Source organism: Phoenix dactylifera, chromosome 8, assembly GCF_051530095.1.
Source record: "Phoenix dactylifera cultivar Ajwa chromosome 8, Ajwa_hap1_PhDact_Kaust_v1.1, whole genome shotgun sequence".
Taxonomy (NCBI): domain Eukaryota; kingdom Viridiplantae; phylum Streptophyta; class Magnoliopsida; order Arecales; family Arecaceae; genus Phoenix; species Phoenix dactylifera.
The window spans coordinates 19,325,782-19,469,960 of NC_143197.1; the positions used below are offsets into that span (position 1 = coordinate 19,325,782).

The 144,179-nt window shown below is 39.6% G+C and overlaps 8 protein-coding genes and 1 non-coding gene across 18 annotated transcripts; 4 read left to right on the top strand and 5 right to left on the bottom strand.

The window, feature by feature from the left end:
* Positions 1-5,097: 5,097 nt before the first annotated feature.
* On the bottom strand, positions 5,098-6,762 carry LOC149753006 (uncharacterized). Its single transcript, XM_089924930.1, has one exon. It carries the CDS (start codon positions 6,760-6,762, stop codon positions 5,098-5,100), a length of 1,665 nt encoding a protein of 554 aa, XP_089781056.1.
* An 11,286-nt stretch (positions 6,763-18,048) lies between these two features.
* Positions 18,049-59,170, bottom strand: ATXR2 (histone-lysine N-methyltransferase ATXR2). The gene is made up of 15 exons (XM_039119777.3): positions 58,933-59,170; positions 56,874-56,949; positions 55,936-56,021; positions 55,452-55,813; positions 54,967-55,079; positions 54,602-54,633; positions 36,051-36,202; positions 35,073-35,160; positions 28,208-28,256; positions 28,026-28,080; positions 27,739-27,808; positions 27,588-27,657; positions 22,824-22,900; positions 18,569-18,625; positions 18,049-18,415 (listed from the first exon to the last, which is right to left on the bottom strand). Exons 1-15 carry the CDS (start codon positions 59,017-59,019, stop codon positions 18,305-18,307), a joined length of 1,485 nt encoding a protein of 494 aa, XP_038975705.3. The 5' UTR covers positions 59,020-59,170; the 3' UTR covers positions 18,049-18,304.
* Positions 40,656-40,764, bottom strand: LOC148702720 (small nucleolar RNA R71). The gene has a single exon (XR_015968498.1). It is a non-coding gene; the product is annotated as a small nucleolar RNA R71 (small nucleolar RNA).
* LOC148702721 (uncharacterized) lies at positions 45,796-52,551 on the top strand. Its single transcript, XM_089924848.1, has 4 exons — positions 45,796-47,538; positions 47,623-47,756; positions 47,845-47,920; positions 48,013-52,551. Exons 1-4 carry the CDS (start codon positions 45,798-45,800, stop codon positions 48,408-48,410), a joined length of 2,349 nt encoding a protein of 782 aa, XP_089780974.1. The 5' UTR covers positions 45,796-45,797; the 3' UTR covers positions 48,411-52,551.
* A 23,456-nt stretch (positions 59,171-82,626) lies between the features above and the next one.
* LOC103696507 (glycosyltransferase (DUF604)) lies at positions 82,627-98,227 on the top strand. Of its 4 annotated transcripts, none has more exons than XR_016396197.1 (4): positions 82,634-83,617; positions 84,523-85,059; positions 85,172-85,346; positions 95,271-98,227. XR_016396197.1 is itself a non-coding variant. In XM_039119779.3 (3 exons), the coding sequence occupies exons 1-3, from the start codon at positions 82,808-82,810 to the stop codon at positions 94,659-94,661; spliced, it is 1,365 nt and encodes a 454-aa protein (XP_038975707.2). In that variant the 5' UTR covers positions 82,627-82,807; the 3' UTR covers positions 94,662-95,239. The 4 variants fall into 4 exon arrangements, 2 of the variants coding, with proteins under 2 accessions (XP_038975707.2, XP_008776386.3); XR_005508784.3 differs by lacking the exon at positions 95,271-98,227 and adding an exon at positions 94,644-95,239 and having other exon boundaries at positions 82,635-83,617; XM_039119779.3 differs by lacking the exons at positions 85,172-85,346; positions 95,271-98,227 and adding an exon at positions 94,644-95,239 and having other exon boundaries at positions 82,627-83,617.
* LOC149753007 (cytochrome c1-2, heme protein, mitochondrial-like) lies at positions 98,029-100,327 on the bottom strand. The gene is made up of 7 exons (XM_089924849.1): positions 100,044-100,327; positions 99,665-99,722; positions 99,426-99,585; positions 99,209-99,329; positions 98,607-98,886; positions 98,451-98,522; positions 98,029-98,226 (listed from the first exon to the last, which is right to left on the bottom strand). The coding sequence occupies exons 2-7, from the start codon at positions 99,671-99,673 to the stop codon at positions 98,116-98,118; spliced, it is 753 nt and encodes a 250-aa protein (XP_089780975.1). The 5' UTR covers positions 99,674-99,722; positions 100,044-100,327; the 3' UTR covers positions 98,029-98,115.
* A 6,116-nt stretch (positions 100,328-106,443) lies between these two features.
* Positions 106,444-108,733, top strand: LOC149753008 (putative F-box/LRR-repeat protein At5g54820). Its single transcript, XM_089924931.1, has 4 exons — positions 106,444-106,768; positions 107,030-107,379; positions 108,183-108,362; positions 108,455-108,733. The coding sequence occupies exons 1-4, from the start codon at positions 106,444-106,446 to the stop codon at positions 108,731-108,733; spliced, it is 1,134 nt and encodes a 377-aa protein (XP_089781057.1).
* Positions 108,734-109,739: 1,006 nt separating this feature from the next.
* On the bottom strand, positions 109,740-111,051 carry LOC120104722 (uncharacterized). Of its 7 annotated transcripts, none has more exons than XM_089924854.1 (5): positions 110,912-111,051; positions 110,717-110,822; positions 110,466-110,562; positions 110,349-110,378; positions 109,740-110,267 (listed from the first exon to the last, which is right to left on the bottom strand). In XM_089924854.1, exons 4-5 carry the CDS (start codon positions 110,374-110,376, stop codon positions 109,972-109,974), a joined length of 324 nt encoding a protein of 107 aa, XP_089780980.1. In that variant the 5' UTR covers positions 110,377-110,378; positions 110,466-110,562; positions 110,717-110,822; positions 110,912-111,051; the 3' UTR covers positions 109,740-109,971. The 7 variants fall into 7 exon arrangements, with proteins under 7 accessions (XP_089780980.1, XP_089780982.1, XP_089780978.1 ...); XM_089924856.1 differs by having other exon boundaries at positions 110,349-110,401; XM_089924852.1 differs by having other exon boundaries at positions 110,466-110,570.
* Positions 111,052-127,585: 16,534 nt separating this feature from the next.
* On the top strand, positions 127,586-129,707 carry LOC149753009 (putative F-box/LRR-repeat protein At1g56400). The gene is made up of 4 exons (XM_089924932.1): positions 127,586-128,527; positions 128,992-129,171; positions 129,274-129,555; positions 129,687-129,707. Exons 1-4 carry the CDS (start codon positions 127,586-127,588, stop codon positions 129,705-129,707), a joined length of 1,425 nt encoding a protein of 474 aa, XP_089781058.1.
* Positions 129,708-144,179: the final 14,472 nt, after the last annotated feature.

Sequence of the window (144,179 nt, forward strand, 5' to 3'; positions counted from 1 at the left end):
GAAAAGCCGCCGGACCTTCGTCGGGGCTGAGGTAAGGCCTTCTCCTCTTCCTCTCTTGGTGATTAGCCATGGTGTATGGGGGTTTTGAGCCGGCAGATCGCCGGAAACTTGGGTCCAAAAAATGGGTTGGCCGAATTCTCCACTGTCGGCCTTGTTCGCCGCCGCCAGCCGCCGGGAGTGGTCGGGCTTGCTTCGCCACCTCCTGCCGCTGTCAGGGCCGGCCACCGCGGCCACCTAAGTTGTCACGCCCCCGGCCCGAGATCGCGAGCCGGGGGTCGCGCCAACCACAGCACACCCGTAGGAAACTCTCCCCACGAGCATGCAAGGCATCTAAACCAAAACACCTCAATTATGTAATTCTAAAATAATTTAACTGAATAAATGCAATCTTATTCCATTGACTAACTCAAGTCATAAGGTCTCACAAGTCTAAATACGCAGCGGAAATCATTTACCAACATGCAGAAACCTAGTTCTTAAAATAACAAAAGTCCACCAATCATAATAAATGTCCATAATAACAAATCAACTTAAATAACCCTAATCTAAGATAACTTGTGCCACAATCCTTCTATTCGCTCTCCCATTTTGAATCCCCAATAGACTAGTTCTCGAAATCTGTAAAACAACAAAAGATAGTATAATGAGCTAGACAGTCCAGTAAGTAATGAACACTCTAGCTAGATAAATCAAGCAATAATATGTAGAAAATAAATAAATATGCAGTTCCAAAGTATAAGTCAAATATTTCTTAAATTCATAAGATTCTTTTCGCGGTTTCAAGATTCTTTCACATATTCAATTCAACTTGTCGATCCTGGACTATGACCACATGTTCCCTGTGGCAGGGTCATCAACACCGGCTAATCTTCTTGCGGTGAGTCCTTCAGGACAGTCAATTGCCAACGTATCTGCCCCCATTGGCGGGATCCTCAACATAGCCAGGTTGAAGTTCAATTAGTTCTCTATTTCATATTTCAGTCATGAAAACATGCAATGTCAAAATCAAATACCGTTCATATCTTAATTTCTTTCAATATATTAGATTCAACTCAACAACCAGGAACTATGACCATATGTTTCCTACGGCGGGGTCATATCACCGACTATTCTTCTTGCGGTACCAATGTATTAGCCCCCATTGGCAGGGTCCTCAACATAGCCCGACTGCAAGTCTAAATCTATTTCAGGTCATTATCTTTTCTTACATTATGTTCAGTGTTTCAAGCCGAAGAGTACAATGTCAAAGCAAGTAAATACAATTCAAATCTAAAGCAAATACGTTCAATCAGAGCCATACAATATTCTAAAAATATTCGTATAATCTATGCATCAAATTCGAAATCACAAATAATTCGATTCGTAAAACAGATATTTCGTTTGCCGATAAATCTAGTAAAGAGGTTACATCACTTACTTTGTGAACGCGATTCGCAACAAATCCAATTAATTCCACAAATCCCTCGTAGAACCTAATATTCAAAAATCATATTCTTCTTTTAAAATTCATCACAATATATGTATACAAAGACTTAAACTTTATCCTTCCATGACCGTTCCTGCAGAAGTGCCTAGCACCTCGGATTTGGGTTCGAATTCGGGTGCATACCCGTAAACCACCCCTCCCTTTATTTATTTTTTTTTCTTTTTTTTCTTTTCTTTCCTTTTCTTTTTTTTCTTTTCTTTTCTTTTTTTTCTTTCTTTTCTTTTTCCTTCTTCTTTCCTTTTTCTTTTCCCTTCTTCTCCCGACTCCCCTCTTCTTCTTCGGCGAAATAGGGGATCCGCGAGCCCCCGCCCCCTTCTTCTTCCCTCTCGGTCGGGCCCAAGGGCAGCCGCGGTGGCGGGCCCTGACAGCGGCAGGAGGTGGCGGAGCAAGCCCGACCACTCCCGACGGCTGGCGGCGGCGAACAAGGCCAATAGTGGAGCATTCGGCCGACCCATTTTTTGGACCCAAGTTTCCGGTGATCGGCCGGCTCAAAACCCCTATACACCATGGCTAATCACCAAGAGAGGAAGAGGAGAAGGCCTTACTTCAGCCCTGATGAAGGTCCGGCGGCTTTTCTCTCCGATGGCAATGAAGGGAAAGGGTCACCCGTGCTACTCGGCTCTCCCTCTTCCTCTCTCTCTCTCCGGCAATGCGAAGAAGAACCCCCCTCCCCCTGTGCGGCGGCTTTCCTTCGGTGGATTCCAAGGAGAAGGAGAAGGAGAAGGAAGCTCTAAAACAGGGCTCTTCCTTCTTCTTCGGGATGGAAAGAATCCATCCCGTTGCCTCACATGCAACGCACGTGAGGCCAGGTATGGGGATTGGGCCGGTCAAGTGGACCGGGCCCAGTTCCAGGGTTTCACATTCCCCCCTCCTAAAAAAAATTTTGTCCCCGAAATTTGCGTACCTGCAGTTTCAAAAAGTTGAGGGTATTTCTGCTTCATCTCATCTTCTAGTTCCCAGGTAGCTTCTCTTTCTGAATGATGGCTCCACTGCACCTTGACATAAGGTATAACACGATGTCTCAAAACTTGATCTTTTCTGTCCACTATCTGCACTGGATGCTCCTTATATGATAGATTTTCTCTAACTTGTAAGGGCTCAAGCTCTGTGACATTACTTGGGTCTGGTATATATTTTTTCAACATTGAGACATGGAAAACATCGTGTACACCTGCCAGAGAAGGCGGCAGGGCAAGTCTGTAAGCCACCACACCAATTCTTTCTAAGATCTCGAAAGGACCAACAAATCTGGGATTCAATTTTCCTCGAATACCAAATCTTGAGACTCCCTTTGTAGGTGATATTTTAAGAAATACATGGTCACCAACTTGAAATTCTAATTCTCGTTTTCTATTATCCGCATAACTCTTCTGTCTACTTTGTGCAGTCCGAAGGCGATCTCTGATTAGCTGAATTTTCTCAACTGTCTGTTGTACAAGTTCAGGGCCCAACAATCTTCGTTCACCAATATCATCCTAACAAATTGGCGAACGACATTTTCTTCCGTATAAAGCTTCATAAGGCGCCATCTGTATGCTACTCTGATAACTGTTATTATATGCAAATTCTATCAGAGGTAGATGCTCATCTCAAGAACCCTTCATATCTATGACGCAAGCTCTCAATATGTCCTCGAGTATCTGAATAGTCTTCTCAGACTGACCATCGGTCTGAGGGTGAAAGGCAGTACTAAAACACAACTTTGTCCCCAAAGCTTTATGCAAGCTTTTCCAAAATTGTGATACAAATCTAGTATCTCGATCAAAAACAATGGATACTGGAATACCGTGCAGCTTTACAATCTTTTTAATGTATAATTTAGCTAGCCTTTCCAGACCGAACCCAACTTTGAAAGGTAAAAAGTGTGCCGATTTGGTTAGCCTATCCACTATCACCCACACGGCATCATTAGAACTGGGAGTCTTTGGCAGTCCTGTTACAAAGTCCAAGGAAATTTGTTCCCACTTCCATAGTGGAATGTCAAGAGGCTGAAGCGACCCTGCTGGTCTTTGGTGTTCGGCCTTAACCTGCTGACATACTAGACATTGTGCCACGAATTGAGCAATTTTCCTTTTCATGTTGTTCCACCAATAAATTCCTTTAAATCTCTATACATCTTAGTTCCTCCCGGGTGCACTGTATATCCAAACTGATGAGCTTCTTTAAGAATTTTCTGTTTAACTTCCAAATCCATAGGTACACAAATTTTATTCCGATACCTCAAAGATCCATCCTCATATATCCCGAATTCAGATATATCTCCTGCTTCTACTGACTCCCGAATCTTCAATAACTGCTGGTCATTACGCTGAGCTATCTTGATCCTCTTTATGAGTGTCGGCTGAACCTGCATATAATCCAATTGAGTCCCCGAGCCAAGTACTCGGATCTCTAATTCAAGTTTTCTCTCATCTTCCAAAATATGTCGTTGGCTAGTAATCAAAGTGGCTATATTTACTATTGACTTTCTGCTTAAAGCATCTGCAACAACATTAGCTTTTTCAGGGTGATAATTAATCGCTAGATCATAGTCCTTCAACAATTCCAGCCATCTTCTTTGTCTCAAATTCAGTTCCTTCTGGGTAAATATATATTTCAAATTCTTGTGATCTGTAAACACCTCGTATCGTACTCCGTAAAGATGATGTCTCCAAATCTTGAGAGCAAAAATCACAGCTGCTAACTCCAAATCATGAGTAGGATAATTTTGCTCATAAGATTTTAATTATCTAGAGGCATAGGCTACTACTTTACCGTGCTGCATCAAAATACAGCCGAGTCCCTTCCTTGAAGCATCACTATAAATTGTGAATCCATCATCACCTGTAGGTATAGTAAGAATAGGTGCTGTAACCAATCGCCTCTTTAATTCCTGAAAGCCTCATTCACAATCTTCAGTCCATTCAAACTTAACTCCTTTTTGAGTTAAGCGAGTCAAAGGTATAGCTATAGAGAAAAATCCTTCCATAAATCGTCGGTAATAGCCTGCCATTCCTAGAAAGCTGCGAATCTCAGAAATATTTGTTGGCCTGTTCCATTGCACTACAGCTTCCACTTTTGCTGGATCCATAGAAATCCCATCTCCGGATATGATATGCCCCAAAAAAAAAGATATCTCATTCAACCAAAACTCACACTTCTTTAATTTAGCATAGAGCTTCTCCCTCCTTAAGAGTTGAAGTACGCTTCGTAAATGTTCCTCATGTTCTTCTTTTCCTTTTGAATAAATTAAAATGTCATCAATGAACACCACCACAAATCGATCTAGAAAGGATTTAAATATTCTGTTCATTAAGTCCATAAAAGCTGCTGGGGCATTCGTCAATCCAAAAGGCATCACCAAGAATTCATAACGTCCATAATGAGTTCTGAATGCAGTCTTGGGTACATCTTCCGCTTTGATCTTTAGCTGATGATATCCTGTGCGGAGATCAATCTTAGAGAAAACATGTGCACCTTGCAACTGGTCAAATAAATTATCTATTCGAGGCAAAGGGTACTTGTTCTTTATAGTGACTTTATTCAATTCTCTATAGTCAATGCAGAGTCTCATGCTTCCATCTTTCTTTTTCACAAAGAGCACTGGAGCTCCCCAAAGGTGACACACTAGGTCATATAAAATCCTTGTCTAGTAAATCTTGCAACTGATCTTTCAATTCTTTTAATTCAGCTGGGGCCATTTGATAAGGAGCTTTAGAAATCAGACCTAAACTAGGTACAAGATCAATAGTGAATTCAATTTCTCTGTCCGGTGGCAATCCTGATAACTCCTCGGAAAAGACGTCCGAAAATTCATTCACTATAGGAATATCCTCTATCTTTAGTTCATCTTGTTGTATATCAATTACTGAGACCAGATAACCTGTGCATCCTTTCCTTAACATTCGTCCAGCTTGCAAAGCCGAGATAATATGAGGAAAAGCAGTTCTTTGGTTCCCATAGAAACTGAATGCCGGTTCCTCCGAAATTTGGAAGTTTACCTTCTTGCCATGACAGTCTACTGAGGCATGATAGGTAGCAAGCCAATTCATCCCTAGAATGACATCAAAATCCTGCATATCAAGTACAATCAGATCCACTAGTAACTCCCTATCTATTATTTCAAGTTTACATGACTTGCATATAACATCAGTGCTCAACATACCGCCTACTGGTGTCTCCACATAGAACTTAGCGGTCATGGATTCACACAATATGTCATGTGTTTTGACAAAGTTTGAGGATATGAATGAATGTGTGGCACCAGGATCAAATAAGACATAAGCATAAATATCAGATACAGGAATAGTACCTGTCACCACTGCATTAAAAGCTTGTACATCTTGCTGTGTAAGTGCAAATACCCTTCCTTGAGTCTTTGGCCTCTGGCTTCTTTCTATTGCCTGCGTAGATTTATTCTCGTTTCTTTGTGAGCAGTCTGCAATTTTATGACCTTTCTGTCCGCAATGAAAACAAGAACCTGTAACCCAGGGACAATTTGCAAATTCATGATTACCGCCACATCTTGAACACTTCCCACTCTCATTTTTGAGATTTCTATCTTTATTTGGTTTCTGAGCTAGATTCTTGAAATTCTTGTTTCCCCCTTTAAATTCAGCAGGTCTGTTTCTTTTCTTTTGGTTTCTTTCCCTTTCAGCAAAAGCTTCGTTGACTTCCCTTTCAGTGATTAAAGCTTTATTGACCACAGCTGCATAGGTAGTCAACTCATAGGGTACTACTTGCTTCCTAATTTCAGTCTTCAATCCCATCTCAAACTTGTGCACTCGGTCTTGCTCATCCTCTACCAATTTCGGAACAAATTTGGCTAGTTCTGTGAATTTGGCTTCATATTCGGGCACTGTCATGCCCCTTTGCTTCAAATGGATAAATTCTTGTTCCTTCTGTGTTCTTACACTCCGAGGAAAATATTTATCATAGAATGCTTTTCGAAATTTATCCCAAGTGAGAGGTTCCCCATCATGCTCAAATTTATGTTCCGACATCTGCCACCAATTAAATGCTTCTCCCTGCAACATGTATGATGCAAACAGAAGTTTTTCATCGTCCTGGCATCTTAAGATAGCAAATGCTTTTTCCATCTCTGTAAGCCAATTGTCTACTTCCAAAGGTTCTGTAGTCCCCTGAAAAGCTGGAGGAGCCAGCCTCTTAAATTCAGCTATGCTGCTACGATATTCACACTGTTTCCCTCGTCCTTGCTGTGGCTGTGTTTGGAGCAACTGCGCTTGTTGTTGGAGCAACTGCTGTTGCATTTGCATAAGGCCCACTATGGTCTGCATAACCTGGACTAAGCCCGGTTCCTGTCCTGTTTGAGGGCTCACGACTCCCTCCTACTGAGGGATACTCGTAGCCCGTTGGGGTGTGCTGCCAGCATGCCGGTTCGGTGTCTCATTCGTAGCACCAATAGTAGTCTTTTTCGCCCGACGTTGAGGCATCCTGACCTATATGCATCAAATAACAGCAGATTCATAAAAAGAAAGCTCACCGAATTAAAATAAATTTTTTTTTATAAGAATAATCATCACATTCTTCACACCTAACGTCCCAATGTCCCTAGTGTCTACCCACCTATACTCATATCGGGTATGATTCTTTGTCTTAGATTCTATCCATGTCCGCTCTGATACCACTTAAGTTGTCACGCCCCCGGCCCGAGATCGCGAGCCGGGGGTCGCACCAACCGCAGCACACCCGTAGAAAACTCTCCCCACGAGCATGCAAGGCATCTAAACCAAAACACCTCAATTATGTAATTCTAAAATAATTTAACTGAATAAATGCAATCTTATTCCATTGACTAACTCAAGTCATAAGGTCTCACAAGTCTAAATACGCAGCGGAATAATCATTTACCAACATGCAGAAACCTAGTTCTTAAAATAACAAAAGTCTACCAATCATAATAAATGTCCATAATAACAAATCAACTTAAATAACCCTAATCTAAGATAACTTGTGCCACAATCCTTCTAGTCGCTCTTCCATTTTGAATCCCCAATAGACTAGTTCTCGAAATCTGTAAAACAACAAGAGATGGTATAAGCTAGACAACCCAGTAAGTAATGAACACTCTAGCTAGATAAATCAAGCAATAATATGTGGAAAATAAATAAATATGCAGTTCCAAAGTATAAGTCAAATATTTCTTAAATTCATAAGATTCTTTTCACGTTTTCAAGATTCTTTCACATATTCAATTCATCTTGTCAATCCTGGACTATGACCACATGTTCCCTGTGGCAGGGTCATCAACACCGGCTAATCTTCTTGCAGTGAGTCCTTCAGGACAGTCAATTGCCAACGTATCTGCCCCCATTGGCGGGGTCCTCAACATAGCCAGGTCGAAGTTCAATTAGTTCTCAATTTCATATTTCAGTCGTGAAAACATGCAATGTCAAAATCAAATACCGTTCATATCTTAATTTCTTTCAATATGTTAGATTCAACTCAACAACCAGGAACTATGACCACATGTTCCCTGTAGCAGGATCATATCACCGACTATTCTTCTTGCGGTACCAATGTATTAGCCCCCATTGGTAGGGTCCTCAACATAGCCCAACTGCAAGTCTAAATCTATTTCAGGTCATTATCTTTTCTTACATTATGTTCAGTGTTTCAAGCCGAAGAGTACAATGTCAGAGCAAGTAAATACAATTCAAATCTAAAGCAAATACGTTCAATCAGAGCCATACAATATTCTAAAAATATTCATATAATCTATGCATCAAATTCGAAATCACAAATAATTCGATTCGTAAAACAGATATTTAGTTTGCCGATAAATCTAGTAAAGAGGTTACATCACTTACTTTATGAACGCGATTCGCAACAAATCCAATTAATTCCGCAAATCCCTCGCAGAACCTAATATTCAAAAATCATATTCTTCTTTTAAAATTCATCACAATATATGTATACAAAGACTTAAACTTTAATATCCTTCCATGACCGTTCCTGCAGAGGTGCCTAGCACCTCGGGTTTGGGTTCGGATTCGGGTGCATACCCATAAACCACCCCTCCCTTTATTTTTTTTTTCTTTCTTTTCTTTTTCTTTCTTTTCTTTTCTTTCCTTTTCTTTTTTTTTCTTTTCTTTCTTTTTTTTTCTTTTTTTTTCTTTTTCCTTCTTCTTTCCTTTTTCTTTTTCCTTCTTCTTTTCCCGCCCCCTTCTTCTTCCCTCTCGGTCGGGCCCAAGAGCGGCCGCGGTGGCCGGCCTGACAGCGGCAGGAGGTGGCGGAGGAAGCCCGACCACTCCCGGCGGCTGGCGGCGGCGAACAAGGCTGACAGTGGAGCATTCGGCCGACCCATTTTTTGGACCCAAGTTTCCGGCGATCGGCCGGCTCAAAACCCCCATACACCATGGCTAATCACCAAGAGAGGAAGAGGAGAAGGCCTTACCTCAGCCCCGATGAAGGTCCGGTGGCTTTTCTCTCCGGCGGCGATGAAGGGAAAGGGTCACCCGTGCTACTCGGCTCTCCCTCTTCCTCTCTATCTCTCCGGCAATGCGAAGAAGAACCCCCCTCCCCCTGTGCGGAGGCTCTCCTTTGGTGGATTCCAAGGAGAAGGAGAAGGAGAAGGAAGCCCTAAAACAGGGCTCTTCCTTCTTCTTCGGGATGGAAAGAATCCATCTCGTTGCCTCACGTGCAACGCACGTGAGGCCAGGTATGGGGACTGGGCCGGTCAAGTGGACCAGGCCCAGTTCCAGGGTTTCACAGATAAGCTCTGAGTTAAAGCCACTGAGAGACAATCTCGAGTGTGAGTCTCAGATAACGTACGGCCTGAGCTCGATCTCCTCTTTCTATAAGAGAATGGGCACTAAGGTATGACGTGAAGACCTGATGGCTGCACGCGGAGGCTCTCAGATTCAAGATTTAAACAAAGAAAGTCTGGCCCGCTATGTTGTTTCTTTATCAAGCTAGTATTCGAATCAGTCTCTCATTCATCTAGACTTTGTTGGGATCCCGTCAAGTTGTGGCCCACATTGATAAATAGCATCAATATGGTCCAAGTAGGAGAATGTTGGATCTGTTGGGTTTTGACCCACATGACCACATCGTGGTCAGTTACGATTCCGTGAGAAGTGGAAGCATTATCCTTGATGGTAGGATAACATAACGGGTCTCACCCTCTGCCTATATAGAAAACACGGCATCGGTCTCCATCACCGGGTGTTTTGAACAGGGGCTAAGAGGGAGAAACAAAGGAAGCTTTGATCGTTCAGATTATCATGGACTCAGGTATGCTTCCTTTCAAGATTGGTTCTATCATGATCCTATTTAAGATGGTTTTTAACATGTGGTATCAGAGCCTGGTTCATCCTAGAACCAGATCACAATGAAAGGGTAGATCACAGTGGACAAGGCAATGGTCGTTTTGGCACCATAGAGGCGATCTCATCATCGCCATCTTGACCGGCCGTCACTGGGACGCCGGGATATTGCGCCGAGAGCCGACCATTGCATTGTCCCTGAATGGGTTTTTAATGATATCATACAACCCAAACCGGATCCATGGATTTGAGAAACAACCCCACTCGGGGTTTGACCCTGCTGACGCCGGATCTGGCTGGCATATGCCGCTGTGAGCCATCAGAGGATCCGGCGTAGCCGCCGGCCATGGTCTCCCTTCCACTCTTAAAAAAAAAAAAAGGGAAAACTTACCGGATGATCGCCGTCTTCCTCTGTATTCCTGCGGGTGACGCCGTCGGGCGGCGTTTCGTCCGGCGTCGGGCCCATCCCGGTGGCGCCGTCGGGCGGCACTTCGTCCGGCGGCATGATCGCCGCCCGCTGCTCCTAAGAGCCAACGGGTTGGGTTCGGCGGAACCCCAACCCGCCGGCGTTGCCCTGCTGGCGTGCGACCGCCGGTGGGCTCGCCATCGGGCGGCGAGTCCACCGGAAGGAGGCGGCGCGCTCGTCGCCCGGCGACCGGAGGCTGGCGGGCTAGGTTCGGCGGAACCCTAGCCCGCCGCTAAAAGAGGAGGAAGACGGGTCGATCCCGACCCGTCTTCAGTTCTTTTAAAAAAAAATATTAATTTAGGCAAAACAGGTTCAGGTTTTTGGGTTTCGATCCGAACCCGAGTTCGTTTGGCCAATAAAAGGGAATTTTTGTTTAAGCCCCTCTGCATAGTTTATTTGTGCAAACAGTCCTTCCAGGGCTGTTAGAAGGACGAATTATTTTCATTTCAGTCCCTATTAAATGTTAAACTTATGCATACAGTCCTTCCAGGGCTGTTAAAGAAAGAAAATGTTTCTGTTAAATCCCTGTGAAATATTTTATTTATAGTGAAGTCCTTAGAGGGCTGTTAAAAGATGAAATTATTTCTGTTAAGCCCCTGTGCAACATTTTATTTATGCTGACATCCTTCCAGGGCTATAAGAAACAAAATATTTTGATTTAGTCCCTGTAAAACATATCACTTATTTAGAGGTCCTCAAAATATGTTAATTTAGTCCCTATAAAACATATTATTTATGCAGAGGTCCTTGTAGGGTAATGTGATTAAAAAAAAAATTGTCATTTATTTTACATTTTAGTATACTTGAGCATGATATGACATATGTACTGATTATGTAGATTAGTAAAATATTAAATACATGTTTTATTTTAATTTGTCATATTATGAATTGTCAATTATGTGCAATGTCATTATTTTAATTTGATGTCTATATTATGTAATGGTTTGGTAGTTACCAAAGTAACCCAACTAGAATGTTTAATAGACATTAAGTCATCAAATACTCTAATCCCAGGTATTAAGATAATGACTTTGCAAATTATGACTTACAGTTTTTCAATCATGAGATATTATGGATTGGCCCAAAGGTGCACCACTTTCAAATGATTGATTTGCTGAGTTAGGATAATTAATGAGTATCCTTGATTTAATAGGTATTGGATGCTCAAAGGCAACAGACCTATTTGAATTTTGGACCTATATCATTAATTATTCCTAGGTGAATTGGGAATCACCATAATAGTAATTTAGTGTTTCATAATTACAACCCAAAGGTGTATTATGGTAATACTGTTTATGTTATTCATCATTATTGCTAACTCAAAGTGTTAATGTTGTAAGCATTTTCTTATTGTTAATTTTCTTATTGCATCATATTGATGGATATTTAATTACTACTCATATTCAAAAACCAACACCCACTAAAGGATAAGATTTTATAACTATTAAAGGATAAAGATAGCTACTGTAGAAGGAATAACTAAGTAGAATAAAACTAAAAATAGAATCCTAGTATAAGTAGGATAATCAATGATTCTCAATACTCCCCCTCATTGTAAAGTTCATGCTGACTACATTGAATTTGTCAATGTTGGGAAATGCCACGACAGCCTTTGCCATTATTGCCGCAATAACAGTAATATGTAATAACTTGTCAAATCAATAATTGAATAATAGAACTCCTTCATTGGTTCAAATAATAACTCCTTTGCCAACTCGTTCTTTTTTATGCATATATCAAAATCGACATGTTCTCTAATACTTCTTTTCAGCATTGGCTTTACAGTTACAATGTCAAGATACCTGGCGTCTAGCTTATCCAAATGAGTATCAGTTTGCCAGTTACAATTGCTGCTTACCAAAGCACTGGCCGTTACCTGTACACCTGTAAAATCAGTAGAAAAGCTTTGGTTATATTGATATACGTCCACTTGAGCAGCTTCAAGTAGCTGCATACATTGGCTTTTACGCATTAACTCAAATCCTCATGCATAGAGTCTTCTAATAGCTCGAACTTTGGAGTAGCTTCAAAATCAATTGATATACTAAAAATCTTGTCTAGTACTAAGTCGTAACATGAATCATCTCCACCAAGCATATCTTCTTCCTGCTTGATCTCTGAACCTACTTCAAGATTAGTCAGTTTTTTAACCTCATGGCTGACTAAATCTCCATAAGAATACCCATATCTTGGATAACTTTGATACAAAACTCTTCTGCATTATTTGATTCCTTAGTATGGATCTCTACGAATGGATCAACTGTAGCATCCTTTGACTCTTCCTGAGCAATTTCAATCATGATCTCTTTTGAACTTGATGCAACATCCATGTGATCAAGCTCCTCTTGTTCCAAATTTTCTTCTGGACCTGATTGACCCTCAGGCTAAACAATTTTGCTATGCTCCGAGTCTTCAAAACTTGAACCAATATCTAATTGATCAAGCTTCACCTGATTCAAATCTTGAAGTATGTTATAACTCATATGAGCCAGTATAGCATGCTGGCTATCAAGACAACTAGAATCACCAATAGTAGTTGTTAGAGCCCAACTACCAGTTTCCTTCTCTTCCCCTTGCTTTGAAGTAGAAAATAGAACATTAGATTATTTGAGCTTCATATTGCAATCTTAAATTTCGTGGCCAAACTTTTTACGCCTATAACAATACCCCTTGAATTTGTAATTTTTCTTCTGATATTTATCCTTCTCAAATTCTCTGACTGACCTTTTTTTTTAGTTTTTAAACTTGTTATTCTGCTTCTTATTTTTGTTTTTACTTCCAAGAAATAGGACCTCATCTTTTTGAGGGGATATAGCCAAACCAGCATCTAAGTATTAAGAGATTCTTGATTAATAAATATATTTTCTAACTCTGCTAATGTAGGTTGAGCCCATCTAGAATTAGCAAGCATACTATTTATTCAAACCACGAACTAACAGTCTATGCTGTTTATTTTCATCATAACAAGAATTTGGAACAAACATACCAAGCTCATCAAATAATTTTTTTAATAAAATATTGGGAGATTGAAATATTATCTTATTTAATAGCACCGATCTCATTCTCCAAAAAATTGATGCCGAGCCTTATTAGACTTCAAGTGGAGAGGAGCAAGAATATCCCAAGCTATTTTCGGCTTATCTATATCTTGAAAATATTGATGATTTTCTTCATCCATATTAGTCATGAGAATAAACATAGCATTTCCAACTTTGATCTCCCATTCTTTTCTTGCTTTAACATTGTCAAGAGTTTCTGGTGCCTTCACCATATTTGTCTCATTCACAATCTTCCATAAATCTTGCCCGATCAAATAAGCTTTGATGCAGGCCTTCCAATACACATAATTAGTGTTGTTCAATTTTTTGATCCTAATGCTACAGATGGTAGTAGCTTCAGTGATGATAATTCACTTTTTGAATCACCAAACAAGAGTCCATATGCTTGCACCACTGCACAGTGAATTACTGGAAACTCTTTGACCGCGCCGAACTAAAAATATATGAACAACCAATCTCCAAGCCTATGGCTCTGATACCATGTAGAACGGCACACTACGTGGAGTAGATTGATTGTACTAGCCCAAAATCTAAAATAAACACCAAATAAAAAACAGAAACAGGTGCTAGAAGAAAAATAAGAGAGAAAAAAATATTTTATTAAAAAATTGTGCCATATAAAAAGGCTCTCTTTCGCTCCTCTCTAAGAAGAACAACTCTCACTCTCTTCCTTTTCTCATGCCACACTAAAGAAGACACCAAAGATCCCTTTAAATAGAGCATCATATGGTTGGGATGTTTGATTCCTACTCAAATTCAAAAACTAACACCCATTAAAAGATAAGACTTCGTAACTACTAAAGGCCAAGAATAACTATTCTAGAAGGGATAACTAAGTAGAATAAAACTATGAATAGAATCCTAGTATAAGTAGGATAAACAATGACTCTCGACAAGGAGTAGAGGGGTGAGGTTAAATAAATTAGAAGGGGAATGAATCTCCAATGTCAATTTGGAACCTCTCCATCCATGCATCCATGTCATCCTTGGTCCGGCATTGGTGAGGAGAGGGGCAGGATGCGAGATAGAGGAAGCAAAGGTTGGACACAAGCAAGGATATCGAGGGGTGGGAGGCAAGAAGGGTTAGTGGTAGAGGAGGAGAGGGGGAGGGAGTGGTCATGGTACCAGCAAGGGCAGGGGGCAAGATGCTGGAGGGATAGAGCCCGAGCAGAACAGGAGGATTGCATTGGCAAGGGAAAAACCAAGGGCAGGGTGTTGCATGTGGAGGCATCGGTAGAGGGGAGTTATAGAGAGCACGACCGGCAAGGTTGCAGCTTGCATGGCTACTAATTTGCTGCTAACAGTCAAACAGCTCCTAAGTGTTGATAGAATACTAGATACTCCAAGAGATATGGGCGTAGTTCGATTGCATGCATTTGAGAACTGTAAGAACCTGAGTACTCAATAATTTGATGTCCTTACCTTATATTTGGTGCTATTGTAATATGTTGGCCACTTGATTCCATTTGTGAATTTCCAAGATCTATCATGATATGATTCATGAAACCACAAACCTTTGTATGCATTAGTTTTCAATCTAGCAAACCTACCATTAGCCTTCTTTGTTGCAACAACTACTGTCGAGAGAGCTTTTCAAACAATTAATGTTGTGAAAAATTGACCGATATTCAAATGAGACCAATGGATGAATGATTGTTTAGTCACTCATATTGAGAATTAAGTGATTATGCAACACATCTATAATATGAAGATGTGTCATGGGCAATTATGATTAGTTTTGATACAATTTAATAATATTTTATGCTGAAAAATTATATTGATTTAATATTTTTAATATGTTCTTATATATATTTTAGTTTAAGCTGAGTTGAATGTGTCAGTCCTAGCATTTGACCCTCCCAGTGTAAATATTCTAGCTCTGCCTCTAGTTCTAGCTCTGGAAGATTTTTTTTTTTCTTCATGATTATATTTACTAGTCATGGCTAATTTAGAAAAATTGTAAAATCTTTTAATTGGATGAAGAATATGACATGAATTTTGTAAGGGTGGATCTCATTAGCATAAATAGAGAATTGTAATCAATTCTATCATGGAATCAATGAAAGAAAAAGAGAACTTAAAATCCTACTTTTGAAATTCTCTTATTTTTTCAAAAGGGGACTTAGAACCCCCCCCAACCCCCCCCCCCCCGCCGAGTTTCGACATTCTCTTATTTTCTATTATTCTTTTAATAGATCCAAGTTGAGCAGGTTGAAGGAAATCCTCTTTTCTCCTTGGTTGGGGTTGGACATATAGGATGCAAGCAATAAGTTCAATGGCTCTACTTTTCTTTTATCAAGAAGTATTTTTTTATTAAATAGTGCTTTTTTTCTATCTTTGAAAATAAGTATCAATATAAGTAGCTAAAATTGGATCAGATACTAGCATATTCATATCTATATTGGTTTTATTTGACGAATACAGATACAGATACAAATATTAGTTGGATGTACAAATTTATATTCATATTTGTTTTAAACAGATACGGATACAAATTGGATACCAATAGTATGGATATCAATACAGATATAAATCTGACAACTAAACTTTATGGCCACAAAATCAAAGATATTACTAAGTAAATGATAAATCAAGTTAACAGTATATTAATATGGTCATTTATTTTTCTTAAATATTCATGAGTGCAGTATAGAATTAAATAGAGTTACAAATAGAATCGAATATTCGAATATAGACCGGATAGTTGTCTATCTATATTCATATCCATCTTTTTTTGACAGGTATGGATACAGATACAGATATTAGTAGGATGCTCAAATTTCTATCCATAGATAGATTTAGATACAAAAACGGATCTAAATAGATATTATCCAATCTACTTTCACCCCTATATATAAGGTATATGTATTATAGTTGGAAGTGATGGGAGATGTAGTGTTCAGTCTTCTAAGTTGAATGTATTTAATGTTGGTGTCTTTTAGGCTGACTAGAGTAAATACTTTTTATTTCCAATGTAAGTCCATTATTAAGGTAATTGCTTAGGAGTCTATATAAAGGAGTTGTAAGGGACATGTGAGGAACACAATTGAATTAATCTATAACAAATTTTCTAGATAGAACTCAGTTCTTTTCTTTACAAGGTTTTTCCCTTGATTTCCTTCAAGAAATCTGGGCACCAATGGTGTTTGGAGTATCTTTAAAGTGATCAATTCACTTTTCTTACTCTGATTTACTTTAGAAGTATACTTGAATTTCTTTAAAATTAGAATTTTCTTGCATCATTATGTTTTGCTGAATCTTTACGCAGATTGTTGGCAATTTCAAAATCTACCGCATATTTTGTCAGATATTGCAGAAATGGTTAAACTCAGGAAAAAATTGTTTGTTTACTTGTTGTGCGTACAACGGTGTTATCTCTATTTCTCATGATGTGGAAGTCCATTGTCAGTGCAAACTCCGGCAGGGACCTAATTCAGGCATGAAAGTTTGAGATAGAATTGATTGGCAATGTGTTTTTCCATAAGCACCTACTCAATTCAAGAATTGATTCAGTGATTTCTGTAGTTTTGGAAAGATTTTACCCTGATAACGAAGGTCTGAATTTAAGTCCAGGAATCAGAACTCGACAAAATATCTACGAATACGACATGCACGGGCTATTAGCTTGGAACTCTTTATGGAAGTTTCTGTATGTTTCCCGCAGAGCCTTTAATAAGAAATCTTTGGACGGAACATATCAGTAAAGTTGGTCGATAGGATGAACATATAATGACTAGCCAACTTAATTGCCTTCAAATCAAAATTCAGACAAATAATGGGTTAAGCTGAAACTTGACCTACATTAATTTTGTTTAAAATGTTCGAGCCTAGGAACATATTGGCTTAGCCTAAACATGGTTTATGATTTTTCTTCTTACAGGACCACATATACATCTAAAATTGGATCAGTGCACTTCCAGCTAAAATAAATTGACACATGGCCACTCAGCCCAGCGTCATATAGACAACCATGAGAGGAAGGTCAACAGTATGGTGCATGAGGATTTCAATTTATGCAGTCCATCATATGAGGCCATTGGTAGTTTGGTACAATAGTTAAAAAAGCTTAAGCTGACGAGCACAATAGTGCAGGTTCAAATCCCGCGGCAGCAAATGCCAAAATCTTATTGTCTCCTGTCCATCCCTCCCACAACCCAGGATTGCTGAGACCGTAACTAAGTAATTGAGACCTGTTACATGGACAATACTTAGAAACAGGAATACCATAAATCAACTTTTAAAATGTACTTAAATCACAATTTTTGGGATATTATGTTGGTGGCTTCCCTAAGTGCATTGAGTTTCTTTCCTCACTGTGATGCCACTTCAAGCCAGTTTAGAGCAGGTCTATCCACCAAAGAGCTTGTGCAGGCATCCAATGAAGCTTGAAAACTACAAAGGATCGCTGGGATATCCCTTGCAAGAAAAGTTGCAGTCCGTATAATTTAAAGGCAACATCATGTTAATATTGTAAAATCATCAAATAATGGTAAACAAATAAATTCATGGAAACTTGGTACAAAAACAAAATTAATTATGATTGTCGAATAGTATATGTTGGATGTCCATTTGATTAATGAACAAAGAACGCAAAAGACTATCATGAAATTAACAGTAAATATCTACCACCATGTTCCAAAGCCAGTTTCCAATGCTAAGGTCCTTGCCCAGTTAAGAATGCAATAGAAAACACACTATAAAGAGTGTTCATGATGTTTCAAACCATTGGTATGGAAAACAATCAGGTCTTCCACATTGCCACCAGTCAAATGATCAGAGAAAACAGAACTTCATTTATTAGGAAATCAACTGCATCATAAAGCTCTAAATGCCAACCTTGGGTTTGATACATTAATCAACTCTCTGACAATGATTTGTGAAATTTATGTTTGTAATGTTCAATACATATATAATAAATAGAAAACAGGGCAAACCATATTACAAGTAAAGCAGCTAAACAATTTGTTAGCTGTCTCCAGTTGATCTACTTAATAATATCGGTCAGCTCCTAATTTGATAACAATGATTAGGATTGCTCTCGTAGGCACCTGGGGCACCTGCATCTGAAGCCATAGTCAGCCAGTTGCACTTGTCTCTCATCATATGGAAGATCCTCATCGATATACGAAATTGTTATCTGCAAGAGTTTTTCATGTAATTAGGATTTGGAGTTGAAACAGCAACTCACGTACTGCTAGCTAAAGTTGTCAGAACAGAAGATGTCAAATTTTTTAAGCACATTTTTCTGAAAACTACAATGTCATTCCAAGTCATTCAGTATAAACAGTACCTCCTCTCCTATGGAAATGGGTCGGAGTGCAATTATTACTGCATATCCATCACTATCCTGTGATAGTAATCAAATTCCAAATCAGTGGGAATTGAAACAGTAGTTTGAGAATCACATAACCTTTTCTACAATATTTGAACATTGAGAAGTGGAAGTAAGCAAATAACAAAAGGAGAAAGAAGAAGCACAGGTTTACAACTTTCTTCCATACGAACTTCTGAATGCACCCCTAGCTAGTATCCATAATACCAAACCCTCTAAATTCACCTAAGATTTTCTCTATCATGGACCTATGAAACCAGGAGAGTTATTCCATCATAATGCAGAAGTTCTAACACAAGGACATTAGTCTTCCACAATATGATAGACAAGAATACTGCAGGATAAAGATTACATTCTATTGCTTATGAGGCAGTAATTAGTATCAATTATTGGAGGTACACTTCTAATAATTTATACAACAAAGTAAAAGCAAAGAGAGGCTTTAGCTTGAGAACTGAATGTTCCAACTAGACTTGAGCAAATTAAAACTGCCAGCTTGTCCAGATTTTGGGTGGGCCTGGGTAGGGGTTTTCAGCCCACTGGGTCAGGCCGGGCCTAAAAAACTTGAGCCCAATTAAATTTTAAAAAGCTGGTCTCTAAGTTAAAAATTTTACAGGCTTAGTCCAACACTAAACTAATAAATATAAATTATAATATTATATTATAGTTATACCTCACTAAAACTCACTTCGCATCTCTTCCATCTCAGCTGCCTCCTCCCTTCATGGCTCCATCCTCATCCCTCACTCACCCCCATGCTTCAGGTGCATGAAACAACAACTACTGTTGGTTCAAATGTGCATTCCCTTTATCTCTCCCTCTCTCGTGATCCAACAACCCTCCTGATCCTCTATCTCTCTTGATTTGTGCCTCTCCTCTCACAATCCCCGTGCATCATCTTTCTCCATCAGAACCCCTCTCATGTCTTGATCAAAGACCCTCCTCTCTCTCCCTCTCTCTGTTGCCTCACCATGTCTTCATCCTTTTCACCCATCCATCCCTCTTTTCTTCCCTATACTCTTTGCTGCTTCTCACTAGTTTGTCTCTATTTCTTTATGTTCTCTATACCTGTCCCTTTTCCTTCATTTTTGTTCCTCTTCTGCTTCTTGTTTTTTTCCCCATTCCTTGCTTCATTTTCAGCCTCTCATAACCAAGAAAAGTCAACCACAGTAATCGGCCACTACTACCAGTGCTGTTGGAAAACCAATCTAGTCCAGCACTCCAACTAGTCCTTTCCCCTCTCTACTAAGAGCATCCCAACCACAAGCTTTTCACTCTTCTCTAAAGTCCTTTATCATCCCCTAACTATTATTTGAAGATTTTCTAGATCAATGCAAAAATTTCAGTTTGCATAAAGCTTGCAACTTAAGCTTGAAAACCCTATAATAGCATTATGTTAGCTCATCTTTTATTAAACCAGGTCCTCTATCTTCTAATCAATCCAAACCCCAGTATGGAGCCTTCTCTATGCCCTAACAGTCTTCAAAGAGCAGCAGAGGACAGTGAGGAACATATTCATTCTTGAGATTGGTTTAGGCGGACAGAGTTCACCTTTAAATCTTGTGCATGGACAGCAACAGTAAAGAGCAGAAGCCATGCAAGGTCTGGGACTCATGCATCAACAGATAACTTGCTACATGCTCGGTAGGAATATATTGTGGCACCTTGTCTATTTTAAATCAACCTTCATTTCCTGCTGCTCGTTCACTCCCTAAAACAGAAAAGAAACCCTTGATTCCATTAGAAAACTTCCCTCTCCACTCTGCAGCACTGCACTAGACATTCAAAAGTTCCTAATATCTGGATTTCTACTGTTGCATAGAAGTTCATGAGAGAACTATGAGGTCCAACACTTATTCTTATGCTCATTCACTTATTCCCAACAGTAAATGATGTATTTCTTTACATACCCTCAAATCATCAGTATACTTTCTTTTAGGTAGAGAACTGAGATATGCAAACAACTCTAAAAGGCATGGTGCATGATCAAGTGTTGACAACACCATTGAAGTGAATGGTTATCATCCTTCATGATGTCAAAATACATGACCACAGAATTTTGCAAATGGATGGACACATCACCACTCCATCATGGGAAGAGAATTTTCTGCAGTTAGTTGGTTGAGGATTTATGTAATTAATGGCAAAAAAAGTTTACTTGAATTCAAGGCTTTGAATTGTTATTTTGTATGAGCTCCATGCAGTATATCAATTGCATAGTTCTTGGATCTTGAATTTGTTGGCCCTTTTAAGGCATAACTTGATGAATACTTGTTTCTCTGAGCATGACCATGCGAAAGTCGATTGTGCATAACTTGATGATTACTCGTTTCTCTGTGCCTGAACATGCAAAAGTTGATTGTGGGCCCTAGGATCTTTCTAGTTATATATTTCTATAAATTTTGCTATTATGGAAGCCAAAAGAGTTCTTCAAAGTCCGAGCATGTGATCCTCTTCTAGCATGGAACAGGTCACTCGAACACTTTTTCGTGTGATTCCAATTTGTCCAATCCCAAATCACTTATGGTACACGTGCACAGTCAAACCTAGTTAAGATTGTTTCCAAATACCTCCCGCTGCTTTCTGGAAAAGAATGAAAGAATGGTGTCACCTATAACTTGGCTTCACTTGGGTCATCACTCAATTTTCTAACCTAAGCTTGTGAAAAATCTAAATGAAGAAGTCAAAATACAGCAGATATCTTTTGTTCTCATTTTTCCATTCTAACAGGAGATCATGACATGAACGAAAAGAAGAATAATTGTATGCACACGTCCACAAGTTTTAGAAGTTGAGATTAGTTCTGAGAACCTGAATTCTTCTGTTAGTTCTGTAGGAGGCTGGTGCATAGGAAGTGAAATTTTTAGACCCTAAAATTATGGCTCTGAGAAGGGAGCGAGCAGGAGAGCATTGAATGATTTGCTTCCAGCCAGGACATGACTTCGAAGTCAAGTTTGGTCTTTTTAGGTGAATTGGGAACTCGCATTGCAGTGTTAGGTTTAAGGGGGAAAAAAAAGTGCTCAATTCCAACTGAACTTGAGTTCATGCCCCTCAGTTATGAGAAAATACACACCCAATTGTCATCATGGAAGGAAATGAACCATTGAATAACTTCAAACTGGCCTCCAATCAGTTCTCGAGTATTAATCAAATGCAAATAAATGTCTGCTTACAATATATACATATCTCAGAAATCAGAGGCAAAAGGTCAACTTGACTTCTTATGCTTCACTGAACAAAATCCAAATCAAGCACTAGAAGTGTAGGAAGTTTCCATATATTTTACAAATGTAGGAATATTCTTCATTAAGGCTACTAACTTTCACCGTCTTCTTCAGTAGACTCACCTTTTCCTTAGACGCATAATGGATGGATAGCATATAATTTAAAATAACAAGATTATAAAAATATAGAAAAGATTGTACTCAGGGTCGGCGGAACTGTCCCAAGCTGGACGGTTCTGGTCGTACCGAGCTGTCCCAGCGGTGGACCAAGACTGTTCCGGCAACGGAAACGAAACCCGTCACCGTAGGGAGAGAAGGAGAAAGAAGGAGAGGAAAAGAGAGCGAGCGGGGGAAGAAGGGAGAGGGAGAGAAAGGAAGAGAGAGGGAGGTGGAGTCCGGCTGGCGGAGGCCGGCAAGCTGCGCGGAGGAGGCTCCTCCGGGCTCTGTGGCCGGGTCCCTATTTCATTCCAAACAAAGGTCCGGCCGCTATTTTATTTTTACGACTTTTAAGTGAAGTCGGCAAGTTGGGCCTCTTTTTAATTTCACAATATTTAAGTGAAGTCGACAAGTGATTTGCCGATTTCACTTAAAATTCGCGAAAATAAAGTCGGACTCCTATTTCGAACGAAACAGGGGACCCAGCCATGGAGCCCTCCTTTGCCTCTTCCGCCTGAGTCGCCATCTTCTGCCGGCCTTCGCCACCCTCCTCTCTCCCTCCCTCTCTCCTCCTCTCTCTCTTTTTCTCTCTTCCGTTTGCCCTCTCCCCCGCCTCCTCCACTATGTAGGTACAAGCTCGGCACGGCACGGGCCCGTACCGACCTGTGCCACCGGACAACCGGTTCAAGGCCCAGTACCGGCATAACAGACACTGATTGTACATTTATGTTTAGCAAGATATTGGTGAACATACAGATTTTTCTTAATAAAGAGATAGATGTCGGCATTACTATTTTGAGTCTAAAATCTTCTATAATAAAATCCAACACTACCTCATCTCTTTTGAATGCTTTAGCATTTGGACAGCATGAATGATTCATACAGCTTTGCAAAGGGAAGAATGCAGTCCCTGATAAACAAGAAATCAGAGTATCATGTAAATAATACTCATGTAGGTAGTAGCATTTTGGGGAAAGAATACACACCAAATGACATGATTATCAATTCAAATTAGAATTCTGTAAGAAAGCATTGACAATGATCATCTGCATGTATAATTTCACAGCTATCTAAAACAACTGAAGAGTGCATAGCCAAAATGGTTAGTTGTTAATTAAATTTTTTCAACCACACAAATAGTAGGACCCATGTTGGTCAACTGTTTGCTTGTTCTTTTAAAACTAAATGGTAAGAATATACATAATATCCCATCTTCTGGTGACTACTTTTAGTCATAACAAGATATGCCAATAATATTTGATGTTCATATTTTCCATTAGACGGAGGTTTCTTTTTCTACTCTCTACTGTTTGCCTGTTACTTTTAGTCATAACATGAAAGCTGCTGTTATACTAAATGTTGACACATGTTTTCACAAGATATCCTTAGTGTGTTATGTCATCTTATTTATCCTCAAAAATTGGAACCTCTACTTGGGGTTTCATAGCTAAATCTAGATGCTCTCTCCAATGAGATAAAAATGCATCCCTTGTGAAGCATGGTCTATATTCCTGACCAAGACTAACATTAGTAAAAGTAGAATGATGCAATCTATTTGTTGCATGATATTGTTCTAAAATACAACCACTTTGGTCACATACAAGAAAAAACATCATACATGCAAGCAAGGTCGGAGGAACCAGTACCAGGCACCATATCGGTTCTCCAGCGGCACGAGTTGGTACGGGCCATGCCGAGCCTGTACTGACAGAGAAGAGGGCATGGTACCGTAGGAGAGAGAAAAAAAGAGAGAGAGAAAGGGGAGAGAGGGAGGGAGGCCAGCGGAAGGTGGTGGACTTCGGCGGAGACTGCGAGGGGCCGGCAGAGTTGCCGCCTTCACTTAAAAATTGCAAAATTTTTTGAGCCACGGCCAGACTCTTGTTTCGTTCGAAACAGGAGAACCGGCTGCGGCCTCGCCTGCTACAGCCTTCACCGGCCCCCCGCCGCATCCCGACCTCTCCCTCTCCCTCCCTCTCTCACTCGATCTCTCTTTTCTTCTCCTTCTCTGACAACGGAACTCGTTTTCGTTACCGGAACTGTACCGGTGAGCCACCGGTACGGCTTGAAACGGCCGGAACTATCTGGTTGGAAACGGTTCCGCCGACCCTGCATGCAAATCTAGATCACTTTAACAAAAGCCAATACAGGTGAAAATGGACTGGATATCATCCATGCAGATTTGTTTCCATATCCAAGTCTATCAAGATTCAAGATAATGGATACAAATTTCAGCATCCAATTGAAATCCATATCCATATCCTCAAATAAAAGCGGATATGAATATGGATAGACAACTATTCAATCTGCATCCAAAAATCTAGTTTTGTTTGCAATCCTATTCAGTCTTATATAACTCTAATAAACTTAAAATAAGTGGCAATATTACTATACCTTTAACTTTAGTCGAACCCTAACCCTGATGACAAGAAACTTATAGTCATGCTGATAGACCATCGGCCTAAAACCTAACAGCAACCAACCAATTTGCTGGCACAGTCTGCTATTGTGCTTCTTGAGCAGACCAATCAGCTCTGAATAGAATAGATCCTGGCCAGTCCACATTTGTGGCCCATAGATCTCTTCTTGCTGATCAGCCCTTCCTCAATCAAACCTTATTTTCCTACTAAATAGCATCTTTTGTTTACAGTTCAAAATCAATCACCATCCCTCCACCAAAATGCATTTAAAACCTTAGGCTGCTACGGCTCCTTGTTGCAGCAGCCACAACCCATTTTTCTATTCCTCAGTTCACTGAAAGAAAGAACCTCAACTTGCTTACAGCATGCGCTGCCACACTAACCCAAACCACCCAGTTTGAGGTGTACCAAACCGACCAGTTCAGGACTTGGTCTAAACCAGCCTAAACTTCTCCAAATCAAGCCAAATCACCCGGTTCTGCTTGGTTCCAAGACTAGGTTTGAAAATTGAACCAGCCTAATTACCTTCAAATTCCCCACCTCGAGCCTCTCGCTCGTGATCCTTTGCAAGGTCAAGACCCTCGTTGTTAGGGTTTTTAGCTTTTCACCATCATAGCTATTGACTTTGATGATTTTGATGATAAGGCCAACAACAGGTACCCCTCACCCTCCCTCTCTCTCCCTCCCCGTAGTTTCAGTACACAGCAGATAATATGTATCCATATGGTACTGAATTGGTAGTCGGCCAGTACGACCCTGAATAGCGATTCAGCAAACTTGATAAGCCATCATTGATTGTATAGTTTCTTGACATCATTTTGTCAATTGGTGTGAAACAACTTAACATCACCTAAAGGAATTTTAAAGTTTGAACCAACTCCATTGCTTTGGTAACCTCCTGAATTCTCATCTTGCATTGAGTTTCTATCTTAGATTGTTATTTTATTGTTGAAATAATTGCATCGGATCTCAGCCTTATATGTTGCATGAATTGTATTTAACTTGCATTTCATTAGTTCATATTTGAGATATTCTTCATATCTACCAAGTTGGTATTAATTCTATTGCAACTTACAGGTGCTTTCTTTATTAATTTAATTTCAGATGTTGCTGATTCCATTTTTGGCTTTTGCATTACATCTTCAAGGTGCATATAGAGTCTTCCCTTAGGTTGTCCTAAATTATAGCTCAACATATGCCATAATATGCCCAAAGATGTCGAGAGAGTGGCAAGCATAGAAAATAGGTCACGGTTCTAGAAAGATACCACAAAATGCATAGGATCATATCCTAATGAGTGGTGTGCGAGGTAACCACAAATTAGGTGATCACGTACGAGGCAACAGAAATGTCCAGTTTACATGTAATCAGGTCAATCAAGCTGCACACAAAGTGATACTTGTGTAGGATTAATAAGTAGACAGAGAACTAAAAGGATGGAGCTTCATATGAAGCATAATAAGAATTATATTCTTGGTGTAGATTATCTTTGAGCATCGGATATTAGAGCAGTTGTTTCTTTTCTTGAGAAAGCCGAAACCATGGACTATAGAACCTTCATTTCAAAGTGGCATTGAATATGTTTTTTGACAAACCATAACAAAGATCATGATGGTGAGCTTTGGTGCAATAGTAAGGTTTTTTTATTGTGACCCGGGTGTCGTGGGTTTGAAACACGGAAACAGCCTCTCCGCGCATGAGGGTAAGGCATATACATTTAACCCTCCCCATACCCTGCAATGGCGGGAGCCTCATGTGCTGGGCCGCCATTTTTTTGACCATGACAAAGATCATAGTTAGGTATGACCATTGCAATCTTGAGAAGTATGAAAGAGTATGACCCAATCACTCGTTGTAGAAGTACACATCCCATGACTATGAATATCTAGCTTAAAAAGCTGGAAACCAGACACAATGGACCAAGTTTGACAAGGCTTAGATTTCTATGTAAGTAATATATCAATATTTTTCCAAAAGTTAATATTTTTTTTTTTTTGACAAGGACTTCATAAAGAATGTTAGAAAGGAACCTGCATTTGTTTCAAATGCAAGTGGCAGAATCTCATTGTTTTTGGTCAAGACAAATGTAACTATAATCATTTTGGTGGACACCAAATCAATGTCTATAAATGCATATGTGTGGATATGAATTAGATTAATCTACTAAAACTCAGAGTAGCTTGACCATTCGACGGTAAGTAGTGGCTATTAATCACCTAAATTTTTCATTAAGTATGGCATTTCCAGGTTTATACAGTAGCATCATGATTGAACAACTAATGCAATGTCACATGATTTTTTGGTGTAGCAGTTTGCATCATATCAGCTTTCTCAACCTGATGCTTGCTAGATATAGAATAGCTTTAGTGGTTTGCAAATTAATGTAATCTTATATCTTTGATATTCAAAATCAACATTATACGCATAGAAATAATAACAAGCTGCTATAAGACAATAAGATAAGGATTTCTGGTCCCAGTTACATATGTGATTATGCATACAGTTGGATGATATAACTGATACGAAAGTTTGCTGGAGTTAACCAGAAAGTAGTACACGCTCAAATTGTACTTAGATTACCCACAAATGGTTAAGATGAAGTTTTTCTGTACAACTAACTAATTTTTTTCCTCAGTTTATGCCATCGTGTAACCCACTTCAAGAACTTGTTACTCTAGATGAATGACATTCCAATTAACAAAGGTAAAAAAACAATCATAAACAGTGTTAATAGATTGCTCTAGAGTAATCATGTGAAGAGAACACTATCTAGACATCTGAAGTCTGACTTCAACATAAAATTTTTTGTATAGCATGTCGTAGTCCTATTCTTGTTATAAAGTAGTTTGCATGTGCAAGTGTGTGTGCATTTGTATAACAAGCGAGCTTAACCCAGCTACTTGTGTTGTCCTTTTGAATTCCATTTCTTTGTACTAAGATCTTCGTGAATACAAGTTTGGAAAATTCATACTCAAATTTTTCAAGTTAAGCATGTTAGCACATACATGCATACACATTATATTTTATAGAAAATAAAAACAGCCAACCATTGATTCCATCAAGATGGGGTCACGAAATGAGCTATGAGAAAGAGAAGGCTTCACAAAAAAGAATGAGAAAGGTATTATGCAGGCTATCAACCAGAAAAGAAACCTCAACAAATGCACTAGCTCACCATACCTTGACAACAAACTGCATATTCATCACCCAGAGCATCTAGAAAGGGCCATGCTACCGTTTTAGCATCATGCTGCAGCAGGTAATATTGTCTGATACTCAGGTTGATTCAAGTATAACGAATATGATAAGGTGTTAGCATAATGATTGTAACCTTTTCTTTACGTGGAAGATCATCAATATATATGAAATAGTCCTCCACTGGTGATGCCACAACTAGGTCACTGCATATGGCAGTTCACAACCAGAGTCTTTATATAACAAGAAAGTATGTAATGCCAGGAAATTTCTTAACAGAAATTGAGAAAGAATGTTTAACAACATATTCATAGAGAAGATAAAAATATCAAAAGGAAAATAAGAAGGTAAAAGACTATTAAGTCAATCAGGAATAAGAAGATAAATATCAACTGGAGAACTGTAGACAGATTCATTACTTACAGATTATTCAGCTCAAACATACCAATAATATGCCCATAGATTTCAAGCGAAAATACTTAGTACAGTCAAGGATAAGTTTGAGAAAGCATATCTGATAAAAGAAAATTAGCATTACACATTAAGGAAATCTTGTGAACTCCGGTCAGCAGAATTTCAAAGGATGTTCCAACTGAAAAGGATACATGGTGCACATTCATCATCGAAGATGGCCTCCTTGAGAAGCTTTAGGGACTGAAAATCAAAAAAAAAATCCATAAAATATTATGTTTGAAGAAAAAGTTCAAACATGATTACAGTTTCTACATAAGAAGATATAGATTTCACAGGTCCACATTAAGAAACGTGGGTACTGATTTGGTGAATAAAAGGTCCTTGTTAGCTAAGATAAATTTTTATGATAAGCAAAACTCATGAGCCATCAAATTCTCTAAGTACCTGAACAATGACAGGAACTCGTGTAAAGAACCAATGGAAATCTATATTTCCTACATAAAAGCGATAAACTCCAATCATGAACCACTAGCTGTATCTTTTGTTCTTCTTTGTCAATATATATATCTTATCATATACAAAAGCCCATTCTAAATTTCAAAAAATTACTAACATATAAATACAAAATTGAAATTGAAAGCAACTCTTACTGAATCATTACAAGGAACTTTCAAAAACTTGCAAGGAAAACCCACATGGATCCAAGGTTTGGCAATCACCTGCCTGTTATCAATCAAGCAAAACTTGATCTAAACACTCAATATTTACCTTCCTGTAGCATGATAGCTTTTAATTATAAGTTAAATATGATGAGCATATACAACTTCCTAGAATGTCAAGTTGTAAATATGAATAGTAAGTAGTCAATTTTCTTAGGCATTTCATGCAATGTTCATATCATCTAAAGATCTTGTAAAACATTAAGCAGCTTTTGGATGACAGAGTTGTCCACTGACAATTCCTGACCGATGGTAGCTTCCACTTATGAAGATGAAGGGAAGAGTTTTGGCAGTTGATAAATTGTTCAATTCCTATTTTTCTAAGGATAACTTGCATCACATTGGAAATTATCTATGCTATCCTGAACAATCAGGGATAGGAAGAAACTACAACTGGTAAGAGCCTATCTTAACCTTGTCTTTCATTCCAATCTCTACAGCATGCTCCCATGGACCAGGAGTTGTCCACAGATAGTTTATTCTCCACATCCAAACAGGGCATAAGGGTGGTGAAATTTAGTATGACAGAAAGTAAAGATTCACCCAATATACCTGGATATGGAAACAACTAGGGGATCATCCTGCATGCATTGTACACATGGAGGTCACAGTGAGAAGACAAGAACCAAAAGCTTTAAAACATCCTTAAAGTAATTGAATCTTCTGCATGCCTAAGGCAGAGATAGACAAACTACTTGTCATACTCTGGACTGTTGCAAAGTGCTATTGCCGCTGGACATGCAACTGCTAAGGGTACTCAATATCAAAAATCAAATGCTCAGAAAAGTCACTTGAGGCATGTTGATTAGCAAGTCTAAGCACTGCAATATCTGTAGGCCAGGACTGAGAATAAGGTTGTTGCTTTTCTTGAGCTGACATTTGCCTTCATGTCTTTAAGCTCCTTGAAATAAAAGGAGCAAGTTTATGAAGGGGCCTAAAAGCTTAGCAGGGGATTTGAGGTGCAGACTAAGTCATCAAAACTAGCATTTCCGCAATGACTACCTAAACCTGAGAAAAAAAGAAAAGGCAAAAAACTTAAACAAACCTAAATCCATGATAGATGTAACCAATGTTATTCTAACCTTTCTGAGGTGCAAGCATATGAGACCACTAAAATTAAAGGGTTTTTTTACATATATGCCCTTGCAAATATGGTTTATTGCATGTTTACCTTCAAAACTCATAATTTGCATGTATACCTGTCAAATCTTCCTAATTTTGCAAGGATACCACTCCCATTAGATTTGACTTATAGTGTTAATAAATAACTGTTTTAAGTATAGAATAACTTTATCACCTTTTGCATTAATATCCCTAAAAATTTATGTAAAAATGTAGCTCTTTACAATATAAATTAGGTGTTCAATTTTTCAAGTGTACTAATGCAAAAGGCTAATAGTGTCCGTTAGTCAAATATTTAATTGAAGGAAATCCTCAAAAAAGGATGATTTAAGGCAAGATTCGCCGGACCAACCATACCGGCGTACCGGTGAGCACCGGCACTGGTACGGTTCGGTACCGGTTCCAAGCCGGTACCGAACCGAAGCCGCGTGCGCGGCCCCGCACGCGCAGACATCAAAAAAAAAAACAAAGCATCCGCGCTCGTCCGCGGACGCGTCAAATGCCAATGCCACTCTGTGGCATTACGCGGGGAATCGCGCGCGGGCGCGCGTTCTCCGCACGCGCGTCCGCGCGCGATTCCCAAAAAAAAATCACCGCGTCCTCGAGCATTTAATGCCACCACGTGGGCTGCCAGCCCTCGTGGGCACGGTGCCCCACGCGGGGAACCGCGCACGGGCGCCATTCCCTGCGCGGAGAATCGCGCGCGGGCACGCGATCTCCGTTCGCACGTTCGCACGCGATTCCCAAAAAAAAATCACCGCGTCCGCGCGGACGCATTAAATGCCACATAGTGGCTTTAAATGCCACTCTGTGGCATTAAGAGGCCCACGCAGGCTTCAGCCGCGTTGGCGCTCTTCCCCGCGCGCCCACGCGTGGGGAAAATGTCTTGGACCGATGCGAACCGATCCGGTTTGCACCGATACCGGCTTGTACCGACGCGAATCGATCCAGTTCGCACCGATATAAGTACGAAACCAATCGATTCCGACCCAGTTTGGATCGGAACCGTTTTTATACGCTGTACCGTACCGGTGCCCGTCAGCACCGGTTCGGTACAGGCTGAACCTACCGGTTCCGGTCGGTTTAGCATACCTTGATTTAAGGGTTATATACACAAATAGTAATTTTCGAAGAGTAAATATGCAATAAGCCATATTTACAGGGTTGGTTGGTTGGTTGGTTGGCTGGTTGGTTGTATGTATGTGTACGTATATGTATATGTATGTATGTGTACGTATACGTATATGTATGTGTACGTATACGTATATGTATGTATGTTTATGTATACGTATATGTATGTATGTATATGTATATGTATATATGTGTACGTATACGTATGTATGTATGTGTACGTGTACGTATATGTATCTATGTATGTGTACGTATGTGTATGTATGTAGGTATGTACGTGTAGATGCACGTATGTCCACGTATGTGTAGGTATATGCCTACGTATGTCCACGTACGTGTAGGTGCACGTATGTCCACGTATGTGTAGGTATATGCCTACGTATGTCCACGTACGTGTAGGTGTATGCCTACGTATGTCCACATACGTGTGTACGTATGTGTATGTATGTATGTATGTATGTACGTGTAGGTGCACATACGTCCACGTATGTGTAGGTGTATGCCTACGTATATCCACGTACGTGTAGGTGTATGCCTACGTATGTCTATGTACGTGTAGGTGTACGCCTACGTATATCCAGGTACGTGTAGGTGTACGCCTATGTATGTATACGTACGTGTGTATATGTCTACGTATGTGTACATACGTGTGTATATGTCTACGTATGTGTACGTACGTGTGTATATGTCTATATATGTGTATGTGTGTGTGTGTATATATATATATGCAAAAATACCAAATTGAAACACATTTGATCATGGAATCAATACTAGAAACTTGCAACTTCAATAGGGCACTTTGGCTCCGTGGCGGCAGGTTGCCCCATTACTTAGGCTAATTATGCGGTCATTATTTACAAGCTCCACATCACATAAAAAGAAATATTCCATCTTAAAAATATCATCTGATCAAAGCAGGTCCGTCTGCTTACTACTAGGACTCGTACCGGCAGGCGATTGGTTCAGTACATTAATGATACATATCGTAATGAGCCAAGGTGTGTTGCACTAAGGGGAGGGAGAGGGGGAGATGGAGAAGCAGAGTGAGGAAGAGAGACAAAGGAAGGGAGGGAAGCAGAGAGAGGAAGAGAGAGGGGGGTGGGGGGCTCACAAGAAGGGGGAAGATGGAGGAAGAGAGAGGGTGGGAAGGAAGGATGGAGGGCACGATATGCTGTGTCGGTACTGGGACCCATGTCGATTGTCCGACGGTACAGTACCATGTCTTTCTATTCTAGACCCATATCGACATAGCTAGAGACAACAAAGGAGGGGAGAGGGAGAAGGAAAGAGAGGAAAAGAGAGAGTGAGGGAGGGAGAGGGAGAGAGAGGAAGGGAGGGAGCGAGGGAGAGAGAGGAAGGGAGGGAGAGAGAGGGAGGGAGGGAGAGAGAGGCCTATCTCCTCTGGCCACATGAAAGCAGGGGCAGAGGCCCTATTTCATTGGAAAGAGAGAGGGAGGGAGGGAGGGAGGGAAGGGGGGAGGGGGAAAGAAGCCAAGGGAGAGAGAGGAATTATGAGTCCCATCCCCTCCAACTGCACAGTAATAGGAGCAGAGCTCCTGTTTCAAAACGAAACAAGAGCTTCGGCCTTTTGCTTTAAATTTTTAAATTGAAGTCGGTATCGAGTTTTGAAACAAAAATTTCAAAAAAAGAAAGGGCCAAAACCCTTGTTTCATTTCGAAACAAGGGCTCCACACCTATTACTGTGTGGCTAGAGGAGGGGGCTAGAAATCTCTCTCTCCCTCCTTTACCCTCTCTCCCCCTCTCTCTTCCTCCCTCTCTCTCTTTCTTTTCCTCTCTCTCCTTCTCCCTCTTTCTTGTTTCGCCGGATTTCTTGAACTGAGGGACAGAACCATGCTGGTTCACCTACAATGCGGCTCGGTATGCCTCGAACCAAGTGCTTGGAACGTTACAAAGGGAGAGGGGGAGGAGAGAGAGAGGGAGGGAGCTCATGAAGAGAGAAAAGGGGGAGAAGGAGAGGGAGGAAGAGAGAGGGAGGGAGGGGAAGAGAGAGAGATGGGGGCTTACCTTGGTATCGATCAGCATCGCAGACGGGAGGGGGGGAGAGAGAGAGCGAGACAAGCTACCGATCTAGCGAGAAGAGAGAGAGCAAACATTTCTTCAATATTTGGCCAAACATGGAGGGAGGGGAATTATAAACCAAACCGACCCACCGAAATATCTCGATTTGGTGTGAATTTAATTTAGCATGGGCTGAACTACACAGTTTAGGTCAGTTCGGTGAATGCTAGATCAAAGTGAATATTGACTCATCCATGTCCCATAAATTTGATGATCCAGTTTAATGCATTAATGTTGTACAATGAGCTTAGCAGAATACTCATCTTATTAATTAATATATATTCGATCTCATTGATAAGAACCCCAAAAAAGGAACTAGAGTTTGTGGATAGTATACAGCCATGTTTTCTATGTGTGATGAAGACCAGTTTCACGTGATCTGAATTACCAAAATCATGGGTCAAGTGATTACAGTATCAGAATTTGCCGTCTCAGCAAAAAAGGACAAGTGGCTAAATGACAAGGAATCGGTGAAGAAAAGGAACATCAGCAAATTTGATGACTAATAATAAAGTTACTTTATAAATTCCGATTGAAAGCTGAAGATTTTATAGGTTATGAAGGCTAGTCTAAAACTGAAAATTCATAAACAACTTCAGGCAGCAAAAAGCTAGTACCATTAGCAGCTATTAAACAAATTGAACAAGACAGATACCTCTGAGCTCTAAAAGGAAAAGATAACCAAAAGAAAATTTTCAAGGTAATGGAAATGACGTGGTCATTGAGAAAGCTCCACTAGCCAATGCTGTATCAATGTTGCAGGTCTATCATTGGTCTGCTACGTGCAAGGCGACTCTGCCTGGACCACAGTGACCGGTCGGACTGACATGCTCCCAATTATATAACCTAAACGGCCCACAAGTTCATGTTGTCCATCAAGTAACAAGAGGATAACTACTTTGACATTTAAAATATTCACAATTTTGAATTAAAATATTAAAATAACAATGGCCCAATTGTATTTCCAGACCATCATACCTCATGTTATTCTGAGTTCAAAAATCAACAGGCAATACCCAAAGTTCAGTGATCGCTTCAAAAACACAGGAAGAAAAATAAACTAGACTGAATAAAATGAATGATGAAACCTTTTCTCGATTGTTTGTAAAATATTTAGAGCTTTTGGTACAAAAGATTTATTGTTTTAAATAGCAGAAGTTTTCTGCAAATGCTATCTTCAACCTCAATTTCCATGTGGTATTTCACTGCTTTGTGGAGAAACAAAAACACAAAAACAACAATAATACCAAACAGGTCCTTAATAACTATGATTCTCCTCAGTCAGTTACAAGGTGAACATGATACACTGAGCCAATCAAGTCAAAAAGTTCCAAAACCCATGCCTTAGAAACCAAAGTAGGAACCGAACAGATATTGGGATCCAATGGAATACCAATATGGTTTACTTTGTTAAGATTTATAAGTAACACAATGATAGGATTGAGGGAGCAGGAACATGGTCAAAAATAGGTTGGACAGCATAATTTAGTGACACCACATTTAAAGGTTCATTATTAATTTTGCCAGGACTATGCCAGAAAGAAATTTGGTTTTATATAAACAAAGCTTAGTGTCCAACTAGCATGAAATGATTTCAATGCAAAATTCCTGAGATGACTTGCCAATAACGACAACCTTCTACCTTTCGTACTAATGTCTAATATTAATGCCTATATCAGTAAAGCAGTATCTATTCGTGAGTTTTGCCAACTGTATCATTAAAAGTATTAAACTTGAGTATTTCACAATGTTGCAAAACAATATTGATAACCTGACAATATTAAATTTCTATTCTATAGCAAAAATTAATGGTAAAGTAGTTTAATGAGTTCTAGCAGCATTACAAACAAAGTTTTAAGATTTCAATTAACATAAAAACAAACTTACTCGTCCATAACATAATTTCCAGATCTAACAGAAAATGAATCTAAACAGGAGATATGCACGGACATGGTCACCCAAAGTTGACGCAAAGTGATTAACAGGGGTCAGACAGAATGCTTACAGTAAATGCTAGATCTCTTATTTGCATTCTAAATGATGCTTCATCACAGGAATCAACATCATCAGGCAAGGCAATGCAATCCCACCACCTACAAGAAGACAATGTATGTACTCCACTTTGTTACAATTCATAAGAGCATACTTGCATATTGACAGATTGAGAACAAAGGAAAGACAATAACATACAACCAAGTAAGAGGGAAACAATCACTTGTTACAAAGATATAACTTTTAGAATTTGATCCTATCTAATATAGCGATAATCAGCACACATTGCTTTTTCTTTTGTTTTTTAATGTCTCTTTTGATTTATTGTTTCTCCTAAAAAAGACATCAAAATGCATAATTCAAATTATCTGATATTTTAATTTATTATAAGGGCAGACATGGATTGGCTAACCCAGGCTCAACGAAGTTTGAACCCATTCTTGGCTCCATTTTGCATCCTCCAGGATTTAGTCCAGTCTAAATCTTATACCAATATATTGTCTCGCTTGGGTCAGCTCTACTAAAATCAGCCACAACCAAACTCCAAATTCATCAATGCTTGTTAACAGATAGTCTCATCTGGACAAATCTCCATACCTAGAATGCATCTATGCTAAATCTACGTCAAATGGAATTGACCTGATCTGGCTTAAACTGCATGCTTTCTGATACCTAGAGATTAGTTCCCTCATCATCACACTTATTAACATATTGCTCTTGGGTGAGGCTTTAAATGTAATTAAAACCAAAGCACGATAAGTGCAAGGGTCTCCCCAGAAGGAAACACTTTAAAATCATAAGGATTTAAAAATTAAAAACAAAACCTAATACAGCTATTTCAGAATCACAACTCAAAAACTCAAAAGAAAAACTGAACGTAGATACACTCTCAAGTCTCAACTTTCCTTCTGCATGTGGAAGAAAATTAGTATGTTAAGAATGGACCTTACTGGAGAATGTCCAGCTGACATGTATAATCAGTAATATTTACCTTTTCTTAAACCCCATTGAGATTGGCTTCCATGCTTCCATAAGCAAAGAAAAACTGAACTCATCTGTTTTATCAAGGCTAGGTTGCTTTCCATTCTTTATAGGATGTGAACTTTTCAATTTCCTGTATTTCAATATTATATACGAGATCACCTGATAAATGGAACCACAAAAATCAGGAAAAAAAGAGCAATGCTTTATTAAATTCTGGTTGCTAAAGCAAATGTCAAGTAAACCAGTTCCTACTTTTCCACCATAAACAACATGCTATTTTGATTGTTAAGAAGATCAGTTGAAACAGGATCAGTTAAAACGTAATATCTTTCATCATGCAGAAGATGTACATTTTAACAAATATATTAGTATGCACCAGAAGGAGGCAAATATCCTTCATGATTTATATCTAATAACAGCAGGCACAAAAAGATTATTTAACCTTCAAAATCAGATACCTAGGGTATGCCGCCTAAATTATCATTTTAAAGGATATGCAAGTATTCAGCATTTCAAAGGTTTTGAATAAGGGAAATACAGTAAGAAGATTTTTATTAAAAGTATTTAAAATGGTTCTCACAAAAAATGGACTTATAAGGATGTTATATCCTTGCATATTCACTTTGATAGACATGAAAAAAGAGTTTTCAAGGAATTTTTAAACTAAGCAACCATGAATTCATATCTTTTCGAAACATTTTTTAAATTATACTTGAGGCCTGTTTGGATGTCAGCAACCTTTGTCCGTGGGATACTCACCTCATGGACCGATGATGAAGAGTGTAGAAGCAGGGAGATAAAAATTGTGTTGATTGGGAGAGGCCACACTACACAACACCAAGAAATCAGATATGCCAAAAATCGCCTTCCAAAAGGAACCTAACATCCCTGTTTCGTCAGAATTGTTGGATTTAGGCCCTCCTTGTTACAGTAATTCTATCCCAATCTGTACATCTCTTTTCACCAATGGACCGAGCGACAGATATCCCATGAAGACATGTAGATATCCAAACAGACACCTCATGTGATTCACACAACAGGTGACAAAATATCAACAGAATAACAAGAATCAACTTCAGAGGCATCTTGGAGTGAAGGTGCAAGGAAAAGCAGGGTAGGGGAAAGCAAAAGCAAGTCAGGAAGCAAAAAGTTTGATGGTCCCATGAAGGATCTTTGGTCATAGCTCATTCTAGGGCAGACCATGTAGAAAGCTACACTTTGGCATGGTTGATGAGAGTACAAAAGTACGATCTACATACCACTTAAATTAGTATTATTGCTAACAAGATAATGATAATCCCATTGGATTAATATTATATTTTTGTTGAGTGTAGGTGATCGTAAATCAAGGCCAAAATGCGCATTCAGTATAGATTGAGCTTAGACAGATGCATAACTCAGACTGCGTATGCCCAACCTCGTCATAGTCCGATCGAATTCACCATTTATCGAAGGACCAGCGAGGAGATCCCGATCAGTGTGCATCCTCCCAGCATCCCGTGAATTTCCATCTTCGCCATCCAGGATGATCCCGTGATGCAAGCGCTCGTGATCTTCGGAGCGCATCCACAATCTCCCGAAATTCACTCCTTCAACCATTCGCATGAGATCAGCCATCTAGGTCCCCGCGTCCAAGGCCCAGCTTCTGAGTTCATCCGTTCGCGTCCCAGAGCATCACAGCAACTGTGATCCCAAAGCATTCGCGTCTCAGACCCCAGCAAAGGCGATCGCAATCTTCACGAGTCCCAGCCGTTCGCGAGGGTCTCCGCATCCAATGCGTCCGCGAAGCATCCTCCCAGCGAAGAGATCGCGATCCGTCCGGCTCTTCCGGATTAGCAAGCAATCAGCCTTCCGCCCGTTTCACGCATCCTCCCAGCCGTGAGCGAAGCAATCCTTCCGCGATCAGCTCCTGCATCCCCTGGATCCGTCCGCGTGCAGCCTCCCAGCATCATCCCATGCACAATCTCAGGCGTCCAAACTCTTCATCGTCCGTGTCCCAGCTTCCACCCAGCGTCCGAGCGTCCCGCGTCCGGATACTCCGCGTCAACTTTCTTCTTCAATCGATTCCAGCATCCCGTGAATGGTCCCAGCCAGCCGTGAAGCGTCGCAACGTCCGCAAGCCCGTGATCCCATGCCTGCCGTCCGCCTCCTCCATCACGGCGCATCCGAGCGTCATAGCAGGCCCCGAGTTCGCGATCTCATCACAGCTATCCGCGCCCATTTCCCGGCGAGTATTAGGGCTCTCACGAACTATATAAGGATCTCTCTCGGCTGGGAGGGGGTGCTCATTTTTTTTTTGGGGAAGAAAACAGAGGAACCAGCAGCCATTCAAAGAAAGGAAAAAAAAAAGAAGAAACAGGGCATCCCCTGTTTCCGAAAAAAAATAGAAAAAAAAACATGAGGAGGCTTATTTCTTTTATGGAGGGCTGATATTCTAGGTGATGGGTGAAGGGAGATCCTTTGGTGTACCGAGTTCATGATGTAAATTCTAATCCTTTGCTTTATATGATCTATCTTTTGATTATGTTATGATTCTTATATGTTGAAAATTCTTTTATGATTTATGCTTATTGATACATGTCTTCCTCAATTATTTGATTCATCGTTGACGTTCTAAGGCACGTTGAATGCTTAAAAAGAGAATTCATATTATCAAGAACATACTCTAATTAAATTTTATCTACTTATAATTTTTAAAAGAAAACAAAAGAATCATAGAATTTATCGCATGAACTTGATATTATTAAAGGAGATTCTGGATCCCTACACCATCTTAATCTATCCAAACTTCGATTCTCTATTTACTGGTTTATTTTCTATTTGCAAACCATCATCTTAATTCACAAGTTTATTGAATTAATTAATCTGAAATTAAGCTAATAATCTATAGATCGTTCCCTGAGGAATCGACCTCGGACTTCCGAGTTATACTACTTGTGCGATTCTCCTGCACTTAGGAGAACAGTTTTGCGAGCGCACCAAGTTTTTGGCGCCGTTGCCGGGGAACGGCTGAGTTATTAGTATAATTTTAGATTTAATTAGTACCTTAGTAGTTAGTATTTTTCTTTTGAAAAAAAAAATTTACTACTATTTTTAATTCCCTGCACAGTTTGCATCAAACTCTGATATCATAGAAATTAGCCATCTGATTGGACTCAAATTTGGTCAGCTGGTGCAAGACACATTTTCAATAATCTGAACGGTCTGATTGACATTCTGAGACTTTTAAGACCATTAGATTAATACGAAACCTTGCTGCTTTCTGTTTTGAATTTTCTGTGTTTAAATTTTTAGAATCAGAATTTTATTGTTATTATATCTCATTAACCCATGTTGCTAATTGAAAATTGAAAGAAAAATTTAAAAAAAAGATGAAAAATCTAAAATTTCAAATTTTAAATTTCAGAATTCAAATTTCAAACTTCAACTCATAAAATTAAAAAAAAAGAAATAAATAATTTGCTTGATCAACTATTCAATGAAATTTAATGTCATGTCATAAAACATTAAAGAAAAAAATCTCTTGATTGTTGCAATATAGTATAAGGCATCAGCATAAAATATTCTAAGGGCTGAACCCATTAAAAAAAAGATAAGGTCGGAATTTCATCACTCGTCCTTAGCCCAAAAATCACCTCAGTGCATAAATATCCTAAGCTTAACTAAAATCAAGTAGACATTGGCCCCTAAGAACATTCGAGCTCAATAGGACGAAGACCACCGAAAGTTGCACCAATTTCGCTCTATGGCCCAGTCGATGTCTAGGCAAGCTTTGTCCCTCTAGGGGAGACACTCTCTGTTCGAGGAAAGTGGGTTTTAAGTGGGACCCTTGCTAAACGCATCGTGACCCCTCCACTTACCCGGGAGCTTACCTGGTCGACTAGGTTACTAGACCGGATTGGAGGCTTAGGTGTCCTCTTCAAACCAGTTAGGAGCTGTCTAGAAATTTAAGAAAAACATTAGGAATTGAGTTGTAATGTTTTGATGCATGCTTGATTGTGAATAAATTTTTATTTTACTATATTAGGGTGTCCTTTTAGATATCTTTAGGTGGTACTTATATAAAAAAAAAAGGAGAGGAAAATATTTTGCATGCTAAAGTGGAATAGGGATGACACCGGTCGATTAAGTCGTACAACTTTAGATCATCCCTTAGAACACCTCCCTGAAATTCCTTCGCAGTATCTCACACCTTGTGAGATGGCTGATTTAAATGAAGATGCGGGAAGCCACCACGATCGAGAACGTGAACCCCATGTTATGACCCTAAGACAATACCTACAACCGGCTAGGACTAGTCAGCCTTCATGCATAATTTTTCCTGATAATGTAGGACATTTTGACATCAAACCCGGGGTAATTCAATTGCTGCCCAAGTTTCATGGGTTAGAGTCCGAAAGTCCGTATCTTCATTTAAAGGATTTTGAAGAATTGAGTATTACATTTAGAGTGCCGAACGTCACCGAGGATGTCCTCAAGCTGACATTATTCCCTTTCTCTCTAAAGGATAAGGCCAAAACATGGCTAAACTCCTTGCGACCTAGATCAATAAGAACTTGGCAAGATATGCAGAGAGAATTTTTAAAAAAGTTCTTTCCCGCACAAAGGACCAACTTTTTGAAAAGACATATCAGCAATTTCCAACAAAAAGACAATGAAACATTTTATGAATGTTGGGAAAGATTTAAAGACCTTCTTCTCTCATGCCCTCATCACGGGTTCAAAACTTGGAGAACTATTAGTTTCTTTTATGAAGGTTTATCTCCACAGTTGAAACAGTTTGCAGAGACCATGTGCAATGGTAGATTTTTAGAAAAACAACCTGATGAGGCATGGGAGTATTTGGATTCCCTTGCTGAGACTGCCCAACTTTGGGATAACGGGGATAGAAACAATAAGTCTTTACCTAAGCCTACTAACTCTGTATAGGGAGGCCTTTACAACCTCAGAACTGAGGATGATCTTCATGCTAAAATGGCAGCCCTCACTAGGAAAGTAGAAGAAATTGAGCTTAGGAAGGTTGAGCCTGTCAAGACTATAGAGCTTAGAAATGAGTGTTGTGGTATCTGCGATATGTTGGATCATACCACTACAGATTGCCCCACCATACCGGCATTCAAAGAAGTCTTGCACGATCAAGCAAATGCTATGAACTCCTACCAAAAGCCTTATAACGATCCATACTCGAATACCTATAACCCTGGTTGGAAGAATCATCCAAATTTTAGGTGGAGAAATGATCACCCTCAACAGTCACACCATTCAGCTCCTCCACCTGCACATCCTACTTTTGCATCACCACCCTCCCAAAAGCCGAATATCGAGGATACCTTGCAATCTATACAAACTTTTCTATAAGGTCAAGCTAATATCAATGCTCAAAATACTCGAAATTTTGAAGATATAAGGAACCAATTGTCAATGTTGACTACCGTTCTAAGTACCCAAGAGAAGGGTAAGCTTCCAGCTCAACCCCAACCTAACCCACAAGTGCACGGTAGTAATAATACGGCTCCTTCTAGTTCGCATACAGAACATGCAAAAAGCATCATGACTTTGCGTAATGGGAAAGTCATCGATCAGACCGTCCCATTGAGACCGCGGGTTGCTTCTAATTCTGATGCTCCCAAAGTCGATGAAAGGGACAAAGATGAAGTTGAGATCCCAACTTCTACCGAGAAAGTTGAATGTCCTTTTTCCCCACCTTTTCCACAACGGTTAAAGCCGTTGCAAAAGCTCGAACCTAATTTTGAAATTCTTGAGCTTTTCAAGCAAGTAAAGATCAATATACCTCTTCTTGATGCAATCAAACAAGTTCCCTCATATGCCAAATTTTTGAAGGACTTGTGTACTATCAAGCGCCAATTAAATGTTAAGAAGAAGGCATTTTTAACAGAAAACGTAAGTGCTATTTTGCAGCACAACATTCTCCCTAAATATAAAGATCCAGGTTGCCCAACTATCTCATGCATCATAGGCGATTTTAGGATAGAGCGAGCATTGTTAGATTTAGAGGCAAGTGTGAATTTGTTGCCATATTCTGTATATGAGCAACTTGGTTTAGGTGAGTTGAAGTCAACCTCCGTCACTTTGCAATTAGCTGACAGGTCAGTTAAAATTCCGAGGATGATTATCGAGGATGTATTGGTCCAAGTAGACAAGTTCTACTTTCCTGGCGATTTTATCGTATTAGACACACATCCGGCTTCGAACTCACAGTCTCAGATTCCGGTTATTTTAGGACGTCCATTCCTTGCAACTTCTAATGCATTAATTAATTGTAGGAATGGCGTCATGAAGCTTTCTTTTAGTAACATGACCTTAGAACTAAACATTTTTAATGTGTGCAAACAACCCAATGATCCCGAAGAAAGTAAGGAGGTTGATTGGGTTGAAACCATCACGGAAGAATATTTGTTAACTGAAGCGTTTAACAACCCATCCGATGATGGCTTGATTGATTGGTGTCCTAATGGCACCAATGATGATGATTTGCCAGTCACACCTATTGTGGATAGTTTGGATATCAAGATGGTCAATGGGTGGAGACCGAAAGTAGGAGAATTTGAGAGATTGTCGCCTCAAGAGGCGAAAATAGTACCATCTCATGAGCAAGCATCCAAGCTCGAATTGAAACCCTTACCAAAGGAACTTAAGTATGCCTTTCTTGGACTCAATGACACTTTTCCTGTAATCATCTCGTCTGGACTTGATCATATCCAAGAAAGAAAATTACTTGGTGTTCTAAAAAATCATAAGGGAGCCTTAGGATGGTCTATTGCCGACTTGAAGGGGATTAGCCCTTTAGTTTGCACGCACCGGATATATTTGGAGAACAATGCCACAACCACAAGGCAAATGCAACGAAGGTTGAATCCTACGATGAGAGATGTGGTTAAGGCAGAAGTCCTCAAGCTGCTTGACGTGGGCATTATTTACCCAATTTTCGATAGTAAGTGGGTAAGCCCTACTCAAGTCATTCCTAAGAAGTCAGGTTTGACAGTAGTAGAAAATGAACAAGGTGAACTAGTTCCAACTCGTGTCTCGACGAGTTGGCGCATGTGTGTTGACTACCGAAAGCTGAATTTGGTCACACGAAAGGATCACTTTTCTCTACCCTTCCTAGACCAAGTGTTGGAGAGAGTTGCAGGGCATTAATTCTATTGTTTTCTTGATGGCTATTCGGGATATTATCAAATTGAAATTTCACCAGAAGATCAAGAGAAGACTACCTTTACTTGTCCTTTTGGCACATTTGCTTTCCGACGAATGCCATTTGGGTTGTTTAATGCACCTGCAACATTCCAAAGATGCATGCTCAGCATTTTTGAAGACATGAACGAAAAATTTTTAGAAGTGTTCATGGACGACTTCTCCGTTTTTGGCGACTCATTTGATAATTGCCTTTCACATTTACAAGCAGTCTTAGCTCGATGTATGGAGAAGAATTTGATTCTGAATTGGGAGAAATGCCACTCCAAGGTGCCATAAGGAATTGTCTTAGGACATATTGTTTCATCGAAGGGCATGGAAGTAGATAGAGCTAAGATTGATTTAATTGCTAAGCTACCTGCACCCAAGACGGTTAGAGATGTTAGATCATTTTTGGGTCACGCCGGATTTTATAGGAGGTTCATCAAGGACTTTAGTGTCATAGCTCGACCATTATATAACCTCCTATCCCTTGATACACCGTTCAATTGGACTGAAACCTATCAGGAGGCATTCGAAAAGTTAAAGTCTATGCTTAGCACTGCACCCATCGTGCGACCACCTTATTGGTCATTACCTTTTGAGATTATGTGCGATGCTAGCGACTATGCGATAGGAGCTGTCCTAGGACAACGCAAGGATAATAAGCCATATATCATTTACTATGCAAGCAAAATCTTAAACGATGCTCAAATGAATTACACTACCACCGAGAAGGAATTGCTTGCAGTAGTATTTGCCTTAGATAAATTTCGCTCTTATATCCTTGGTGCTCCTATTGTTATCTTCACGGACCATGCGGCACTAAAATATTTGTTGGATAAGAAAGAGGCCAAACCATGCTTAATACGATGGATACTTCTACTCCAAGAATTTGACATCACTATCAAAGATAAAAAAGGAGTAGAGAATGTGGTTGCTGACCATTTATCACGATTAGTTTTTAATGATTCGGCACCACAGTTCCCCATCAAGGACTCATTCCCCGAAGAGCAGTTATTTGCACTTTCTACTATGCCATGGTATGCTGATATTGTAAACTTTCTTGTCACGAACCGGATTCCGGAGCATTGGGGGTCGACAGATAGAAAAAAAAATTTTCGCGAAGTAAGGAATCATTACTATGACGAACCCTATTTATTTAAATATTGCAATGACCAAATTTGTAGACGATGCATACCGAATCATGATATACAAAGCGTACTTTCTTTCTGTCACACTGATGCTTGTGGTGGACACTTTGCTTCTAAGAAAACAGCAGCTAAGGTGTTGCAATGTGGTTTTTATTGGCCTACACTATTTAAAGATGCCCACGAATTCTGTAGGACATGTGACGCATGTCAACGTGTTGGGAGTCTAACTCGTAGGCAAATGATGCCTCTTCAGCCCATTACTACTATTGAAATTTTTGACATATGGGGCATCGATTTTATGCGCCCATTTCCACCGTCTTTTGGATATGAATACATTTTAGTTGAGGTCGAATATGTGTCCAAATGGGTAGAAGCTGTCGCTTGTAAGACCAATGATCACAAACCCGTCCTGAAGTTTTTAAAAGAAAATATTTTTTCACGATTTGGGATGCCTAAGGTCATAATTAGTGATGGTGGTAAACACTTTTGTAATAAGCCTTTTGAGACATTATTAAAAAAGTATGGTGTCAACCACAGAGTTGCTACCCCATATCACCCGCAAACTAGTGGCCAAGTAGAATTAGCCAATAGGGAAATCAAGCGTATTTTAGAAAAAACCAGGAAAGCCGTACCGGTCCGTACCGGCCGGTACGGGCCGGTACAAACCGGTCCGGTGCTTGACCGGTACCGGAGACAGATGAAAACCGGAATATCCGGTTTTCATCTGCGAACCGGCCGGTACGGACCCCGTACCGGTGCGAACTGGCCGGTTCGCACCGGTACGGGTGTTTTTTTTTTTTAAGAAACCACAGCGCTTCGCGCTGTGGTTCCAAAAACCACGCGCGGCGCGTGGTTTCAAAAACCACGCGTCGCGCGTGGTTTTAAGAAGTGGCCAACCGGCCACTTCTTAAAAAAAAAAAAAAATTGCTGTGGCCGACAGGCCACAACTTTTTTCCTTTTTTAATGGAAAAAGGAGTGGCCGGAGGCCACTCCTTCCCATTAAAAAACAAGGAAGTGGCCGACCGGCCACTTCTTTCCGTACCGAATCAACGATCTTAAGCTGGGATTTTCTGTTAATCTGGGATTAACAGCACGATCTTAAGCCTCTCGTTCGGTTATAAAAACCGAACGAGGCTCACTTCTTTCCCAAACAATTTGAGGTTGAGACTTGAGAGGTTCTATTTAAGGTGCGGAGACGGAAAGATTTGAGAGATAGCGAGGAGGAGGTCCTGCCCAAAAAATCCAGCGGAGACTATTTAAGGTGCGGTTTTTTTATCCTATATTATTTCATTAATTTTGTTAATAATTTACTTTAAAAAAATAGTTTATAAATTACTTAAATAATAAGATAATGCAAAAATTTACTTTATTAGCTTAATTTTTTGATAAGTTGTCCTTTTATGATAGAAATGGAGCCATCAAGAAAAACGAACCCTGCAAAGCGTGATATTGGCTGGTCTTATGGGCGAAGACTTGGAAGTGAGGGGCAACGACACCAGTTTCAATGCAAGTTTTGCGACAAGGTTTTTAAGGGAGGAGGGGTAACCAGGTTGAAGCAACACTTAGCCGGAAATTCCGGTGAGGTTGCTACGTGCCGAAATTGTCCTAACGAGATTCGTGTGCTGATGAGGCAGAATCTTGCTGAGGCCAAAGAAGCGAAGGAGATGGCTTCCAAGAAGAGGGCGGAGGTCGATCGCCAAGCGGCAGAGCCACCTTCCTATCACTCTAGGGAGCCAGAGGAGGTCGAGGATCTAGATGAGGAGGAGGCAGATATTCAGGCGGCCATGCATGCAAGCCTGGATGATCAGTGGCAGCAGGAGGAGGTGGCCAGGCATAGGGCTCGATTTGGGCCCTCTGCATACGAGTCGGGCGGCGGTTCTCGAAGCACTAGACAAGATCCAGAGTTTTTGAGGACAACTTCAGTAAGGGAGGGCGTCGGCAAAGAACGTGGCCGGATTGCATCTATGCTGGGTGGTTTTGGTAGCCGAAAGAAGTCATCTAGAGGAGTTCCAGAAGGAGCGACAATTCATGATGTAGATCCGCATGCTCTCCCCAGTAGAGATTCAAGGCAGCAGAGGGTAGACACAATGTGGATGAAGGATAAGAAGAAAACTATGTGGCGAGCTATTGGATCCTGGTTTCACTTCAGCCACATCCCAGCGAATGTGGCAGACAATACATACTACAGGTCTGCCATTGCCGCCATACAAGCTGCCGGTCCCGGTGTAGCTCCTCCAGGCCCGAAGGATATATACGGTGAGCTTCTTGACAACAATAAGGAGGAGCTGGAGAATTGGATTGACTCCTACAAGAGCAAGTGGCCCATATATGGACTAACCATCATGTGCGATGGTTGGACCGGTCCGACCAGGCGGAGCATCATCAACTTCCTGACATACTGTGATGCTAAGACCTTCTTCCACAAGTCGATTGATGCTTCGGCTTATGTGCACAACACCTCGTACATGCTGAAACTTATGGAGGATGTGATTGATCTGGTAGGAGAGGAGAATGTCGTGCAGGTCGTCACTGATAATGGGCCGCAATATAAGGCTGCCGGGCAGGTCTTGATGGAGCGGCGGCCACATATATTCTGGACCCCATGTGCTGCACATTGTATCGATCTTATGTTGATGGACATTGGAAAGATCCGTAGGGTGCAACAAACGGTGGAGACAGCCCAACGCATTACGAGGTATATTTATAACCATAACTGGGTTCTTTCATTGATGAGAAAGTATGCAGGGGGAGAGATTCTGAGACCAGGAGTCACACGGTTTGCTACCAACTTCATCGCACTTGATAGCATACTCGAGAAGAGAGGAGCCCTACGTCAGATGTTTGCCAGTTCCGAGTGGTATGATAGTAGATATTCTTATGCCGGCACTGAAGGGAGCAAGATAGAAGACTTGGTGACGAGACAGCCATTCTGGCAGCGGGCTACTACAATAGTCAAGGCTATCAAACCATTATATGAAGTGCTGCGGGCCGTAGATAGCGAGATCTACCCCCAGATGGGATTTTTGTATCACATGATGGTCAAGGCAAAGGATCAGATTATGGAGGCAGATCCAACACATGGCCGTTCATACATCAACATCATTGAGCAACGGTGGGGAGCGCAAATGGGTACGGAATTACATCTAGCAGGTAAACTAAGATATAATTATAGTGACAATTATAGTGATGGATATAATTATATAATTATGCTAAGATAGTCTCGTATATGTGCAGCATACTACCTAAACCCCCGGTTTCAGTACAGCATAGATGGAATTGGTATGGATGAAACACTTCTGGATGCTTTGCGTAATGTGATTTACAAGATGGAGGCAGATCCAGAAAAAGCGGCCCTATGTCTTGAAGAGGTAATTATGATTTAGTAATTACTAGCATGTGTAAGTATATCAGCATCTTCAATTATTAACATGGTTTTCTTATGCTTATTTTTCACAGAGCAAATTATTTAGAGAGGGCAGCTACAGTTTTGGCCAACGAGCGGCTGTCGTCAGCAAACACAATATGAATCCAGGTACGTGACACATCAGCAAAATATTCACCTGGTGTTACTTAGTTACTATTATGGAACTATCATATATGTAATCTTCATAAATATTTTTGCAGCTGAATGGTGGGTGCATTTTGGCGGATCCGCGAGAAATCTAAAGCGGATAGCTATCCGGATCCTCTCCCAAACAGTCTCCTCTAGTGGATGTGAGCGCAATTGGTCCACCTTCGCCCTTATCCACAGCAAACAAAGAAACCGTTTGACGCAAAAGCGCCTCAACGACCTTGTTTATGTGCATTACAATTTGCGGTTGAGGCTAAAGTGCATCCAGGAGGAAGTGGAGCTCAAGTATACAGATCCGATTTACGGGTCCTTCACCGCTGATGACGATGATCCACTACTCGGCTGGCTTGTAGGCCAGCAGCAGGAGCCCAAGCTTGACGAGCCAGGATCGCCTCCACGACCATACCTTCATAGCCACCGAAGCTGGGGTCGATCCAGAGCAATGGGCTGAGCGCAATATTCCACGCACTCCCAGAGCTGATCAGCCGCAGGCACAGGGGAGCCAGACAGAGAGGGCCAGAAAAGGAAAACAAAGAATCCCAATGGAGAGTGTCGAGGAAGAGACTTGGACTAGCAGCGATGAAGGTTCTGGTGGTGATGGATCTTCTAGCCATGGAGGGAGCGGAGGACAGTATGGTACTCATGAGACACAGCCGGAGGGTGGTCTTTATTTCACCGGTGAGTCCCAATTTATGGGTGCTACACAGGATACGGACCACGGTCGACCACCTGATAGAGATCGTGAGGATATTATTGGATATAGAAGACGGGCTCCTCGAGGTCGTTCAGGAAGACAGGATACGACTGCAGATCCGACAACATACGGATACGGATTCTATTATCCACAGCCTCAGCCTGACGAATACGGATATGGTGCATTGGATTTTGCTTCCGCCATATTTGGATGGGCCCCTACACAATCAGAGGACACCTCTCAGAGCCAAAGCGTGAGCGAGAGATCCGACAGTTCTTATAACCTGGCGCGTGTTCCTTCTGATTGGGTTGATTTGCCTCCTCCTGATTATACTTATGATCCAGATATCTACGAGAGCCATCGGCACTCGTCCCGATTTTAGATATCCTAGAGTACTTTAAATGTATGTAAATGATTGTATCTTAATTCGAAGATATTTTATGTGTATGATTTTATCATTTCGAACGGGAGAAAAACATAACATGCAATCATGCATCATATATGTTTCAAATTTCAACCCTAAATTTAAATATGAAAATATCAAAAATCATGAAAAAAGTAATAAAAAAACATCAATTTTCATTTAATTTAAGATCCAACAGAGACAACATTAAAAAAAAAAAAAGTCTGGCTCGCGGAGCCCGGCCGGTACCGTACCGGTCCGGCCGGCCACCGGTACGCCGAGCCGGACCGGTACGGCGGACCTTGGAAAAAACGGTAAATCCATCACGAAAAGATTGGTCCTTAAAACTACCAGATGCATTATGGGCCTATCGTACTGCATACAAAACCATTCTTGGCATGTCTCCCTGCCGGCTAGTCTATGGAAAAGCATGTCATCTACCTGTAGAAATAGAACATAAATCGTATTGGGCAATTAGAAAATTGAATTATGATCTATATGATGCCGGTCTAGCTAGAAAATTGCAATTGAACGAGCTTAATGAGATCCGCAGAGATACTTATGACAATGCTAAAATTTGCAAAGAACGAATGAAGATCTTACATGATAAATCAATTTTAAAAAAATCTTTTGAACCTTTGCAAAAGGTTCTTTATATGATTCCCGCTTACATCTGTTTCCTGGTAAGTTGCGATCGAGATGGACAGGATCTTACATTATAAAAACTGTTTTTCCACATGGGGCGGTTGAAATTGAGAATCCACGAGATGGTACGATTTTTAAGGTGAATGGACATAGGTTAAAACATTTTCTTGAGAATTTTGCAGATGAAGAGGACTCATTTTTCTTGGAGGAGCCTTCTTACGACTGAGCATGACGGCAAACGTATTTGTATATTAGTTAGAATTAATTTTTCTTTTATTTCTAGTTTTCTTCTTATTTTGTAGGTTTTCTTTTCTGGATATCAACAGCTCAAGGTATTGCTCTTCTCTTCAATATTATTTTCTCTATTGTATCTACTACATTAAGGACAATGCAATGTTTAAGTTGGGGGGAGGGAAATATTTTGGTTAAAAAAAAAAACTTGTTTTTGCATTTGATTTATTCTATTACTTTCTTTTCTAAGCAAATGCACATGTATTTTCATATTAAGTTTGTGCAACTATTGAGGCAAGGAACACATGCGTACTATGACTGATCAGAGACTTATTATTAGATCCCCGCACATGTGCTTAATGATTATAGGAAGGCCTCAGGAGTTCACATTTGTTTAATGCATTTTTATTAAGCTGTATCTGTAAAAGAAGTACGAGTATCCTTGTCCGTACTATAAGGTTCATAATTTGGTTTTCACATAAAGATAGAGGTTGAATACCCTGGCTAGATCACCTAAATATCTTACGATTCGACCTTGGTTGACCTATAGTCACGATGCAGTCACGTATATAATAAAAATATCTATATGGTTCAGTCTGCCTTCTCTTTTCTTGCAAAATTATTATTAAAAAACAAATTCTTATGATGACAAGTCTGACCTCGTGACATAGTCTGGTTCGAGTAATTAAGTCCGAGGCGTGTTTCACCTAATGTCTTGAGCCAACTGGATCGGGGGTCATTGGCCGAAAGCTCGCTACATGGACCTTACTAAAGCCTAATGGGGTTGGACAACTGTAGTTGTCATATGTAAAAAAAAAAAAGCATGAATGAGTTGGTCAGGCTGAACCCAGTGACATGTGGTAATGGCTAGTTTGACTCCATTGTATTGGACCTCTGTGTACCCGGATTGTTTAGTTGGGATTGATAGCTCTTTCTTTACATACGAACCATTCTTGACGAACGTAGACAACATGTGATATTCTGAAAATTTGATGGATCAGGTTCTAACAAATTGTAGTAGACACTTGTGAACTTGAGTAGTGCACCTAAAATTCAAGTGGTACCATGTTGTGGTGGAGGTATTAGTACTCTGAGAAAGTCATACGATTTTATGCACACTACACTTTCATAGTTTCCTTGCTTTGAAAGTTGCCATGCTTGAAAATATATATTAATTAATTACATGTGTATTAGCTTAGGCTTTATTTCATATTTTTAGGATCTCATGTCACATCATTCATGATGTTTGTGGGTAACATCCCTGAAAACCCTCACGAGACAACACTCGTCCACTAGGATAACCTAGGGGTTTAACGGCTTTTTGCACGTGCTAAGTGCAATCGTAATGCCCTACGAAAGTGGGTACATCCTCTTAGTTTTATGTCTTTAGCTTTAATAAAAAGTCAAAGGATTAACCAACACTTTTTGTACTCTCATGTTATTGTTTACTATGAATTGTTAGAGACTAGCAATAAGCTAGCTGGGGGGTGTGATGAGAGTACAAAAGTACGATCTACATACCACTTAAATTAGTATTATTGCTAACAAGATAATGATAATCCCATTGGATTAATATTATATTTTTGTTGAGTGTAGGTGATCGTAAATCGAGGCCAAAATGCGCATTCAGTATAGTTTGGGCTTAGATGCATAACTCAGACTGCGTATGCCCAACCTCGTCATAGTCCGATCGAATTCACCATTTATCGAAGGACCAGCGAGGAGATCCCGATCAGTGTGCATCCTCCCAGCATCCCGTGAATTTCCATCTTCGCCATCCAGGATGATCCCGTGATGCAAGCGATCGTGATCTTCGGAGCGCATCCACAATCTCCCAAAATTCACTCCTTCAACCATTCGCATGAGATCAGCCATCTAGGTCCCCGCGTCCAAGGCCCAGCTTCTGAGTTCATCCGTTCGCGTCCCAGAGCATCACAGCATCCGTGATCCCAAAGCATTCGCGTCTCAGACCCCAGCAAAGGCGATCGCAATCTTCACGAGTCCCAGCCGTTCGCGAGCGTCTCTGCATCCAATGCGTCCGCGAAGCATCCTCCCAGCGAAGAGATCGCGATCTGTCCGGCTCTTCCGGATTAGCAAGCAATCAGCCTTCCGCCCGTTTCACGCATCCTCCCAGCCGTGAGCGAAGCAATCCTTCCGCGATCAGCTCCTGCATCCCCTGGATCCGTCCGCGTGCAGCCTCCCAGCATCATCCCATGCACAATCTCAGGCGTCCAAACTCTTCATCGTCCGTGTCCCAGCTTCCACCCAGCGTCCGAGCTTCCCGCGTCCGGATACTCCGCGTCAACTTTCTTCTTCAATCGATTCCAGCATCCCGTGAATGGTCCGAGCCAGCCGTGAAGCGTCGCAACGTCCGCAAGCCCGTGATCCCATGCCTGCCGTCCGCCTCCTCCATCACGGCGCATCCGAGCGTCACAGCAGGCCCCGAGTTCGCGATCTCATCACAGCTATCCACGCCCATTTCCCGACGAGCATTAGGGCTCTCACGAACTATATAAGGATCTCTCTCGGCTGGGAGGGGGGTGCTCATTTTTTTTTGGGGGAAGAAAACAGAGGAACCAGCAGCCATTCAAAGAAAGAAAAAAAAAAAAAAAAAAGAAACAGGGCATCCCCTGTTTCCGGAAAAAAATAGAAAAAAAAACATGAGGAGGCTTATTTCTTTTATGGAGGGCTGATATTCTAGGTGATGGGTGAAGGGAGATCCTTTGGTGTACCGAGTTCATGATGTAAATTCTAATCCTTTACTTTATACGATCTATCTTTTGATTATGTTATGATTCTTATATGTTGAAAATTCTTTTATGATTTATGCTTATTGATACATGTCTTCCTCAATTATTTGATTCATCGTTGACGTTCTAAGGCACGTTGAATGCTTAAGAAGAGAATTCATGTTATCAAGAACATACTCAATAATTAAATTTTATCTGCTTATAATTTTCAAAAGAAAACAAAAGAATCATAGAATTTATCGCATGAACTTGATATTATTAAAGAAGATTCTGGATCCCTACACCATCTTAATCTATCCAAACTTCGATTCTCTATTTACTGGTTTATTTTCTATTTGCAAACCATCATCTTAATTCACAAGTTTATTGAATTAATTAATCTGAAATTAAGCTAATAATCCATAGATCGTTCTTTGAGGAATCGACCTCGGACTTCCGAGTTATACTACTTGTGCGATTCTCCTGCACTTGGGAGAACAGTTTTGCGAGCGCACCAATGGTGCCAGAAGGAAGTGCAAGGATCATACAAGAAAGGCTTTCCATGACAGCAATAGTACAAACTTGTGGTTCTTTGATGGATCAGGCAGCAAGTTCATGCACTTTCTCTCATATTTAACATATGGCCATCTTCTTCTACATATTTCATAAAAGATGGAAGCTTTAATAGTTATTTAGGTGACAAAGTGCTTTAAAAATGAAAATTGTCATACGACCCTTCTTTTTGGGACAAGAATACTAATAGCATGTATCATCCACTGACTGCCAATCACACACACATAAGAAGAAAAGAAAAAAACGAGCTGAAGCACATAGCTTCTCAGTTCTCATATGATATGGACATTTGCTGCCACATGCAAATATTTATATGCGAACACATACACGAAGTTATGTTGAATATGAAGCATATGCAGAAAATGCAGTCCACCAACTATTACTGAAGAACAACATACTTGTTTGGACTTAAAAAAGATAAAGCAAATATGATTTGTGTTTTGATGAATTACAAACTGCATTAAACACTAAATAGCCTCCATGGAAGGCTCGCAGAAGACAATTCTTGCCACTTGAAAGAAAGAAAATAGATGAAGTGAACTGATCTCCTATTTATTTATAAAGTGTTTCACTAACTTATATTTCACGTTGAAGGTGGGATTGCACAGGTCGACCGAACGATGGGAGGAGCAGGGTCTCCTTTGAAGGGTGCCTCTTAACTAACCTAATATATTAGGCTTGCTTGGCTTTCTCTTAGCTTCCCCTCACTTGTCCCACATATGAAGAGCAAGAGGAATCGGGTTCCAGTGAGCAATGAATCTACTCGTGCCTACTTACTCTAGCAGTAGTTCAAGCTTGCCCTCTAGTACCCTTACTGCTACTGCTTGTGTAAGCTCTCTCTCTCTCTCTCTCTCTCTCTCTCTCTCTCTCTCTCTCTCTCTCTCGCCAGCAACTTTGATAGATGACAAATGTAGGCTTTGAATTTCATTTCTACCGGCTAAAGAGGAAATTCACTTTCATTCACTAAAAGTCTGACTGCAGTTGGCTTTCATTCTCCATCACATTTAAATGTCACAATTCTTCCAAGAAAAACATCCCAATCAATGTAGACTTGGAATACATCTATTTGCTGGCTACTGTCAAAAAAAGGTTGGAAGCTTCATTGGCTAGTATTTTCAGAAGCTAGTGATGCAGAAAGGATCTAAGGCATGGTAGAGTGCACAACAATAAGTACAAGAGAGTGATCGCCCATCTGAATGAATGAGTTTAACTCTTGTTCCTGGACACCTTCATTAGACTTTTGAGCGCAAACAAGAAAGACAAGCCATCATACACAGAACACTGAGTTCAAAATGATGCATATTCAGACATGGAAGTTCTCAGTGTACTAGTCTAAGCATATGAAGAATAAATATTTTCAAGCATACCTTGGCAGCAAGGATAAAAATGTCATTCGTGCCTATGAAAAAATGAAAAATAGTTAGAAACAAGAAATCAGTATCGATACAACAGCTAAAAATGGATATTGATTCTTTCCACTTCTATGTATGATAGTTTGATGCACTGTAACCATATCAACCAGTTGGCATCAAATGAAATTTAAAGTGATGTGGGAAGAGCATTGTGGTGTTGGTTTCAGTGTCCCTTCTCTCTAACTAATTATATCTATTTGGGAGATAGGAAAACTATCAATGCATATGAATTGAGATATTAGTATCCAACGTAATTAGATCAAAATATCCAATAAATATAGATGAGAAGTAAATATTTTTTATGATAACAGAAAACTTACTGTTAGCATGTTCTATAAACTTAAAAAGTGAGGCCCTTCGTGACTGTTCCGTATTCTGACCGGTACATAGCAGAGAATGAAATGATTCCCAGTCAGAATCTGCACATAATTTGCTAGAAAAGGATGGCAAGTCAGTCAGTCAGAAAGACCTAAGAGTGCAAAACTAAAAATTACAATGAAATATAAACTTAGTGATCATAATGTGTAGCTTTTGAATATGATTAAGAAAGAGAATAAAAAAATCTAATCAGTGCATTGACTTGATCTTATAGCATCTATTATTGTTTTTATATCTATTTATCAGTGTATAGGTACTTTTGTGAGACAGGTTCTTAAAATATTATTGATAGCTTATTTTGAACCCTTCACTTTCAAATATGTAGCCTCTAAAACAAATAAAAAATCTTGGACATGAACCAGTATCAGTAAATGTGATTTGACAGACATTTTTTACTAGAGTTTGACAACCAATTTGTATTTCTAACCTGCAATAATGTTCTTCTTCACACCCACCAGGACAAGCAATTACCGGAGGCAAAGTAAATTGCTTTGTGTAAGGCAATGACAGATCACCATTGATAAGTGACAATAGCAGATCTTCAGGAAGAGGATCAGCCTTAAGATTCTTAGAAGAACTTGACCCCGTATCATCGCTTTCATTCATAACAAAATGTCCTACTTCCTCCATCTCATTTTGGCACATTCCATTTGAAGAATGAGAAAAGGTCTCGTAGTCACATTCCTTTTTGGTAGATAATCCCAAACCTTGCAGATAGAGTTTCCTCCCAATTTGAAGTTCTATCGAACCAATAAAGCGAAAGCAGTAACTACATACATGACAATCAACCTGCATCATATAAATGAAATACATGCACAACAACTAAATTAATAAAATAAGTACCTGTAGAGAAAGATTGTCAATTATTACTGGGCAACATAAAGATCTTAGAGATTGATCATAATAAGAACCTTATTAGAACTGTGCTGGGCAGCAACTAGCATTTGATCCTTCAATATGAGCTCCCCTTCTTTAAATTCCGAATTTGTATAGACACCTGTGATCCCAAATTAAATCAAGGACATCACTCTGATATATCGTTGATAAAGACAAGAGAAGGACAGCAGGTTCCTTATCCCCAACCCCAACAAAACCAAAATTGGGGGAAAAGGGAAAAAGAAACAGATGATATGTAAACTACCTATAGCTTATAGCCTAAACCTCAAGCCAGAGAAATTTTGTACCATACTTAAACCTCACAGTGACCTCATGGAGAAATTTGTTAGGAATGATTATGTGAAAGGAAGATCAAGAAACAGATAGAGAACTAATGCAAAATAAACAGTTGAAATGATATATGCATCACAAAAAGAAGAGGTTCCAAGAAAGAGAGATTCCCAAAATTATTTCTGAGGTCAAAAGAGAGGTCTGATAGACCTAGACACCTGCAGTGGAAAATGTAATGAAAACCTAAACAAATTGTATTGCCCAGGGATGTTTCCCTTTGAGAGGTTCAAACAGATATGAAGAGTATAATAAGTTGTTCAAATCAAGATTAGATGATTCTGACAGTTATGGTCATGGTTGGACAAGTATAATACAAAAGCAAGCAAGATTCAGGAAGTTCAAATCCAAATATAGCAAATAGAGATTCCCTTCCAGTTTCCCTTTGAGAGGTTCAAACACATATGAAGAGCATAATAAGTTGTTCAAATCAAGACTAGATGATTCAGACAGTTATGGTCATGGTTAGACAAGTATAATACAAACACAAGCAAGATTCAGGAAGTTCAAATCCAAAAATAGCAAATAGAGATTCCCTTCCAACATGTGAAAAAGGTAACCCACTATAAGATATGCTGGTAATTTTAGCAAGAATTCTACATGTCAATTGAGAAGATCAACATACCTTTTCCATGTTTGTTGGTGTACTTTATTCTCAGACCATGACATTTTGTTGCTTCAATAAGTTTATAATAGTACTCCTGGAAAATGATGTAAAAACCAAAACATCAACACTTGCTGAAATTTCTTAATTGCATTATGCAGAACAAAAAAGAAACTGGACAAATTATTCATTATTATTGTTTTCCATGTTACACAAAATCCTATTTTATTTATAGTACAAAACAATAAAATAATTACAGAGTTAATTTCAAACTAAATGACATGAACGGTATAAGAAGAATTGAATTTCTTAAAGAGTGTAGTAGTTAATTTTGTATTGAATTGATGTAACATGCAGAACGGGCAATTTTGCTTCGCAAGAGGTGAAAAATGGAATATGGGGAGACTTTATGCATAACTTGCACACTAAAAAGTGCATGTAGTTTCATATAGATTCATGTTAAGATGAATGCACTTGAATAACATTAGCATTTAAATGCAAATGTCTCAATTTTAAACTCATCTTACATGGATTGACCTCTCAAACAAGTTAACACTTGTAATCTTTAGGGATGCATACCCTAGATAAAAGAAGAGAAGAAGATTTATAGAACTTAGCATTGATCAGTCTCTACTGCATCTTCAACATAGTAACAATGTTAGTCTCACCATTTCTTCACAGCTACTTCCCCTTAACAGTGAGAACCAAGGTCTACCTTATCGATCCATACTGACCATATCATAACGTACTAGTGAGAAACCGGTGCAGTACCAAGGTTTGGTTTAGTATATTGGTTGAACTGTTTTATGGTTCGAATCGAGCGAAGCCGCGCCATACCATCCTGTACCACCCAAAATCAGGTGTGCACCGTACCGTGCCAGCCTATGCCACCGATTGTGGTAGTACCATAATGAAAAGTATAAACAAAGAGATTGAGAGCTATCTCGGTATGAGGTACGTATCGTACCATGCTGACTGTACTATACCAAACTAATAACCTACTGGTATGGTACCTGGAGATTGTGGACCTTGGTTAGAAACTTAGAACCATATTCTTCCTTCTCTTCCTCCTAAATCATGCAATACACATCATTGTGGTGCTCCAGCTTGTATCATACAGAAGTTGCCATAGGCTCCAAAGGAATCGAAGACCTAAAGCATGCAACACATATCAAGTACATAATGCATGTCCACATGGGACATAATACTTTTCCCCCCAAACATGGCATGTTTATGTAACAGTAAGTATTGAATTTGTGTGGAGAAAACAATTCAGCATGGAGACTAAAACTAAAGGTAGGTTTCTAGACATGCAATAGAGTAACCTAGCATGAGCAGTTCTTCAATCCATTATCTATCAGAACAATTCTGATAGAGGTCATAAGGCATCAAGGTTTCTAAACTTCAAAATCTTGGCAATATTGGTGGGCAACTGATACATAGATAAGATTAAGATGAAAATCTAAAATAAACAAAATATATCCGACCAAGATTTCTGGAGAGTTAGTCGATATCTAATAACTGACATCAAAATATCACCTCACATATTAAAATTAGATTAATTGCCATTTTTTGCATTCGTTTTGTTATCGTTGAGAAACCAATTCAATAACAAGACAGTAACAAAGAGGGAATAAAAAAAATATTGGTCACATCTCAGTATTTACAGGTCGAAAGCAGCTGAGATAATAGGAGCTAATTTTATGCATGTCTATCATACAGGCAAGTGCTCAGTAACTACACATAGTTCAATTTAAATTCTAAACTATGCATAAGTTATATTGTTAAGCTCCTATTAAAATTCCATTCTCATATTTTACAAATTATGACCTATAATTCCAACATACTGAGTTACAAAATGCAAGACAGCTCATGCTTCATCAGCAATTAAAAGAAAAACAAGCAATACAGTATGCGCCCATCACCAAACACGCCACAAACCCAATGCTAGTCGAAAGCAAGAAACTGGTGCCAAAAGCATCTAATCGCTCTTTTTGTTGAGAGATTTTAACGTTTCAAAGTTTTCTCAAATAAGAGGAGAGAAGAAAATAACATAAATGGAGTTGAGATCGTTCGTTACCTGAATAGATTGAGGAGACGGAGGTGCCAAAAGCGCGGCGATTTGATCCGACAACTCTTTATCCAGAGGACACGGGCTGCTATCCATCGAGAGAAAGAGAGGAGGAGGAGGAGGAGGGTATTTTCTGGTTATGGGATTTTAAGATGCGGGTTGCGGGGAGGAGAGGGTTTTGTGGGTTTGGGGTTTTTCTTTAGGGTTGGGCTAAACTCCAGGTCGCCCAGGCAGAACTTGGTTTGGGCCTGTATACATGTAAACCATTGACCCATTTAATAAACAGGTTAACAGACTTTTGATCCCTAAATTTCATACTCTTAGAATAAAAATCCAGCACTTATCAGGCCATTTATTGTCCTCTCTCTCTCTCTACCCCTCCCCCACTCTCCTCTCCCTCTTCCCCACTCCGTTGCTCTCTTGTAGGCCACCTCCATTAGCCTACCCCTATCCACCACTGCCATTGTGGACCAGATCTCCATACTTTTGGAGACTATCATCCCTAAATTTCATACTCTTAGAATAAAAATCCAGCACTTTCCTCTCTCTCTCTCTACCCCTCCCCCACTCTCCTCTCCCTCTTCCCCACTCCGTTGCTCTCTTGTAGGCCACCTCCATTAGCCTACCCCTATCCACCACTGCCATTGTGGACCAGATCTCCATACTTTTGGAGTTCCTTTTAAATCTAGCACTTAATTGGATCTATCACCTCTACTACCTCCACCACCATGACCACTTTAAATCCTATCTCCTCCATTATCTCCGCCACCAATACCACCACCATCATCACCACATATCCACCATCTCATAGGTGAAATTTTCATTTTTCTATATATTTTTCTCTAATTCATGGATTGGGTGCATGTAGTATATTATTCATTGCTATTTGGAGCATGAGATGAAGATATTCCACTCCAAATGGATCTGAGAACCTGTTTTTTTGATAAAAATCTATTTGCATTGAGCCCAAAGTGTTATTGTTTTGGGAATTGTTGCTTGGATTTTAGTTTATAATAAAACCGCTGGATGGATGACAAACAACCCCGTATTGTGAATTTTCAACGTATACATTCAGCTTGGTGCTGCACCATTTCAGTTTTGATTGGTTATATTGTTTCTTTTTGATGTGGATGTCTTCTTTCCAGCCTTTTTCAATGGAACTAGGATTTAGGAATATTTTGTTTAATTGTGTGCACGCCTGTTTGGTCTGGGATTGAACATTGGAGGTTGGGAGTTTGGAATTTGAGGGAGTACATGGGGAAAGGGACCGATAGGATTTTGAGGCAAGGGATGTTTTTTTACAAGTGATATTTAGTATTGATGGAGATATTTGTATTGACACTTGTGATTGTAAATTATACGAATGTGGTTAAATGATCTGGGTTTTGTTTGCATTGTGTGCTTCTCGAAAATCTTAAAAGAATGAAGTTAACTCTTTTTTTGTGTGCGTGTGCGCGTCTTGCATGGAAAAAAAAGAGATTTGAGCACCATTACAGTCCTTGAAATATTGGTGATGAGCTGATTAATAACATTGATATTTATGAATAATTCACTAAAATGTTTGGATGAGTATGAATTTGGAAGACTCCCAATTCCCCTCAACTCAAGTTTGTCATGGAGGTTTTAGTTTGTTTCTTGGCCTAACTCCCAAGTTAATCTCACAACATCAACTAGTACTTGTCTGCAAGAATCACACGGTGTCCTTGTGTCGCATTGTGTTTAGTGAAAAGGATATGGTGAAAATTCTAAATGGTGAATTCGTTCCAAAATTATTAAGATTTTGTAAGGCCCAGCCTTTGAGCGAATTGGGCCTGATCCATTTGACTGGCCCAATTAAATTTGGTCCATAACCGAAAAAAATTCTTTAGGGCTTGTGGGCTGGCCTGGAGTCACCAGGCCCAGCCTGACCCATGACCAGCCCAGTTCCGTAGGCTTGTGGGCTAGCCCGAAGGGGGGCCAGGCCCAGCCCGACGGTGTCTGTGGCACGATGTAGCCCGATTTCTGGCGGAAAATAAGGCTTATCGAGGATAATCTGAGTTTGAATCAAATTCGGATATCTTGTCTATTTAATTCTCTTCCCCTTCTCTGATTTCTGTCATCAGAATCATCGGAAATCACCGCCGGATTCAAGTCTTGCTCTCCGAGTCTTCTCCTTGATTCCTCGTCGAAAATCTCGTCGGATCGTCGTCGGACTGAGGTAAGACCCGAGCCACCCTCCTTTCTTTTTCTTCTGATCATCTAGCCATCGATTTTCTTGAATTAGGCTGGAAAATCACCGAGCCTTCATCCAAAAATAGAGTACTCTATCCCAGCCTCTTTTCTTCTTGTTCATCGCCGTCGGCCGCTGAAAAAGAGTCGAGCTTTGCTATCGTCTAGGACCCCTAAGAGCAAGTAGCTGCCAGTTAGGGAGTTGGCCATAGTTTGTGCTGAGTGATCAATTATTTGATGGTCTTCTTCTCCCTCTTCCCTTCTTCGTGTCGGCCGACCATCATCACTGGTGGTGGCTGAAGGCCGCCATCGTTAGAGCCCGACCATCCTTAGCCGCGTCACCCCATTAAATGGGTAAGGCATGTTAATGTTATGATTATTTTAAAATATGTTATATGCCATGTTATGAAATCTGAAAATATATGATTGGGTAAACATTAAAAAACTATTTTATAAATATGCATTCTCAGCATGGCTATGATCTATTTTGTCCCGCCAATGGAGATTATTCATTGGCTCTGTCGACTTGTAATATATAAGAAACTGGTTTCGACACTGCGCCACCGATGATTAAAATAATAGTTTTTAGGACATCGTGCCCTCGTGATTAAGAATAGTGGTTTTTGATACTTTGTGCGATCCATGCCACTAGGTTATGTGGATATAGCCTGATTTCTGATTTTTGATTCCTGTTTCTGACATTTCTTGTGAAAACTATAGCATATTTCAAAAGAAATATGCATTATTCAAGAAATAATTTATTTTTCAAACAATATTTTATGCTTTTAACTAAAATATTTGGTATATTTTGACCCCACTTTGGGGTAATATGTTGCTTACTGGGCTAGTATAGCTCATTATTATATTTTTTTATGTTTCAGATCCAGATGCATGATTGCTCAGGACTTGGAGAGTGCGCTAGTTCTTTTGAGGATACTTTCAGTCATTGGAGTTTTAGTCAACCTGGTTAGAATATTTTATTTGATTTATGTTAGTAGTTAGCAATTGTTGACTTATGTCACTTTGGAACTATTATAAGAATCATTTGGATAAGTTCTTGATTAAATAAATATTTTTGAAATTATTATTGCTTTGATATGATCTATAGTCTTGCATGCTTGTATGGTTCGCTATACAAGTATACATCGTATATCATGCTTTGGGTTTAAGGTGCGCTCTAGGTTTGGGGCATGACAGATTTAGTCATATCAGAGCTCAGATTTAAAATCACTGAAGATTATGATAGAAATAGAGGTATTATGTCCTAAGTTTTAGGATCATTAAGATCCATCGAAAAGTTTGAGAGTTGGATAAAAATTTGGGAATGAGACAGATGTTTGTTTGCTTTGGTTGTTGGTACATTTTTGTATCTTATCTTAATCCTATTTGTGATGCTTATTTTAATCAGAATGCTACCTGATTGTGCTGGTAGCCAAGTGTGAATAAGTTGGTTGGGAGTTCTCTCGATGGATATTTTAGGTTATGATTAATTGGATTTTGACCAAAATTTAGTACATGAGGATTGATCATGGAATATTATTGTGCAATGTAATTATTTATTTATCAGTTAATTTGAAGATTCATTTTGATATGGGGGTATATTGTGATATTAATTATAGCTTGAAGTTAATTATTTTGGTGGCAAGTTAGGATCCATTCATAAGTAGTTGTTTAAGATTTGAGCTATGAAAGATTTTTATGATACCTAGTTGGAATATTTTTCGAGGTTTGAACATATATGTTGATTATGAATGAAACTCTTATGTAGAAGAAAAATATACTTCGGGATATTGTAAATAGGTCTATTTTCTTATTGAAGAATTAATTTTATTGGAGATTGTAAAATACTCATCTTGGTGGAATCATTAATAATTTTAATTATCATCTTTGGATCCAAATAATAGATCTTATTTTTATCTATTGGAGACTATGTGATGCATATGAAACTTCAATTCAAAGTTTGGATTTATAAGCTGATTTAGGATCTTTTGTCAATATAGTTGAGATTGCTTATGAAATCTAGATTTGCATGAAGAATTTGAATTTTTGAGGCTTACATGGTTATGATGGAAGATTTTTGACCAATGCTAAATATCTAGATAAAGAAAACTCTAAGAGAGATGACTGAGTCAGTTTTACTCATTTGTGTTGATTTAAAAAGCCTCCTAATTTGGAGAAGCATTAAGAAAATTCTTCTAGTTATTTTTTCTTGTAGGAGTTTGACTTGGAATCGTCTAGTTGAATTGATAAGAGAATTAAGATTCAATTCATTTTGAATTATAGTATATCATAGTTTTGAGTGTATCAGTTGACTCGAGGGTTAATTTAGATGGATGTGCTCGAGGTAAATTGAGGGACGAGAATCAAAGGTTTCTTTTCGGGCTTTACCTAGAAATTAAAATTTTGGATTTCTTTAATTCATAATACAAAGTAGTATTTTTTGATCAAAAGTTATTAGTGAATCCAAAGAATTTTGGTAGTTTGAATCAGAGTGCACAGCAAAAATATAGTGGGCTAAATTATTTTTCTAAGTTGGTCAGAAATATTATCTCTTTGATTCGGCAAGTTTTTAATAAAAAAAGACTTAATCTATTTCCTTGTGTAGTAAGATTTTCTTGACAAAAAAACAAAAATATTTTAAATTTTTTTGGATGTCGCTGCACTATCCTAAGTTCTCCAATTTTATGTCGTGCTAAAGAAATTCTTAGCATCTTAAGACTAAAATTAATATATCATCGATTTTTGATCTTGGATCTGGAATATATTGTTGTAAATCTCCTTCTTCCTAAATCTAAAGCTTGTACTATTTCAATTAATATCGACCCTCTATTGGATTGAAAGAGATTGAGGTTATCTATCGACCTTGATGAATATTAGCGGTGGATTGAAGTTGTTTATGATCTAATCTTGTGATAGATTGGTCAATGATGAGCAAAGTTAAGAGAAGTGTTGCCCAGATAGACAACCCAAGAGGGGGGGGTGAATTGGGTTTTAAAATAATTTTACAATTAAAACGTTTGAGGATGACTAATTAATACTTTTGCAAGATGATTAATTAGTTGCTATGTGCTGTGAGTGAAATGAGAGTGAGAGAGAGAGACACAAGCAATCACAAACACAATGTTTATAGTGGTTCGGAGTTAACCCTTGCTCCTACGTCCACTCCCCAAGTCTCACTTGGAAATTCACTATAACCCCTTGAATTACAGCCGGTTGTTTTACAAACTCACAACCCAACTTGTTGTTTTACGAGCTCACAACGAACTCGGTCGGTTTTTCCAGGCTCACCGACAAGAACCACCCCGATTGTTTTTTCGGGATCACAATCGAACCCTTACACGTTGGTTTTACCCTCGGCTCACCAACCAACCTCTACACTCTTGATTCAATCCCCTCATTGAAACAAGCAAAGACAAGATGGAAAGAACAAGGATAAACAGAAAAACAGAGCTTCTAAAAAACAGATATACAGCAATATAAACTAGAGAGAAGTTAAGAGCCCTCAAACACGTTTGAGTTTGAGTAGAGTAGGGCTTCTTGAACTGTGAGTCTCCTCTTGAATGTCTGGTCCACTTGAAGGCAGGAGGAGACTTCTTTAAATGCTGGGAAGAGGTAGCTGGATGGAGTTAATGGCGCTCTTCCTTCTTTTCTGTTGAAAACCAGTTGGCAGAGATAGGATGCTTGATTTCTTTGAGTGGAATAGTGCTTCTCTCCCTTGCTACAGTCCTCTGTGGCTATTTAAGCCATCCCCCACGGAAACTAGCCGTTAGACACCTTTTTCTGCCCGTTCTGCACACTCTGCACATCCTGACAATATGTCCGTTGGGGTCGGAGACGACTCGCGCGATCTGGAGTCGACTCGGCTGTAGCGGGAGTCGACTCATGCTTTTCTGGAGTCGGCTCGGCAACTGTTCCAGATTTGAATTAAAGTGACCTCCGCGACTGGGAGTCGACTCGACTTAACCCGGAGTCGACTCGCCAACTTCTGGAGCTGACTTGCCATTTTCGGAGTCGGCTCATCCCATGAAGTCCATGGAGCTAATTTTTCAACTTGGCCCACTCGAGTCGACTCGACAATCCTGGGAGTCGACTCGGCGCTCAGAGCCCGAACTCCCGATCTTCTGTCTTTTGGCTCGTCCAGTCTTGGAGTCGACTCGAACTGTTCCGGAGTCAACTCGGCTCTCAGTTTCCGAAACACAGCCTTCTGCCTTTTTGATGTAGCGCTGCCTTGGAGTCGACTCGAGCTGTCTGGGAGTCGACTCGGCTCCCAGAGACAATAATTCGGTCTTCTGTCTTTTTGGGGTCGCGCTGTCTCGGAGTCGACTCGCGCATTGCGGGAGTCGACTCGTGCATTGCGGGAGTCGACTCGGATCTCAGAGTCCGAAAACTGCTCTCTGACTTTTGCCTTGTGTACCACTGAGAGTCGACCTGCCAACCATCGGAGTCGACTCGCGTTCCATAGGAGTCGACTCGAATCCTAGTGTCGAAAATCGCTCTCTGACTTTTCTGTCTGTAACTCCTTGGAGTCGACTCATACTACTCCGGAGTCGACTCGGTAATCATCGGAGTCGACTCGCGCACTTCAGGAGTCGACTCGCTGACAGGTTTTGGTTGAGTCTTTCTGTTCGTCTGTCAGTTCTCAGTCGGAGTCGACTCGTAATGATCCGGAGTCGACTCGAGCCCGTGCCAGTGATTCTGATACGCTTGGAGTCGACTCGTAATATCCCGGAGTCGACTCGAGTCTCAGACTTTGGTTCAAACTGACTTCTTAACTTATCCAAAATATCTTGAACCAAGTCTAGAAACACTTAGACAAGATTTTCACTGAAACACTCAATTGAATTCATTAGTAAACAAAAGATATACTCAAATGCTTTGAGCTCATCAAAATCAAATAGGGTTTTAATCAATCACTCCACAATCTCCCCCTTTTTGATGATGACAAAACATTGAGTATATGTAAAGTGAATTGCTCAATAAACAAGGAAATGAAATCTATAAATGAATTCAAGTGTCTGGTTTTTTTAATTTATCCAAACTTGAAAGGTGTGAAACAATAAATTTTGGAGTTAAAGCTCCCCCTTTCATTTGGAATTATATAAGCCTTCATGTCATGCACTCAATTGTTTGGCTTATATATATTTAATGATTTGACTTTCTTAAAAATTCAGATTCTCCCCCTCAACATATGCATTCTACTTTGTTTTGATTGTCTGAATTTCCTTTTAATGCATTAAAGTTTTTGAACTGAAATTTTTGGTTTTTAGAGGAAAAATCTGTCAATTTGTTCTTGAGTAGGATTCAACTAATCTCCGAATATCCCTTGAATAGATTCTGGAGATTACTCCATTAGGAGCCCCAACAGAGAGATAATGAGCCTCGAGGTACCAAATCCACTAAGAACAAATTATGTTTTAATTTTTGATTTCTTTTATGTTGATTCCATTTACATATCTATTAAATATTTCTCCCCCTTTTTGTCATCGTATCAAAAAGGAAGTGAGTATAACACTCAATCATTTAGAGAGCAAATTGCACAAAATTGAAGAGAATATGTCTACTCATTGTATTGATGTGTATGTAAATACATTTGTGAATACAATAAGTAAAACAAAAAGAATACATGTCAAAATACAAAAAGATATCTAAGGCTTCCTCGAGGAGGATGCGGCTCCCCGGGGCATGCGCTCTGCAAGTAGTGTGACTGCATTGGTGACATGCTCGAGCTGTCGGATAATGGCCGAGGTGGCCCTGCTATGTGTCGTATCGAGCTCGGTCACCGACTGCTGAAGTGTGTCAAGCTTGGCGATGAGCACATTCGCCAAGCGCTCGGCCCCCTGGGTAGTGGTTCCCATGTCGTGTCGCATGTCATCGCGCATCTTTCGAGTGGTGCTCGTGACATCGCTCATACTGGAGAACTGGGCTTGAATCAAGCTCCTGACGTTGTAGATCTCTTCCCGCACATGGGCCGTCATCTCAGTCACGGCTGACAGGGAAGGGACCAACGCTGAAGAAGGTGCAGGAGAGGGAGCAGTCACTGTACCTCGGAGCTCCCTAAGCAGGTCGTCCCGGAGATCTCTAACTATCTCCTGCCGCAACTCCCGGAGCTGCTCAGGAGAGATCCGGACCTCCATGGGTTGAGTAGGTGGAGCTGAGGAGGAGGGTCCGGCAGAGGTGGTGGGAGCAGAGGTGGAGGGAAAGGTAGGATAGTCTGAGTCTGGGTCAGGACTGGGGGAATGTCTGGTGGTATGTGTGGAGGTGGATGATTTCCTAACCCAGGTTCCCTCGACCTTCCGAAACCCCATCCTGTGTAAGGTTTCCGGACGCATGCGATCTGTCCATCGCAGTGCGCGAGAGGGTTCCCCCTCAGGAATGGGAATCTTGGCCTCCCTAAACAGAAGAGTGAACATCATGCCATAGGGGAGGGTGAGCCTAGGTCTATCTAGTGGCTCACATAGGTATCTATACATCATCTTGGGAAAGTTGATTGGGGTGTCCTGGAGGATGTAGAACATAAGAGCTAGGTCTCTCTCAGATACAAAATCGAAGCGGCCAGTCTTCGGGAAGAGAGACCTAGAGATGATACTCAAGAGGAGCCGCATCTCAACTGAAAGTGAGCTAGCGGACACCTCATCTAAGGGAGACTGAGGTGGATGTCCTAGAATGGCCGTAAGGGCCTCAGTCCTATCCTCGGGGTGTGTGGGAGCCACCCCTACTTGTGGAAGATGGAAGACCTGAGCAATGATATCCTCCGAAATGAACAATGGGACACCGGCTACCGTGCCCTCGATACCCCCATCGCCCCTATGTACAGTACCGTAGAACTCCCTAACTAGGCCAGGGTATGTGGGGAGATCTAGGGAACAAAAATACTCTAAGCCCTGGGCCCGCAGTCTCTCTCCTATAGTAAAGCACTCCCGGGAGAGATAGTCGAAATCGACGTATCTCCCGGTGGAGACCGCCTTCCCGGCGCACGGCCTCGAGGGAACCTCCCTCGGCGGGGAACGAGCCGGAGGTTGTGGCCTCGCGGGATCGTTCCGAGCCTTGGAACGCCGCTCGGCACCGGTCGCGGGTTGGGGTCTCTTCCGGACAACGGCTTTACGAGGCATTTTGACCTAGGGAAGAGGAAGGAACCTAAAGAAGCGAGGAAGATGGACGGGAAAAACCTTAAGGTCGGCCGGAGACGCTCTAGGAGTCGGCTCTAGGGCTTGTGAACAGTGGCGGCGGTGAATAGAAGTGTTGAGTAAACGATGAAGTTAGGGTTAAAAAATCGAATTCCGACTGCGAGTCGACTCCTCTGAGTCGCGAGTCGACTCGACCTCGAGTCGACTCCAAAGTATGCGCGAGTCGACTCTTCTTATGCGCCTATTGACCTCGAGTCGACTCCCGACTGTATGCGAGTCGACTCCCCGTGACGAGCCGACTCTGAAACTTGCTCGAGTCGTCTCGAACTCTGGCACGCACCTAAAAATCATGCTATGTTCGTGCCGAATGAGGAAAAATCACTAAGTTATGATCTGATTTGATGATCATTGTAAAGAAACTCTAAATTAGCCACAATCTAATCATCAAAATCAATGAACTAGTGGAAAATACCACTAGGATGGATCAATCACTCCCAATCCCCTCCTAAGCACACTAAATCTCTCTTCACTTAAGGATTTTGTAAAAATGTCAGCTAATTGATCATCAGTGCAAATAAATTGAAGTGTCACATCACCATTCAGTACATGATCTCTTATGAAGTGATGTCTTATCTCAATATGTTTAGTTCTTGAATGCTGAATTGGATTTTTAGTTAGATTAATGGCACTTGTATTATCACAATTAATGGGAATTTTATCTTGTTTAATGCCATAATCTTCCAATTGTTGTTTGATCCACAAGATTTGAGCACAACAACTCCCGGCTGCAACATATTCAGCTTTAGCAGTAGATAATGCAACCGAGTTTTGTTTCTTGCTAAACCATGAGATTAAGTTTTCTCCTAGGAATTGACATGACCCGCTGGTGCTTTTTCTATCAAGTTTACATCCAGCAAAGTCTGAATCTGTGTATCCTATTAAGTTTAGGCTAGATTCTTTAGAATACCATAACCCTATATTCTTTGTTCCTATTAGGTATTTAAAGATTCTCTTGACTGCAATTAGATGAGATTCCTTAGGATTAGACTGATATCTAGCACACATGCAAATACTAAACATGATATCAGGTCTACTTGCAGTAAGATACAATAAAGATCCTATCATACCTCTATATAGTTTCTGATCTACAGATTTACCTGATTCATCTTGGTCTAATTTGCATGATGAGCTCATGGGGGTGCTGATTGACTTGTTCCCCTCCATATCAAACTTCTTAAGCATCTCCTTGATGTATTTAGCTTGATTGATGAAGATGCCTTCTTCAGATTGTTTGATTTGAAGCCCGAGAAAATAATTCAGCTCTCCCATCATGCTCATTTCAAATTCACTCTGCATCAAGTCAGCAAATTCTTCGCAGAGGCGATTGTTAGTAGCACCGAAAATAATATCATCAACATAAATCTGCACTAACAACATATCTTTGTTTTTCTTCTTTAGAAACAATGTTGTATCTACATTACCCCTAGAAAACTCATGTTCTAATAGGAATTTGCTAAGCCTCTCATACCATGCTCTAGGTGCTTGTTTCAAACCATAAAGTGCCTTGTTCAATTTATATACATGATTAGGGTATTGATGATTTTCAAAACCAGGAGGTTGTTCTACATATACCTCCTCATTAATATACCCATTTAAGAATGCACTTTTTACATCCATTTGAAATAATTTGAAGTCCTTAGAGCATGCAAATGCTAGTAAAAGTCTAATTGCCTCAAGTCTAGCTACAGGAGCAAAGGTTTCATCAAAATCTATACCTTCTTCTTGATTATAACCCTTTGCTACTAGTCTAGCCTTATTCCTTATTACAATTCCATTTTCATCAAGTTTATTTTTATAAATCCATTTGGTACCTATAATTGAATATTCAGTAGGTCTTTCAACTAGATTCCATACTTTGTTTCTAGTAAATTGGTTTAATTCTTCTTGCATTGCATTTATCCAATTTACATCTTTTTCAGCTTCTTCTATGTGTTTGGGCTCAAAATGTGAAACGAAAGCTAGATGATTGTTTAAGTTCCTAAGAGATGCTCTAGTCCTAACAGGTTGAGATGGATCATCTAGAATTAATTCCTTAGGATGCCCGTGAGCAAACCTCCAAGCCTTAGTCAGCCCATGATCCATAATAGCCTCTTGGCTTGATGATGCATTTCCAATTAATTTTTGATTATCATCTTGTAATGTCATCTCATCTATCTTCTCTTCAAGAATTTCACCATCATCATCAAAATTAACTCTCTTGCTAGAAGAGATATCACTAAAATCATCAAAAACAACATGTATGGATTCTTCTATAACTAGGGTTCTTTTATTAAAGATTCTGTTGGCAGCGACCCGCACCGGAACCCACTCACACCGGTACAACCACCAACGTCGGACAAGCAAAGAGAGAAGCAAACGGATAAGCACTCTCTCGCTCCCTCGACACCGGACTCAAGGATCACCGCTTCGCTTCCGCTACGAAGGGCAAAAGATTACCCCGTGGTATCAATAGGGTAAAACACTTGAGCACCGCAGCGGATTATCAAACCAAAAGAAGAAGAAATAGGAAGAAAATAGCAAAGCAAACACAAAGATGTAACGAGGTTCGGCTACAAGTAGCCTACTTCCTCCACCGCTCCAAATCTCAATTAGGATGAACAGATTACAGAGATAGCACACACCCGAACGATCACACGCGATCGCTCTACAAGAGATTCACACAGAATTCCCTTTGCACAAGAAGTAGGATCCCAATCCTCTTCTTCTCTAGAACCCTAGCCGCACAAAACAAGAGTCTCTCTCAAAAATTATCCTTGAATATCTCTCCTCCTAGGGCTCTCATGAGTCCTATATATAGTCTCAAGACCTTCAGATGATCATAGCCGTCGAAACGCCACCAAAAACACCAAAAAAAAATCGTCCGTACGATTTTTCGCGAGCCCGAGTCGACTCGGCTGTGGTTCGAGTCGACTCTGGCACGTCTGGACAAAACTGGCACGATCTAGAGTCGACTCGACTGTAGCTCGAGTCGACTCGACGATGCTTCGAGTCGACTCGACTGTATCTCGAGTCGACTCTGACAGTCGAGACAGAAACATGGTTTTCTCGGTCTTCTGGCCTTTCTCCTCCCGGGTCGACTCGACTGTTCCCGAGTCGACTCGACTGTTCCCGAGTCGACTCGACTGTAGCTCGAGTCGACTCCGACAGTCCGCCAGACAGAATTATGCAGAATTGATTCTCCTTCAATTCTCTTCATCACCAATGGTCTCCACATACCCCAACAGATTCTATAAGCTTTACTAGTTGTGGAGTACCCCAAGAATATACCCTCATCAGATTTAGAGTCAAATTTTCCTAGATTATCTTTCCCATTATTATGAACAAAACACCTACATCCAAAAATATGAAAATAGTTCACTTTTGGTTTTCTGTTTTTCCAAAGTTCATAAGGTGTTTTCTTTATGATGGGTCTTAATAAAACTCTATTTAATATATGACAAGAAGTATTGACGGCTTCTCCCCAAAAGTACTTAGGGAGGTTACTTTCACACAACATAATTCTAGCCATTTCCTCTAGAGTTCTATTTTTCCTCTCCACAACTCCATTTTGTTGTGGTGTCCTAGGTGCAGAAAAATTGTGTGTTATCCCCTTTTTACTACAAAACTCATCAAATAAATAATTTTCAAATTCGGTACCATGGTCACTTCTAATAGCTATTACTGAAGTATCTCTAGCATTTGTTACTTCTTTATGAAATTTTTTGAAAATTGAAAATGCTTGATCCTTATGGCCTAAGAACATGACCCAAGTATATCTAGAATAATCATCTACGATAACTAGACCATATTTATTTCCACCTAGACTTGTGGTTCTAGTTGGTCCGAATAGGTCCATGTGTAGTAGTTCTAGAGGTCTAGAGGTAGAGACACAATTTATAGATTTAAAGAAGTTCCTTGATTGTTTGCCAAATTGACATGCTTCACATATTTTATTCTTTTCAAACTTTAATTTTGGCAAACCTATCACAGAATCTCTTTTAACTAGTTTAGATATGGTGTCCATGCTTGCATGACCTAACTTACGGTGCCATAACCAACTAGCATCATTATCCTTAGTTTCATTAACAACTAAACATGGGTTGTGTTTGGCAAGATCCTGAAGGTCTACAACATACACATTTCCACGTCTTATTCTTTTAAAAACTAAACTATTGTCATTTGGGTTTGTTATGATGCATAGTGATGGTTTAAACATAACATTATAACCTCTATCACATAATTGACTAATGCTTAATAAATTATGCTTAAGACCATCAACATATCGAACATTATCAATAAAAGTTGAAGGGGTAATTTGTACTTTACCTATACCAATGATGTGACCTTGGTTATTGTCTCCAAAAGTCACAACACCTCCCTTCTTAGCTTCAAGGGTGAAGAATTGATCCTTGTCACCCGTCATGTGTCTTGAGCAGCCACTATCCAAGTACCAACAATTTTTGTCGACCTTGGCTGCAAGACACTCCTACACAAGTAAATCATATAATCTTAGGTACCCAAGTTTTCTTGGGTCCTTCATGGTTAGTAATGTTGGTTCCTTTTGGAACCCAAACCCTCTTAATTTTTCTTTTAGTTTTCCCTTTCCTATAATTACACACATTTGCTTTATGTCCTAAAGTTCCACAACAAAAGCAGGTTATTTTCTTAGTTTTACTTTTCCCTGCTTTAACAAAGAAGTTACTAAGAAGTTTTTGCTTATGTTTAGGTTTATACCCTAAATCCGCTCTATTGAATACCGCTCGTTGACTATTAAGTATCATATTCAATTTTTCAGAACTATATGTAAATTTTTCAACCAAGGGTTTGTATTTTTCAAGTTCTTTAGTTAGTGTTTGTTTTTCTGCTTTTAGATCATTTAGTTCTTTTGTGAGACTCTCATTTATATGTTTATTGTTTTTAGGTTCTAATGTTTCTTTGTTCAGCCTTTCATTTTCTTTAGTTAAGGTATTATTCTTTTGTATCAAGATTTGGTTGCTTGTTTTAAGTTCTGCATTTTCTTTGATAAGAACATCTTTATCCTTAACTAATGAATCATACTTACGGAGAGGAGTTTGGTTAGTTACTTTTAGTTCTTTGTTTTTAACGTTTATTGTTTTGTATTCATCCATTAATTCATTGAAAGCATCATATAATTCATCGAAAGTAAAATCTAAATGTGGTGCGGATGTTACCTCATTTTCATTGGCCATGAAGCAGAAATTGGCCTTTTCTCCTTGTTCCTCATCCGATGATGATGATGATGTGTCGGAGTCCGATAGGGTGGTGACAAGGGCTTTCTTCTTCTTGTACTTGCTCCCCTTCTTCAGTAAAGGACACTCAGCTCTGATGTGTCCCGGTTTCTTGCACTCATAACATCCAATCCCCTCATTTTCCCTTTTCTTACCTTTATCCTTTCGATAGAAATTTGAGGGGCCTCTCCTTTGATGAAAGGACTTCTTTTGGTTGATGAATCTTCTGAACTTACGTACGAGAAGAGCCTCATCATCCTCTCCCTCGTGATCTTCTTCTTCACTGCTGCTACTGCAAGACAAGTCTTTGTTAGATGATGTAGATTTGAGAGCTATTACCTTTTTCTTATGGGAGGACTCTTCTTCGCTGTGTTGCTTCATTGTTAGCTCGTGCGTCATTAGGGATCCAAGAAGCTCCTCAAGTGGTAGCTTGTTCAAGTCCTTGGCTTCTTGGATTGCCGTCACCTTGGCTTCCCATGACCTTGGTAGACAGCGAAGAATCTTCCTGACAAGATCACTGTTAGTATAGTTTTTGCCAAGGCTTTTTAGGCCATTGACAATGTCAGTAAATCTAGTAAACATGCAAGTGATTGTTTCATTAGAATCCATCTTAAATAGTTCATACTTATGAACCAATATGTTTATTTTGGATTCTTTGACTTGATTCGTGCCCTCATGGGTCACTTCAAGTCTATCCCAAATCTCTTTTGCAGAATTGCAAGTAGAGACTCTATTGAATTCATTCCTATCTAATGCACAGTAAAGCACATTCATTGCTTTGGAATTGAGTTGTGCCTTTCTCATGTCATGGTCATCCCAATCCTTTTCGAGTTTGGGTACAGTGACACCCTCTACATAGATGGATGGGATGTATGGTCCATTTACTACAATGGTTCACATCTCATAGTCTTGGGCTTGGATAAATATTCTCATCCTAGCCATCCAATATGAGTAGTCGGATCCATTAAAGAATGGGGGTCTTTGGGTGGACTGACCCTCAATGTGGGAAGATCCAAATGGGGTTGTCATTTTGATCTTTTACTCTTAGGGTAGAAGAGTTTAGGCTCTGATACCACTTGTTGCCCAGATAGACAACCCAAGAGGGGGGGTGAATTGGGTTTTAAAATAATTTTGCAATTAAAATGTTTGAGGATGACTAATTAATACTTTTGCAAGATGATTAATTAGTTGCTATGTGCTGTGAGTGAAATGAGAGTGAGAGAGAGAGACACAAGCAATCACAAACACAATGTTTATAGTGGTTCGGAGCTAACCCTTGCTCCTACGTCCAGTCCCCAAGTCTCACTTGGGAATTCACTATAACCCCTTGGATTACAGCCGGTTGTTTTACAAGCTCACAACCCAACTTGTTGTTTTACGAGCTCACAACGAACTCGGTCGGTTTTTCCAAGCTCACCGACTAGAACCACCCCGATTGTTTTTCCGGGATCACAATCGAACCCTTACACGTTGGTTTTACCCTCGGCTCACCAACCAACCTCTAGACTCTTGATTCAATCCCCTGATTGAAACAAGCAAAGACAAGATGGAAAGAACAAGGACAAATAGAAAAATAGAGCTTCTAAAAAATAGATATACCGCAATATAAACTAGAGAGAAGTTAAGAGCCCTCAAACACGTTTGAGTTGGAGTAGAGTAGGGCTTCTTGAACTGTGAGTCTCCTCTTGAATGTCTGGTCCACTTGAAGGCAGGAGGAGACTTCTTTAAATGCTGGGAAGAGGTAGCTGGATGGAGTTAATGGCGCTCTTCCTTCTTTTCTGTTGAAAACCAGTTGGCAGAGATAGGATGCTTGATTTCTTTGAGTGGAATAGTGCTTCTCTCCCTTGCTACAGTCCTCTGTGGCTATTTAAGCCATCCCCCATGGAAACTAGCCGTTAGACACCTTTTTCTGCCCGTTCTGCACACTCTGCACATCCTGACAATATGTCCGTTGGGGTCGGAGTCGACTCGCGCGATCTGGAGTCGACTCATGTTTTTCTGGAGTCGGCTCGGCAACTGTTCCGGATTTGAATTAAAGTGACCTCCGCGACTGGGAGTCGACTCGACTTAACCCGGAGTCGACTCGCCAACTTCTGGAGCTGACTTGCCATTTTCGGAGTCGGCTCATCCCATGAAGTCCATGGAGCTAATTTTTCAACTTGGCCCACTCGAGTCGACTCGACAATCCTGGGAGTCGACTCGGCGCTCAGAGCCCGAACTCCCGATCCTCTGTCTTTTGGCTCGTCCAGTCTTGGAGTCGACTCGAACTGTTCCGGAGTCGACTCGGCTCTCAGTTTCCGAAACACAGCCTTCTGCCTTTTTGATGTAGCGCTGCCTTGGAGTCGACTCGAGCTGTCTGGGAGTCGACTCGGCTCCCAGAGACAATAATTCGATCTTCTGTCTTTTTGGGGTCGCGCTGTCTCGGAGTCGACTCGCGCATTGCGGGAGTCGACTCGGATCTCAGAGTCCGAAAACTGCTCTCTACTTTTGCCTTGTGTACCACTGAGAGTCGACCTGCCAACCATCGGAGTCGACTCGCGTTCCACAGGAGTCGACTCGAATCTCAGGGTCGAAAATCGCTCTCTGACTTTTCTGTCTGTAACTCCTTGGAGTCGACTCATACTACTCCGGAGTCGACTCGGTAATCATCGGAGTCGACTCGCGCACTTCAGGAGTCGACTCGCTGACAGGTTTTGAGTTGAGTCTTTCTGTTCGTCTGTCAGTTCTCAGTCGGAGTCGACTCGTAATGATCCGGAGTCGACTCGAGCCCGTGCCAGTGATTCTGATACGCTTGGAGTCGACTCGTAATATCCCGGAGTCGACTCGAGTTTCAGACTTTGGTTCAAACTGACTTCTTAACTTATCCAAAATATCTTGAACCAAGTCTAGAAACACTTAGACAAGATTTTCACTGAAACACTCAATTGAATTCATTAGTAAACAAAAGATATACTCAAATGCTTTGAGCTCATCAAAATCAAATAGGGTTTTAATTAATCACTCCACAAGAAGAAAGAGGATTGTACCTATTTCTGTTAAGCCGATTCTGATTTCTCTGTGAAATTAATCAAGAGCAATTAATTTCTTGAGCAAAGAATTATGGCATTTAAGTCTAAGATTGGAAGCCTAGTCTTCTTTCGAAAGAGATCAAAAGAACCTGCCATGTATCATAGATGGAAAGGATCAAATTTTGAGATGCCGTGATTTTTTTCAAAATCTTGTGAGCTTGCATTTTGAGAGAGAGACTGTTTAGGAGCTCGAGGACGATTTGATGGCTGCATACTTTTAAAGTTTGAGGCTTAAGAAGTTATTTTAAGGAGGGGGAATGTAAGACCCAACTCTTTGACGAATTGGGCCTGGTCCATTTGATTGGCTCAATTAAATCTGGGCCTTAACCGGAAAAAAAAGATTTAGGGCTCGTGGGCTAGCTCAGAGTGGCCAGGCCTAGCCCGACCCATGACCAACCTAGTTTCATGAGCTAGTGGGGCAGCCCAAAGGGGGGCCAGGCCCAACCTGATTGTGCATGTGGCATGATGAAGCAGAGAAGAAGATTCCGAGACGAGTCTTCTTCCTCCCTAATTTCTGGTGGAAAAGAAGGCTTCCTAAGGGTAATCTGAGTTCGAATCGAACTCGGATATCTTGCCTATTTAATTCCTTTCCCCTCCTATAATTTTCGCCACCAGAATCATCAAAAATCATCGTCGAGTTCTTCGATGGAGTTTTCTCCACGATCATTCGAGTAAGTTTCGTAAATCTTTATTACATTGCTTTCCTCGGGGACTAATTCTCCCTCTTTTTTTCAGCATGCCTCAAGGTTGGCTGCATGCATGAGAGGATCAAGATAATCTCGAGGAGCATCTCGAAGTATAAGGTGAGGGCGGAGACTGCCGAGGAGCACAATTGTCTAGCCGAGACGGGGGTGGAGCTGCCAAGGAGTAGACTCGAAAAGCCAAAATGAGGGTGAAAGTGGCCAAGGAGTGGGCCCATCAGGCCAAACTGAGGGCGAAGGCAACCTAAGATATAGTTGAGTCAGCAGAAGCCCATGCTTCGGCCATGTGGATCTAGGCCATGATCATAGATAGGCAACTATCCACGACCAGGGAGGTCTATCGTGTTGTCGAGCAGAAGGCCGTAGAGCTCTCTGAGAAGCTAGTCCAAGCCGAGCGGAAGGCTTCCAAGGCCAAAGAGGAGGCCATTCGTACTGAGGAGAGGGTTGCGGAGGCAGACCAATCTATTATTATCGAATCTGGACCGAGGTGAGAGTGCAGCTCGGACGACCCTAAGGTCGGCTGGAGGCGGGTTAAGCAAGCCGGTTGACACTTCGGGTGTTGGGTTCCTTCGGAGATGGCTTATAAAAAATCCGCTTGCTGAAGAGTTTCTGATAGGAGACCCTCTACTGTCTAAGTCAGAATAAGAAGGAAACAACGTAGGAGGAAGAGAATTTTAATGGAGCGTGATCTTTATGAATAATGTTCCATATGTACTTAAGGTCCCCCGAGCTATCTCTTTATATAGAGGAGTCTACTTTGTCGCTACCTGGTCTGATGTGGCATGCAATGATGGCCAGAAAATGGCCGATAGCACAGCTGAGGCATGGGTGCCAATCCGCGTGGACAGCCAGCAGTGCTGGTGGGGTGCCGACTGCAGCGTTGCCATGACTGCAGGCTACCAGAATTGTTGGTTATTGGGACTGTCAGTTCTTGTCGACACGTGCTGATTATTCTCCGGTTGCTGGTTCCTTGGCTGATCGGCTCTTTGGCTGGGGCCGAGGCAGCTCACTTCAGTTGGTTAGCTGCTTGGCTAGGGCCAAGGTTTTCTCCTCGGTCTACGTCCGACATAAAAGGGATAGGTTTGGTCTGAGGTCAAGGTGTCCAATATTTTTTCCAACATATCTGATAATGTATCCTTAAATGCTTTAACCTTACACATCTTTTTGAAATTCCCATGCATGCTCCTTGCACAAAAACAGTGATTCGCATCTTGATTGCTTCAAGGGTCTCAATTAAACCCCATATGAAGAATAAATAGCATATTTAATAATTAAGTTTGATACAATATAAAATATTGTGAACATTCCAAAAATAGCAGTAAAATCCTTACTTAAATTACCTTATGCTTGTCCGACATGAAAGTCCATCCTTTCTCTGCTACTAATTAACCCAAAGTCTTCTAATGGGCTTGTAACCAATGTCCTTAATGAGGCTAGTAAGGAAGTCAGTCCAACGGTCCTTGATTTTATATTCAATAACATCCCAAGCTATGGGGAATATGTCATCATTGTTATCCCTTCCAATGACTACTAGTAGCTACCATTCCTGATCCTTTAAGATAACATCCATCAACACCAAAATCTGCATCCAGACAAAAGCCCATGTTACATGCATCAGAACACACATACAGTCTCTAAAACAAAGGCTTCATAGTCTTCATAAGCCTGTCCACTTTTATGATAGTGATACTGCTAGGTTTGTCTTCCCGAGCACTACATAATAGTCTCACAATTTGAAATATTTTCCTCTTTGGCGTCCCTAAATGGCATGCAAGGCCTTTCTCTTTTCCCTATAGATTTGTACCTTTAAGATCTCAAATTTAGCATCCCTTTTCACCCTTGTCATGAAACCCTTGATACTCCACTTCACATCACTCAGGTAACATTTTCTATGTAAGCATGTGATAATTAAATTGCCTAGAGTTGATTCATAAAATGCCCAACACAATTGTGTTTAGGCTGAAATATTTTTATCCAGAACATTTCAAGTTTGCATGGGAGGGGCATGTATCCTCCATCCATATCCCTTCTTATGAATAGTTGTCACCCTTGTTATTTCATTATCCTTATATATAAAATCAAAGATTGTTCAATTGAATACTTGCCTCAGTGCTTTCCTGAACATTGCAACAGAAGTGCATACCATTCCAACTTTCAGCTCCATAGGCTTCTTGAAGTTTGAGGGATAATTGAAGTAAGGATATTTCACCTTCTCTACCCCTTCCTCATTAGCATTTGAGCCATCTAGACTACTAAATTCATCACTCTATCCAGTTCTGTCTCCTTTCCAATTGACTCAACTTCTTCAATGTCAATCCCTCTGGCTTGGTTTACAGTTTCCTCAACCCAGCTTCTTAATTCACTCTGAACAATAGCTTCATCAATGTACTGCTAAAAAATATCATCCTCCTCCTCATCATGCTCCAAAATATCGTCATCCTCTTCATCAGTCAGTGAAGCCACTCAAATTTGAACTACCACTAGTATCACTACCACCATAATCTTCACCTTCTTCATGCCCTCCTGATTCTGTTTCCATAGAGCTCTTCCTGTGCCTTTCTTCCTCCTTTACCTCCTCCTTCATACTCCTATATAGTTAGATTAGATCTCCTTATCTCAAAACTTTTTTTCCCCTTTCCTAATTGATCACCCTCTTGTACTTGTTTGCTCAACAATGACATCAGGCCCCTAACCCGCTTCCAATGCTTTCTTCCCTTGGTCTTCTTGACACCATTACGTGCTACACCTTTATTAGGCTAAATCATTTCAATGAACTCTTGAATAAGCTCACCATCCATACCATCTTCAATGGGACTGCAAGTGCCTCTACTTGGTGACATAGCTCCACATCATCCACCCCTATGCTTTATATAGATTGTTACACTGACCATTCCCATAACCTTCATATCATTTAACATCTTAATTACATCCCTGTCATCATTTAAGGTTTGCAATTCCTCTTCGAATACCTTCCTTAGCTCTAAGTAGCAGAATTGCATCTAGTTGCTATACCCCAAATCATTGCTGACCATTTCTACCTTAATTAAGCTCATCTCATCTACTACAAAACCACCACTGTGGTGCATTGTGGACAGGAATATAATGGAGCCTCCATGATATAACCGCAGAGTAAAAAGGTAATTGACCATCTTATATTGCTACCAGTGCAAAATTTGAAATAGGGTACACAAAACCATATGTTAGCTTCGCATTATCACTAAATAATAACCTACTTAACAGAAAAATAGAGACCGCATTACATTATCACTAAGCATGATTCGATAAACTACTTTCTGAGGATAGAATAATCAAGGAATCACTAAACAACAAAGAGAAGAGTATTTCTGCCTATCGAATAATAACAAAGGAATTAGCAAAACAATAGTCAGAGACCACATCTATAATCACAACAAGAACCATAGGCACAACACACAAAGTATTTCAATTGCAAGTTAACCACAGCCCAAGGCATGCAGACAACACATGGTCTAAAATAGTATGACAAAGAAGAGCACATCACAATATACATCGTAAACATAATCTCGAAAAAAAATGGTACCCCATAAACAACAATGCAAGCTTGATGAGAATATTATAACATATCTATTCTACATCATTAAACAAGAGAAAAATATTATAAAAGATCTTTTATCTATATAAAAACAAACATTATCTAATCCATATTAGTTATCTCTTTTATCCCTTTTTTTTTTGAACTTTTATGTTATTTTATTTCTATTGTGCATTACATGTGTATGTTGCTACTAAATCCTTAAATTGGACCTAGTATAGGCTAATCTACTGATAATCCTAGGATAAATAGCATAGACAAGAAACACATATCCTCACAACCAACATTCTAAGCATAATTGGGAAAAGAAGGCATATTATTAAATCAAAGCCTTAAGACAAGCAAGAACTACATTATGTGAGGGTTGGTGCATTAGATTGAAAGGAGAAACAACATTTTAGGCAAAAAGAGCACTTGCCTTTTATTGGACAGGCCAGTGATCTAGAAAATGGCTGTCTAGGGCTCAAGCATAGAAATCATTGCTTGTTGGAAGATTTCCAAGTTCCTATTCCAACAAATTTTCCTTTGATTAGGTCCCTTTTGGCATCAATTTAGGACTTAGGTAGGGTAGGGAGGAATATTGAGAACCCTTTTGTTTCATCTTGACTCTTGACATTATTAACTGTTTTATGAAAAAATAAGGGCATTTTAGTCCTTTTGCGTCATTAATATTGTGAGGCTATAGATGATGATTGGATCACATTGCAATTGAAAAAAAATATCTTCATGGTGTTAATTGAAAGTTTTGGGGGCAAAGTGTTTTTCACTAAAAGTTAGAGGAGTCAAAATGTATATTTCCATTTTTGGTATATCAAAATAGACCTCATGTAGACCTATTCAAAATTAGCTTTGTACAGTTTAACCCTAATTGGCCTAGCTCATCCAATTTTTATTAGGTTTTAATTGAGATTTTTGGTCAAATCAATTGTGCCAATTTGACATTGAGCCAAAGCCGAGCTTGCTACTTCTTAAAATTAGTCTGATTAGGAATATCAAACTTTTATGCAACATTTTAGAAAGTAATATTATGCATATTTTAGCAAAATTTAAAATAAGAAAATAAAGAAAAGCGGGATGGAGAGAAATCTAGATCTCTACCTCCTCTATCAATTAACACTACCTCCTCCCTTTCACTTGCAGCCTCACCCTAGCTCCCATCTCTCTCTATTTCTACCTCCTCCTCCATTGGCCTCCACCACCACCCCAGTAGTAGGAAATCCAATTTGGCCAAGCCCAATCCAACCCTCAATGTTATGCATAGATTATAGATATATAGGGCTTGCTATGACTAGAATTGAAACTGAAATGGGCTTGTTTGAGCTTGGACATGATTAAATTTGATTTGAAATTAATTTCCAGCTTTGTTCAAACTTGATTTATTAAGTATTATTTCAGGTTCAATTGGAGCTTGATTTTAAATCAAATTGAACTGTGCTTAATTGATCAGCTCGATATTTTCTTTCATAACAAAATTAATTGGAGCTTAAATATTCAAAACATGGTTTGGTTCTAAATTCACATTTCATTGATAAAAAATAATAATAATTAAAAGTTTAAATCCAATAACCTAATGTATATAATATATTATATAAACATAAATATGTTTGTCCTAAGCGGAAGTCCAGAATATTCATCGAGCATTGCACTCCTCTCTTCTGTGTTAGGTAGGTGCACCATCCAAGTTTGAACTCAATTTAAATGGCTATTTTGCCACCCCATGCAATACAAGAGTGTGGTGAACTCACAGGCTGGTGGCAGAAACCACTCCACTAAAGCGTTCTTAAAGTTTTGTCCGCGCTCGTGGACCGCTTAACTTTCCTTGGTAAAAGAATAAAAACTGGATCCGACCACCGCTTGTTTTGCTTACCGGCGGTCTCGCCGCCCTCCAGTCCTCCCGCCGCCACCCTCCGAGCCCGGGAAGAGGATGCCCTGCATTCCTCTCTCCGTCCGATCCCTCTCCTCCTCCCTCCTCCGCTCCCTCCTCTTTCTCTCCATGACCATCTTCCTCCTCTACCTCCTCCTCTTCCCCAACCCCCTACTCCGCCCCCCGGCCGCATCCTCCTCCTCCGCCGCCCCCACCCTCGCCACCGCCGCCCCCACCCTCGCCACCGCCGGCGCTACGTCCGTCCACCACTTACTATTTGGCATAGCCTCCTCCGCCCGCGCTTGGCCCCGCCGCCGGGACTACCTCCGCCTCTGGTGGCGCCCCGCCCTCATGCGCGGCTTCGTCTTCCTCGACTCCGGCGTCGGCGGCGGCGTAGGCGACGATCCGACCCTCCCTCCGACTCGCGTCTCCGCCGATGCTTCCCGCTTCCCCTATTCCTTCAAGGGCGGCCTACGATCGGCCGTCCGCGTGGCCCGGATCGCCAAGGAGCTCGTCGAGGCTGTCGATGGCCGCTTCGCCCCTGGCGACGTGAGGTGGATCGTGCTCGGGGACGACGACACGGTGTTCTTCCCGGAGAATCTCGCCGGAACGCTAGCGAAGTACGACTGGGAGCGGTTGTACTACGTCGGGGGTCGGTCGGAGGGCTTGACGCAGAACATGGCGCATTCTTTCGGGATGGCATTCGGGGGAGGGGGGATTGCGATCAGCTACCCATTGGCGAGGGCTTTGGCGAAGGTTTTGGATTCTTGCCTTGTGAGGTATGCCCATTTATATGGCAGCGATGCTAGGATTTTTGCCTGCATAACCGAACTAGGGGTCGGCCTGACTTATGAGCCCGGATTCCATCAGGTAATTTCCAAACCCAACTTGTTTGAGTTCTTATCTATCCAAAACTTTGTGGTTCTGGATGCTAAATCTTTGTCCATCTGTGTCTTAGCTTTTAATTTTTTCCTTTTTAATGGGGGTTCTGTGGCCTTGTCAATATTAGATTTTGTTATTGAGTTCTCTAGTATTTCAAAGTTCTCACTATTTGATGTGTGATCTTAAGCTTGTATGTAACTTAGTTTCTTATTATAATTTTTGTTGATTGAGAAATAACAAAGTGTTTCTGATGGGGCTTTCGATTGAGATATGGGAAATTTTGCAGTTCTCTTGTAACTCTATCTTTAATGGTTGAAAAAGGAATCAACAGCTCAGCCGAGACGCAATATACTGTCGATTGAAGAAAATAGAGAATAAATATGATATGCTTGTGTTCGCTGTCCTCTATTCCTGGAAAATATTAGCTGGTTCGCTACCACTTTGTCCTTGATTGGTGCAGAATTTATGCGTCCTTTAACATATTCAATGATCGCTCTCTACCCCTGCTACACGGTCATTATATCATTGTCATCTCTGCATCGCTAGTCTTGCATGCTTGGACCTACTTTGCTGGCCATACTATATAAAAAACTTATCACTCCTTTGTTATTGTCAACATTTCTTTTTAGGTCATCTCTATACATGTATCCTCCTGGCAACTAGATATTTCTATTTTTCCTTTTTTTTTTCTTTTGCAGATTCCAGATACATCTAGAAATTTTAAACCACCCAAAATTAAGGAAATATTGGAAAACTAAGGGATGACATTAAGAAAAGAAGGTTTCTACTTTGAATGTTTGGGCTCTGTTGATTGGGAAAAGAATAAAGAATAGCATTTTTAAGTTTGCATCATTTTGGTGGATGCTCTATTGAGTCATTTTCATACGTACCAGGTTGACCTTCGTGGAGACCTTCTGGGGGTGTTGTCTGCACATCCATTGGCCCCTTTGGTATCACTTCATCATTTGGACAATGTGGAGCCATTGTTCCCTAGCATGAATCGTACAATGGCCTTGAAGCATTTATTTGAAGCTGTAAATGTGGATCCAGCCAGGATTTTACAGCAGACTGTTTGTTATGACCGCTTGAAAATGCTTACCGTTTCAGTTTCCTGGGGTTATACGGTTCAGGTGTTTGAAGGCAATCAACTTCTTCCTGACCTTCTCTCTTTGCAACAGACTTTTGCTCCATGGAGAAGAAACCGCAATATCGCTTCTGGTTTTTATATATTTAATACAAGGGAGTTTCCAAGGGACCCATGTAAAAGACCGGCTATTTTCTTTTTGGAGAGAGTGTTTTCTGGTAGACATAGAATCAACAGCAATTACAGCAGGCATGTTACTAATGATTGTCTGCAAGGCATGAGCTCAACAAAGAATTTGCAACAGATCAGAGTGTCCTCACAGCAACTTAATCATGAGATTTGGCAGGTATTGTGACATATGGTTTGGAGTATACATTGTTTGGTCCATTGAATTTTAGATCTTGTATTATAGATTGAGTGGTGGTTTCTCATGCCATTATTCTGCTTGTATGCTGTAGGCTCCAAGACGACAATGCTGTGATGTTTTACCTTCCTCCACTGACACGGTTATGAAGATTGATGTTAGAAAATGTAAAGATGACGAGTTGATTGCTATGCAACCATAGCTAGGATTGAGAATAAAACTAGTCTATTGAGTATGAGACCTAAGAAGTCCCTTTTGTTAACCTTAAGGTAAACCTACAACATGGTAGCTTATTTTTGTATAGCAGGTTTTGTGTAAAACTTATTATGTTAGTAAGTTTTTGTAGTCATATTAATATATGATGTTGATTTTTTGGAATTTACTGATATTGTTGGTCCTTTATATTGTTTCCTTCATTCTATTGTGCGACACTGGGAAAACATTATAGCTAAAGGTATAATAAACAGACAAAAAGCATCGACAGTTGAGAAAATCTGCCCTAGCTATTCTTGTGTTATAGTTTGAGATCTTAAAAAGCAGTAGTTGACTATACAAGCAGGCTAAAAAGTCTAGCAGTCAGATAACATTTAGATCTAAAGATACAAAAATGTTGATGTCTATAGACGAAGGGGAAGGGTTGATATTTTAACGCTGGTGATAAAATTTGCCTATATTGGTTATGGAAATACTACTATCATTATATGTGGTTGCTTAAGTGCTTATACATGCCTATACATCAATATATTATTTTAAAATCACCTTCTAATAATGGAAGATACTTACTCTTTTACTATTTTATTGGGGCACATGTTACCAGGATGCAGTTTGACTTTAGAGATGTATAGACTTCTGAGATTTTACAACCCTGTAACAATGCTGACTGTTATGTATCCCATGTTTTTTTGATAATAACTCCATTCTATATTTTGTTTACATATAATGTCCTGCTGTTAGTTTCAGTCAATGATGCTTAACAGGAGACAAGTTGACCTATATCAGGTTGGTTTTTCCATTATATCTTTACTGCATATATCATATACCTCTTTAGTCTCTCGGCATAGACATAATGATTAGAGATTAGATTATTAGGCAACGACTCTTTTCTATCTATAGTGACATTGAAGGTAGAGGCACAAGTGCGAGAGGTGAAAGGTTGCTTGGAATGGCTAACGTGTTGCATGTGATCATATTTAGGGCGTATAGTGGTTTAGGGCATTTAGTGGTGTAGCAGGTGGTTATGCTTGATAATCTAGGTGAGACTAAAGTGGTTGAATTGGACCGGCTCAGCTTCACTTCCATTTGGCATTGAACTTTATAATTTACCATAGTCATTCTAGTGCACAAGGATCCCATTACTGCAGGGTCTGCGAGGGTCAGATGTGCGCAGCCTTATCCTCGTGTGCAGAGAGGTTATTTCCATATTTTAAACCTGTGACATCCAGGTCACAGTGGGGTAACTTACCATTGCGCCATGTTTTTTATAATTTTCCATAGGTACCCTATCTCATTGTCTGAATGCAGTACTCTCAAACAAAGAAAAAATAGAGATTACTTGTTTTCAAATTATAGTACTTAAAGATTCATGAGTGACTTGTGCTACGCATATGATGTCAGGAGATGACTTTGTCGTGAATCATATTGTCCGGACAAAGTCACTTGACTCAGAAGCCTCAGGAAATGAAACATAGATGTTAATTTTGTGACTCACCAAAGCTAGGAAAATGAACCAATAGAACTAACTAAAAAACTAACTGGACAATGTGATTATGCCCCATTGCCCAACAATGAGATTGTAGCAGTTGATTGCATAGAAGGCGAGAAAAGTGTTCTCATAGTATAAAAGGGTTTGACGAGCAGTTATAAGACACTCTCTCAACACATCAGATGACATTACTACTTCAAGATGCGTTTGTCTTCTATCTCAGAGATGGTGGGAGCATGGTATGCTGAACTAGCCCGTGTCGGCCGGTTCAGCACGTACTGGACTTGATCGGTCCGATCCCTAACTGGTCCGGCTCCGCCATAGAAAATGGTTTCGGCTTTTTGGGGGTTGAAATCGACCGGTTCACGCAGCGTACCGGTGCGAACCGGACCGGTTCGGACCGGTACCATATTGTATCGGTGCAAACCGGACCGGTTCACACCGGTACACGCGGGGAAGAAGAAGAGGAAGAAGAGGAAAGAAGAGGAAGAAAAAGGAAGAAAGAAGAGGAAGAAGAAGAGAAAGAGGAGAAGAAGAAGAGAAGAAGAAGGGAGGCCGGGCCTCGGGTCGACCCCCTCCCGAACACCCCGACAAGGATCACCCCCTCCCAAGAGCTTCGTTCGCCCTTCCTTGCTCATAGGAGAGGGGGGAAAGAGAGAAGAAGAGAGGAGAAAGGAGAAGGAAGGAGAAGCTTTGGGAAGAAGGAAGAAGAGAAGGAAAAGGAGGGGTATCGCTGGGAAATGCGCCCGTGTGCAGTGAAACGAGCGGAGAAATGCATCTATGTGCAGGGAAACATGCGGGGAAGTGCGCACGTGCGTGCGGCATCCCGCGGGGAAGCGCTCCCGCGCGCGGAGCAGCACGCCTCGCGCTTTAGGCAATGCGCGCTCGGGCAAATGCGCAGTGAAGCACGCCTGGGTGCGTGGCCTCGCTCGTGGAAGCGCGGAGAACTGCGTCCTGCACGCGGGGCAGCGCACCCGCATGTATTGGGAACCGCGTGGGCGCGCGCTCCCGCAGCGGATCGGGTCCCGCATGTAACATCAATATCATTATCTGGGCCCTTGTCATCTGGAATAACCATTGACAGAATTACTGAAGACTGTTTCATACATATCCATGGTGGCAAATTATATGGAATCAAAACAATTGGCCAAGTGCTATATGTTGAGCTCATCGTTCGGAATGGATTAAACCATCAGTAGCTAAACCTAGCCTAACATTGCGAACATCAGAAGCAAATTCGGGATGCCTATCATCATATGCTTTCTATGCGGGACTATCCGCTGGGTGTCGTAACATTCCAAATAATGCGGGACTACTAAACTTTTAGGCCTACTGATTCAGATTAACATGGAAGAGAATTTGTTGGGGAAAATGCTCACAAATAATGATAAGGAGCCAGAACTCAATTGCTTGCATGGTTGTTTCGCCCAAATCCAAATAATGATAAGGAATGCTCTTGATTAAGATTATTGCTTCAAAAAGAATGTTACTCTGGATGGTCATTTTAAAATCAGCTTAGAATTTTCTGACAAAGGATATGAGAATTTCAAAGGGGCCTGAAATTATAGTTTTCTTTAAGAAAAATGAGAAATTATGCTCCAAATATTGCCAGCCGAAACACAAATGTGGAAAGTTGAACCGCACTTAAGATGTGAAGTGTCCAAGGTGTAGCGTAGACATACAACAACACTTGGTAGACAACATGTGCATTGGAGGAACTCAAGGCTAGGAGAACTTGGGGAAACAACGCACCCTATAATCTTGTTACACAAAAAGGGGTCAGAACATACCTTTTTCAAATTTATCAAAGTTATAAGAGGCCTTTCTTAATTTCTTGGCAAGTGCCGAATCTCCAAAGGGCATGTTCCTCTCCAACTTGGCTAGACAAAGCTATGAACAACATGTATTCAAGGAGAAGATTCTGTCTTCACATCTAAAAATAAAGGGGATGGCCTACACAAGAAGGGGGTCATGATGAGGGCCTCAAAAGATACAGTGCCTTCGCCCATGTTCTCAAGACATGCCATTGTCTCTCTAATTGATCCCTCCAATCTTGTCTACCCCATAGACATTAAAATGATAGAGACATCATAAGTGGATCCATAAGAGATGATGATACTACGACAATTAGCTTTCTTATAGTATGAGTTGGCAACAGTGAATAATGAATGGCACAGAGACATGCATCCCATCAATCTCGAGGCCGGGCTCATTAATCTTATTTTGCCTAGATTTTTCAATGAAGAGATTCACAAGATATCTAAGCAGTACCATATCAATTGAATCATTTTAAGGTCTTGCAGTCATAAAATTCAGATCACCATAACCATAGACCATACGAACCCAATGCAGGAGAGACATGAATTGAAGATCTCAATTATGAGATTGAACCATGTCCATGCTCTGAGGACCAAGGACTGCAGGTCTGTACACACACACACACCGCTTACAGGAAAACTACAAACCCCCTGATCAAAGAGAAACCGAAAGGCAGCATAAAATGAGAGCGGGTTATAGTTCACATTGTCCAGAGTCTGGAATCCAAGAAGATAGAAATACACACATATGTATTTGTACATATGTGTGTTTGTGTATAATTGAATAGTCCTAGGGAAAAGAAAAGACAGCAACCAACAAAGGACAATATTTCTTGATTTGGGTCCCATTACAGCTCTTGATAACTAGATAATAGATCTGTAATATGGATGTCTAATCCTTTCTCAAATAACAAAATTTAAATCCAACAGAAACACACATAGAAAGAACAGTACAAGAGCATAATGCATTACCTCGTTGCTTCAGGCCGGTCGGTCGACGTCGGTCTCCGGACAGGAGGGATACCGCTCGATCGAGGCTTGAGGGCTGCTCGGACGGTGCTGGAGAGGAGGGAGGAGAAGGAGATCCTTGGGTGGAGGCGAAGCTAGAGAATCAGTAAAAAAAGGAAAAAACACCCACGAACACACGAACAAGAGGAGGCGGAGAAGGAGAACAAGCGAGGAGGGAGCAGAGGGAGGCGAAGAAAAATACCTCGGGCGGAGGGGGTTGGGGTCGGTCGGTGCCGGAGAGGAGGTTGGAGTCGGACAACCGGCACCAGAGAGGAGGAAGACGGGGGGGCTAGGGTAGCGCCGGAGAGGAGCAAGACGGAAGCTAGGGCAGCGTCGGAGAGGAGAAATAAGGGCAGAATGAGGGCTCGATCGGGGTCGGGCGCTGGGTTGGGAGGTGTCCTCGCCTTCGACGATGCTTATAAGCATCGTCTAAGATCGACGCTCATACGCGTCGTGTTAGCCCGATGCTTATAATCGTCGTTGTAGGTCGGGGAGAACAATGACGCGTAAAAACGTCGTCCTAGGTCCAGTTCTCACGCTTCCCAGCGTCGTTTTCAATTGAGGACTATGACGACGCTTTTAAGCGTCGTTGATTCTTTTAAATTGCTGATGCTCATTAGAAGCGTCGGCAAAATTTGGCGCGGGAGACAAATTTGCCGATGCTTTTTCCTAGCTTCGGCATTTAAGAGTCGGCTTTGCTTCTTTTTTTGTAGTGTTGGTACCGGTTTGGTACAGCTCGAAGCGGTACCGACTCGGTCCGGGTCACCACCGGTACGCCGACTGGTATCCCAGTTCGCCGCACCTTGGGTGGGAGCATCTTATCACATTTGACAGTAGAGTTAAGGATCAAGACTTGATGACAGATGCGTGTCTTGCCTTTTGGGGAGTAACATGAATCAAAATCCGCTATTTTGATATCGAATGTCGTATTGGTTCGTGACTGCTATGGCATGTTATGGTACTATACTATGCCGACACTCTTGATACCAATACAACACTTTTTGGCTTTTTTTTCATTTTTTAAGGATTGTTTTGAGCTTTATGGATGTTTCGAAGTATTGTAATGTACTTCTAAAGTACTAAATTATGCCTCAATTACTGTTCAAAGTACCCAATTAAGGTTTTATGAATGTTTGAAGTGCTTAATAAATGTCCTATTAGAAAATTTAGGCATTTTAAAAATTTGAAATTTGAAAACAATAGTAGTAATTAGAAATTCTAAGGTACACTTTATGTTATTATATATATATGTACTATTCAAACTGCAATTGTATATAGATGGCATCTAAAGCTTTTAAGAACAACCCAAAAGTAATACTATATTAACTCTTAGAGTACATGATCAACCATGCTAATAAATATGAAGAAAAATCATTAAGCTTTAAAAGCTCCAAGGTTTTTTGTCGACATTGTCTAAAGGGACTTAAGCAGTACTGATCCATGATGTCTCCTTCAGAAATAAATGAAAATAAAAATTAGACTTGGTAAAACTTGATTTATGTGTCATCATGCACTTTGATCATTCTCAATAGTGTTTTCAAGTTACAACTATTAATCCTCGAAGAGTTGCAATAGAATTAGCAAAAAATACTATTAGAGATAAAACCACTTGAAAGCACAAAATGCATACATACTAGATCTTTTAATATAACAACCTATATATATAAAAGAAAAACAAATGGTGCGACATCTGCAGTAATTTGGAACATTAAAGTCCAAAAGTTTTGTGTTTATTGTTACATCATTAGATGCTCAAATTTGTAATATTATCTTTATAGATCGATCAGAGTACATGATGCATTTAGATCATTATGATTTATGATTATTTGAAGAATGGTATGCTGTACCGGCTTGAACTGGTCGGTACGGGGCGTACCGTACTGTACTGGTTTAGTACCGGTATCCGGTACGGGCGGTCTACCGACACTCAATACGGCAAAAAAAATTCCGTACCATATTGTACTGACACTGTACTAGTGCGACACTGGTACAGGGTCCGGTACCAAGACGGCGAATCTTGGTTTGAAGTTTTTGAGCGATGGCTGCTCAAATAGTGTCTGTGAGAAGAAGAAAAAGGAAAGAAAGGAAGAGAAAAAGAAAAAAAGGAAAGAAAGAAATGAAGGAAAGAAGAAGAAAAACAAAAGAAAGAAATGAAGGAAAGAAGAAGAAAAGGAAAGAAAGAAATGAAGGAAAGAAGAAGAAAAGGAAAGAAAGAAATGAAGAAAGAAGAAGAAAAGGGGAAAAAAAGGAAAGAAAGAAATGAAGGAAAGAAGAAGAAAATGGGGAAAAAAGAAAAGAAAGAAGAAAAGGAAAGAAAGGAAGGGAAGGAGAAGAAAAAGGAAAGAAAGAAGGGGGAGGAGAAGAAAAAAAAAGAAAGGAAGGAAAGAAAGAAGATGAAAAAAGAAAAAAGAAAGGAAGGGAGAGAAAAAGGTAGGAAGGAAAAGGGAAATAAAAATAAGGAGACGGAAAAAAAAGGGGAAGGCTCCAAAAGGCCAAACTGACCTGAACTGAGTGGAACCACCCCGGTTTGGACCTTTTATTGAGCCGAACCCCAAACCGACCCGATACCATGCTAGTTCAGGTCAGTACACCCAAAACCAGGTGGTTCGAGTTGGTTCAACCGACCTTGGCTCGAATTTTGCTGAAAGAATGGACATCTAGGTTGTTTGAGCATGGAGTTTCGTGTCTTTTTTTTCGGTGGAATTCATCCTGCCATTCAGTGTGGCTTCCATCCTCCTGACAAAGCGGATGACAATTGCTTGTGCATGGAACGTCGAAAGGAGCGATACCCATCTTGCTTCTTTCTTGAAGAGATTGAATCAATCTTGTATCGAGGTGTACCTACATAATGATTATGATTTCTTTATGCACCTTCCTTTCCCCAACATCTTTTTTCTTTCTCTCTGGTTTCTATTTTTTTTGATCCCAAATCAACCCCTTGTCCACTTTATTGGGGCATCGACCCCACATCACCTTACGTATATAGTCAATATATTATGGTTTTGACTGCCTCAAGCTAGTCTAGCACACCGCGCACGTTCATTAGAATGAACTGTGAACTAGAAGTGTTTCACAGGGAAACCAATGGAAGGATGAAAATAACAGGGTAAGGTCTTCTACCCTCTGATTTGAAAGCAAAACGAGGGCTTTTCTCTAACTTTAACCCATACATAACTGGATGGAACCTCTTAATGCTGGGAATAATAATGATTATCAGAAGCCAACTCATGCTCAGAGTTTAGAGGTAGCTGTCTTGGATATGAAATCACACTCAAATGAAGTTCATCCACTTGTAAACCATGGCAAATATTGTTATTGTTGGGAATGTGGAGTTTAAACTGAGGGGTGATGAGTCCATATAACTGCTGATCTGGTTATATGGAGCCAGTTTAACAATTGAAACAATCATCTTCAGATTATTGGGCTTCATTGAGGGATTTCATGCATAGCTATATATGAAGAAAAGTACACCGATCCACGAAGGTTACAGCGGCATCAGGATGGGAGTTCAAGCTAGGAGTAGCTTTTTTTGAGCTGAATTAAGCGAAAATTCAGAATTCCAAATTTTGATAGCTAGAAATCACGGTAAGTTTGTGATTTTTATTTTCTGCCTAGTATGTAAAGTGCTGATTTGACTTATACAAAGACTAGAATTTGGCATGCGCAATTTACACTAATCCTTAAAGAAAAGATATTTGGGAAATGGCTATCATACAATTAAACAGTGAAATGCTGCCTAGTTTTTTTTTTTTTTTAAATGTATTTTTTTGGTATAGTTCTTTTATTTGACTTATTTAGCACTTGGGTGACTGCCACATGAGGGAGTATCTGATAGATGGCTTGGATCATCGATCATAACCACAACATACCCGTCAAGTCTTGTCCCAACTATTTGCAATCAACTTCATGAATCCCTCATTTGATCCTTATCTCTGCAACCAGGATTCAAACCCAGAACCTCCTCTAATATGAATGGTTCAGTGCTACCTCTGATGTCATTTCCTGCCTTTATTTTATTATACCTTAGGTCTTCCTCGCCTCTTCCTATATCCTTCAGGAAGGATTAAGGTTCCACCTCGCTTGAGTGCACTCAAATCTTCGTTGTACATGCATATACTAAGTTGATTCTTTATAACATTTTCTCAGTTGCTACAGCTCTTACAGTCCCTTCAAATACCCATTGGTCATCCTATCTTTCCCAATTTTATCAGAAAAGATTCCAAATTTCTTGTTTCTACTATGTTCAACATGTTCTATTTTTCTGTCCCATGAAATGCAATCGACATCAGTTATTCAAGTGGAGTATATCATGAATGATGGTGATCTGATGTTTGATAACATGTTTGAAATTAGGCTTTTTCTTCCTATCCTTCTTTCCCACTTCTAGATTATGAAATAGCATGGGTGACGAACATGAATGATTCATGAGGATGTATTTGATGGATGGCCATGAAGCCATCACCCATCAGCATGTTTGAGATTGGAAGTTATCAGAGTTTCTCTTTTAATTCCGCCCAATTGATATACTCTTTGTATCTTTCCTGAAGTTATAATTATGATGGATCAGAAGAGGTGTATTTCTGTGATCTTAAAATGGAAGTTAATTTATAGAAGATCATAGTTGTACTGCAGCTTCACTCACCTTTGAGGAGTTGTGTTATATACAAAAGAGTTGTCATGGTAGGGAGTAAAATCTTTACACACGAGAACCAGAATATGATGAATAATCACTTTATAGCAGCTGAAGAATTATTGAGAATATGGGAAGAAACAACATCACACAATATGATGAATAATCACTTTTTGTAGTTGAAACTTCAAACTCGGAGCAAAAAATTTCCATTATCTACATATTTTTCAATTATACCCAAACTAATGGTTTTCTGGGCATTTTTATTTTTTTATATCTAAGCATTTTGTTTGTTTATTGTTATACATGATTAACATTGTTGTTAGATCATTTGCTTTGGTGACTGCTTGTCATCACTGTATACCTTTTCCTGATTATATTTGGTTCCATCTTCTAATTTTGCTTTAAGGCAAATTCCAATCCTTGAAGATGACCAGATTTGGTACCTGTCCTTCGGCAATATAAGTTGGATTGTTCAGAACCCTGCTCACTATGTACATTGGAGTCTTCCTACATGTTTGTTATGTTGAACTACTTGATACAGAATCCGGATATAATGAGGTTTCAGAGAGGAGATGGAGTACATTCATGGGAAGGCGATTTTTGTTTTGTTAACCTTCAATTGAGGGTGTAAATGTACTTAAACTGAAGCAAAGATAAGATGAACTAGCAAAAGTGGAATAGACAGGAGCTAGTGTGATGCCTGGATCCTGATGGCTCGGCCATATTCTACTTGCTAATGATGGCGTCAGCTTGTCGCCATAACAACTGAAGCCAGTTTTGAGAGTGGCCCCATGTATATTTCTGCATCTAGATTTTCATTGGAGTTAGCATGCTCGCGGTCTCTGTTTTTGTGCATAAATAGAGATGCTCGCTCCTTTGTTTTTTCTTAGATGAGTGCCTAAATGTGCACAGATAGAAATTTGGATGTGCTGCAGTTTATTTTGTATGATAACTCTTATGGCTTTTATAGATAAATATCTGTCGTTCCCTTTGTCTGGTGAATTCAGTTTGTTGCTGTGCTACATCTAAGCAGGAACACCATTTCAGAGATCTGAAGCTTGCGAAATTGAAGTGAAAATAATATCTTCTATCAGTTTTTCAGGTACCCATTTGACCATAGTTGTTTCTTTTATTGCCTTGTTCTAGTTGATCCAACAGTTTTGCCGCCTCCATCAGATTTCGTCATCACGTTTTGCTTTACTTGACTGTCCACTTTGGCATTGAAGTTTCTCTCTTCTACTGTTATTTAACTTGGCCAAACTAATTATCTTTTGCCCTTGATTTCCATTTCTTGAGGTGTTTGCTTGGGCCATCTCCCAATCCATCTGAGAATTAAAAAATGTCATCCTCCCTTGCCCTTTTTGTGCGATTATTGCATAGAAATTGTGAACTACTCAAAGTATGAAGATTGGAAAATCAAGGAAAGGAATTGTTAATTCTAATGTATGTGACCTCTTGATTGACAATGGGAATCTCGAGGGTGTATTTCAGTTTGCAACTCTCTTGTAAAAATCTACTTAGCTATCGTGTTTTAACCTGTCAAATTGAAGAGCTTTTTAGAAGTCTTCTGCGCTTCTATTGGCAGTTGGCACCATAGGCATCATTCCTCAACTATGTAGAGCCATTATTCTTTGGCATGAGCAAAATGATTGTCTTAAAGCATTTATCCAAAGCTGTAAATGTTGATCTATTTTGTTTTTTCAGCATACCATTTGTTTTGGCAGATTGAAATTATGTGCCATATCCTGATGTTCATAATTCAGGTCCTTGAGGGCAACTAGCTGCCAACAATGTAACCAATTATAATATATAGAAGGTATCAATAGCCAAATTTCTATTGTATGTTAAGCAATGAATTTTAATGGTAGCCAAGTAGGAACTTCAGTCATTAGTACCAATGTCATTGATATCAGCATTCATATGCTGAACAGAGAACTTTGCACAAACTAAGTTTTTATTTAGAAATCCCCGTCATTAATAATAATTCTACGTGAAGGGCAAGATATAGCTTTTTTTTGTTCTTTTTGCAACTATTTTTAAAACAATATAATAATATAACAAATTATAATCAATAGAAAGCTTTAAAGCAAACTTTTTGTTGCACATTAAAAAATAAATTTAATGATGGTCAACATATTAATGTCATAGCATCTAAATTATGAATTGAGAACTCTTAGTAGATGAGCAGAAACTCTCGCTATTAGTGCCAGGGTCCACATAGTGAATGAACTCTTCACAAGTTGTTCTTTAATACAGAAATGTCCATTATTAATACCGTTCTCATGCGATATATGAGATGCCTTTTTTTTCTCTTTTTTTAACTATTCTTAAAATGCAATATAACAATATAACAAATTATAATAAATAAAAGATTTCAATAGCTAAATTTTTATTGCACATTAAATAATAAAATTTAATAATAGGTTGAGTACATTAATGCCGGTGTTAAAAATATTTTTTGCATGTTAAACAATAAATTTAATGTTAATCAATACCTTAATATTAGTATTATTACTGTCAGCATCCTTATGGCAAATGAAGAGCCTTTATTTGAAATATATATAATAGATAATAGATATATTATAATAAATTGTGGTGATGGTTTTTCAAATCATTGCTCTGTTAGTTTAGAGCAGGCTTTAGATAATATTGCTCCAATGTTTTACCTTCATTAGAAATGGATAAAAGAAGATAGTTTTTCTCTTTTGATGGAGACACTGGAATAAAGTTATCAGAAAAAGCAAGAATGATGAGCTGATAGTTGTACAGCTGACAAGAGGTGGGAGGGTGGGCCCTTTGCACGGGATATTGTAGGAAGTTTCCTCTGCCACATCTTGATAAGTGATGACGTTGCATTCGGGCAAGGCAAGCATTCACCACCACCAATCCACTCTCACCTCCGCCCAAGCTCGTAGATAAATGGTGTGACAACTGACACGGCCTCAATTTGGAGATGTGATGGTGGTGGCTGTGACAGGCGTCCTTATGGCAAATAACGAACTTTGCATGAGCTGAGACTTTATTTGAAATATATATAATAGATAATAGATATATTATTAAATTCTATGATGGTTTTTTATATCATTGCTCTATTAGTTTAGAGCAGGCTCTAGATAATATCACTCCAATGTTTTACCTTCATTAGAAATAGATAAAAGAAGATAGTTTTACTCTTTTGATGGAGATACAAGAAGAAAGTTATTAGGAAAAGTAAGGATGATGAGCTGATAGTTGTATAGTTCGCTAGAGGTGAGAGGATGGGGCCCTTGCCACTACAAAAGAAAGGATATCTTCCGGCGGTTTTTTTGGTCTCTACCGACGCTTTTAAGCGTCGGCGAATTTTCAGCCCACGCACCACAAAAGCGTGGGTCAGACGTCGGGCAGGTGGGCGTGGGTCCGGTTTTTGCCGACGCTAAGAGAAAGCGTCGGCAAAAACAGGGCTTTCCCGATGCTAATAAAAGCGTCGCTAAAAGACTCAAAGCCGACGCTTATAAGCGTCGCGAAAAGATCAGTTTTGAACGACGCTTTTTAGCGACGCCTAAAAGCGTCGCTAAAAGACTCAAAGCCGCCGCTTATAAGCGTCGGCGTTAGCCACCTGTTTTTTTTAAAAAAAACAGAGCAGCACTTATTGCCTCAGCCTCTGCTGCCGAGGCTTCAACCAAATATTCCACACCTTTGCTCAGTCTCCTGCACCAAAATCAATCCTAAGTGGCATATCCGAATCAATTCTAGTAAATTCCACTAGATTTCGAACTCCATAAATTTACATAAATCATAAAACACACATTATACAATATGAACCAAACATTCAAATTATATTGATATTGACACAAACATTTAGATCATTCGAAATATAAATTTACATAAAAAGTTATGAATTACAATGTACTTTTACATATCAAACTCCATAAAAAACAATCTACAAAGTATGAGGGACGGGATTCAGCTCCATCATCATCATCTTTGCGAGCATTTGAAGTATCAGGAATCTACAAAAAAAAACAAAAAAGAGAAACCTTAGATATTTGTAAAAATGGGATACATTAACTTATACATCATAATTGATAATATGTAAATTTTTATTCAGCCATAGCTCCATTTAATTTATCAGATATGCCAAAAATTATCATCCAAACAAAGTGAGACAAGAACTGTGATGGACATGGAAAAAAATGTCGCAATAAATACTTAAAGAACAGAGAAAAAACATTACCAAAACACCTGCAGGAGGATCACAATATCCTGTGAGTAGGGCAAAAACATAGTTTTGGCCATTGTGTCGTGCCTGGAGGAATATGCAGGACAACATTAGTAAAAGAACCAGACAGACATTGATGCAAATCTGAGTCCAAATTTTCAGTGATACTACCTTGGTGATAATGCTTAAGTCTGGAGGATATGCTCCTCCATTGGCAAATCTTGCTGCTTGTTCATTTGGATATGGTTGAGGGAAACGATCGCTTAATTTACCAGGACGTGTGAACATTTCACCTTCATCATTTGGCCCATCAACCACCTCAACCTCAGCTACCATAGCCTTTGTCTCCTCTTCAGTGTATGCTACACCAACAAGATCTCGATATGAAACCAGAGACATTGAATGGCAAGAAGCACAAACTTGTTGGTAAACTTGGTGACCGCGCCGAATTCTGCTCAAGTTCATTATAATTAGTATTTCAATCATTGTACATCCACATTAAAACTAGTATACAGCTTTGCTTATTTCGTTGTGTAGATGAACAAAATGTTAGTTATCTAAAACGGACAACCTTTTTTTGCAGCCAAGCTACTAAGCTACTCAGGTTAGCCATTAAATGATAACAAGAGATCTCTTCAAAGTTGATGCAGCAGATCTCAAAGCATAAATTCATTCAAATTCATGTAATATATAATTAAATCAGTATAGCGAATATAAGAATCTTACAGAAATGAGAAAAAAATTAGTAAATATAGAGATCGTACTCCACTTACGATGCGTGGTCATAGGAACTAAGAATGCCTTTGTGAGGCCAAGGATAGATTGGACATGGTAGGCCATGCTCAGCTTCATCAGCAGATGCCAAAGTAGCCAGGCTCAATATACCCAAAAAACCTGCTCCAAGGAATGCCAATGCTCTTAGTAATTTTTGTTCTTCGCCTACTGCTCAGAGAACAAGTTTCATCTATTTGCGTAATGAAGATTAAGTACCTGGGTGGAGGAAGATCTCTCTTATGGCTGTGCTGGGAACTCCCTCATCTTCTTGCTCCAGGCGAATCTTTTTCAGAGCTATCATCTCATTGGTCAGACGGTCTCGAGCCTTGTACACCACTCCGTAGGTCCCTTCCCCAATCTTCTCCACCTTCTCGTACTGCGACCAAAATCCTCATATTATCACTCAAAACATCACATTCTACTACCAGAAGAAGGGAAAGCACATTACTTCTAACCTGGTCCATTAGATCCCAACCAAACTCTACTGGGGCACGAACACAAAAAATCCAAAACCTAGCATTCCATAAAGGAGAATAAACGAAGAATGTGAGTTGAGAGGAAACTCAACCAGACAAGAAACAAATCTAGACCGCGCATGCCGCATTCATCAAAAACCATATTGATCAAGATCATAGAAATCGATGGCATTTAACCAGAAACCAATTCCGATCGGCGAAGACAAAGCATTCAGAACAAAGCCCTAAAGTCCGATCAAATCCATCAACAATCAGGTAATCCAGCGGATCACTTTCCATAAGCATTCGTATAGAAGGAGAAAATCAGAAACAACAAAAAAGGAACAAGATCGAAAACGAGGTGTAGAGAGCTAAGTACCGAGCTACGACGGAGGATCGGATCCCCGAGATAGCGGAGGAGCTGCCGGAATCGAACGGAGTCGCACGTCGAAACTGAGGAGAAGAGGGTTACTCTACTTTGTGGGCTTCGAAAGAAAAGAGAGTATGGGGACTGGGAAGAGAGCACGCGCGAGAGAGACACGGAGCTGCCTGAATGCCTCTCCGCCCCTCTCCCTCCCTGTCTCTCTACCCTTTTTCTTCTCCTCCCTGCGTAGCTGGTGGATGGCTCTTCCTGCAGCCATTTTAGTGAACTCCTCAAAGAGATTTGGTTTTCAACGACGCGAATAAGCGTCGTCTTATCCCAACTCTACGACGACGCTAATAAGCGTCGTAATTAGCCGACGCTTTTTACAAGCGTCGGTTATTTTCGGCGGTAGTTGGAAAATTGCCGACGCTTGTTCGGCAAAAAAGCGTCGTTAAAACCCATATTTCCTGTAGTGTGCACAGGATATTGTAGGAAGTTTTCTCTGCCGCATCCTGATATGTGATGACATTGCATTCGGGCAAGGCAAGCAGTCAAGCATTCACCATCACCAATCCACTCTCACCTCCGTCCAAGCTTGTAGATAATGGGTGCAACATGGCCTCAATTTGGAGATATGATGGTGGTGGCTGTGACAAGCATCCCCAAGCCACCCCTCCATTCTTTGTATCTAATTATGCCATGAAACTATGTTGTTGACGATTACTTTTTTTAATATAAGATTTCTAATCAAAATGAATGGATTACCATGAAAAAAATACATTAATTAGGCACTTTTCTTTTAAAGACTAGGAGGTTATTGTTGGAATTTATCTGATTGAGCCCATTTGAATGTGGCCCACACTAACATACATCGGGATTTGTTTTAGTTGTTTTAATTTGATTTGAAGTCTGATTCAAGATAAGCCTATATGGAATATATTTTGTGGTGGTTGCAATAAAGTTAAATTCTACACAACCATAGTGGAGATAGTGCCCATCTTAGTCTCCGTAACTTGTTCTAATATGTTTCTGATGGGTGAGGCACATTATAAAAGGATATCCTACGGAACTTAGCCTCTAAGTCATACAAGAGTGCTTGTGAGGTCCTCCTAATTGGAAATACTTGGAGTTGGGTTTGGAAAATCAACATGCTATTTGTGGGCGGCAGGGGTAATTGCAGGCTGGTTTCAAAGGTCAAAGCATCAATGACTTTGTCTTCATGTAAAATTTATTGCCCCATATAGTTTAATATTGTGGTATCAGAGCTTAGGAGTTGTAAGGCATGAAAGCTAGCTCCTTTTATAGATATAGACCTGCGACTAGCCATCTTGGCCTCATGGTACATCTAAGGAACCATTCCCAGACTCCATGGCCGAAGAACCGTTTCTAGTCTCCATGGCCATAGTAAAGGAGTTTTTTTGGGCCTTGAATCATTTTTAAATAAACAAAAATTTCTATAATATATAATGATGGGTAAATATAATTGATCCAAGAAAGTTTTAATACTATCATAATTGTGTCTAAACTATTTAAATATTGAGTCGTCCCCAAAGGAGCATCATCCTGTTTGATGCTTAAATGGGTGAGACCGCAAGAGTGTGCATTGGATTGAGTCGCACTTTAATGCCTAAAAGTGTGATGTTTGCTTATACTCAATGTGCATATCTTGCTATATTCACCAATGATGTTGATATATCACTAATCAAGTATAGCCATTAGCATGTTATGGCACTAGCCCAAAGGAGAAACATAATGATGCATTTGGTTGCCCACTAAAGTTAAATATAAAGAAATTGAATTTACTTTAGATAGTTTAATTGTCATTTAGTCTCATTATTTGATGATAATGTGAGCATGTATTATGTCCAACAGTTATTTCAACAATTATTGATAGCAGCGTAGGAAGAATTTTTTTTCTTAATGGATCAAATTTTTGGGAATGGAAAAAAGAATAATGCTCACATTAGGATGTGTTGACCTTCACCTGGTGTTCTGAGTGGATGAACCTTCATCATTTAGGGATGAAAGCACACCAGAGCAGAAAAACTTTTTTGAGAAATAGGAGCGCTCCAATTTGCACCATGAAATCCAACATGAAGAGGTATATTAGGGGGATCCATCCCTTCATGTGACAAGGCATGTGAATTTTTGGATGTTGTGGAGTAGCAATTTATAAGCTCTGATAAGACCAAGGCCAACATCCTAATGATGAGATTAGTCTTTATGTACAAGTAAAATTGGTATACGTGAGCATATTATGGATATGAGGGATATTGCATCGTAGTTAAATGATATTAAGGTTTACATATCTGATGCATTCTTGGCCCACTTTATTCTCAGTTGTCTCCAATCTAAGTGCGATCTCTTTAAGCTCTACTATAATATACATAATGAGGATTGGACAGTTAATGAACTACTAAACCAATGAGTGCAAGAGGAGGAGAGATTGAGTGGGAAGAAGACAGGAATGTAAATTTTGCTTCACATCAAGTTAGTGGAGGAGCAGGTAAAGAAAAAGATGCATCCAAAGCAAAATGGAAGAAAGCATTAACTGTGACATTAGGTGAAGTCAGCAATAAGGTAATCAAATACTTTTTCTGCAAAAAGCAGGGATACCTAAAGAAAAACTGCATAAAGTATGAATAATGGTTGCATAAAAAAAGGTACCCTTTACTCTATGTGTATTGCCAACGACTTGTAGCGCTTTTTATTAAGAAGGCCTCCAACTGAAAGTGAATGATCTATTTTTCATTAGAAATCAAGCATATTTGTATGTCAAGGTAGTTGGATGCTATAGGATAGTTGTGGATTCTGAATTTGTCCTAGATTTAGATAGGACCTTTTATGTTCCTTCTTTTTTTTTCATAAATTTAGTTTCTATTCCTACTTTGGACAAAGTTAGTTTTTATGTTTCTTTTGGAAACACTATACTTAATTTAATAAAGGACTCTATAGTTGTTGGTTCTGGTTTGTTATGTGATGGTCTTTATAAACTTTTTTTTGGATCATTCGCTTGAGCAATCTTTCTTTTTAAACTCTTCTATTGGCAATAAAAAAAGCAGAATTAATGAAAACTCCTTTATGTTATGGCATCGGAGATTGGGGCATATCTCAGAGGAAAGGGTCAAAAAGTTAGAGAAGGATGGGGTCTTAGGATCATTAAACTTCACCAATTTTATGACCTATGTTGACTGCATAAAGTTAAGTTAGACATATGCATCTAAAAAAGGTGCCGGGAGGAGTGAAGAAACTTTGGAAATTATTCACACTGATGTAGATGGAATTTTTCCCCATGTTTAATAGGTGAGAACTATTTTGCCACATCATTAATGATTATTTATGGTACATATATCTGTATATTCTATATTTTGATAAGGCCGATATTTTTGAGGCCTTTAAAGAATTCAAAACAGAGGTAGAGAGATAATTAGAAAACGTGATTAAAATGGTTAGAACAGATAGAGGTGACAAATAATACAGTAGACACATAGATGAAACAAAGGCTAGGACATTAACAAAATTCCTAAAGAAACATGGTATTGTATCATAATACACAATACCAGGCACACTAGATCAAAATTGTATAGCTAAAAAAAGGAATTGAACGCTGCTTAAAGAGATGGTTCGGGCTATGATAAGTTACTCTACCCTAGGGATTTCCTTGTGGGGAGAGGCTATAAAGATAGCTACGTATATCTTAAATAGATCCCTATTAAGGCAATTCAAAAGACTCCTTAATTATAAGCTATGGACTGGCAGGCACCTAGATTGGGATATATATGTTTATGGGGACGTCCAACTGAAGCCAAGGTGTTCGACTTGTAAGAAAAGTTATTTGATCTTAGAATGATTAGTGGATTTTTTGTTGGTTATCCAGAAAGATCAAAAAGATATTCATTCTATTGTCCATCTCATATACCATAAATAGTATAAACTAATAAAGCTAGATTTCTAGAGGATGACATTTTAAGTGAGAGATGCGCACGGGACGTGTGGCATGGTTCAGGTCCCAAGGACGTCGTCTCGTCCCATTTTCAAGATGCCTCCAATCCATCCCCCTCACATATTCCATGGGGTCCTTCACGTCCCCTTCAGTCAAACTCCGCTATAGTGCGGTCTCGTGTGGCCCTTCATCGGTTTTGCAGGTTCAGCCAGCTCCCAGCCATGGCACCTTGTCGCGCGACACATGGTTGCCCCCCTTCGACCCTCTCGGTGCTGCTCGGATGCGTGCATACATTGTCCCTTGTTGCCTTTGGTTATCTACTGCATGGTGGTGCTCCATTGTCGACAGGCCCTCGTGCGGGCCAAGACCCGCGAAATGTGTGAAAGGGATGCACGAGATGGTTCAAGTCCCAAGGTCATCGGCTCGTCCCACCCTAATGATGTTTTTGCTGCCGCACGCATGCGGAACTGGATTGGCCTTCCTTGTAATTCCGATCCATCCCCCTCACATGTTCCATGGGCTCCGTCCCGTCCCCTGCAGTCAAAGTTTCATCCGCTCTAGGGTGGTCTCGTGCCTCCCTTCGTTGGTTTTGGGGGTTCAGCCTGCTCCCAGCCGAGTGCCACATGATCGCGCGGCACATGATTGCCCCTCCCGACCCTTTCGATACTTTTCAGATGTGCACATACATCGCCCTTAGTTGCCTCCCGTTATCTAGTGCGTGGTGGTGCCCGTTGCGTGCAGACTCATGGCGTTATTCGTCGGTCTGGCCGAGCTCACTCTCGGGCGTGGGACTCATGCCACGCAGTGCATGATTGGCCCCCCTCCTCTGCACCTCCCTCCCCCCACCCCAACTCTCCGAGGTGCCCAATCGGGTGGCACATGCTTTTTCCCCCAACGACCCTCTTGGTACTGCTTGGATATGTGCATACATCGTCCCTGGTTGCCTTCTATTATCTAGTGCGTGGTGGTGCTCGGATTTCGCCATGTCAGCGTGTGAGCTGTGGTCCAGATGGGGCGTTCGTCGGTCCGGTCGAGCAATCGCTCTTGGCCCTCGGTCCCTGTCTAGTCCCCTCTTGTCGATGTTGCATCCGTGTGGGCATGGTGATGAGGCGGCGTTCGTCGGTCCGGTGGAGCACGCTCCGGTGAGTGGGACTCTTGCCGCATCGAGCCTGGTTGCCCTCCCCTTCCCCATCCCACTGCTACTCCGGCGGTGCAGCACGGTTCCATGCATCCGACTTATATAGCTTCGTTTGAAAAAAAAAATGTGGACCCAATAGCCGCTCGAACCAGAAAAGCAATATCTACTTTGGTTCATACTTTACGGGTATGGACCACATTCGAGTAGTTGGTTTAGCTTTGGCTTTTAGATATTGTTTGGGTGCCGGTTTATAAAAATTATTTTCAGAAGACTTAAGAGTTTCGGAGAAAAATAGTTTTTAATAAAATTGGGAGATCCCATTTTGAGAAAACGTGAAATGTCATGCGTCCTATAAAATATATTTTTCTGATATTATAAGATATCTAGATTATCCAAAATTATTTAGAAATATTCATGAAATTCTGCAGATATTGATTTGAATAAAATATTTTTACTAAAACTACGTAACCAAACAGCGCCTTAAAGCCATGCTAATTGCCGAGCCATAAATTAAGGTCAGACTGGCCTCATTGAGGCGCCGTCAGCTGAATGGAGATCTGGGCTGCATCCTTTGCGCATCCCCTTCCTTCGCTTGAATCACCGTTCGATCACCTATCGTACAGCTCTCAAAGCGCTACGAATTCCCTGACTCACCGCCTGCACAGATCTCAAAGGGACCAGTGGATGATCCAACGGTTGATTGGCGGGAATGATGCAACCCCGACTCGCTGAGACTTCTCATTCGACGCAATCTCCGTGTCCCCACGTGCACCTGTACAACGAGTGTGGGCTCCAGAATTAGCACTTCCTTCTTAAGCTGATGTGTCCAACATTGAGTGGGTACGAGAAACTGATACATGGTATGTCGCTTTCTAGTGGAATGTGAAAAAGCTGTCTGTATTATGAGCAAAACAGCTTATGTGGACCCAGTTTCGGCAATTCATTGCCACCGTCCGTAAGTACCGTTTTATGGTGCAATGCATGTTATGCACAAGCTCTCTCTCTCTCTCTCTCTCACCTTTTGCCGCTGTCTGACTCTGGGTAGGGTTTTGGAGGGCCGTCTTCCTTTTTGCGACTGAGAAATGGAAGAGAAGCGTTGAGGGAATGACAGGTTTAATTCTTCTCTCTTATTCATGCAGTCATCCATAAAAGTTGGTGGAATAGGCTTATAGATAGGATTTCAAGGCATGTTGCATGCCTCTTCCATGCAGTAGCTCGAGGTAAAATCGTTGCCGGGAAGAAAGAGAACCGACAGTGCAACAAGAGGTTTCTTTCTTCCTCCTCCTTTCATTTCCTTTACTTCTCGATCGATTGCCATGGAAAACCCTACGCAGATGGTGGACAGGTTGAGCGATCTTCCAGATCCTCTTGTTGCTACCATAGTCGGCAAGTTACCCTTCAAAGAAGGTGCAAGAATGAACCTCCTTGGTAAGAGATACAGAAGGATCTGGCCCTGCTCCCTGAACATCGTGCTCGACGAGGCCGACTTCACCCTCGACAGTAAGGTCCTCTACCTGCGACTCAATGCCCGGAACTCCCTTGCCAACGGAATCAAGAGAACTGGCCGTGTGGCCTTCGTAAACCACGTCCGCCGCTTCATTGCCCGATGCCAAGAGCCAAAGATCAACACCTCCGCCTCCACTTCTCTTACCCTCAGGAGTATGCTGCTGAAATCGTGGAATGGATCAAGTTTGCTGTTGAGAGGGACGTGGAAGAGCTTGAGATTGATTTCAGTGATATCTGCGATCCCTTCGATTTTTCTGTTGGTGACACGAACCCTTTTGTTTATGAACACTGTCGATGCCTGCGCACGTTGAAGCTATCAGCTTGTCGATCGGTTCTTCCTCAGTAGGCTGGGTGCATATGTTTATCTCAAGAGAATTGCATTTGAAAAGGTCTAGTTAGGTCCATACTCACTAGAGTACTTGATGTTCAACTGTCGATGTCTCGAGGAACTCAAGCTAGCGAGCTCATCCTTCGTTGGTGATATAAGGATCTTGGAGTACAAGAATCGGCTGCTCACACACTTGACCATCAAGAATTGCTATTGCTGCATGGAGGTCATGGTGGAAGCGCCAAAACTTAAACGATTCGAGTATTCCGGAGCATTGAAAGAATTTGAGCTTGGAGAGCTTGCGAATTTGGAGGAAGTGGAGCTTAACTTCGGTGTAGAATGGGTATTTTTACCCGATGGTGATGTTATATGCAATGAAATTTTGCGTCGGGTGGCCAGTGCAAGGACCTTGGCCGTGTGCAGTTTTACACTTCAGGTTTGGATTTGATTCAGTTGAATATATAGTTTGGTTTTCTTTCCATGCTGCAACGTGTTGCATTAATTTGGAATTAATTCATAGTGTAGTGATTATACTAAGACCCTGTTTGGACGCACCTCCCGAAGTTAACTACTGCATGGGGAACTTGAACGATGATGGAAGGTGGTTGCGGAATTCGTTATCCCGAATTTATAGGGACATCTTTCCAAAGCTACAACCCCTGCCCGTTAATTGAATGCGTTGTCCTAGTTTTCAGGGATAAAGAGTATCAAGCCACCTCTTCTGCTGCCTTAAAAATTCTTATCCAAGCATCCAACCATGTATCTTCTGTCCATCCGTTCATCCAAACACGCCTTAAATATATATACGAAGAAATGTTTATATTGAGAATCAATTTGATTATTGACTATCATCCATCTGTAATCCACTGACCAACTCAGATGACCAAGGGCTACCATTTCATAATCTCGTTCATCATATTGGAGTTAGCTTGATAACATTTTTACTAGGTTATGAAGAACTAAGTAGACTAATATAGCATATATATATATATATATATATATATATATATATATATATATGCTATATTAGTCTACTTAGTTATATATATATATATATATATATATATATATATATATATATATATATATATCTTGATAATTAAGCTGATTAATTAAGATTCCAATTACTGATTATTAATCTGCCATTGCTGTGTTCAATTTGAAACTGTCTGTTAACTATGATATCCAGATTGCATTTACTGTTATTATCAATGTCTTACACCTGTTGATATGTAAAAGGTTATAGACACTGGAACCAATCCTTTACATTTAGAAGAGCCGATCGATAGACTTGAGCATCTGAAAATGAAGAAGATAGCGATGCATCGTCATGAGCTACGAGGAATTGCTTTTTTGCTGAGAAGTTGCTCAGAACTGGAAAACCTAACAATTGAAATGGGAAATTTGCACGTCCTTGAGGTAAATAAACTGAATTTAGCGTATAAAATACATACTCTTTACAATTTTATTGTTTATCATTTACTAAAGCCATAACTTTTCTCAAATTTCAGTACGCTGATTATGCGGATGAGAAATTTCTAGAGGAGCTAGAATTTTGGGAATCTGTACGAGTACAGCCTTTCCAGTGCCTACAGAGCCATCTCAAGGGAGAGAAAAACGAGGTGTCATTCCTGCAGTTTTTGCTAGAGAAATCAGCGGTTCTCCAAGAAATGAGCAGAGACGTCTCGAAGGCAACATCGTTAGTGAATATTGAACGATATATAAAAGCTGCTCAAGGACTGCGAAGCCTTTATAAGGCTTCGCCATTTGTGCAGATCGTGATTTCTTAATAAAGGGGAGAACATAAAGCATGCATGGCTGCTGATGAAGTTGCATTTTTAAAATAAAACCTTTCTTAGAATGGACTGTTGAGGTGTATCAATAAACTTCATCTAGAATGGCCTTTTTGTTTCGTAAAAATCTCGGACGGCCTTTTACCGATCGATGTTTCATAATAAACATTTTCATTGTTAACATTCTGATCGTAATTGATGAGTTCCATCTGCTTCATGATGCACTAATCGTGGAAGTTGATGGTGGTGCATATTCTCAGCTGAAACCTTTCTTAGAGTGCAGTGTTGACGGTGTATTAATAAATTTCATTTACGATAGCCTATTAATAAATTTCATTTACGATAGCCTATTACTAGAGGGGTAAGTTATCTCTGTTTTTTGTAATTGCATTGCCTAACTATCACTACCAGAAAACACGCATATAGTGACGGAGATTCCCGTCACTATACCGTGTTTCCGGTTACTAATACGGAATTTGTGACCGAAGCTTCCATCACTGAATTGGTTACAAAAACACGCGTCACTAAATTCTCAGTGACGACGGCGATTGCCGTCACTAACCTCTGTGACAGAACCGCTGTCACTAAGCCGTTACAAATTCAAGAATTAAATATTTAAAAAATTACGTATTTTCCGTCACTATCCAGTTGCGGCGTTAGTAACGAAGGTAACTTGATCACTGATTTTATCACAAAATGCGGTCACAAGTTTGGTCACTGATCTGTCACAACCTTCAGTGACAGATTTAGTCCTCACAAACATGGTCACACATTTTGTCACTATATTTATCATTAATCCCGTCACTGACCCTCAAGATAAGGTTACCGTCACTAATTTGTTACAAACGCTCTGAGCAAAATCAATTTTTATTAACCAAAATCCTGTCACTAAGTTTATGACTGCTCGTCACAATACTTGGTAAACAATTTAGTAACAAAAATTTGGTCACTAATCACAATGTAATAACCTGATATATTTGGTACATTGATTGGCTCATAATAATAATAACAATAATAATAATATCATTAATAGCAAAGGCATTCAACATTACGCAAAAGTTATTTAAAATATCATTCAAAATAGGCATCAACATGTCCTAAATCCATCAAAATCAAAGTCTAAAAATATATCATAGAGATCAACAGAGATTTCATTCCTCCTAGGAATGCAAAGACCTATCATCTAAGGCAAAAGCAATCATAATGAAGCATGATCAGCAGAACCAGAATCACCATTACTCCCCTGATCTAGATGCCTTGGTCCAAAGCCAATCTCTTCTCTCATCTTTTGAAGAACCTCCTCTTGCCATTTCTTCATAATTTTGCACTGCACCATTCATTTCCTCATCATTTATTTCTTTATTTGTATCCACCTCTTCATTCATGTCCCCATCAGGAATGTAATCATCATCATCATGACATTCCTCGACACGCTCAGGCAACCTAGGAGGTTGAGGAGGAACTTGAGTAGCAGCCAGTATTAAAGCTGCTTTTCCATTACCTCTTGGTTTTCCTTTTTTCTTGGCCATAGCTGCACAACAATAAAAAGTTATAGTTATTTCACAATATAAATGTCAACAAATCCAATCAAAGTAAAGAACAATCAGTGGACCTGTTGCTTTCCCTTTGCTCTTCCTCATGTCTGCACAATTATAATTTATAAGTCTAAAATTAGTTATATTAGCATTTCCAAGTGGACAAAGTAATGAAATAAGGCAACGATATCTACCTTATTATTAATTTTTGGAGAATTTGGAGAGTGCCATGTGATATTGCTTATTGTCTGACAATGTATGAAGCAAGAATCTATAAACATGCCCCCATTCCTGTTATGCTGAAAATCACTCAAGGAATTAAGCAAGGCAACCCTGAATCCTGCCAATAAAAAATGCAAGGGAGATATTTTTTTGTACTAATCATCAGTGCCAACAGAAATAGAAAGTTAAAAATCATGCAAAATGAAACTTTGCAAGTTATGACCTTGGAGAGATTCAATCTGGTTGGAATCACAATTGTGAATGTTCAGCTTGCACCTTTGCCATGATTGTTGAGTATCAGATGATTCTGGAGCCAATATATGTTGTATCTGAATACATTGTAAACCATATTGTGAAATGATATTTGAGAAATTACACATATTGATAAACAAAAGAAAGCATAATGGATAAGCATTACCTGCCAAACATCGTATGCTGGGTTGAGAATAAAGAGTGGGGTGTCTATGTTCTTAATAATCTCATGTGCAAAGAAACACTGAAAAGAAAATTCGAGGCAAAATTTGAAAAAAAAAATGCAAAATTTGAAAAGAAATTCTTAATATCCATCCTGCAAGAAGAGAGGAAAAAACAAGTAAAGTAGATCTAGTCAATATGAACACAAACACCACCTTTGAATTTTCAGATGTATCAATTTGGCCAGTAATATTTGCACTTTATCTTGAAACTCTTCATGAAAAATGATCAAAGAAACAGACAATTTCCATGATTCAAAAATTTGGAACTCAAAATCAGATCAAAATGCAAATAGTTTGACTTAGGCAGGTTAACCTGAACATATTTTGTCAAGCTTTGATTAATACATATACATAAAGTACAGAATGAGTGAAGTTACCCATATTCACTATCTGAACTAAAATAAACTTTTAGTTAGAAAGAAGAACACTCTGTCACATAGAAAAACAGTAAGCATAATTGAATTAAGTTACATCTGTAATTCATGTACTACAAGATTGGATCCAACAAACAAGCATGTCTCCCTATTTAATATTTTCTAGGATTTGAATGCCACCAAGACGAAAACTAAGCTTAGAGTCAAGTTCTGGTAGGCTCTGAAAATGTGTTCATCTCAAGTTAGTTTCTAGAAAGTGGATTCAAATTTTGGGTATCTAGGAATAACAAATACTGATATTGTCAGCTTTTAGTAACCTTCTGAGGTTAAGGTCCAACATGACTAGATATGGTCAACTATCACCAACCAAAATAATGTCACAGTCAACCATGGCCAACTATGGCCAGACAGAAATAAATAAACAATGCAATATTCAACTCTTCAAAAAGTTACTATGGAATGTATTCAAAAGAGAGGTGCATATGCGTCCAAGTTACAGAAGCCACAATATCTACCTGCATTTAGATGCCCTGAGGTGGACAACTTAAATGTCTTAAGGTAACCAACTAGAAGACGTGAGAAATCCACTCTAAAACAGTGCATGCAAGAGATAGCCATGAAGTGCTTTGCAAGAATTAGTCATAAAGTGCACAAAATATTGTTAGAGACATACTCATCAAGGAAAAAGCTAGCATCTGCAAGACATTTAACAGTGACCTCCTTCTAAAACTAGAATAGGTTTAGGTCCAAGACCATATATCCAAAAGAAAAATAAGATTTTTATTATAGTATTATTTACAAAAATATTCAACTATATCGGCAAAGAATATATAGAGCACAAACCCTGTCAACCGTCTTTGCATTTTTTTCCAACAATAGATTAGATCAGATACAGAGCACAAACCAATGTCACTCTGTCTCTTTTTTCCCCCTTCCAGATAGAGAAGTTTGAAAAGGGACTACCCGCAGCAGAGGGGGGAGGAATAACCCTCTCTGCCTTGCCTACCTGCGGCAGGGGAAGGAAAAGAACCCCTCAAGGAGGGAAAGAAGAACCCTAGCGCGGCCGTCGATAACTGCGGCCACGGCGGCGATCAAGCGCGGCGCCGGATCCACAGGCGGAGACCCTCGGTAGGTTCCTTCCCCCTTCCTCTTCCTCTTCTTCGTTTCTTTTATTTTGTTATAATGGGGTAAAAGGAAACAGGGTTAGGGATTACCTCGCTCCGGGAAGAACCAAATGTGGGTTCTGAAAATCCTAGCCGATGAGCAAGAAGGAGGGGGGCGTCGACGGGGTGATGTAGCCGCGATGATCTTGTCCCGGGTGAGAGTTGGATCGGCCGATTACGGGGCGTGATGTATCCATGGTCGCCGTCGACGGGTAGGCAGAAATGGTCGGCAAGGGGGAGCCGAAGAGGAGAGGGCGGAGGTGGAGGAGAGGAGAGGGGAGAAGAAAGGGGAAGCCGCGATGCCAAAATTCCTAAACCTCCAATCGGGCGATGCCAATGTGTTATACTGACCGGGCTGATAGGAAGTGCTTCGAATTGGCTCCAAATCGGGACTGGGTAAGTCCGTCTGCAAGCCAAATTTCATATGAAACTATTTTTTATCTATAAAGCTGATTGGACGGAACTTGATGTCTCCCAGTTCCCCACTCACGAGGACAAAAAAAAAATCCCACACCTTCTTCCAAAATCCAATCCCATTGCATGAAAGTAGCAGTAGGGGTGCAAATGGATCATGGCCGAATTTGGGTTATCGAAGGAATTTGGACGGAATGGCGGGTACACTTAGTTTCATTTTAGATTTTCTTCCTTTTATTTTTTTTAAAAATTTAAAATTACTCAAAAATAATATTTTTAATATTTTTAGAATTAAAAATTAAATTTGGTGACGGAAATTTTTGTCAAACACCCGTCACTGCCAAAAATATTTTTTTTAAAAATTTATAAACACTTGGGTTACGATATTTGTGACGGCTAAATTTGTCACTGTCTTGTTGCAATTTCGGTTATCATTTTGCTGACAGATATCCCATCACTATGATGGTCACTAAGTTTTGGCGCCCATCCTACCTGCGCATTCTGTGACCGGTCTGTCACTAATCTGTCACTAAGTTTACACCACGGTGACCAAATTTCTGTCGGTCACTAATCCGTCACAAATAGTGACTGATAACGGTCCGTCACTAATTTTCCGTCACTATACGCGTATCTTCTGGTAGTGTATATTGTTACATTCCCCCACACATCCTCAAACTAAGACCCCATTTGGTAGAGTTGTTGGCAGTAGATCTTTTTGAAGTAGAGCTTTTAAAATAAGCTATTTGCTGTTTGGTAACTACATTTCTAAAGTGTTGTGAGACTTTAATATATGTTTGGTAAATAAACTGATAAAGTATTTTTGGTATAACAAAATGACTATAAAGGACATTGCATAGTATTATAAAACAGAGCATAATAAAATATAATATATATAAATACATAAATATATAATATAATATAATATTACTGTAATGTAATATAATATTATTATAATATAGTAGTATAATATTGTATACTATAGCATAATAATATAACATAATTTGATATTATATAACATAATATATCAATGTATTATGATATAATATAATATAATATTTTATTTATAGTATAATACAATAATAAAGGTATAAAATATTATAATTATTATCATTATAAATTAATATTATTATTTTCTGTAATTATTATATTTTATAACTCAAAATAGCTTTTCGACGAGGCAAAAAGTGCTTTTTTCGAGAATCTTCAAAATAGAGTTTCTTCCAAAAAGCTGTTTTAGCTTTCTAGCAAAGCTAAAACATCTTTTTAATTTTTTTTACAAACATCCCTATTCTATTTAAAAGTTCTTTCGAAGCTTTCTGCCCCTCCAAAAGCTCTGCCAAACGGGGCCTAAATCCCTATATACATGGTGCATCAAATGAAACGAGATGGAATCCTAGCCAAAACTTGATTCTTGAGTTTAGCTCATTTTTTCGCTAAAATGAGAGTATCTTAAATTGTAAGTTGATCAGCTACTTCATTTCTTTTCTTCTCTGTCAATATGAACTGCCTACTAATAACTGAATATGCCACCAACATTAGTGGATAAATTCAGGCTGACAATCCAAAATCTCCGATAGATAGAAACCAACTTTGGTCTTCACGTCCAAGCCATCCATATTTCACCATATCCGGCCTATCGGGAATATCACAAACCTTTGGCCAAAGGCTCTTTGTACCACTTAGAACTAGCAATGGGGAGGAGCCAATTACTGAGCTTTGGTTTCATCAAGTTTAGTTTGAAATTAATTTTAATCTGAAAAGTTGAGATCAAGATTGACATGTCTACTACATTTTAAGCTCAATTTGAGTTTAATTTCGAGCTGACCCAAACATGGGACAAATTGAATAGCTTGAAAACCTTTTCAAGCTAGAAACTAACTCAAGCTTGAACCAAGCTTGGTTTAAGTTTGAGTTAAAGCTTGACTCAAGCTTTGTTTAATCCTGAATTAACATTTAATGGACTGAAAAATTAAATAAATATTCAAGCTAATGATCTCAATATTATGGATCACTGGATCTAAGATTCAAAATCCATTATCCATCCATCGATCTATCTATACAGACAGAGATACTTGGCGATGGTCAACTGGATATAGGTTGGATCGGCCACCTCCCCAACCATAGGATGGGCATGGATCTCCAAGCACATAACACCATCTTAACCTCCTTTTTGACTACATCCCCTCCAAAACAATTTGAATACACAAAGATGTACCAATTACACAAAGAAGTACTTAATATATAGATAAGTGTTTTGACTACATCCCCTCCAAAACAAGAAACATTAACTTTCTGAATAAAAAGTAAAAGAATCAATTTGAGAATGAAAAAAAGGTTGGTTGATGATTGCAAGAATGAGAAAAATCCTTCCTAGAAGAAAAATACAAATTCAAAGGGAATTGTCATTGATGTGAAAAATTTGGCTGCAAAATTCAAATTTCTAGAGTGAAGCTCAATAGTCTAATGTTATATCCTTCTATTCAAAGCTTGCAAGAGAGAAATGAACTGAGAGTTAGCTTCTCATTACTTTTACTGTTGATACTAGTTGTCTTGATTGCAACATGCATGGGTATCTTCTTCTTCTTCTCATTTGATTGATATTGCTTATATTGATGATTGGATCATTGATTGTTAGCTATAGGGAGGTATTTGATTCCCTACATGATTATACAGTTTTTAAGCTATTTCTACTACTAATGGTTTACTTTATCCTATCAAAAGTATTGGTGATCTATTTGTCACGTCATCTTCTAGTTCTTCTCTTTCTCTAAGTAGTGTTTTTTTTGTGCTTAACATATGAAGAAAAATGTTATTTTTATTCATAAATCACAAATAGAGGATTTTTTTTGGGTTTAATAGCATGGAGATTTATAATCATATAAAGCATCTAGAAAGCGTATTGTAGGAAAGTGAACAAGCTTGTTATAATGTTTGTCAGAAATTGTTACAGGTATCAGACTCTTAAGCATGATACAACTAATAAGTGGCAAGAGATTAGCCCATGTGAATTATGATAGTGTTTACACCCCTTCTCAATGATCTAGCTGATAGCCTATGAGCAAGCGCTTATCATTAAATCCCCTATTAGAAAAAGGACGACCTTCTTTTTCCAATTGTGTTCAAATTATTAGATCGAGTATGAAGCTTTAATAGTTAGCCTAGAGATACTGCTTGACATGGGATTCACAATAGTTGAAGCTGAGGATGATACTCAAGTCATGATTAAACGGCTCTGTGGAGCGTACAAGTGCAATAGTGAAGCACTTATGTGGTAACACATGAATGCCTTGTGGCTATTGTAAGACTTCACTGAGGTGGCTTTGAAGTTCATCCCTTGGCCTGAGAACCAAGAGGTGAATGAATTAGCATAAAAAGCATCAAGAGTGAAGATTCATAAAAATATCTATATTAAATTCATTATGACTGAGAAGAGACTTTTGCCATCTGTATTCAAGAGGCATGCCAATTCGCAATATGAAGTGTATGCTTCAAATGTTAGCTAAAATGACTGGAAGTACCTTATTATTCAGTATCTAAAATCCTTCAACCAGGATCGGAAGAAAGATAAAGCTGAAAGCCATCAATTACGTTCTATTAGGTGATAAGCTATATAGGAGGCAGTTAGATAGATTGATGTTGAGGTGTCTTAGTGAAGAGAAATCCATGTTAGTAATATGTGAAGTCGGTGAAAACATATGTGGAACCTATTAAGTAGGATCAAAGATACGATGGCTAATTACTAGACACAAGTATTACTAGCCAAAAATATTGAAAGATTATATAAGACATGCTAAGGGGTGCCAAGTATGTCCAAGATATGTTGTAGAGGGTTCAATGGAAGAATTACATCCTATCATCAAACTGTGGGTGTTCAGACGCTGGCAAAAAGACCTGATCAATCAAATCTATCCACCTTCATCAATAGGCCATGAGTTTATTATCATGGCTATAGACTATTATTAACAAAGTACTATTATTAACTTTACAAGGCATTAGATAATTCGCAAATTCAGCCTTCCAAAGACTATTATAACCAAGTAGGAAACTATTTTTACCAACCAAGATATTTTGGCATTTGCGAAGGAGACTATGTCTTTTGGCCCAAGTAAGTTGGAGAACAAATAAATAAGCTTGTTTATTTTGAACCTTTTGAATATGTTTACAATTTTTTTGGTTATCTGGAAAAAATAAAGGCATATTTGTTTCAATTAGGAGAAACAAATTTTTGGAGAGATCTAGAATCTCGTTTTGATATTAAAAACCTTCAAATAAGGAACTATATTTCTCTATCAATAGTTAATGGATTTGACGAATTGGTTGGGAATAAATAGTGATTTTATCTTAGGAAACTTATAGACAATTAACAAACATAACCTCTTGATTGACAATCAAACACCTATAACTACAAAACTTCAACGAGAAAGAGAAAGAAATCAAGAAATAGAAATATGGAATCTCATACTTCAAAATAAGAAGGCAGTTGTATAACATTCTTCTTCTTCCTTTTTTTTTTTTTGTTTCTTGCATTTAGTTTGGGGTTTATCTTGTATGCATATTATCTTAACATTGATTACTCATATTATCTCCTTTTCTTGAAGTAAAGGTAGTAGTATTACCTCTAATTTGGGTGACTATACTTTGTTGCAATGATGGAGAGTCAGATCGATCATGTAAGTAAAGAGAAAAATAACCAACCTTCATCATAGTGGCAAAGATAGAAGTGAAGCTATTGTCGCATAATGGTTAGGGTCCTTTTCTCTCTTGATAATCTATTGCCTTTCTTTGTGTTCTTTTTTTCTAGATTAATCCAATCACTTCAAATTTACCAACCATCTCTGCCCAACCTTCTTCCTATTCCTCTTTCTACGTATTACCAACTCCTCTGCTCCCCAACTTTCTCTCATCCTTTCACTACTCTTGTATATGTTTCCTTCCAAGATAAATGTGGTCGGTTCTCTGACTAGCTATCTTTCTTCAATCTTCTTCCTCTTTCTATCCACCCTATTACCGTCCAACTCCAATTAGCAATGTAGGATTAAAAAAATAATATGTCTGGATTTTCTATTATACAATTCTAATTTTCTTGTTTTTGCAAGGATATCATCTTGTTAGATTTTTTACTAATGGTATCAACAAATAACTATCTTAAATGCAAAATAATTTTCACTCCTTTGTATTATGTTTTTTTAAAAAAATTGTACAACTGCTATATATGTAAAGAGCTATATCTTTTTTATACATTTTTTAGGGCTATTAATATAAAATTTAATAATGTCTCTTCATACTTAGAATAGTTATTTATTGATATTGTTAGACAAAAATCTAATATAGGAGGAAATAGTGATTTTTGGAGGGTAATTGTGCAATGAGATGTTTATAGGGGCATATATGAAAAAAACCCTCTTTTTGGGTTTATAAGAAAAAAGGAACTTGAAATATAAATTCTTAGATAAAGGATGATCATAGTCCATGAAATCCAAAACATTGACTGGACAATGACTGAAAGAAAAAACAAAAAGAAAAAAGATAGTGAGAAAGGGAGAAGAAGCCTAGAAAGTCTCAATTAGTTATGATAGATATTGACATCAAATATGAAATGGAATAACAGTAGTGTGAGGACCTATGTAGGTATGTTTTTGGTCCAATATCGATTATGCATACAGTAGATTTTGAGCATTTATACAAGGCTAAGGGAACTAAATAATACCTTTCAGCTAGCCTTTTTGTATGAGGTCTTAGATTATTACAATCGGTATCAAAGTGGGCCGATCCATGGCCCATATGGACTACGGAACACTGGAGTACATGTCCATTTAGGTTGATTTTTGGCTAACTATGATATTTGTCATTAGATTTGTGACATTTATAATTGGATTTGAATGGATATGTGGATGGTAGGGCTTAAATAGGAGAGTATATGAGGGCTCATCTAGTATGTTTTTAATCCTACGTCAGCTATATACTGAGTATATCTTAGATACTTATACAAAGCTAAAGAATCCAAATGATACTATTTAGCTAGTCTTTTGGGTGAGGTTTTGAGTTGTTACGAGTAGAATTTTCATTGGTCATATATAATTGGAGCAGAGAGGAGAAGATGACAAAGAATAAATAGAAGAGAGGAGGAAGCTAAGATTGGAGATGTTTCTTTGCAAGAGAGTGCAAGGATGGGGGCAACAAAGATCAAAGGAAAAAGGGTGGTGATTTGGAATCAAGGCAGAGTGGAGAGATACATGTCAAAGGAGCCAAAGAAACCTTATTAACGAAGCTTATAATATGAAAATGATGAATATAACTAGGGACATCAAGCTTTTTTTTTTTGGGGTAGAGAGGCATCGATTTTTTAGGGAATGGAAAATGGCATGAGGAATCAAGACATGGCTACCTAGTTTCTCTCATTTTTTACCTATCTTTTAACATTTATCAAATTTCCCAACTTATGTTGATAACACATATATCATCAATTAGATACTCTTATTATGAACATAGAAGAAAATAAAAATAAAGTACATCTAACTAGATTTAAATCATCTAGTTACTTGGCATTGCTCTCCATATGGAAGGGATCCCAAGTGTGAATCTTGGTGGGGGCATCAAGTTCTTACCAGTGGGGTGATCACTAGCACATGTTGGTTGAGAGCATATTGTAATCATAAACTAGTTTTTTTTTTGCGCTACGTTGTGGGGCGATCACTAGTACATGCTACTGCTAACATTTTTGCTATATAATTTTAGAGCTAGTTTTCTTTTGGGCATCTAGTGGGGTGATTATTGGCAGATACTGATGGGTGCTATATTATAGTCAGAATCTAGTCTCATTTTGCACTTACCACAGTTCGATTGTGGCCATAGTTTCAAAGGCTAGGAGAGAGTGTGGATACATTAATTTGAAAATATATCTTTTAATAAAATCCATTAAATATCTTTGAAATATTTATTTTTATATTTTCAGAATCTTATATTACAAGAAATAATATTCTATGCATATTATGATTGATTGAACCAGAGGTAAAGAAGACTTACCAGACTTTTAGCTCATTATTTTCTCTTGTTCCTTTTCGGATGCCGACTAATAGCACGGATGGGGTCACTGGGCTATGAGCAAGAGAACTAGGACCTAGGAATGATCCTTTTATTTTTAAATAAAACACTGTGTAGTCGACATTGATCAAGTTTAAAATAATGTTGCATCTTGTTTTGTGAATTTTTATCATTTTAAGAAATTTAGAATCTTCATTTACCTCAACTGACACTATAGGGAATTTTTCTTAGACCGTGCTTCTCCTACCAATCAAACCCTGTACGGCATGCGGCCATCTGTCACATACTAGCTCATGCTAGTGGGAGTAGCATTATACTTTCTATTGACTAGCTAAGAAAAAGTTGTATTATGTTCACTATGAATAGTATAAGAAATTGTAACAATCCAGTATCTCACATAAAGAGGCTAGTTGAAAGTATTATTTGGATTCTTAGGCTCTATATAAGCATCCTAGTTCTTTCTGACAAATTACCGATATGAGACCAAACATATGCCATTATAGGCTCTTACAAAAACAAAAGAGAAGGGAGACAAAAGATGGCAAAAAGTGCATAGAGAACAAGCAACCAGCCCAAAGCTGGTTCCAAAAAACAGGGCCCAAACACTGATGTACGTGTGAGATACGGGCTGAAGTCGGCAGCCCCAGCCAACTTCAGCCCCGTCTTCCTCTTTTGGAAGGGGCCAGAGCAGGGGATCGCAGATGCGATCCCCTCCGGCTTCTTCGGGTGCAGCGAGGGCGGGGCGCCGCGGGCGTTACGCGGCAGCCCCGCGGTCATTCCGCGGCCACCCCACGGCCGCACGAGCGGCCGTGGATTTTGCCCCACTGCCGTGATTTTCGCGGCGGAGAACCGTTACGATGGGGCTATAAAGCCCCATCTACTCCTTCCCCTAGGGCATCCCGAGCTCCTCCTCCTCTTCTTCCTTCCCTCCTCCTCTTCTCCGACCGATGTACCCTCCCGACCGAGCGCCGCCCAGATCCCCCTCGCGGCCACCCCCTGTTCTGAGACCCATCTCCTTGGGTTCAAGCGTCGTCGCCGCCGCCTGACACCGGACCGAGCCTCCCTCGGCCGAGATCCCTCCGCCGCCTCTGCCACCGCCGGTAAGCCCTCTTCCTCCATCTGTTTTGGCCCCATCAACCGAGAGCATTCTCGGTTGATCTCGACCCCAGCCACCGCAACGACCGCCGGCCGCCACTGCGGCCGGCTGGCCGTCGACTGAGGGGTGGCCTCCGGCCACCCCGCCGCCGCTGCCGCCGCCCCTTCCTCTTCCGCTCTCCCTCTCGGTCTTCCCCTGCCGTGGGGGGGGGGATGGGGGAGGAAGATGACCCTACGGGCCGAACAGGGCCAAACATGGGCCCTGTTCACAGTGGGCCCGATCTGGGCCCGGTTCACTGTGGGCCCAACATGGGCCCGGTTTTAAAAAAAAAAAAAATCCGAACCCGAAACCCAGATCAAACCCGAGAATCCGAACCTGAACCTGAACTGAAATCCGAACCCGAACCCGAAACCCGGGACCCGAAACCCAAACCCATTAGACCAGTAAACAGATTATTTGCAGTTAAGCCCTTGGCAGTATGCTATTTCAGAAATAAGATCTTCAGTAATTTGTATTTGATCCCTATAGGAAAGACTTATTACATAAAGGTCCCCAACAATAGTTATTTAGTCCTCTCACTCAAGTCTTATTATAGAACATTACCCTGTAATTAAATATTAGTCCCTGCAATAAATTTTATTGCAGAAATGAACCAATTAGAAGCCAACCATGGGGGCCCTATTTAGCCGAGTCTATGCGGGCCCATTGGGCCGAGTCCGATATGGGCCCTATCAGGCCATGCCCATTATGGACCAACTTTGGGCTCTGTTGGGCCATGTCTAATAATATTATTTTTGAATTTTGCTTAGTCTGAAATTAATAAGAAATTAATTAAACTTTAACAGGTGAACCTGATCCGTCTACCTGAAGTAGGAATCAAGCGAGAAGATGTAAGTAACTTAATACTTCAAGTGTGATTTCTGAATTATTTAATAAACTGATTATGTTTTGATATATGTTTTGCATTCAGTAAAATGGGTCAGACATGTTAAATTTTATTTGAAAATCATGTTATATGCTCTGAAATCCATGAAATATATTTTTATATATATATATGCATTCTCAGCATGGCTATGATCTGTTCTGTTCTGTTCTGGCCCCGCCAATGGAGATTATACATTGGACCTGTCGACTTGTATCTGTGAGGAACCGGTTTCGACACCGTACCACCGGTGATTAGAATAGTGGTATTTGGACACCGTACCACCGGTGATTAGAATAGTGGTATTTGGACACCGTACCACCGGTGCATAATAATAGTGGTGTTTGGCACCTTGTGCAACCCATGCCACTGGGTTACGTGGCCGTAGCCTATTATGTTGAGATTCTGGTATCAGAGTTTTTGGAAAAATGATAATAAGTTTTGAAAATAGTAAAACAATGTTATTTATGATTTATTTTATTATCCTGTATTTGATCTGATATGCTCTGACGCCACTTTGGGGTATTTTGTTGCTTACTGGGCTAGTGTAGCTCATTATTTTATTTTCTCTATTTTTCAGATCCAGAGGCTTGATCGCACGGGATTGGGGAGTGCGTTAGATTTTCGGATGATTCTTCAGTTATTGGCATTTTAGTTAGTTTAGTTTGGACATTTGAATTATGTTGGCATATGTTATTTTGAAATTTTGTAAGTTCGCTTTTGAACAATTTAAATAATTATGTCATCTTTGAATAGCTGTATCTGCTTTGATATGATCTGCTGCCTTGCACGCCTGTGCGGCCCGCCGTGTGGGCGTGCGGCGTCTGCCGCGCCTCGGGTTCGGGGCGTGACAGATTAGGTGGTATCAGAGCTCAGGTTTCAGATTCTTAGGGATTGTGTTTGAAATAATTCTGATGGAGTTTAAGTTTTAGGATCTTTAGGATTCGTCGGAAAGATTGAGAGATGGGTGGACATTAGGCCATTAGACGAAGATATTTATTTGCTTTTGTTATTGATAAATTTATATTATTTTATAAGAATTTTGAAATGCTAAAATTAAAATGCAACCTAATTATGGCTGTAACCAAAGTGTAAATAAGTTATTCTGAGAGTTTTCTTGGTAGAGCAATTTGTATTTCAATGATTAATTAGATTTTGACTAAATTAAGTGAAGGAATATTAATCATGAGATATTATCGTGCAATGTAATTATTTGGAAAGTTTAACTTGATATCAGGCACTGTGGATATTGCTTCTAGTTGAAGTTAATTATTTTGGTAGCAATTTAAGATTCATATATAAAAAGATGTTTAAAGCTTGGACTAGAAAATATTCATTGAAATCTGTATGTGGATCATGCATGGAGCTGGTATATAGAAGGAAAATATACTTGGGGATGAGACTTAAGAGTTCTTATTTGGCTCTACTTGAGACTTGAAACAATTAAGATTGATATTTTGATGGAAAGTCAATTAGTAAATCTTGAGAATATTGGTGGATTAAAATGTTTTTGGGTTGGTCGAAAATAGGACTTGTTTGATTTGGAAAAGTTCTTGATGCTTTTCCTTGTTAAAAATAATATTAAAAAAAAGATTATTGGAAAGTATAATACTTTTGATTTTGATCGATATGGATATCATTGTGTTATTAGTAGATTCTCTAAGTTTAGTAGATTTACAAGATCCCGAAATGTTTGCAGTACTGCAAATAAAAATATTTTACTTATTTAAGGAGTTGATCTCAATGTAAAATCATAGAGCTTATATCTTGGTGGAATTTCTTGTAAATCTTTGAACCATATTATTAGATTCTTGTGAGTTAAAAATTTATAAATCAAGGCCATAAGTTGATTGTGGATTTTGTATCACCATATGAGAAATGCAAGTGGGATTTCATGAGAGGCCAAATGAGTTTAGCCTAAAAGAAAAGATTCAGGATGATTGAGTAAGCTCCTGAGTAAGTTAATCTAGAATCTTTTAATTATCAAAGCTTAGAATAAATATCAACTTGTATAATGGAATTGCCAAGGAAAAATAGAATTGGCTTAGTTCAAATTTGGATCTAGAATATGATTACTTGATCATATGATGGTATAAGTACGACAACTATCTCAAGGGTTAATCATGACCTAGTGTACTTGGGAAGCAAGGATAAAATTTTGCTTGGATATTAAAAAGAAAAAAAATGCTGATAATTTGGGATCATTAAGAAAGTTTGGAGAATATTGATCGGAGTTGCACAGCGAAAATTTGATGGACTGAGTAAATTTAAACTGGTCAAAAATATTTATTGATTCTCAGGTCAATCATGATATGATTATGTTATCTTCTATATAAACTTTGCTATGTTTGGGTATGCTAAGAAAATAATAATTTGAGCGTATCATGACTCAGGTTAGTTGATTGTTGACCAAATATGGTCTAATTTGTTAAATATCTGAATAAACCATGCATTATCTGCTCCCATCTTATGATTTATAAGTTTAAGTTAAAAGCTTTGTGGCATATTGAATCATGGTATCAATACTTTACCTTCTCAGACCTGCTCTTGTGATTTGATGCAAATCATTTTTGAGATAGACCGTTGCTATCTAATGATCATTAGTACATGTTCATTTTGTGAATCATATTCTTAGCAATATAATGATTTAACTCTAAGGTTGGTCATTATCCTTTGAGGGATCAGCATACTACCATGATAAGTGTATGAGATCTATTTCATTTCAAGTTCTATCCCAAATACAACTAATTTTAATCAATCCTGTTGTGAATCGATCCTGATCCAACCTCGAGCGAACATGCATCAAGATGATAATTTCAATATGAGATTTTACTCAGTCACTTATCTAGTGTTAATCTTGAAATTTTTGATAGTTGATCCAAAGCTATCTATCGCACTGATTTTGATCGAGGAGAATGAGATCTTGGATTTATATTACTCAATAGGCTGAGTATTTCTAAATTTGAAAGGCATAGATCTCTTAAATTTCGAGGACGAAATTTTTTTTAAGGGGGAGAGAATGTGAGATACGGGCTGAAGTCGGCAGCCCCAGCCGACTTCAGCCCCGTCTTCCTCTTTTGGAAGGGGCCAGAGCAGGGGATCGCAGATGCGATCCCCTCCGGCTTCTTCGGGTGCAGCGAGGGCGGGGCGCCGCGGGCGTTACGCGGCAGCCCCGCGGTCATTCCGCGGCCACCCCACGGCCGCACGAGCGGCCGTGGATTTTGCCCCACTGCCGTGATTTTCGCGGCGGAGAACCGTTACGATGGGGCTATAAAGCCCCATCTACTCCTTCCCCTAGGGCATCCCGAGCTCCTCCTTCTCTTCTTCCTTCCCTCCTCTTCTCCGACCGGTGTACCCTCCCGACCGAGCGCCGCCCAGATCCCCCTCGCAGCCACCCCCTGTTCTGAGACCCATCTCCTTGGGTTCAAGCGTCGCCGCCGCCGCCTGACACCGGACCGAGCCTCCCTCGGCCGAGATCCCTCCGCCGCCTCTGCCACCGCCGGTAAGCCCTCTTCCTCCATCTGTTTTGGCCCCATCAACCGAGAGCATTCTCGGTTGATCTCGACCCTAGCCACCGCAACGACCACCGGCCGCCACTACGGCCGGCTGGCCGTCGACTGAGGGGTGGCCTCTGGCCACCCCGCCGCCGCTGCCGCCGCCCCTTCCTCTTCCGCTCTCCCTCTCGGTCTTCCCCTGCCGTGGGGGGGGATGGGGGAGGAAGATGACCCTACGGGCCGAACAGGGCCAAACATGGGCCCTGTTCACAGTGGGCCCGATCTGGGCCCGGTTCACTGTGGGCCCAACATGGGCCCGGTTTTTAAAAAAAAAAAAAATCCGAACCCGAAACCCAGATCAAACCCGAGAATCCGAACCTGAACCTGAACTGAAATCCGAACCCGAACCCGAAACCCGGGACCCGAAACCCAAACCCATTAGACCAGTAAACAGATTATTTGCAGTTAAGCCCTTGGCAGTATGCTATTTCAGAAATAAGATCTTCAGTAATTTGTATTTGATCCCTATAGGAAAGACTTATTACATAAAGGTCCCCAACAATAGTTATTTAGTCCTCTCACTCAAGTCTTATTATAGAACATTACCCTGTAATTAAATATTAGTCCCTGCAATAAATTTTATTGCAGAAATGAACCAATTAGAAGCCAACCATGGGGGCCCTATTTAGCCGAGTCTATGCGGGCCTATTGGGCCGAGTCCGATATGGGCCCTATCAGGCCATGCCCATTATGGACCAACTTTGGGCTCTGTTGGGCCATGTCTAATAATATTATTTTTGAATTTTGCTTAGTCTGAAATTAATAAGAAATTAATTAAACTTTAACAGGTGAACCTGATCCGTCTACCCGAAGTAGGAATCAAGCGAGAAGATGTAAGTAACTTAATACTTCAAGTGTGATTTCTGAATTATTTAATAAACTGATTATGTTTTGATATATGTTTTGCATTCAGTAAAATGGGTCAGACATGTTAAATTTTATTTGAAAATCATATTATATGCTCTGAAATCCATGAAATATATTTATATATATATATATGCATTCTCAGCATGGCTATGATCTGTTCTGTTCTGTTCTGGCCCCGCCAATGGGGATTATACGTTGGACCTGTCGACTTGTATCTGTGAGGAACCGGTTTCGACACCGTACCACCGGTGATTAGAATAGTGGTATTTGGACACCGTACCACCGGTGATTAGAATAGTGGTATTTGGACACCGTACCACCGGTGCATAATAATAGTGGTGTTTGGCACCTTGTGCAACCCATGCCACTGGGTTACGTGGCCGTAGCCTATTATGTTGAGATTCTGGTATCAGAGTTTTTGGAAAAATGATAATAAGTTTTGAAAATAGTAAAACAATGTTATTTATGATTTATTTTATTATCCTGTATTTGATCTGATATGCTCTGACGCCACTTTGGGGTATTTTGTTGCTTACTGGGCTAGTGTAGCTCATTATTTTATTTTCTCTATTTTTCAGATCCAGAGGCTTGATCGCACGGGATTGGGGAGTGCGTTAGATTTTCGGATGATTCTTCAGTTATTGGCATTTTAGTTAGTTTAGTTTGGACATTTGAATTATGTTGGCATATGTTATTTTGAAATTTTGTAAGTTCGCTTTTGAACAATTTAAATAATTATGTCATCTTTGAATAGCTGTATCTGCTTTGATATGATCTGCTGCCTTGCACGCCTGTGCGGCCCGCCGTGTGGGCGTGCGGCGTCTGCCGCGCCTCGGGTTCGGGGCGTGACAGTACGATTACATGCAGATGGAAAAGGTGCAATGATGTCCTTAAAATAGGCAATCCCCGACTCATCAACCTCATTTGCTGCATTTGATCAACAAGTGTCATTTTATGATTGGTCGCATTTAGTGTTATTTTCTGGTTCATTGCATGTGCTCTCTCTCTCGCACTGGTTCATGCATTTACAATCCCCACCCCATCTCTCTCTCAAGGAAAGATTTGGCTGGGATTCCTCTTTGGGTTAATGTTTTAAAGCCGCCCTTTCTCTAGAGGATATTGTCACAGAAAAAAGAAGAGAACCTCACAATCTACTTTTCAATCTTGGAAAACCCTATGGTGGAGATGGACAGACTCGGTGATCTGCCTGATCCAATCCTTGCTCTCATATTTGGGAAACTACCCTTCAAAGAAGGTGCAAGAACAACAATCCTTGGTAAGAGATACAGAAGCATCTGGCCATGCTCTTCAAATATTGAACTCGATGAGACGGCCTTTACTCTTGATAACATGCGCCACCGGTTAAGGTGTGATGGCCGCCACTCCCTTGCCAAAGGGATCAAGAAGACAGGCCGGCAAGCCTTCGTCAACTATGCATGCCGCTTCTTTGCAAGATACCATGAGCCAAAAATTCAGAGCTTTCGCCTTCATTTCTCTAAACCTCGCAGGTATGACCTAGAAGTTAATAATTGGATCAAATTTATTGCCAAACGGCATATCGAAGAGCTTGAGGTGGATTTTTTGGACAGTGATAAAGTTGGTTGGGATGCTTCTGGGTTTAATCGCGGTGAGTTTCCCCATGATGTCTATGAAATGTGTCGTTCATTACACACCTTGAAACTATTATGCTGTGAGTTCCAACCCGATCGGTTTAGCGCATTCACTGCCCTTAGGATGCTTTACATAGAACGTGTCGATTTAGACTCAAAGACACTTGTGGTCTTGATGGCAAATAGCCGATGTCTGAAAGACCTATCATTGGTGGAGATGAAGGTAACGGGTCTTATCAAAATCATAGATAAGAATCAGTCACTAACTACCTTGTACTTCCGGGATTGCATGCCATCAAATATGGGATACATCATTGAAACACCGAAACTAAACAGATTTAGCTATATTGGAGATTTAGATCCTATCGAATTTAGAGACCTACCAAGTCTCGAGGAAGTAGAGTTCAACTTTAGTACAGGGGCACCGTTCCAACCTGATGGTGATGCTATATGCAATGATCTTCTTCCTGGAGTTCGCAATGCCAAATCGTTGACCGTATGCAGCTATTTCCTTCAGGTTAGGTTTCAAATTATATAGTTTCGTATTGCAGATTTATACATTTAAATACAATTACTTGTCTATGCGACAGCCAATAGTAACTTTTCTTCATGCTTCAATGTCTTTATTTAAGCTAAACTTCGAGAATATATTGTACTGAGAATCAATTTGCTTATTGCATGCTTAGCAATTTGAGCTTGTTATTCCATGAGAAAATATTGTTTTAATTTTTGTTATTATATACCATATTGAATATATTAAATTTAATCCTTGAGTAAGACTGTTGTTCTTAAATCAGTATGTATAATGAACATATTTGATCACATCTGATCTGAAATAATTTGATTAGTAAATAAGAGATTAGTTTTTTCTATGTACATTAATCACATTTGATCTGAAACTATTATTCGTTAGATCTTGTAGACTGCATTGAGTCTGACAAAAATCACAATTTGATATTTTGCTGTCGATGTTATGTGAAGGTCGTAACTAGTGGAGTGAGCAAATTCCAGTTACATGAACCAATCAATGGTCTAAGGCATCTGGATCTTTTTTCAGCAGAATTGCATCAGGATGAACTACCAGGAGTTGCCTTCTTGCTAAGAAGTTATATTGACTTGGAAACCCTCACGATTGAACTAGGAGAGAAAACTGAAATCGAAGTTAGTAATTTGACTTTTGAAATGTAACAGTCTAATGAAAATCTTGTCCCTTATTAATTTTACTTTGTCTTGCTACCTAAGAATAATTATGTCAAATTTCAGGATTATGAATATCCCTATGAAACAGTCCTAAATGGTCGAGCATTCTGGGAGTCTTTAACCTCACAGCCATTCCTTTGCCTTCAGAACCATCTTAAGACAGTGAAGATCGAAGGATTTACTGCTGAAGAAAATGAAGTTGAGTTTTTAAGGTTTTTGCTTGAAAAATCCAAAGTTTTGGAAAAGATAATAGTCGACATCTCAAAGGGTCCATCACTTCCAGAGATTCATCAATGTATAGTAGCTGCTCAAGGACTACGAAGCTTTAGGAAGGCCTCACCTATGGTACAAATCATAATATGCTAATTGAGGTAGTCTCGTCAAGACTTGTGGCATCCTGCAGCATTTAAGTAAGACTTCCTTTTCCCATTAAAAAAAAAAGTAAGACCTCTTTTATGGTGAAATTTGGTTTTCAGATTGGATCGGTAAAGGTGTAGAATAATTGGTATTTAGAGTTATCTGATTATTTTTTCAGTGCTAATTATTCCTAAATTGATTATGTTTCTTTATCGAGTTATCTATAATGTGGAGTTTTGCTTAAATATATAGCATGAATTCTGAAACTCCACGTCCACCAAATTTGCTTGACTAGTTTACAATATGGACCGACAGGCACAAGAATATGATATGATAATCATGGATCTTAATGAAATTTGATGGAAATATTGAAGTAACTGTCAGAAGGGAATACAAGGTAACTGATGGGTAGATGGCGCTAGTAATTGTTTAACAGAAAACCATCTCATTATAAGTATTTGATTTAGTGGTCGGCAACCATCTACTAAGATCCTGCTCAAGTGTTAGGTCTTGATTGAAACCCTAATACACTTATAAGGAAAAAAAATCTCCTTAGCATATAAATAGAAAATATCGATCTCAATATTATCAAAGGAACGACCAATACACTTAAACAACATATTTTGTGCAAAGGAAGAACACCAAAGAATTGTTAATAACACCAAAGAAACCCTAATACACTTATAAGGAAAAAAAATCTCCTTAGCATATAAATAGAAAATATTGATCTCAATATTATCAAAGGAACGAACAATACACTTAAACAACATATCTTGTGCAAAGGAAGAACACCAAAGAATTGTTAATAACACATAATCAGCTGGCCAGCATAAGTTGTTGTGAAGAGGTTCAAGGTTTGATGTTGGACTGTAAGAGGAAGAAGAAGATACTAAAGATAAATAGTATAGATACATTATAAGATTGGCAAACTTGACTGAACCAAAACTAACTGCCCCCCTTCCCTCATCAGGGTTTCAATTAGTTTTGGCAGTTCTAGTAAATGCGGGCAGAAGTTGATGAGTCTCACTCTAGTTTCAAGTGTTTCAACTAGTTTTGACTGAACGTAACTAAAACTAATCTTCAATATATTTTTTTATATTTTATTTTGCTATTTACTATAATGGGTTTGTCTATCTATTTAGGTAGATAAGCTACATAATCTCAAGTTTCCCTCAAGTTTCTTGTTTTCTCGAATTAAAGAAGAGGATGATAATACCCGTGATTCTTGACGAGCCAAGGACTCCAAAAAAACTCTTATTATAGCAATATTTATAAGATAGTTCATAACAACAATATATATTTATGTAGAATGAATGAAAAATATATATTTGTATATAATGTTCAAATGTCACTTATATGAATAGGGGTAGAGCAAGAATTTTTGTGCAGAGGGCAAAGTCTAATACCTTTATGTCAAATAATAGAGCCCCAAATCCCCCTTGGCTAAAACAAAATCCAAAAATTGTCCCATCATTTCACAAAATAAAGTGGTGAGCGCTCACTCTCCACCACCACCCCCATATTTTCACTCTTGAACGCAGTATACTATATATTCGGTCTCCATAAGCACCTCTTCAACATTTTTCTGCTTTTTACGTGTGCACCTTTCTTCCCTTGTATATGCATAAACTTTATTAGTAAACCCTGTCTTCAGATATTCAATATAAAGCAACTAAGAGTATACAATAAGATATGAGCAAGACATCAGGTGAAGATAATTAATTGTCAACTATGTAGTAAACAATTTAAATCAATAGGTTTGTATTAGGGCTGGAAGTGGGCTCGGGCCGGCCCGAAGCCCATCGGGTCGGGCCGTCCGCGGGCCGGGCTCGGGCTGAATGAGTAAGCATTTCGGGCCGGGCTCGGGCTGAATGAGTAAGCCCATATCTATTTCGGGCCGGGCTCGGGTATTTCATTGGCCCGGCCTGGGCCCGTCCAAGCCCGAGCGCGCTGCCAGCCTGACTCGCAGGCCCGAATGAAGTGCCAGCCCCGACTCGGCTATGAAATACTCGCAGGCCCCCGAGTGACCGAGTCCCGACCCCCGTTGCCCCTATCGGCTATCAGCCTATCACCCGATTCACCCCATTTGCAGAGGCGGAGGCGCGGAGCCGCGGAAGCCGGAGCGGACGAGCGGTGGAGGTGACGAGGCGTGGTCCGCGTGGAGCTCGGGTTTCTCCGATCGTCGTCGTCGTCGACCGGTCGTCGTCGTCGTCGACCGTCCGTCCGTCCGAGCTCGGCGGAGGGGTGAAGAGGAGTTCCGACCACCCTATCATCGGCCAAGCTAGGTTTTGAGGTATGATTACCTAGTATCTTCTTCCGTTCTTCATTTTGGTTGGGATTTGCAGAGGATTAGAGCGGACGAGCGGCGGAGGCATGGAGCTAGGGTTTCTCCATCCAAACTCGGCGAAGCGGTGAAACCCTAGTTCTGAGGCAGCCGTCGTGGACGCGTCGTCGACCGTCCAAGCTCGTCGTCGACCGTACTCGACCGTCCAAGCTCGTCGTCGACCGTACTTCAAGGATTATTGCAAGTTGAAAGGCCTAATGAATGGTTTTGATCTAAAAATCCTTGAAGTACGGCAGTAGTGATGATATAGAAAAGCTTGAAAAAACATTAGAGGCAATTGTTGATAGGAATGCCTGGAGAAAGAGGATTTTTAAATATTCTAATGTTTTTTGAGTTCAGAGAAAGAGAGAGAGAGAGAGAAAGAGGGAGATGGAACTCAGAGAAAGAGAAGAAATTAGATTGCTTATAGATGATGGGAGGATGGCTTCCTCTTGCTCTCCTCCTTCTATTATTCTTTCTTCTTTTTCATCCATACGTCTGTGTAGAATCTGTCATGAAGAGGAGGAAGAGAGCTCCACAAGCATGGAATCTCCCTGTGCTTGTTCTGGGACTTTGAAGGTAATAATCTCTGGTTTTGGTTTGCTATGAATTCATTTGAGATCTATTCATCAAAAAATGATCTTTATTTGCTAATATTGCTGATTTGGTGTTCCCCTGTTCCAGTTTGCTCACAGGGAATGCATACAGAGGTGGTGTGATGAGAAACGGGCCGGGCTGGCCCAAACGGGCTCGGGCCGGGCTCGGGCCTGGTTCCTTTAAGATTTTTCGGGCCCGGGCCCGGCCCGAAGCCCGGAAAAAAATTTCGGGCCGGGCTTGGGTAGGGGTTTGGCCCGGCCCAGCCCGGCCCACTTCCAGCCCTAGTTTGTATTGTTACTATTAAATCAAAATTAAACAATGTACTTTCTAAATTTAAATCATGATCAAGGAAATTGGATTCTTTCATCATCATCATCATCATTAACATAATCCTCATATCATCTTCGACAGTAGTAGTAACTATAGACCATAACCAACAATCCCTAGTTGGCATGCAACATTTTGAAAGGTACATAGTTGACTAACCAGCTCCAAGTTCAGAACAAAAATTGTGGTTGTTGTAGCATTTTTCCTTGCAATTACAAGTTATAATAAACAACCCCAAATTGTGATGTGATATTTTGAAAAATGATCGATTGACTATCTCAAAATTCAATCTGACATTGTGGTGTTTTGGTATTTTAGGCTTCAATTATGGGCAGTTTTGGCATTCTAGGCTTCCAACAATTATAAAAAGTTGGTTGCAAAAGAAGGAAATTTGAAAAGGGACATCCCCCTCATCTTTTCTACTTTTTTTTTGCTTGTTTCATAGTCTCATAATTTTGATTTTCCTCTTCATATTCAAGCTTCTCTAATTTTTCCGCTCTTTTTAGTGGTGCTGCATCAAGGATCATTGCCACCTTGCCAGTCGATCATCAGCCCTATTCAAACACCAGCTCATCACAAGTATATCTAGTCATCTCTCTGCATCTTTTTATCAACTAGAATTGATACATATGATAAAAATGATAGCTTTTATTGTTTATTGAGTTTTTTTTTCTTTTCCTCTTATTCAAGTGGATTGGATCTTGTTTGCCACATCCTAGATCCAATCCATATATACTTGAATCACATAAAAAAGAACATTTTTGTTTCTTCTTTTTTTGCTGGGGGATGGAAAAAAATTAGACCATCCTTTCCATTCTTCTCTTTTTGATTTGCATAATGCCCAATTTTATAGGCTTCTTCCAAATTAAACTTAAAAACTTAATTTGACATTCAAGTAGGTTTGGCATTAGTTTTCGAGGTTTTCAAGTTTTGTTTGGAAAAAGCATGTTAGATTGGCCTCATGCAAGTTAGAAAAACAAGAACAGAAAGATGGTCTATTTTTTTTCCCTCTCTTCCCAACAAAAAAAGGAGAAAAAAAAAGATGGTCTTTTTTTTTGTGATCCAAATATGAATTGGAGTTGGAATGTGGCAAACAAGATTGGAGTTGGAATGTGGCAAATAAGATTGGATCCACTTAAATGAAAGGAGGAAAAAAAAATAATAAACAACCAAAGCTATCATATTTATCACATGTATCAATTCTTCTTGATAAAAAAAGAAGAAAATGGAGAACAATAACAAGAGCCACCTATGATGTGCAAGGGTTAGAATAGGTTTGACTGTCGACTAGTAAAGTGGCAAGGATCCTTCATGCCGCACCCTTGAACAGAAGGGGAAATCAGATATGCTTGAATAAGAAGGAGAAAATGGAAACTATAAAACTGTAAAATAAGAAAGAAAAGAGGCAACGAAGAGGAGGATGTGCCTTTGCGCAATTTTCTCCTTTTCCGTCCATCTTTTTATAATTGCTAGAGGCCTAGAATGCCAAAACTACCCATAACTGAAGCCTAAAATACCAAAAGCACCATAATTTTGGATTTAATTTTGAGCTGGTTAATTGGTCAATTTTCAAAATAATATAGCATCAAAATTAGGTGTTGTTGGTTATAGTCGACAATTGCAAGGAAGCCTAAAATGCTAAAACCACTGCAATTTTTGTTTTGATCATTGAAATGGTCAGTCGGCTATTTTTCAAAATTTTGCATCCCAACTGGGGGTTGTTTGTGCATAGGACCCATGGGTAAACATGGAGATTAGTTAGATCTAAGTGAATTTTCTGTTATTTCATAAGAATGCAAATAATAGCATGGAATGTTTTTTTTTTTTTTTTGGGTTGGGTTGGCGGGGGATGCATGCCGGAGGGATGGCTGGCATAGCATCTCATAAGGATATCTGGCTCCCCCCTTGTATATGCAATATTAGTTTCAGCTTGAAATTGATAGAACTAAATAAATAAAGAAGTTATATAATAAAAAACAATCTAAACTATTGTAGAATATAATTTTAGTTGTTTATCTTTATTTTTAAATTATTTATTACTTTTTATTTGAAAATTTAAAATTTATGGTGGAATTTTCAAAATTGTTGAAACAACCAAAACCAAAACTTAGTCAACTGAAAACATGTTTTCAAATTTTGATTTAGAATGACTTTCCTTCATCATTCTTGCAAATCGAGATAGTCAAGCTTCCTCTCTTCCTTCCTACTCTACATGCCAGCCTGCTTGTGATGCTGCGCCTTTTCTTAATTTTATTTTCCCATACGTAGTAAATCCGGAAGGCATTAATCCCTGCACAATCTCTCTCCCTTTGTGTTCTTATTCTTCTCCCTAAGCAAGCAATCACCATGTGCCACAATTTTATTTTTTTTATCCACACATGGTATCCCCACGATCCCTACTATTTTCTTGTTCTTTTTCACCCCATGCATCTATTCCTAGCCTACCAACGATACTTTCTCTATCTTTACTACTTATCCCATGCACATAGCATGCCTTCCTCATCTCTTCTATCTTCTCTCTCGCACCCCTCAGCTTTCTCCAAGTCTTCTCTTTCGAGCATCTCTCTCTCTCTGTTGACCCTTACCCCCTTACTTCCTCCTTATTTCTTCTTTCCCTTCCTTGTCTAAAAGCTTCTCTGAGAACCACATTGTGATGCCGCCAGATGTCACTCCTGTGATACCAACAATAATCTTCCCTATGATGCCCCTAGATGTCTCATCTATGATGGCACTAGACATCTCTCTTGCAGTGCTGCTAGATGTCTCCCTATACTACTAGCCACTGCCAACCTATAGTTTACTCCCCACACTCTATCTCTATATTGCTCTTTCCATTCTATCTCCCTATATTTGTATATGTAGGATCTCGCCATTCTCTCTTAGATCAATAGGCTAGGGAACATGAACTCCAAGAAATATCTCTTTTTAATTATTTATATAGGAGCTAGTTGGTGAATGTTTAGATTAGATATTCTTGTATTATAAAGGATAAATAACTTGTTAGAGATCATCATATGTTAGGCCAATAGATGTGTACCTATATATATTAGGAATCTACTATTCAAAGGTAGAGCTAGTGGTTTACATATCTAGGATCACCATTTTTGATCGCAAAAGACCTTAGGTTGTGAGGCTCTGAGAGGATCTCACAACCCTAAAGTAAAGGAAAGATTGTATTCTAAGGATTACACTTTAGGATGTTTGGAAGGAAATCTAATGATCTATGTTGGTATTTTTGGTTTTGTATAGTCTTTTGCCATAAAATATTTCTGGACCTTGTTGCTCTAGATTTCTAATTGTCTCAATCAGCATATTTACATCCCTAGTATCAAATATATATCCATCACTTGAAATGACAATAGTTCTTGAAAAAAAATAAATTTATAGAGTTATTTATAAAAATGATTGAAAATATATATTATGTTTGATTTAACCCAATATAAGAAATTAATTTTAAAATATGGATCAAGAATAATTTTTTTTATTAACTATGTTAGTCAGATTTTTCATGATGTAAATGTGTTAAAGATGGACATGTTAGATTGGCATATTATGTAGCAATATTATACTATTTTCGTATTGATACATCAAAAAATCTTATGAGTATTTCAAAACCTTATATTTATGGTACAAAATTCAGTTTTGGGATTGCTGGGAAAAACTCTTCGTCACTCTTTAGCTATGCTTCTAGCCTAGCTAATGGGACTGATCATTGGCAAATATGTGTTCAGATATTAATTCCTTAAGGCATCCATTCTAGAGCTAAATATGATTTTGGGCCTGCACTAAGGGCCAAATGTGATCTTAGGCCTTGTCATGATGCTAATCGTTGTTGTAATCACAAAGACTAAGAGGGGGCCATCTTGATAAATATTTCTTGAATATTTTATGAAATTATGGTTTCTCGATAGTTAATGTTAAACATAGTATTTGCTCTTATTTTGAAAGGTTAATTGCTTAAGTTATTGACATTGTGAACCAATTATGGAAATCTTATCTTGATTTATAACCAACTTCCTTGATGAATTAATAGTGACATCTGCACTAATCTAAATACTGATATTATTATTTTTTGATCCAACTAGAGGTGTTGGTATCTTACTAGACTATAAGCTCATTACTTTTTTTTGTTATTTTTAAGATACTGAGGGGCAGTTGGATTATGGGTAGTGTGCTGGAGTGCATAAGGTTTAGTTGGATCTTCTTATTTTGAGTTATTTATGTATTACAAAATATTGTGAATTATCTATTGATGATTTAGAGACTGTTAATGATTAACCTTAATATTTACAAAATTATTAAATAATATTAATGTTGAAATTATTAAGTTAGCATTTTAGACGATCCAAATCTTACCAATTCCTATTATAATTATAGTAACTTTTTTTGGAATTTCATATTTGGATTTAAAAGATGTAGGAAAACTTTACATGTCTGATAGAGCTAAGGCTTTTAGGATGTGCAGCAATTTATCACAATCTTTTTCTAGCTTATGCTAGTGTGTGAGAGCATAATACTATGTAATTTTCTTTATAATTGCTTTAATTTGTCAGCACTTTTCATCTATATTAAGGGGCATTTGGAGCCTTGACGTTGTATTACAAATCAAGTCACATTGTAACTTAAGTTGCAGCAATTGACATACAAGGAAGCTCACTTTTTGTGTTTGAAGGAGAGTATGGGGAAAAGAGGGGAGCCTCTAGCAAACATTCTATTGAACACCTTGTGAATGGATGCAATGTCGAAATACTCGATGTACATGGAGAGAAGAGTGTTCTGGATGAAGAGGTCTATATCGAAGCTACCAATAGAGAGGGCCTAGTTGTAGACCTAGTCATCTATGTGGAAGGAGAAGGTAATGATGCAGGCCTTAAGGATGGCTGAGAAGGTGAAGGAGAGGCAAAAGGGATAGGTACTAGCAGAAGAAGAGGGTGGTGTCTTGATGTTTAAGGTAGAGGAGATGGTTCTGGGCATCACGGGAGCTGGCGAAGAGGAGCAAGGCTGGAGAGGAGAAAAAGATATAAGAAGAAGAAGGAGGAGGAGAGGCCTACGATGGTGAAGTCTGAGGCAGAGAAGATGGCCATGGGCCTTATAAAGGTGGCTAGGGCCGATGTCATCATCGAGGAAGACGGCGAGGTGAGACTCAAAAGCAGGGGTGGGGAAAGAGAGGGGAAGGGAAGGAAGACGACAAGGAGGAGAGAAAATCTTTTTTAATTAAGATAACTACTTGAGTTGTAATTAACTCATCCAATTGCCATTTTGGTTGCAAATTAACCTATCACAATGATAGCTTTGAATTGTAATTTAACGAGTAAATCAATTTACCATGCAATTTGACATGTAAGCATTCAGAAAAGTAAGTTGGCATGCACCTGCAAATTGAGCTACATGTGGCTCCAATTACAAGACTCCTAACAGCCCTTAAGGACAAGTTTAGTTGCAAGGAAGTGTTAGAAGTGCCTTAGTTAAGGTGCACTTTGGACCGTCCCTAATAAAGTAGCACAAATGAGCAAATAATTCTACAATAGCTGAACTACATAGGAAGTCTCCTTTTGGCCAAACTGTGCCTTGACCAATCAGCCCAAACTGACAACGTCTTTGCTAATCCCAGTTTGAGGTGCCCAATTTCAGGCAAACCAACATGTCCGAAGGATCACATCTCTCCCAACTCATACTTTCATTACTAGTGGACATTTGTGCAACAACCCAGAACATCACCCAAAATGGCTAGCCAGAAGGTATTATTTGGGTTCCTTGATCCTGTATAAGTATCCAAGATCTATCCAGCGAATAACCGATGTGGGATTAAACACACGCCCGCACGGGTCCTCACATACTCCCCCCGTTCAAGCCCTGACGTCCTCGTCAGGCTAAGGGTTCATATCTATTCAAATCTAATCACAAACACTACGATTGGCCCGTGATCAGCCCCAATGGATCCGTGCTGCAGTGTCCCCTAGTCCATATAGGTTATGAACCGGGTCCGTTCTGATACTATTTGTAACAACCTAGGACCTCACCCAAAATGGCTAGCAGGAAGGTATTATTTGGGTTCCTTGATCCTGTATAAGTACCCAAGATCTACTCAGCGAATAATCGATGTGGGATTAAACACACGCCCGCATGGGTCCTCACAATTTGATTTTAGATGCTTTAGAGTTCTGTTGTAATCTAATGAAGATGTATTTAGTCACCCATGACCATGTAGCTTTCTTCTTTTGACCTTTGATACTTAATCATGTATAGCACACCATAAAAAAAACTTCAGATGTGTCGCACTGTCATTACTCCTCAAAAAGACATCACTCCTTCACTTGAAGGATCCAATCCACTCCTTGATTGTAGGATTCTTCAAATCCTTACATGTATATTAAGAATGAATTACTTCATAGCTCTTGAAGAAGAGTTAAGAATACGGGTGGAAAGAAGATCATGCAATATTACTTTTTGTCTTATATGCAGTTTACATTTTGCATAAAAAACAAAGGAAGATACGAAACAATCAGAGAAACAAAAAAACATAACAGAATCATTTTTCATCATTTCTTTAATGTCTGCAAACTTTCAATCAGTACCCAAACTGACAGTATTTTGTTCTCCAATTGTCCATTTAAAAAGTTTTATTTTATTTTTATTGTTTTCTGTTGTTAGTATTACTGGTAGATCGTTTGCTTTGGTGAACTGCCTGCATGCCTTCTCTTTTTGAATGAAGCTTTCATGATTAAGTCCGCCTTTAATTTGTTCCTTTAAGCCAGCTGCTCATCCTTGAAGATGACCAGCATTGGGACCTTGTCTTTGGCAATGCATTTTAGATTGATCAAAACTCTGATCGCTAAGTGAATTGATTTCTTCATGTTTGTTATGTTGAAATTCTTGAGAAAAGATAATAGATTTCGGACAGGAGATGGGGTTCTATCTAACCAAAGTTGTTTTGACTTTGCTGGCCTTCAGCTGAACGTGTCCTCAAAATGAAGCAATGCTTCAGTGAGAATGCAGATGAGGGATGGAGAAAAACAATGTGGGAGATTGAAATTTCTCAATAATTAGAGATGTTACCTCTTTCCTGATTCTGAGATCAGAACTTAAATAACTTGCTTTGGCTGCAGCTGGTTGTTTACTGTACCCTGTGTGTTTTTTTTCCCCAAAAAATAAGGTACCCTGTATGGTTTTATACATCGACTTTTCTGTTTTCCTTCGCTGTAGTATTCAGCATGTTATTGTGTTGTTGTACTACAGCTATATATTGTCCTTCATACAAATAAGAACATTTATATCTTCACTTCTATGCACTGTGTGATCTTAGAAGGATCGTTTATCACATTTTGCTGAATTGAATTAAAGGCCATGCCTTCATTCTGTACTATCGCATTGGCACTGTTTTTTGCACCTCATTTTACATTTTTGGACCTTCTTTTTTCTGGCCAAACCAAGCAATGTCTTAGCCTTGTAATTTTCATTTCTTTGGTTTTTCTTTGTGCGACCTCTCTAATTAATACACTTGGCAATTGAAAATCTTTTCAGCTATTTCATCTTTCTTTTGTGAAACAAATTGCAGTAGTTTTGAGCAGATGCTGTCTTCAACATCAATCTCTTTGAGGTATTCCATTAACTTGTGAAGAAACAAAAAGTCAAAAACAATATGATGCCAAACAGGCCCTAACAAATTGTAGGTCCAAATGTATAAGCTTTGTTGATTGACAATGGAGAAACAGGAAGGTATTTTTCAGTTCAAAATTGTCATAAATTCTCTTTTGGGCAACCGTACGTCTGTCATTTTGACTGTCATGTTAATCCTCATGGAGATTTTTTGTCATTGAATTCTGCAAACTTATTGGTACTATTGGGAGCACTCAAATCGTTTAAATTAAGTGGAGACATTAATCCTTACACTGAGCTGCATGATGGCATGATGCTGTAAATGTTTATAGAGCCTTTGACATTTATCTAAAACTGCTTGTTATGGCTGATAGACACTACTAGCCGCAGTGACCTGTAAAAATAGCCTCATCTTAATGACAAGCACACCTTCTGTCTCGTTATTTGTGCCAACGCACGTACAGGTTTCATAGTTTCTTCTTAGGTAACCATGCCCACAAAATTGTGCAAAAAAATTTTAAAGTGTCCTTTAGGGCAAGAGATGTGGCGATTTGCCCTTGAGATCCAGTAGTCTTTGACATTCGGGTCAGATAATGGCATTTGGAAATAACAAGTTCAGTTCCCTTGAGATCCAGTAGTCTTTCATGAGATACCCTACATCGAATTAAACAAAATTATTTCAATTTTGAAAAAAAAATACATAAATTGACTTCGGTTGTATATAAACATATATATAGAATATGGCTAGTTTTAGAGTGAGAAATGGAGTTGTTGAGGAACTAAAATCATATATATAATGAATATATATTAACATGAATATATTTGTAGGAAGTATTTAATTAGAAATCCCTATATACTGGCAAGTTGTGAAAGAACTATGAATTATTTGTAATAGTGATTTGGACTTCACATGTATTTCCTTAACCCTGCTAATCTCTTTCTCCTACTTCCCCTTTCCTGGGTCTTCACTTTTAAGTTCTACCATGCATCATATGATAACATTAAGCAATTAGATCACTTCATCTTCCTCCATTAATCTTTCTTTTACGCATATAAGATACGCATGCAGGACCCCACACAAACACTATAGATTCCATGAATATCAGTCAAATTGTATTGTCTATTGAAAAGAAATTATATTGTCCATCGTAGAAAATCAAGAGTTTTATACATCACAACACATGACAATAAGTTAGCATGATCCTTCAAAATAACATGCAATCATTAGAGCATGCATGAATTTTCTGATACCCCAATCCCAAGTCCTTAATACCTTATGGGCATTAAAAAAATGTTTTCGATAATGTTTAACCTTCTGGGAGAGCCTTCTTCAACAGTCTAAGCAATCAGGTGAATGAACCGTTGCTCCATTCATTCATGCATTTGATGTTCATTAACTGAATAAGAAAAGCCAATTTGCTAAACTTCTTACAACCAGGATATAGTTCCTAATCGGCATCATTAACTAACTTGTATAATATCTTTGCTTTTGCACTAGGCTCCTCATTGCATTATGTTGCCCAAGATGACAACCCAAGAGGAAGTAGGGCGAATTGGATTTTTCAAAACTTTTTATAAACTTAAATCATTCTTAAAATCAATCTGAATTTTAGCATGCATAGCAAAATGAGTGATAAATAAATGCACAAGATAGAAACAAGCAAAAACAACACAAATACAAAGATTTTAGAGTAGTAGGACAAGTCATCAGCTCCTACATCCACTCCCTAATGCTTCTTCTTTGGGAATTTCACTATAATCTATCACTAAGATTACAGCTCAATTATTTTTCAGGCTCACAACCAAACTCAGTTGCTTTTCCTTGGCAATCAATCAAAATCAAGATGTTTTGCTGGTACAACTAAACCAACTCCGAGTTCCAACACTTAGGAACTCCTTGCTGATTTTCAGGCTCAGCAAAACTTAGTCGATTTTTTAGGATAATCAATAGCAACTTAGTTGTTTCTCTTGTATAGCCAATCTTACAAGAAAGTTGATTTTTTACGGTGTCAGCCACACCAAAAGGCCCACATGAGATTCTCTAACATGCACAAAAGAAAGATAGAACATTGAATACAAAATAACCTCTACAAAGGTTGAATTAATACCGTTGTAGCTCAAATTTGATTGTTCTGAATGTTGGAATCTTACAGTGAATGGAATTCAGCGCTTTTCCATTTTCTTTTCTTGCTTGCTGTTGATCTTGCAAGGAACACAATAATTGAAATCAGAAACTTTCTTTCTCTAGATATTTGGAAGCTCTCTCTAAATTGGGAGGAGATTTTGAATGCTCACTTCTCAAATTAATCCTCAAGTTGAAGCTCTGGAAGTGGTGGTTGACTTATATTCCCTCTCCTTTACCTCATTCACTTAATCTTCTTAGTTTTCTTTTCTTCTTATTGTCCTTTTTGGGTTTTTCCATGCATTTATATCTTCAAAAAGCGGTTAGAAGACATTTCTAGCCATTAGAGAAGCTGAAATAGTTGTTGGGAGTAAAAATAGTCATTCTAGTTTCGCAGAAAAATTAACTGTTACTGTTGTCAAGCCCAGACGGGTTGGCTCGACTTCTTCGGGGATCAAGTCATGATCTTCAGGAGTCAACTCTTCTTCTTCAGGGGTTGACTCGAAAAAGTGCTTATTTTTGCTGCACTAGATCTTTCTCCTATGGTTACTATGGGCTCGACTCGAATTTGCCTAGGGTTGACTCATGATTCATGCGGGACTACTAAACTTTTAGGCCTACTGATTCAGATTAACATGGAAGAGAATTTGTTGGGGAAAATGCTCACAAATAATGATAAGGAGCCAGAACTCAATTGCTTGCATGGTTGTTTCGCCCAAATCCAAATAATGATAAGGAATGCTCTTGATTAAGATTATTGCTTCAAAAAGAATGTTACTCTGGATGGTCATTTTAAAATCAGCTTAGAATTTTCTGACAAAGGATATGAGAATTTCAAAGGGGCCTGAAATTATAGTTTTCTTTAAGAAAAATGAGAAATTATGCTCCAAATATTGCCAGCCGAAACACAAATGTGGAAAGTTGAACCGCACTTAAGATGTGAAGTGTCCAAGGTGTAGCGTAGACATACAACAACACTTGGTAGACAACATGTGCATTGGAGGGACTCAAGGCTAGGAGAACTTGGGGAAACAACGCACCCTATAATCTTGTTACACAAAAAGGGGTCAGAACATACCTTTTTCAAATTTATCAAAGTTATAAGAGGCCTTTCTTAATTTCTTGGCAAGTGCCGAATCTCCAAAGGGCATGTTCCTCTCCAACTTGGCTAGACAAAGCTATGAACAACATGTATTCAAGGAGAAGATTCTGTCTTCACATCTAAAAATAAAGGGGATGGCCTACACAAGAAGGGGGTCATGATGAGGGCCTCAAAAGATACAGTGCCTTCGCCCATGTTCTCAAGACATGCCATTGTCTCTCTAATTGATCCCTCCAATCTTGTCTACCCCATAGACATTAAAATGATAGAGACATCATAAGTGGATCCATAAGAGATGATGATACTACGACAATTAGCTTTCTTATAGTATGAGTTGGCAACAGTGAATAATGAATGGCACAGAGACATGCATCCCATCAATCTCGAGGCCGGGCTCATTAATCTTATTTTGCCTAGATTTTTCAATGAAGAGATTCACAAGATATCTAAGCAGTACCATATCAATTGAATCATTTTAAGGTCTTGCAGTCATAAAATTCAGATCACCATAACCATAGACCATACGAACCCAATGCAGGAGAGAC

Coding starts and splice junctions, on each gene's coding strand:
- ATXR2 (XM_039119777.3), bottom strand. CDS start 59,019: ATGGATAGCAGCCCGTGTCCTCTGGATAAAGAGTTGTCGGATCAAATC. Junction 55,080..55,451: donor GAAGAAGAACATTATTGCAG/GTTAGAAATACA, acceptor ATCCTTTTCTAG/CAAATTATGTGCAGATTCTG. Junction 27,658..27,738: donor ATCTTCCACGTAAAGAAAAG/GTTACAATCATT, acceptor TACCTGCTGCAG/CATGATGCTAAAACGGTAGC.
- LOC149753007 (XM_089924849.1), bottom strand. Junction 99,330..99,425: donor AGAGATCTTCCTCCACCCAG/GTACTTAATCTT, acceptor TCCTTGGAGCAG/GTTTTTTGGGTATATTGAGC. Junction 98,887..99,208: donor AGTTCCTATGACCACGCATC/GTAAGTGGAGTA, acceptor GAACTTGAGCAG/AATTCGGCGCGGTCACCAAG.
- LOC103696507 (XM_008778164.6), top strand. CDS start 82,808: ATGCCCTGCATTCCTCTCTCCGTCCGATCCCTCTCCTCCTCCCTCCTC. Junction 83,618..84,522: donor ATGAGCCCGGATTCCATCAG/GTAATTTCCAAA, acceptor CATACGTACCAG/GTTGACCTTCGTGGAGACCT. Junction 85,060..85,171: donor TTAATCATGAGATTTGGCAG/GTATTGTGACAT, acceptor TGTATGCTGTAG/GCTCCAAGACGACAATGCTG.
- LOC148702721 (XM_089924848.1), top strand. CDS start 45,798: ATGGAGCCATCAAGAAAAACGAACCCTGCAAAGCGTGATATTGGCTGG. Junction 47,539..47,622: donor TACGGAATTACATCTAGCAG/GTAAACTAAGAT, acceptor GTATATGTGCAG/CATACTACCTAAACCCCCGG. Junction 47,921..48,012: donor CAAACACAATATGAATCCAG/GTACGTGACACA, acceptor ATATTTTTGCAG/CTGAATGGTGGGTGCATTTT.
- LOC149753006 (XM_089924930.1), bottom strand. CDS start 6,762: ATGCAGACCATAGTGGGCCTTATGCAAATGCAACAGCAGTTGCTCCAA.
- LOC149753008 (XM_089924931.1), top strand. CDS start 106,444: ATGGTGGACAGGTTGAGCGATCTTCCAGATCCTCTTGTTGCTACCATA. Junction 107,380..108,182: donor TGTGCAGTTTTACACTTCAG/GTTTGGATTTGA, acceptor GATATGTAAAAG/GTTATAGACACTGGAACCAA. Junction 108,363..108,454: donor GAAATTTGCACGTCCTTGAG/GTAAATAAACTG, acceptor CTCAAATTTCAG/TACGCTGATTATGCGGATGA.
- LOC149753009 (XM_089924932.1), top strand. CDS start 127,586: ATGGACAGACTCGGTGATCTGCCTGATCCAATCCTTGCTCTCATATTT. Junction 128,528..128,991: donor TATGCAGCTATTTCCTTCAG/GTTAGGTTTCAA, acceptor TGTTATGTGAAG/GTCGTAACTAGTGGAGTGAG. Junction 129,556..129,686: donor TTAGGAAGGCCTCACCTATG/GTACAAATCATA, acceptor TTTGGTTTTCAG/ATTGGATCGGTAAAGGTGTA.
- LOC120104722 (XM_089924854.1), bottom strand. CDS start 110,376: ATGAGGAAGAGCAAAGGGAAAGCAACAG. Junction 110,268..110,348: donor GAGCAAAGGGAAAGCAACAG/GTCCACTGATTG, acceptor ATTGTTGTGCAG/CTATGGCCAAGAAAAAAGGA.